The 144,179-nt window shown below is 43.1% G+C and overlaps 1 long non-coding RNA gene across 2 annotated transcripts; it reads right to left on the bottom strand.

Moving 5' to 3' along the window:
• Window positions 1–46,601: 46,601 nt before the first annotated feature.
• Window positions 46,602–114,946, bottom strand: LOC142819170 (uncharacterized). 2 transcript variants are annotated; one of them, XR_012896967.1, is made up of 4 exons: window positions 114,887–114,946; window positions 59,998–60,164; window positions 59,594–59,833; window positions 46,602–47,348 (listed from the first exon to the last, which is right to left on the bottom strand). It is a non-coding gene; the product is annotated as an uncharacterized LOC142819170 (long non-coding RNA). The 2 variants fall into 2 exon arrangements; XR_012896966.1 differs by lacking the exon at window positions 46,602–47,348 and having other exon boundaries at window positions 59,543–59,833.
• Window positions 114,947–144,179: the final 29,233 nt, after the last annotated feature.

Raw genomic sequence — 144,179 nt, 5'->3', positions numbered from 1 at the left:
TACAAAGAGATGGAATTTCCCGTGAAATGAAAATGCTGACTTCCACACATCTGTACCATCATACTCTTTCAAAGGGATGAGGATGGGGGAGCATCTGCGTGCTCTTGGTACCATTTAAAATCTCTCTCTAAATCTAGCAGTCACTTCATGCCATTGGTTTTGTAGTCATTTCCATTTCTCCTAAAAAATTATTTCATGTTTTCTTTGATGACTTAGACTATTCTAAATGCTTTGAGAAAAATGTACAAAACCACATGAAAATTCACATGCAAACATTAGCCTCACAAAAGCCCTGAGAATGAACAGAATGTTTCTTGGATTGGCAGTGCTGTGACAGACATAACAGTGTTTGGAATAATTTCTTCAGAGGCGATGTGTTGGAACAAGATGATAAAGATTTTAGCAGAATAGCATCCCTCTGCAAAGAGTTCGCCTTCAGAAACACATTCTTCTGTGGTGGGAAGTTTTTAAAATAACCATGTCCATGGATTCTTATTCTGCAAGATGGCTGGGGGTATTCTGTAACTCCGATATTCATCATCTGTACACAACAGTGATATTTCATATAAAGTATGCCATGTGAAGTACTGGGGGAAAGGTTATGATCTACTGAAAACCACTGTTGCATCTAAATATATTATTAATTCAAATGAATTTATGAGAATTGGGTTATAGGAGTGTCACTAAGACATGCTGTGGGGTTAGGAACTGCCCAGATACCAACTCTCCAAAGACAATAACCAGGATAACCAATGTTAAAGGTTGAACAACCCTCATCAGCCATTGTCCAGCAAGGAAGCTACAATGCAATGTTTCACTTGCACAAAGCCACACCAAGGGAATTGCATGACCTTGCCTGGGGACTCAACAATGCCCTCTGGACATGCCTGGACTTATATTCTCCAAGCACGTGGCCTAAGGGTATGACACAGAACACAGTGGCCCCAGGCTTTGGCCTTTTTCCCCCTCCCCCAACTATACTGCTAGCAAAAAGAAAGCTCAGAAAACTGAAGACTTCAAGAGAGGAGTCTGGTCCAGGTTTCAAGGGTGAAATCTGTGTATGAAGACTATAACAGGTGAGAAAACTGCTTGATCTAAATGCTGCCTAGTGTCTTATCAGTTTAGAATTTAGATTTTTTTTTTTTTGGCAACTACAGGTTGAACCTCTCTAGTTCAGAACTCTCTGGTCCAGAAACACCAATGATCCAGAATGATTTTAGTTAGCCAGATGTCCATTTATCATGGGTGTGGCCAAGTTTCCTGTGGTCCCATGAAGTTTGTTTATAGTCACCAGTCCTGGCTCTCAGTGTTCTGTGCTGTTATTTATTTTTAATTTGGCCCTAAATGTCCTCTAACAGCCCAGTAAGCAGTAGAAGTGCTGGTAATGCTGATAGACAATATTGACCTCCCATCGTCTGGAAAATTCTCCAGTTCAGTCCCAAGGATGACAGAGACGTTCAATCTATAATACTTACAATCACTTTTTAAAAATCTATCGTTTGTCATTAAATATCTGATTTTTACTGTTTATCTTTACCAGTGAGATAGCCTGAAGCGCTTGATAAATCAGCTTAAGCATATAAAGGCTGGTGTAGAGCCACTTTCCATTGATGAAGTTGTGAAGCAATTAATAAACCCACATTGAAGAAGAAAAGGTCCCATTTAATGGCCATCATGGATCCTATGGGCTGCAAGCTGCTCCTGGCCAGTGCCTGGGGCCCTCTTGTGATTCTTCTGAGCATAGGTAAGGAAGCTCTGCTGTCCAGGGTGCTGAGTTGGGGCTCATTCCCCTTTTGAGCCCTGGGCAGTTGGGGATGACCCAGAAACACCCCATGGGAAATGTGAGTTCATCTGAGTGTATCACCCACCCAGGCAGCAGATCTTGGATGCTTGCAAGGCCTAGGGCAGAGGCTAGAGGGACTTACACCCTGCCCTGAACCAGATGTTCTCTTCCTGAAGTGTGTGTCCCTACAGCCCACCAGAATCTGCAGCCCCAGGCTGGGCTTAGTCCTTACAATCTTTTGACTTAGCTGCACAACGTTCAAGGTGGGGGAGGCAGCAGCATGGGAGGTGCCAGGGATCTGCTGCAAACTTCTAAGGGGAAAAGTTTGGGAGGTGGGGAGATTCACACCGAAGGTTTGCTTAGGGTGGCAGATTGCACTGAACAGCCTCTGGGTGGTGCCTATAGAATTCAGAGGAGGAGCACAACAGCGAGAGGAGGTTAAGCCTGCCGCGTGGCTGTATCGGTGTACTAAGGCAAACAGTAAAGTGACACCAGGGAATTTGCTTCTTGGAGGCGTTCACAAGAATAAAATGGGATCACTTGAATATTCAGAGAAAATAAATACTAAAAAGAGGGCAACAAGAGCCAAAGTAAGTTCATTTTACATTCAGGTAAATACTTGAGTTGTATTTCCCACCCACCGTACATGCCATTATGTAGCTGTTCAGCTCTATCCAAAATCCATCCAGCCAAATTACAGTTGCTACAGAATCACTGCATGAAAGGGGAGAAAAAAGGGCAGGAAATACGGGGTGTAGAGGACTGCCAGTACGAATAGCGATAGCTAGATGCAGGGATTATATCTGGGTAGAACAGGGCAAGGCTATTCCATGAATAGTGTATGGAGCAACGCTGGCTAAATATTTCTGAAAACCAGTGCCTTTTACTTTACAAAAGACATAATTCCTCTCAGACACCATTACCTGCTAGTTGCATCTCCCACACCTTGTTGCTTAAGCTTTTAGGAGACATCATTAAACACTGCTTAGTGGTAGGGTTAAAAACGTGCTTATTGTAGGGTGCTGGATTTTTTTTTTTAAATCTGGGTCTCGTTTTAAAAATGAGACCTTGGAGGTTTAATTTAAAAGCTGATTTAAAAAAAATTCTCATGGATAAATAATTAATTAAAATAGTTATATCTAGCACATTTACTCTGCTATTAAATATATAGTCTCAATGTTCTTTAGAAAGGTGAAAATGCTCCACTCGTAAATCAAGTTTAAAGGGTGGAAAGAGAGACGTTATGACTTGCCTGAGAACTCCCAGCACTCTGTGGGAACTGGATTTTTTTTGTTCCTGTTGGTTTTTGGTTTGGGGTTTGTTTGGGTTTTTTTGGGGGGGTGGGGGGATTTAAATTTGAAATGACTTTCATTCTGGAACAAAACAACAACAAACAATCCAAATATTTGAACTTTAAAAAAAAAACAACCAACATTTTTGGCCAACAGAAAGTTTGTTCCAGCTCTGACTTCCATCTTTCCATTTTATTTTTATATATATTATATATAAATCTATCTGTATGTACATTTTGCAATAAAAGTAATTTTGAAATAGAAATGTTCCATCCTGAACAAGATGAACATGGAACCTTTTGATCATATCAAAATATTTTGTTTCAATTTCCATTTTGAAATTAAATTTGTGTCATTTCCATGAAACACGTTGATTTTGACAAACTAGAATTTTCTTACAGAAAAACAGCTTGCCTGAAAGGTTCCATCCTGCTCTGTGGACACTGTTAATAAGTGGCATAGGCCACAGTAGTATCTATTACTATGTTCAGTGTTCTGTCATCTTTCCACCTATGGTGCTTATGTGGAGCCTGCCTGGTTGACACTGTTTACAAGACAAAGCTCGGTGTCTTTGTATTATCTGCTCCACTTAAGTACCAGAATGTAGAAATCTATGTAGTCAACACATTATCCAAGAAGCCCCATTAATGGGTTGAAATACATTTATAATAAATTATCTAAATTGTGAACAATAATCAATATTAAAAACATGTTCATTTCTTTTCTTAAATACCCTCACTAGAATACAAAATGAAATTAGCAGAACCCTGCCTCCCATGCACGGAATTACATGTTGATGTCTGAAAAGGAACCTGATTTGTAAATATTTATTATGTTTTACTTGAACATAAGCAAGGATGTAATTATTCAAATTCACTCTTTGTAGTAGGGCACTTCAACTGTGATATTTACCAGCAATCTATAAAGTGGCAGTTTAGAAGAACAGAATTAAGGGATTAAAGGGTAAATAATTTTTAGAGATGATTCATCTGCACACACCATGGTGATCGTGGTTAATGACTTCACTCAGGTACAATAAGGAAATATGGTATTTGAGGTAAGAGATGCATGGCACAATCTGGCAATCTGCCAAGCTACAGGAATTGGCCTGCCATTGAGTGCACTTGAAACTACTTTTCAGAACTAATGGCAAGAGAACAGTCTTCATTTTTCATAGAAATTGTCCCATTCATAACAGGGAGAAATAGATTGATAGGCAATTTGTACTCACAGGTGCCAATTAATGAATCCCTCTGGTCGAATGCAAATCTCAGGGCTTGTCCATACACACAGAAGTTGCATGAGTTTAAGTTAAATCAGTTTCAATTATGATTTAGTTAACTGCTGCAAACCCCTGCATGAATATTCCACAAACCACATTTAAAGTGATATATAGCTCAGCTTGCTATTTTAAATTACATGTAAAAATTATGTAGCTGGAAGCCAGGTTTGAAATAATATCAGTGTTCACACAGAAAGTTACTCCTGGTTAGCCACACGCATTTAGTTAAACAGATGCAGCTTTATCTGTAGAGCAAACCTTACTGATGCCAGTTTATACCAGAGAAGTCAGTGGACTGACATCGAAATTGCCTCCAGTTTACTCCCGTGTAAGTTGGAAGAGTATGAGGCCCAGAGTATGGGGCTAGTATTACGCAGTGTTCAACTTGAGCAGTTTCAAAAAGGGACAGTGAAGATGTTTAGAGAGTGTATCAAGCTGGTCTGTTGATCCATTGCAAAACATTGTTTCAAAATCCCTTTGTGGGGAGATCTGAGGTCTGGTACTCTGGTTGTGTATGGCAGGGATGGTGTAGTTTTAGCCAAAGAGGTGGCATTCCCAACTCAATACCAAGGATGGCAAATAATCAGTCAAGTAGCAAGACTGTAAGAAGAGTATCCCAAGAGCACGGGTGCTGAAAAGACTGTCAAAGAAGAAGGGCTGCCATGAGATCAGACATCAGCATGGCACTAGGCAGACACTTCCCTGGGGGTCTAGTCTCAAGCTTCCCCCTCCACTTGTTTGCTGATGAGGAATGAAGGCTACCTCTAGATGCTTCCCAGGGACACCAGTCCTGGCTGTGTACTCACCCATGGGCTCCAGCATCTTCTTCCAAGGTACGTACGTATGTACGTGCGTGCGTGCGCACACACACTCTCCAAATAGGGCAGCAGCACAGAAGAGATGCCATGTATCCCACTGGGTTCTCCACAACAAAAGCAGCCTTAGAGCAGTGTTTCTCATCCAGTGGTTTGAGTACCTTCAGGGGCACTTGAGAGGAGTCTGGGGGGGTGGTACGTCAACAACTGAAATTTGGAGAAAACGGACATTGTTTTAAGTTTTACAGCACTTTATTATGTTTATACTTTTTAACACCCAAAAATTCTAATGCCTCTCCAGCCACGATTAAGTTATTTAAACAAATGTGTTGCAATGGTAAAAGAAAAATACGTCTGAAAATGGTAGGTACTGGGGGAAACTTAATTTTTTTTTGAAAAAGGGGGTACTTTTTTTAAAGGGGTACTTTATTTAAAAAAAAAAAAAAAGGTTGAAAAAACACTGGCCTAGAAGACTGGAGCTTACAATAGCAGTCCATGAAAGACACCACTGCCTCCAATGGCCATAAGCCAACATCAGAACCAGGCTCTGAGCTATTAGAACGGTCCTTTAATTCACCCTTGGGGCAGCTTTCACCCTGATCACAGCTGTTCCTTAGAGCTCACCTGGGCTATGTGAAGACCAGAGGCAGTTTGGAAACAAACACAAGAGCATGGTCATAGCCATAAGAGAACCCTTCATAGGGGCGGGCTCTGGCAACAGAGCAAATACCTAGGGTACATCTACATAGCATGAGTCTCCAAGCCCATCTCAATGGGCTCATGCTATAGCACCACAAACAGCTATATTCATATTGTAGCCCAGCCCTTTCCCTTGACATCAGAGCCTGAGCCTAAATGTCTACACCGCCTTTATTTAGCACTGTAGTGCAAGCTCAGTGAGCTCGAGTCAGTTAGCCTGAGCCATGAGACTCACTGGTATAGACCTCCACTCACTGGGGAAATGTATCCTTGCTACGTTGATCCATAGACGAGCCTAGGAGATCATCTCTGCTCTGAGAAGCAGTGCTAGCCAATTGGGCCCCCTTACCTCTCACTCACCCCCTCCAAATGCTAATTGCATTTCTACAAAGCATGCAAAGCAGAAGATGTACCAGCCCAACACAGACTAATACACTTGTGAAAAGGTCCATGTGTGAGATGAACGGTATTTTGGGGACGTCACTAAACCCAGGCCATGTAGGGCCATGCAGCACTGAGTAGGCGGCTTATGTCTTGTGACAGCTCTGTCTCCAAGTCAGAGGCTGCTCGCTGCGAGCCTCTCAGATTTGGCATTTGCCAGGTCGCAACATCAGCGGGCGCAAATTTGCCCGTCCATCGTGGCAGCAGGAAAGATGCTCCATTGTTAGAAGGCTTTTGTTAAGCTACAGCCACGGACCAAGAGAATTCCTTTGGTTCCACTTCATGTCTAAACTGAATTTAGCTTCTCAACAATGTGATATGGAGTCAGTGGCACCATGGCCCACTGCCTCTGACACACATGCGGATGAGTAACATTTCTTCCACCATAGCAATGTGCTCACCCAAAGTAAACTTAAAGCAGGCCTGTGTGGTCATCTAAGGAGTACCATCATATGGGGCATGGGTGAGGAAAGGTTCATGGCTAGAATACCACTTCACATCAGTGACCCCAGCTGCTAGAATAGCGTCTACAGGACTGCTGCAGTTGAGTGGAAGTTAGAGCAACCTTGAGGCTGCTCTAGCTTATGAATAACACTGAATCAGCCCTTGGCAGACCTCAGGATTGGAGGGTATAAAGTCTGTGTACATCCACCTTTGTACCTACCCTCAGTTCTCAGCTGAAATAAAACCCAGCTGGACCTTAAGATCTGGCATAGAACATAAGAACTCTGCTCTTATTAGGCCATGCAAAGACATATCTTTTAGTTTAGTCTATGATAACTTGTGGTCTGGTAGATGACTTCACAAACATGCCATGCAAATTGTGATCTAATAATATAAACAAAATAAAGAATAGAAGCTAGTAATTGCATGTGAAAGATTAAGAGCACTTGGACATTTGTATTATGAGATGTCCCAAAAGAGCAAAACCAGGACTTACACTTTTTTCCTTTAAATCTGTTTTGCCCTAGTTTACTATGGGCTAGATTCTGCCTTATGTTAAATCTATTTTGTGCCACTCCAATAGCAAAATAGAGCCTTAAAGCCACTTTGCTTAGCCACTTGAATTTCTTAATTGTATGGAGACTTTTGAATGATGGAGAGTGTGGAATGGCTGTGCCATTCCATTTCTAGCTGGGAAAAACTGGAAGTGGCGAGGATATTCCAATGTCCTGATTAATGTAATTTTACTAAGGTTAAGTATGATGCTAATGATGTTGCTAATTATTCAATTCTAATACCAAATCAGACTACCTAAAAGCAAATAATTTTAGAAGCCTAATTAAAATCCCTCTATGATGCTTAACTCCATTTTGAATTCATCATTACCAGGGAATAAAAACACACCATACCAATCAGTTTCACTTTTGTTTATAGACAAAGTTGCTGTCAATTTTCGCTTTCGGATTCACATGCACTAGCAGAATATTGTGTTGTCTGGGTTCCAAACATGGCAGAGCAATGTTTGCTAACTTGGGTATGGGAGGAAACAAACAGTTCCCATTGCAATTTTAAAAAAAGTTAGAAACATTGATGTGTTGGTATTAGGTTTCGTAAATGCTCTTTACAAAACTAAATTTCTTAGTCAAATTGGACCAGATGGTCTCCATTAAAGGCTGGGGGAATGGAAAATGAAATATTTTCAGCTGTTAGATGGACCAATACAGTTTCTTGTAGGAAACAGATTATAAAGTTAAGAAACAGATGCAGAGAAACTTGTTCCAACTATCTAACTATAGTAAAGAAGCATCTAATTAAAAATACGTATATTTCCATTGGTGCATCTTTTAATGCATCTCAAATGCAGTTTATAGTATCTAGCATCATTCATACCCCCATAAGCATTCCAGTAATTTAAATTCAATACTTCTAAACTTTGAGTCATGGGAGGATGAAGAAATCCTATTGGAACACCATAATGTATGGCAATTAAATGAAATTTCTTGTTTTGTGAAGACTGATGCTTTCATCTGAAAATGGACCTAGTTAACTCAGCATTGTTCTACTCCAATGCCATATTGTAACATGAACGCATGGTCATCAAATCAGTAGTCATGCTGTGAGAGGCAAATTAATTCTAGCAGCACCACTGATGCTTGAATTCTCATTTTTCACTGTCATGTGTGTGGCTAGAGAGTCAAAAGAGATACATCTAAACCCCCTTGCTTTCCATTTGAATAGGATGCTATCATACTGCGCTGTAATCGACAACCTTGAAAAATACAGAGGCATGGATTTGAATATAAACACCCATTTGTCTACATTAACATTTAGACCATAGCAAACTGGTGTGAGACTACATCACTCTAGCCTCCCACGCGCTCTCCATGTGGACCCCGCTGGCATGCACTAACACAGTGGAGGGCAACCTGTGGCCCGCAGGCCATGTGCAGCCCATCGGGGTTCTACATGTGGCCCACGAGACATTTTGTTTACTGGTGCCCACATGCAAGGTTGCCAGATTCCACTGGTTTCCATCCACATGGGTTTTTCCCCCCTACCATCATAACTAAAGTGACACACATGTAAAGCAAGGGCACGTGAAGTGAGGTGCATGCTGATTGCACATAGCATTGACGGTGAGAGCCGTGCACTCCCTCTGCATCCAATCCAAGCGCTGCTATGGTTTTATTGGCACACCCCACAAATTCTAGGTATCCAAGCACAGTGAGCAAAACTGCCCTATCCTGGGAAACTGTCTTGGTTATGACAATCTTGGGGCTCGCTTGAGATGGGGGAGGACCACTCATGAGGGTCACTCACTAGCCTCAGTTGCCCATCACTGCACTAACAGCTAATTCGTGCACTTTAGTCTACCCTGCTTTGAAACAGGAGTACATTGAAAGCATCAGCAGGGTCTACATGGACAGTTACTGCACCTAGTGTGGGGCAGATTTACACCTTCGCTTCCTGTGAGCTACATTTTCAGGTAGACAAACCTGTATGTTTCAGAGAGGTGTATCTTCTGATCAAATGTAGAGCTCGAATCAAGCTGTACTAAGATACACTCGAAGCAGCTTCAACAGGAAGGAAGTTACATTGGAAATAAAATGGGTTTAAATGGATGAAGAGCTTAAGAGGGCTACTGTGGTATTAACAGCAATGGACAAAATTCAGCCCAGCGCTTGGAGTCATCACAAAGCCTGTATATCACATAAGCCCTCAAAACAGGGGTTCGGTGCAATTTACTAGATTTGCTGCACAGAGATGCATTTTACCCTTCACCATGTTCAGTTTAGTGCCCTGTTCTGAAGCAGCAACGTTCTTGCCTTCAGAGGGAGTTCTGTACTTGGGACAGAGGAGGCACCTATATTTTACAATCTGTCTGAGAACGTTACTCAAGACGGTGCAGCACTATTTGCTGCTGAGAAAAGACTGGATGGATGCTCTTTGTTCCAGTTAAGCAGAGCCTGTGTAAGAGAAGAGTTTCTGCTATAAGGCTATATCTACACTGCAGTGCTACTTCAGGATACCGGAGGTATTCCGAGATTGCTAGCCTGCATCTTTTCAGCGTGCGCGTTATTTTGCAATAACAGGCTCGCTATTTCGGCATCCCCGTAAACCTCATTCCAGGAGGAGTAAGGGATGTTTCAGAATAGCAATTTATTTTGAAAATAAATGCTGTATAGATAGTGCCAAATTTTGAAATAATCTTGTTAGAAATTAACTCAAAATCAGCGACACAGTTTGCATAGCTCAAATTGCGTAGCTTATTTCAAACTCTGGGTGCAGTGTAGATGCACCATAAAGGACATTCCAGAACTTGTTGCATTCCCAGACAGGCCTGTGGAGATAGCGCTTGGAGGGGGGAGATAAAGCCAACTGCCAGATAACTTGCATGGGGGCCCACTGTGGCATGGCATGCACTGCATGTGCTATTGTAAAAGCAACACATTTACAGCCAGAAAGAGACAGTGGGGAAGCGAAGGCAGGGCTGTGCAGCTAAGAACCAAACAGATACACTCGCTGCATGAAACAGAAACACACCTGAAAACCTACTAACAAACATGAAGGCATACCCATTAGCCAGCAGAATTACTGCACCCATTTAACAACAGTCATTGCAGTTAAGTGTTATTAGCTTTAAATCAGTTTCCTGGAAGATGTCACAATTTAGTTGCTTTCCTAATTAAGGGCATCCTGATGAAGTACCAGAGAATCTACTGTATTCCACAACATTAAAAATAAAGGCAAAGATAGAGTCATGCAAGTGCTTAATGTTTAAAAATCATGAAGTCACAGAATCATAGCATTACAAAGGACCACAAGGATCATCAAGCTTAACCCCCTGCCAAGATGAGATTTGTGTCTAAAATGTTATGGGCATCAGCTGTTTTCAGCCTATGGAAATTAAAGTGAATCCATGCAAAAACTATCCAGCTATACAAAAAGCAGTCAAAGAGAACTAAGGTCCAGTCATAAGACTAAAAATCAAGATAGAACTCCTATTGACACAATGAGAGTGGGACATTGTGGAACAGAGAAAAATGTGATCCTTGCAGAACCAAGAGAAGACTATTTTTTTCATTTAAAAGGTCACTTTTACTTAATCATGGAATCATAGAATACTAGAACTGGAAGGGACCTTAAGAGGTCATCAAGTCCAGACCCCTGACCTCACTGCAGAACCAAGCACCATCTAGATTACCTTGATAGATGCCTAGCCAACCTGTTCTTAAATATCTCCAATGATGGAGATTCCACAACCTCCATAGGCAATTTATTCCAGTGTTTAACCACCCTGACAGATAGGAAGTTTTTTCTAATGTCCAACCTAAACCTCCCTGGCTGCAAGTTAAGTCCATGGCTCCTTGTCCGATCATCGGAGGCCAAGGAGAACTATTTTTCTCCCTCCTCCTTGTAACAATCTTTTAGGAACTTGAAAACTGCTATCATGGCTCCTCTCAGTCTTCTCTTTTCCAAACTAAACAAACCCAATTCTTTCAGGCTTCCCTCATAGGTCATGTTTTCTAGACCTTTAATCATTTTTGCTGCTCTTATCTAGACCCTCTTCAATTTCTCCACATCTTTCTTGAAATGTGGTGCCCAGAATTGGACACAATACTCTAATTGAGGTCGAACCAGCGTAGAGTAGAGCAGAAGAATGACTTCTCAGGTCTCTCACACAACACCCCTCTTAAGCCATTGGATAGAACTATATTCAGTAATCTCTGTTCTCCTCTCCATTTATACATCACAGATGCTTCCACTGCATAGTCCAAAGACTTGCTTCCTTTAAACATCTTGGAGCAATTCAAACCTAGTGAGAGGGGGCAAACTGTGTTGCAATGCCAAGTCAAAAACTGGCATCATTACCTGTAATCTGGCATCACCACCCATCATTTAGTCTTGTCCCTTTACTTACTCTGGATTTCTGTTTATCTGCCGATGCCTTGGTTAGATGCAGAAAGCTTCCTCACGAGGACACAATTTTGGAATTTTTCTATTAATTTTCTATTCTATTTCTTTGCTAGAAACCTTAAGATGTCTATCCTTGGTGATAGCAAGTGTATCTTGTTTCTGGAGGACAGGGGCTGAGACCTCTGCATGCCAAAAAGCTCATTTGGGAGCACATTAAGAACTTAGTGTATGGCTAGACTGCAGGGTTTTTTCGAGATACTTCCAGTATCTCAAAAAACTCTGCCATGTCCAGGGAACGCGTTTGCTCTTCTGCTTTTTTTTTTTTTTTTTTTTGCGCGAAAGAGCAAATGCACTCTTTCGGAAGCCCCTGTATTCCTCATTCTATGAGAAAGAAGGGGGCTTTCGAAAGAGGTGGCTTTTCCAACGTTTCGCCCACTCTAGTTGGGCCAAATGTTGGAAACGTCTCTTTCAACAAAAGTATCAGAAAAAGCTATGCAAAATGCGGAGTGCATTTTGCGTAGCTTTTTTCAACAAACAGATGTAGTCTAGACATACCCTTACAGTTTATCAAAACTGCTTTCTTTCTACAGATTGTGTTCCATCTAAAAAAAGTCGGTGTGATTTTCAGATTTGTCTGCAAATGGGCAGCTACCTTGCTACATATAATGGACATTGTTCCTTTGCCCTCCCGCTTCACAGGTCACTGTACCAGAAATCTTACCCACACACAAACTTTCCAGGTAGTATTATCCTGTGTGAATCATGCATAGCATTTTAAAAGTATTGATTTTCATTCAGTCTTTGTAAAACATGGAAGGGCAAATTCTGAAGTCTTTGCTGACATAACCCTATTGGTCCTTGCTTTTATTCTTCTTCTAAGGCATACTCTAAGCTTTCTACTCCTCATACACTGAAGCCGAGGGAAAAAATCCCAAAGTATTATTCTTCAGGCTTTCTTTTGTAGCAATAAGCAGATGTGTGCTATAGTTCTGACAGCTTCTTGGGTTAACACTTACAGTGAAAACCCAGTCTGTCACACAAAGATCACACACAGTGGCGAGATGCACTACAATCTGTTCACTAACAGGAGAGCATTAAATGCAACTGAAAGTTCTCTGATACTAGAGTGATGAGTGACCTTATGAAAATGGAGATAGATGTAAGCGTTCCATCAAATCTAGGTGAGATGTATGTCGGTAGCAATCAGTGAGTTTGGTTTGAGTGAGTGGGAAAGGGTGGAGTGCAAACATGCAGCAGATGATGTACACACACACACACACACACACACACACACACACACACACACACACACACACACACACACACAGTAAACAGCTGTGTTGTGGTTCCTGTTATGCCGGGCAAAGAGCAAGTGTAAGAAACAGGCATGCACAAAAACACAAGCATGGAAGGAGGATGGCACACTAACCCCACTGTGAGCAACTTTACATCTTTCTTCCTCTGGGGGCCGTGATCCAACACTGCACATCAGCACATTCTTAGCTTTAAGCATATCCACAGTCCCACTGAACTTGTTGTAGACTACTCACAGGCTTCCAATTCAGTAAATAATTAAGGCCAGGATTTTTTCAAAGTGACAATTCCCAGGGTGCTCAACACGAGACACTGAAAACCAGCCTAATTGGCAGAGGATGGATCCACACAATCTGATTTTCAGTCCCTTTTAATAAAGGGAGTCTCAAACTGTTGAGGCACCCAAAAGCACCAGTCTCTTGTGAAAATCTTGGCCCACATGCTCAGCTGGAGCTGAGTCTCTATGAAGAAACAAAAAGCCATCATGCAGTATCTGCTCTTAAAGAATTGCCATCAATGGTAATATAGTAAGGAACTTATTTGACTAATTTTACACAATTACTGGAACTCACTGGTGCACAAGGATTTTGGTTTCTTTTCAATATGTTAATAATGAAGACGAGAGATTATAAAATCTGATTGCATCAGTTAGGACCAAGATGTAGTGTGTAGGCAAGTGCTCATGGATATCAGACAGAAGAGAAGACTCCAACAATATAGATCGGCTACTAGCACTATGCAGTTATCTTATGTCACATCAGACCAGAGTTTGAATCCCTGATGTTCCTACATTATCTCATACATATAGTATTACCACATACTGAGGGCAGAAGACTCCAGTAGACAGGTACATCTCGAGTCTGCAAGTGCCTTGTGCTACTCAACTGGGAGAAGGGTGTTTAATATTAATAATCACTAACAATTCAGCCCTCGAATGGAAATCATATACATAAATGGCATAAAAACCGTTAGGAGAAGAATCAATTCTGGGCACTATGCTGCAACACTGACTCAACAGGCAGCAAATGGCACACATCCAAAACAGACATTTTAAGAGAGTCTGCAGTAGTATGCGCTGGTCGGCGTAGACACGAGTTCACTCTGTGTGTGTGTGCGCACGCGCGCACATATGCAAAACAGTCTGTGTGTCTAAGAGCAAATAAATTCTTAAAAGATAGTAGATATATATATATATATATATATATATATGCTAAACAACATCTTGTTTCAAGGTGATCCTGGCAGCAAAGTAAAAGTACATAGCAAATATAGAACAATGGATCAGAGCATAAAAATTAGTATATTTCGACTGAAAGCCACAATAGCTAAGACAATGGTTCTCAACTCGTTTCAGTCCATGGACCACCAGGCCAATCAAAACATTTTAGTGGATCACCTCCAGCATATGTAGCACAGGACGAACACCACAGGAACCGGCTCAGCACGATGGCAGCAGCTACACTGACGCTCAGAGCCTCAGACGGAAGTTACTAGCAACACAACGCGGTTGTGTCCTAGGTGATGCTATGGATGACGTGCTGCGTGCTTGTGAATACGGCGTAAAACAGCCTAACGGCAGCACCTACTCACGCCGTGTGACTTTGGACAATGTTCCTGTGGATCACCGAAAAAGTCACCATGGACCACCCAGGTCCATAGACCTCCAGTTGAGAACCACAGAGTTAAGAGGTCTTTAGCGTTGACATTTTTGTCTCTGTGTTATTTCAGGTTTATAATTTGCTAATGGTAACATTTGGAACAGGAGGTCACATTTTCCGAAATTGCAAGCACCGCATAAGGAGTTTTGGAAGCCTTTTTTTTTTTTTTTTTTTTTTTTGAAGAGTAAGAGGGCATTAGTCTATTTGAATGTACATTTTATGAATCTTTATTAATTTTAGTGGGGTTACATGAGCTGTAAATCAGCACAGAGTTTGATTCATATAGCCAGATATAAACAAACAAATAAATAAAACTAGCCCTACGGGCATGTTTTACTGGCCTATTTTTCGCTCTTCCTCACTTCCGTTCTTCCTACTCTCCTTTTCCCTTAGGGAGGAAGAAAACATGAGCATGTGTGTGCATGAGCATGTGTGTGCATGGAATATATATGATGAACCTCTGCATCAGAAATAATGCCCTTATACGAAATCCTGGTGCCACTGACTTCAAAGGGGTCAGGATTCCATCCCTTGTAGAGGACCAAATTCTGAGATGTTCGTTCAGTTTTCATTGAATACTTTTTCCTGCACTGTTTAAAGGAAACATGTTGGCTTGTCTACAATTCCTAGAATAATAGCTTATGCAGAGAAGCTGATTATAGTATCTAGCTCATGGCACCTGAAATCACAATTTTTTCATTTGTAAAGAAATAAATTAGTTCTATACTGGTGTCTTAACAGTGTACATGTGTGTGCGCACATGTTCGCTCTATAACTTCTAGAACAGTTTGAATATTATCTTGTTTAGTTATAATCTCCCATGGTTTGTTACTGCAGCTGTGTATCCACAGGAAAACAAATACAGTATGACTAACCTATATTAGATCAGCACCTGGGTATGACAGTGTTCAATAAGCCTGTTGCTTAGCAGAGCTCAGCAATTGTGTGTTGGATGGTTATTTCTATCATTGTCCTGGATTCCAATCATTGCCAGTTTTGCTACAGTATGAAAGATATATGTTACAAGATAAAGTTGTGTTTACAGTTGCGTTTATGAACTTGATTTTTCTCTCACTGACAATTGTAAAGCCATAAGTGGTTCTGTGGCACCTTAGAGAGTAACAGAAATATATAGTATCATGAGCTTTCACGGGCAAAACCCACTTCAACAGCTAATGAGCAGGTGTTCGTCAGAAGTAAAGCAGGTATAGATCAAATGCTGTTAATAGGAATGCACCAGTGTAAGTGAGGCCACATCTACACTTCTGGGAAGATCGATGTTCGGGAGATCAGCCTTCTAGTCTTCGATGTAGCAGGACTGGTAAGGACCTGCTAAATTGAACACCAAGGGCACCCCCATAAACCTCAAACCTCCTCGCTGTCGCAAGGAGTAAGAGAAGTCAATGGGAGAGTTTTTCCCATCAACTTTCTGTTGTGGGGCCACCCCAGAAAAATTGATGCAAGATACATCAACATGAGCTATGCAATACACGTAGCTGGAGTTGCGTATCTTGCATCAATTTTCTCTCTAGTGTAGACTTGGCCTGAAAGGAGAATGAGGCTGTACCTGTTTGGGAAGACTGACTTCCCATCATGTAAACCTTCAGAGAACTAAAACAAACAAAAACGAGTGCAAGCTGCTTATTATGGACCCTAATTCTGTTTTACATCAATGACTCATTTTTGCAGTTACAAAATGTGTATCTATAACCCTGGAAATTTGCAGATATCCATTTTATATCCACAGGTATCCGCATCCGTGGATGTGGATATCCATGGATCATTTTTGCAGATGCGGCTGCAGATACCAATTTTGTATCCACATGAGAGTCTACTAACCCTACAAGAGAACCCACAAGGATCCTTTCTGATATGAATGGAGGTTTAAGCTAGACAGAATCAACTGAGGGATGTGCAGTGTACCTCCTTCTGTGCAGCAAGCTTTTGTCTCATGGCTGCTGGGTCAGTTACTATAACCTACAAATAGATAATATGATTTCAAGAAGTCTGTCCCAGAGGTGCACAGCATTACACCTGCTGTAGAACTCAAAGAAGAACATCTATGGTTATTCATGTTGGAGCTTCTCTCACATTAGATAATATTTCAATCAAGTTAGAACATGTTTTTATCATTATGCAGAAGCACCTAGGAGCCCCAGAAATGGCCCAGAATCCCATGGGGTCAGGCATTGTACAAACACAGAACAACCTTGACAGTTCCTGCCCTTGTGTAGCAGAGAGGATCTACTTTTAACAACACAACATTTGACTGGAATTCACAACTGAGTATCAATCCATATGACCAAGGTGGCCATTATATTTGCTGGGTCTCTAGGCAAGGTGGGGGTACTGGCTCTGTGCCCCCAAAAGGGGAAGGACCTTGAGAGGAAGGGGCGGGGCTCGGGCTAGGGAGTGCTCTGCACTGGACTCCGGCAGTGATTTGAGAGTAGAAGCAGCAGAGGCTGGGAGCCCGAGGCCTTTTTGAATCACTGGGCCTCAGGGCAACTGCCCCATTTACTTCTCCACCCCCATCACCTAGCCTGCCTCTTACATGTCCCAGGGCTGGGAGGCACCTCATCACCAACTGCCCTTAGCATGAGGAAGTCTTGTGTACGTCTCCTGTATGGGAGAGGATCAATTACACCCTTCTCTGGCCACACAGGCACTGCCTTCTAGGCCTCTGAGAGTCTTGCTTTCTCCACACAAATTAGCAATGTGCACACACTCCAACCATGAGTGCTCCAACACCTCCCAGATACTCTACTCCCAAAAGAATAGTAAAGAGCCAGCTCACCAATTTTAACAGAGTCTCAGAAGGGTAGCCATATTATTCTGTAACTTTAAAAACAATAAGTAGTCCTGTGGCACCAAAAATATCATCAGCTTTTATGGGTAAAACCCATCAGATTAGTGGGTAGTGGAGGTGGGGCAAAGCTGGGCTCCGCACCGGACCCCAGTGGTGATTTGAAGAGTAGCAGCGGCTTTTGTCTTATCTGTACTGATCTGATGAAGCAGGTTTTACCCACAAACGCTGATGATTCTATATATTTTGTTAGTCTCCAAAGTGCCACTGGAATAAATCAATTTTAACTGGACATCTTGACTTTATTTAGCACCCAGTATGTAGAGATCTATTTATAAAGAAGGTTATTATTCATGAACAGAATGAAATGATAGCAAAAGGCAATTGGAAACAAACGGGTACATATAAACCAAAATCCTAACACATTTTCGAAAACCTAAAATTAACTCCCAAGGCATGTCTTACCTCTTGCAAGACAGAAAACATTTTGGGGATAAGCTAACATTTTCAGCTAGGATGGCAGAGATGGCCCTTTCATAAGATCAGGACCACTGGCAGCTTGTCTTCCTAGACTGAAGAATCCCAGTACCACTAGTTATACCCCCAAAATATCATCACCGTACTCACAAAGGGTATGTCAACATAACAGTGTAATTTCAATTTCAAAATATCTTATTTCGAAATAACGCATCTACACACAAAATGCATTTCAAAATAGCATGTCCACACTGATTGGACACTGAATCGCATTTAAGGCCAGCCGGAACTGGTTCCGGCAGGGCATCAGGTCAGAAATTACCCTGTGGCCAAGGCAGCCAGCAGGGCACCCTGGGAAGGGCTGGAGGTCCCCTATTTCAAAATAAGCATCTACACAGCGCTTATTTTAAAGTAGCAGTTTCAAAATTGGCGCTATTGCTCATGGAATGAGGTTTACCAATTTCGAAATAAGCCCTCCGCAATTTCGAATTCATTTAGAAATAGCAGTTGGCTTGCGTAGACACTAGGAAAGTTATTTTGAAATAACTTTACTGTGTAGACAAACCGAAACAGAATAATTCCGGTTTGGGGTCGCCCCCTTTGCAGCACTGGCAACATATTCATTAGCAATTAACTCACTATGCAAAGAACCTTCCATTATAAGACCCATAATGGTTAATGAGGCAGCTAAGTATCTCTGGAATATGTTTTTAAGGTCTTAAGAAGATAATTTTCTAATGACATAAAGAACTCCTTATTCATGATCTGCACATAGGTTTCACCAAAATCATGATCACCACTGTAACATCTGCTTTCAATATATGATCCTCCTAGATGAAGCATCCTGTAGTCTACATACCCAGTGCCCTTTGCCAGTAGGCACCAAGAGATCCTTGGGCTACAATCCCACAAACAGGTTTTGGGGTAAATCCTTTTTGTTGCACACAACCTTCACGCACACTGCGCAAGGGCACCATTTATGCAGGCTGGTGCGGGAGGGGGGGGGGGGGAAGAGGGGTTGTAGCCCTCTTCCCAAGTTTCAACCCCCTAGATTTCTTACTTGAGATCTGCTTAAAGCTGAATGCCTTGACTCCAGAGGCAGGTCTTAAATGCAACAGTTTGTGCTGCTCCCAATTTTTCCTTGGCACAAGGAGTTTGTTATAAAAAGAGGAAGGCAGAGTGATTAAGAATACCGAAAGGCTGGGCATTCGGGCAACTGAAAGATCACTAGATCATATTGAAAACATTGCCGGGTACTCCACTTAAAAGATCGGGGGCGGGGGGGAAAGAGTAGGATCTACATACTTACAAATGTTCTTGGAAAAGGGGTGAACAGGGACTAATCCAAAGCTGACTTCAAAGAGCTACAAAGATATTTCACAAAATTGGGTGATTGGGCAACACAAAGGAAGATGGAATTTAGTGTTGATAAGTACAAAGTAATGCACATGGAAAAATATAATCCTAACTAGAGATACAAAATAGAGGTTACCACTCAAGAAAGAAATCTGGGAAAGGAATAGACAATAAGACAAAATGCCATATTGCTTCTACATAAAGTCATTTTATACCCTGAAAAATACCAAAATATGTTTGGCAATATAAATTTTTACTAAAAAAATGTTTGTTTGTTTGTTTTTTTTTTACACAGAAACAGATTTCAAAAACCAAAACTGATTTTCTGTGATAGTTTTTTTTGTTACTGAAAAAGTGGGGACATTTAAAAAATATTTTCTAGTAGTTTCCCACAAAAATAATTAGCTTTTTAAAGCATCTCTAGTTATAAGCCTAATTATTGTCAGTGTCCTTAGTTTCTGAATGTGATTTTAAAAATATGAAATCAGAAAATAGAATGTGTGTGCGCATGCACACTCGCAAAGTACATACACATTTGTATATATATGCACAAATATATCAAGGATCTCCCAACCTCATGCTATAACCAAACTGATATTAATAAAGGCTTCCTTCTAACAAAATGCAGTTTAAAAAGACCAGCTGCTTAGACCAGTAGATGGCTCCATAGTTCTTTGAACTAATTCATTGATACCGTATGCATTGAAGGTGTGACTATTATCATAAAGAATAAAAATGCAAAGCTCAAATGGTAGATATACAGGAATCTCATTGTCTGTTTAGGTAAAGCTGTGACAGACCACATTGCACACAGATGTACACAATTTAAGACAATATCACATTGTTTACATTTCATATCACTGTTTTAGCAAATTATCCCTTCACACAATCATGATTCATTGGTTCATAGGTGAATTTTTCTAATTACTTCTAGATGAATCATTAACTTGCTACTGATGGTTACAGGTTATTTTCTCCCTTCAGGTGTCTCAAATCAGGAAAGTACTTAAGCATGTGTGTTTAAGTCCATCTCTATTCAGGGGAACCCTTCACCATGTGCTGCTGTATTGCCTTGAATAGGGATTCTGTTTTATTTTAAGAGAATGAAGTTCAGACACTTGTGCAGAGGGCCAGAACAATGTGTCGGTATTGAGGGCATAAATGAAATTAAACTGGGACATATAAATATTGTGCTGACCCTGAATTTCACCCCGAGAGAAGATAATGCATGTTGTTAGACATGTACTAGAAAAAACAACAGTCTGTCTGTGGATTAGACCATACAGACAGAGAGAAAGGAGAGCCAGGTTCTGTGCCTGCTTCTGACTCCATGTGTGACCTGGGACAACTCCATTAGCCTTTAGGTGACATAGTGCACCTAGGTGTGAAATCGTTACACAAACTGCTCTCCTCCTCCCAGAAGGATGGTGAGGCTGAGTTAACGTGGGTAAAATATTTTGAGAGCCTCAGAGAAAAGGGAACTCAAATCATTAAAAAATAATCAGTCGAAATAAAAAGGCCTTCTGACATTCCGCTGGTGTGATCTGTGGCATTTCCTAGTGACTGAATCTGTAGGTTACCTGACTGCGTTTACAGTAAGACCTTTTGCATTAGAGAGAATAGAGTTACAATTATGGTCTCAGGGCAATTTCTCAGATTCAGAATGGCAAAGATGCCCTGTAGCAATGAACGTTTGATGGGTTTTTTTGCTCCAGGAGGATCCTCTCTGTCCTTTGTGCCATCTGAGAAAGAAATAACAGGATGAAGTGTATGAGAACTGAGCTGATGGCTAATTAATGGCAATTCAGGATATCGCTGCCAGTCCGGATATGTATTTCTAGGCCTAATGTAAGTCAAGACTAGAGAATAATAAAATCAAATGAAAGTGAGCTAAATGGATTTAGGAGAAATATATGCGAGTGTCTTTTCTGCGCTGTTAGAAGGCGCAGCTGTGCTGGGGTTGCAGTCATGGCTCCCGGAGGCATTCTGCTTACAACTCACCAGGTGAGCAGAATGCATTTCGGAATGCTCCAGGTGCATGCTCTGATGCGACTCCCAGTCCTCCTGGGGGGACATGCAGCATGAAATGTTCCTACTCTGCAACATGCAAGGGGTATACAGGCTGGCCCCTTTTGGAATGGCAGTGTTGCTGTTGGTGTTAACAGTCCCTCAGTTTTGGCTTTCAGGGCACTAGAGCATTTCACCATAGTGCCATTGAACTGATTCACACTCACCGAATCTAGACTCCAGGAACACAAGGCCCAAGATTATGGACACATCTTGTGCAAGGGGCTCTTCTGGCCCCGTATCCTCATTCAGCCCAAGACTTGTCATGAGCCGTTTAAAAAAAAAAAAAAAAAAAAAAGCGCCAGTGCCAATATAGGTACACATAGCCTATTTTTGCTTAACTCTAACTTCAGTCCCAGAACTCTCCTGACAGTTTCCAAATAGAGGTCTCACTAGAAGAAAAGAAACTGAGTCCAAGTGTACCCTACACACTTGTAATCAGTATAATGATGCCACTCAGGGATGTGAAAAATCCACACCCAATTGACGTATTTACTCAGACTTAACACTCCCCCACCCCACGCAGCCAGAACTGTGTTGATGGAGACCTTCTCCCACCAACATAGCTACTGCCTCTCGGAGAGGTGGAATAATGACATTGAAGGAAGAACTCTCTCCCATCAGTGTTGGAGCATCTCATTCTGATTGTTAACCAAGTAATTCCTACAAATAATTATTGGTTTTTAGCTCACGTGGGAGGAGTTCTTGGCAAAAATATATTATGTGAAATTAGTGCAGCTTTGATTGGACAAACTCGGTATGTCAAATGGCATAGTTTTCTTCCTTGATTGCATGACTGCAGTTCTTACAGACGTCAATTCAGCAAAACATTTAATCATGTGCTTAAACCCATTTTCCTGTTCAGAAAAATCCAAATATTCTTCAGAATGAAGGCCACAGTTAGGTTTCTGTAGGGATGCTCACAATATAAAATTCACTTTCTATATTCTGCAGCATTCATTTGAAACTCACTATTTTAGTCACAATTATTATTCATTTGAATTAAGGAAGGGTCTAAAAGTCAGGACCTTATTGGACTAGATGGTGGTGAGGAACCTTTTTTGCTGACCCACAGGAAAAAAAAAAAATCAGTCGAGGCCCCACACAAGAGAAAACAAAAAACAAGCCTCACAGTCATGGCCCCCAGCTGAGAATGCCTCTTTCCACACATTCCTCTGGAACACCAGATATTAGGGGGGCTCAGGCTAGTACATTCTGTGTGCTCAAGCCCCATGGTGGGGGAGAAGGGAGGGAAGGACTGGTGTGCCAGTGCAGGCTCCCCAATTCTGGGGAGTAGCCCTGAGCCTTGGGGGCTGGATCCAGGCAAGCGGGGGCTGCATCTTGCTCCGGGGCCTGAGGTTCCCCACTCCTGTGCTAGATCCTGTACAAACAGATATTTGCTCAGGGACTTCCCCTTTGTTATACAAGTATAAGACTAGAGAGAAAAATAGACGCCGAAGGGAAGGGAGAGAGAACCAAATTACAGTGACCAGTAGCATCTCAGAGCGAATACCAGCGGTCAAAGCAAACAAGATACCTGACTGTTGCTAAGGTTTCATGACAGAAAAGAGTCCAGGAGGAATCTGAAGGAGGACAATGGAGAAAATGCAGAGGGACTTGTTGAAGAAAAAAAAAAAAAAAGACCACACCATAAAATGGGTGATGAAGAATGGCATTTGCAGCACAAAGGTGAGGGACCGACATCTTGATACAATATCAGGGAAGTTTGGGAGGGCAAGATAAGCTGTCAAGGACCAAGTCATTTGTGTTGGACTAGTTAACTCAGAATGTGTGTGGAAAGCAAAGGAAACAGGTGTCAGGAAACAAATGAAGGGAATTCAAACAAATAATTGCAAAAGAAAAACCCACACCATTCACTCAGTTGTGGAAAAAACGCCTCAAAATACACTGACTGGGTGAGGTCAGAGAAGACCCCTCGGGGGTGCCTTCCAGAGTGCTGACAGGGACACTGCCACTCACCTTCCTGCTCAGCCAGCTCCCTGGTCTCCCCCAGCCAAGGCCCCACGCTGAGATCCCTGCCCCCACTGAGAAGCAGTACAGACCCCGAATCTCTTCAGGTAGAAGGCAAGTACAGTTTTGGGCTCAGCTTCCTGGGATACCACTTCCTAAATGGGATAAAACCCCGAAGGAATTGTTTAGGAAAGCGCCCTCTAGCAATGAAAGGGAGAATGTACACACTGGCTGCCCCTCCAGGTAACAATTATTTACACTGGGTTTTAAAAGTGATTTTATTAAGTACAAGCAGTAGGATTTAAGTGGCAATAAGTGAGAACAGGCAGAACAAAGTAGGTTACAAATCAAAAGAAACAAAAACGCTTAGCTAATTCTACACCAAAACTTGAGTACAAACTTCTTCTCACACACCCTAGAACCTCTTTTCCAGCTGCCCCTCCAAACAGGGCTGTCTCCCCTCCCTGGGGTCTTCGGCTCCTTCCTTCAGGTGCACCCCAGCCAAAAGACCCAGACCCCTGCTTCCCTATTCTTTTTTAGAGAATGGAGGCCACTCCCTGCCAATCACTGTTCAGACTTAAGGTCAAAAGACATTAACAGTTGCTCACCAATACATTGAGGGTAATACCCTAGATACCTCTCATTCATACATTTAAAACCCACAACGTATTCCCCACTCCATATGTCTAATTTTACACCGAAAAATGATACCTACATAAAAGTAAGATAAACAGAACCAGTGGATCATGACATGAAGATTGATAGGTTACGTTAAATAATTTGCTCAAAGCACCTTTGAGTTATGTATATTTATGTCCATAAGTCCATTTCATAAAGCATGCGGGGGGTGGGGTGAGGGTGTTCCGCCACATGCACAACTTTGTTTACAGAGAAAATTAATTTAGTACTACTTTAAAATGGGTTTGTTGATTTATTTGTACTTGTTAATTAGCAATAGGCTGAATAAAGGAAGGACAAGAAGTGTTACTAGTAATATATATGCAGTGAGCCCTCAGAAAATGAAGAGCTGGCTGGTTGGTACAGCTCTAACTATAAGGACACAACACAACTTTCCATTGTTAAGGAGTAATCAGATCTAAAAATGCACCAGAGTTATAGCAACTGATAAAACTGCTCGTGTCACTTGGGGAAGAAAAGAGGACAGTCCTCTGACTGCAAACTGGCTAATTTGATTCAATAGCATCCCTTTGCTATGCCACACATTTCGTAAGTACTGGATCCCACAGCAAATCCTCAGGACTATATGAATAAACAGACTCCTAAAAGACAAGAATTACAGTCCATCTTGGTCAGTTGAAAAAGCTCTAAAATGTCATGAATCCTCACTGATGTTTCCAGATCATGTAACGTTATTTGATGTGCATGATGACCCAGGATAATTCATTCAGGTCATAAATCAAGATTCTGCATAAGAGACATGGTGAGTGAGGTGGATCAGCTTTTTTTTTTTTTTTATTGGATCAGCTTTTATTGGTGAGAGACAAGCTTTGGACCTTACACAGGGAAGGTCTGACAAGGAGCTGTGTGTAAGTGTAAAAGCTGGTCTCTCCCACCAAGAGAAGTTGGTCCAAGAAAAGATACTACCTCACCCACTTTTCTCTCTAATACTCTGGGACCAACATGGCTACAACACTACTGCATACATATGAAAAGCACATGATTTAAGTATATAGCACGAGTAACATATACTGCACAAGACCAATTAACAGTCAAAGAACACTTAAAGGGGTGTTTATTTTAGATTACGGAACATCCTGACTATCCTCATTCACGACAAAACAACAGCTTGTGACAGTTGAGTTACTTTTGCAGATGTGAGTGTGTAAAATATAAAACTAGTGATCTGACTCGAGTCTGTGATGACATGTATTTGTGAATATTCTACATATGAATATTATTTATTGCATTGCACAGATAACACGTCAAATGCTTTATAATCATGTATAAAGAAGGTTTCTCTGCTCCAAAAAGGAATACACATGAAGGACAGCTTTTTAGCTACACATCACCCTAGAGTATATACAGTAGATGTTAATCTGGCAGAGCAGTCACTACTCACATTTGCTGTTGAGTGGTAAAACAGGTAGCAATTAGTAACCAATGTCATGCAGACAGAGTACTTCCACGCTATATGTCAGGGAAAGGGAACTCTTCATTTATAATATGTAGACCAGAACAGTGTTGATTATGTTTCTTTGAGTTTAGGAGGACTATTCCACAAATTGCTAAATTAGCCATGTGCTTCAGCGCTTTGTTTTATCAGGTCCTTCGCAATCAGCCAAGATCTGCCTGTTTTTTATAATTAATGCAGCAATAACTAACAGAGCTTGTTGAGAATTGTGACAGGGTGAATCACACACAAATCCCCTTGGAGTTGTCCCCCCATGTGCTGATCATGGCACTGACTCCCACCTTCTAGCTCTCTGGGGTTCCCCATCATCCTGTCCTCCTTGGCAGATCCTCTGATCTTCCCTAGACAAGGCAAGCTGGGGTTACCGCCCCCTCCATTAGGGCAATGTAGAGCCTGAACCAGTTCAGCTCTGGAAAGACTCCAATCTTAGGGCTCAACACCCAAGAAACCAACCCCAAAAAGGGACCTAACCCCCCCCCAAAATTTGTCTTACATAGCCCCTTTATCAATAAAAGAGATATGCACAGTGGTTGCTTCCCCCACCCTGCAGGTAACAATTACTTACACTGGGCTTGGAAATAAACAAATGTGGTTTTATTAAGTAGAAAAAGTAGGATTTATGTGGTTGCAAGTGAAAACAGGTCAAGGTAAGACACTAAATTGAAATGAACAAAAATGTTTAACTAGTTCTAATCCAGTGTTTCTCAACTTTTTTTTTTTTTTAATAAAATACCTCTTTTTCACACACACAAAATTATAAGTACCCCCAGTACCTACAGTTTTCAGACACAATTTTTTTCTACCATTGCAACACATTTGTTTAAACAACTTAATCGTAGTCAGGCGGGCGATGAAATTTTTGGATGTAAAAAGTACAAAAATAATAAAGTGCTATAAAACTTAAAACAAACATTCAGTTTTCTTCAAATTTCATTTGTGTTGACATACCCCCAGATTTGTCTCAAGTATCCCTAAGGGTACTCCTACCACTAGTTGAGAAACACTGTTCTAATTAATTAAGAAACTAGTTAGATGCAAATTCTTATCCTAAACAGCTAATCTTTTTACAGGTATAAGCTTTACATTAAAGTTGATATTTTACTCTGTTTTGGGTCTACAGTTTCTTCAAAGTTCTTTGTATCCTCATAAGGTGTGCCAGGTAGTTTCAAAAGCCAGATAAAGACAAAAACCTGATTGCTTCCCATTGCTTAAAAAGACTCTCCCCCAGGGCACGAACCCTTTGTTCTACGCTCCCCATCCTCAAGTAAAAAATACCAGGTTCAAGATGAATTCCAGTGCTAGGTGGCATGGTCACATGACTTTCTAGGACCAACCATAGTTTGGGCTTATATCACAAACACAGCCATTCACAATTTGTTGGTTTAAGTACTATGTCATTAAGTACCAGAGCACCAGTAATTATCCCCATTAGCATATTTAGAACTATAAACAGAGCTACACTTCATATTTCAAACTTCACAAACAAGAGTGATACATGCATAAAAAGAGGATATACAGGTATATCAATTTTACAGTTATAATCTACTGTGTTATATGACCACTTTTGAATAAAGCATCCTTGAATTATGCACATCCATAAGCCAATTTTAATAAAGTTTGGGGGAGCTGTGACAAGGATAAATACATCATCTCCCATGGAAAACATCCCAGATATGGCTGTTTCATAAGAGATTTTCCATTACTAAGGCAAGTATCCTAAAGTCATTTTCAAGTTAGCTTCAGAGTGGCTGCTGTTCTAGCAATGAGCTGCTCGCAACATTATAACAATAATCACTTTGAGTTCCTTCTACTCTCCAATTAAAAAATGCCAAGACAGGAGACCTCAATATTAGTCCTCTGACACTGATCTGCCATTTAATGGAAAACTGACAAAACAAGATTTTTTAAAAAACAACAGAAAAGTTGAGGGGCTTGGGTTTTTTTGGGTGGGGGGGAGGGGTTACTATACAAACTCAGTTCTAGCACTCTATCTGTGGCCTCGTGAGAGCACTCTGAGGGAAGAAAGCTGACTTAAAATACACAGTCCCTGCTAAGAGAATTGCATAGATGGAGTTGATGCACATTAAGCCAAATTTCTGCAGCATCCCCACAATGGGAGGTTGATGGGAGAGAGGTTCACTTACCTTTCTCCTTGTGACACCATGGAGTACTGGAGTTGATGGAGACAACATCAGCAGTCAATTTAGTGGGTCTTTACTAGACCGATTAAATTGAACCCTGGGAGATTGATCTCTGGAGTGTTGAACTCTGTGTAAGTATAGACAAGTCCATGATGTGTGTCTAAATTTTCAAGGGAAAAAAAAAAAAAAAAAAAAAAGGATGGCACCAGTGCTGCTGAGAAGTGATTGCCAGAGAGGAGTGATCTTTGTTTGAGGTGAGCATTGGTCTGGATTTGTTGGCTCTTCCAAAGACAGGGAAGGAAGAAAGCATATGACTGAGAATAAGTTTTCTGCCTTTAAGGGGCACTTGTACTGTCTTTGCTTGCAGAGAAATAAATAGCCGTTGCTGTCAAAACATTCACAACCACCACTGAAAGCAATTATTAATGAGATCATGGATATCACAGTCTTCCAGTAATGTTAATTCAGCAAAACTGCAAAGACTGTAATGGCAATCCCTTTACAAGTTGGCATAAGGAATCCTTGTGGTTTTCCCCACAGGCTTAATGAAGGACAAATCTTTGTGAGCACCTAAAAAAACCAGATTAGAGTGGTGAATTTTTATATTAGTTTTGTCCCCCTGCTTTTGTTTGCCATAATAAACAGAAGTGGAATGATTATCAGTGGTTGTCCTGGCAGGAAGAGGAAGAACACCACAGCACCAGCCGTGATGGTTAATTGAACGTGGATAAGTGTAAAGTAACGCACATTGGAAAAAATAACCCAAACTGTATGTACAGTATGATGGGGGCTAATTTGGCTACGACAAATCAGGAAAGAGATCTTGGAATTATCATGGATAGTTTTCTGAAAACTTCCACACACTGTGCAGCGGCGGTCAAAAAGGCAAATAGGATATTAGAAATTAAGAAAGGGATAGAAAATAAGACACAGAATATCTTACTGCCCCTGTATAAAAATATGGTACACCCACATCTTGATTATTGTGTACAGATGTGGCCTCCTCACCTCAAAAAATATATTTTGGCCTTGGAAAGGACTCAGAAAAGGGCAACTAAAATGATTAGGGGTTTGGAATGGGTCCCGTAGGAAGAGAGGCTAGGAATGTGTCCCGTAGGAAGAGAGGCTAAAGTGACTGGGACTTTTCAGTTTAGAAAAGAGAAGACTGAGGGGGGGATATGATAGAGGTATATACAATCATGAGTGGTGTGGAGAGGGTGAATAAAGAAAAGTTATTTATTAGTTCCCATAATAAAAGAACTAGAGGACACCAAATGAAATTAATGGATAGCAAGTTTAAAACAAATAGAAGAAGGTTCTTCTTCACACAGCGCATAGTCAACCTGTGGAACTCCCTGCCAGAGGAGGCTGTGAAGGTTAGGACTATAATAGAGTTTAAAGAGAAGCTAGATAATTTCATGGAGGTTAGGTCCATAAAAGGCTATTAGCCAGGGGATAGAAATGGTGTCCCTGGCCTCTGTTTCTCAGAGGCTGGAGATGGATGGCACAAGACAAATCACTTGATAATTGTCTTCGGTCCACCCCCTCTGGGGCACCTGACGCTGGCCACTGTGAGCAGATAGGCTACTGGGCTAGATGGACTTTTGGTCTGACCCAGTATGGCCATTCTTATGTTCTTACTGTGCTTTTACTGCTGACAACACATTTTCCCCTTAATCTCCATAGTCCTGATTCAGCAACACTCATAAGCACATGCTTAACTTTAAGTTAATCATACTTCAGCTTGAGGCCTTTGCTGAATCAACACCCAAGTGTTACAAATACAAATGGAAACATCTCCCTGACAACCAAGATGTGCCCAGCTAAACTTTGTGCAACACTGCTAACTTATAAGAAAACAACATCTCTGCATTTCTATTTATATAGCTGTGTTGAGAAATGGAACCATTAGAGAAAAAGTCCAGAACAGAATTAGGAGCTTTTCTCTCCTGGCTGAATATAAATATTTTTCCTTTTTAAATTTTTCCATTGTCTCCAAGGATGGCGTCAGACCCACATGCTTCCACTCTTTAGCGCGCATGTGCATTTAATAGACAGATGGGGTGTCCCCAGTCTTGATCTGTAAGAATTTAGTTAAATTTGATATTATTAAAACAGCTACCGCATATAGAACACCTATAGGGACAGTAATTATGGGAACACGGGGTGAATAATTATGATATAAGTGCTTAAAAATTCTCATTAATTGCATACAAAGAGAAAGAGATTATTGTCATTCAGTTTCAGGAGATGGTCTGTGTATTTTAACAATCAATATGTTTCACATTTTACAGGGTCTTTAGACTATAATAAGCATGAGGCTCGGGCTTCACATCTGCTGATGGTATTTCCATTTTTGGCAAAAGGGAGAACAGATGCTTTGTGTATATGTTATTGGCAGGTTAATATTAGTGTAGCTAGCATTTACCTTCCCCCGCCAGACCTGGGAATGGTTTATTTCCATTGCATCGAGCAGAATTTCAGCAGAGAATGGGGATGGGTCCTAGACAGGGTCCTCCTTACCCATATGCAGAATATGCGGTGGCATATAGCGCTGGAAAATTTGGGGCACCGCTGGTCTTAATATCTACCCCCCAACCTGCCTCTTCCTATCCCTATTCTGTGGCTCTGCTTCCTCCAAATAGGATCAGTTTAATTAAAAGTGAAAAAGCCTGCCCAACCTGTTAGCATAACATTGAACCCCTGAAAGCCATTTAAATGGTAATGAAGCCATTTAATAGGCATTTGCCATTCTCAGGTATATACACTGTCTGTTACTGTATTTATTGCATTAGTCTGCAGTATCTTAGTTTAAAACTTGCTTTAAAATACTTTATTAGTGTGTTGCTGAAGATTATAAAATCACATTTCTTAAAAAAAAAAAAAATCCACTGTCCCATCCTGGCTGCCACTGGGCTTAGGGGCACCAGTTTAATAGCATTATGTAGGGGTGAATAAATTCTAAGGATGGCTCTGGTCCTGGAGACAAATTCAAGCGCTCTGATTTTCATGCATCAGTGCCAGCCCCAAACTATTGTTTCTTCTGGGCAGCTCCAACTTACACCATTAATGCAGAGTCGTTAATGGACCCAACACCAGTGGAGGACTGCTGGGATGGAGGGGAGAGCTGCTACACACAGCTTCACCATCCATGACACACCCCTTTCCATTCTCAGCATGACATCTCTCGTTGCAATTCTCGGCTAGGCAACCGCTGCTCGATTTAAAGATCTTTTGTACCACAAGTTGCATAGAGTGGCCATAATAACCCTGAAAAAGCCTGCTCCATGGTCCCCAGATGTGTCTGCCGGAAATACTATACGCCCCGATTAAAGTAATTCTTTTACTTAGAAAAGAGGGAAAGCACTTGACAAAATAAATTGAAAAAGAAGCTTAATGCAAAACTGAGCAATCAGGATACATTCCTTTTAAGAAAGTCAGAGTATTTTATGCAGAACAAGGCTGGCTTCTATCAGTACTTGTTAAAAAACATATATTCCTCTCTTGGACAAGACCAGCTCACTGTCGCTGGATTGTGTATGCATGCAAACAATGTAAGAAATTAAATATTGTTCTACCATGGCTAGGAAATACTTTCAAATGCAACAGGTATAATTATATGAGACGGGAAAAGACTTCAAAGGGGTGACCTTCAAGTACTAGTGGATCTAATGCAATGGATTTTAATATTAATTCAGATTGTCCACTGTGACAAGGGTCTAATGTAAATAACATTTTAAGAGTGATTACACCCATCTTCGAGATTTAGTTATGTACTATGATAGTTTTATATGTATGAGTTTATTTTAACCACCAACCAATACCAGGGCTGTTAAATAGCGGAGGAGTGTCCATTTAATGCTCTCAGAGGGCTATTTCATTTTAATCATTTCTGTGCAATAAGATGATTTCTGTAGCTGTTTACCTTCTTGACCTTGAAATCTAAAGCTTCCTCAAGCCTTGCTCCAGTGTGAATCTTGTGTTTCTTTTCAGCTACATTGCCATGAGAAAGACGATACTTTTCTGATGTTAACTTGTGCAATGAAACTTTTTGTATAAGACTGAAAATATAAAACGATTGCTTATCGCTTGAAAAGACATTGCATGAGATTTCTGTGTAAAATGCATCGTCTGCTGTTACACACTTGACTTACACGTCCAAAAGGTTTCAGTGTTCATGCCCACAAGTTGAGAGTTCCCAGCTCCATATATTGAGTGTGATGATTTTGTTTACATTTATAGCATTGGGATCAGCAGGGCAGATCTGACCTAAATGATGTGCCTTGGTCCAGATTAGGGACATAAGCAATTAGTTGACCATCCAATAAGCATAAACTTATCGGATAATCGACTAGTCTGACTAGTCACTTCTCCCCGCCTTGCTGCCTCTGTCAGAGGCAGCAAGTGCAGGGCCGGCCCACAACATTTTGGCACCTGAGGCAGGGAGCTCAACTGACGCCGCTATGCCCTCTTGCTGCACCAGCAGCAGACACAATTTTCTACACTCTGGGTCCCCCCCCCCCCCCCCCGAGTCTGGCACCTGAGGTGGCCGCCTCAGTTCGCCTCATGGTAAGGCCAGCTCTGAGCAAGTGTGGGGAGCAGGAGCCAGTGCTGGGGGAGCTGATTTAAAAGCCAGCTCCTTCCAGCACCATCTCCATGGGAGACAGGGGATAGCGGGGACCAGGAGCAAGCCGGAAATCAGCTGATTCCCAGCTCAGGCCCAGTCCCATATGCTGTGCCTCTGCTTTTTAAATATATTAAAGAGCCAGCAGACTCTTAATACATTTAAAAGGCTGGAGTACAGTGGGGAGGTCCCTCATTTAAACAGCAGACATTCGCGGCTCTTAATACATTTAAAGGGCAGAACCACAGAGGGGTTAGCTCCCAGGATGTGTCTAGACTACAGGATTTTTTTGGGTTTTTTTAAATGGCTTTTTTAGAAAAAACTTCCCCTGCGTCTAGACTGCCGCTGCGTTCTTTCGAAAGTAAATCGAAAGAATACAGCAGTTTTTTTGACCACGGAAAACCTCATTTTACGAGGAATAACGCCTTTTTTCGAAACTTGCTCTTTTGAAAAAAGGCGCTATTGAATGCAAACTGTGCTTTTTCGAAAGAGAGCATCCAGACTGCCTGGGTGCTCACTTTCGAAAAAGAGAGCCACTTTTTCGAAAGAACTGGTTGTAGTCTAGATGCTCTTTTCCGAAAAAGCCTCTTTCAAAAGAGGCTTGCAGTCTAGATGTAGCCCCAGGGCCAAGAACTAACTCCAATGAGGCTCCCCTGCTTATCAACTGATTGACTACTCAATGGAAATTCCATCAACTAGTCAATTAGTTGATTAAACTAAATTTAACATCCCTAGTCCAGATCCCAGAATCAAGGCCCCATTAACTCTTCTGGGAGCCTGGGACTATTACATTTTATGATACCCTTAGACTTTGGGGTGGAGCAAAAATGAGAGGATCAGTGTGGGAGGGGATTGTGGATTGGGGCAGTGTGTTGGGTGCATTGGGAGTGAAGGCTCTGACTGGGGGTACAGGGTCTGGGGTGGGGTTGGGGCTAAGATGTTTGGGGTATAGAAGGGACTCCAGGCTGGGGCCAAGGGATTTGGAGTATGGGAACAGACTCAGGGCCCTGGGCTGCAGCTCCTAAAGACCCTTTCTTAATCCAGCCCTTCCTAGAACCTCTAGGAGGAACTTGCAGGGGACTTTCAAAGACACAATTAGCAGTTAGGCATCTAACTTCTCCTGAAAGGCAATGGAAATATACATCAAACTGCAATTTGTGCCTCTGGATATCTCTGTGGTCTCTATGCACCCCTCTTGGTCTACTCCTTTGCAACTATAGCACCATCAAGAATGCTAATCATGGCTGTGATTTCTATGATGTGGATGGATCCTTAGGTCACTCGGAAGCACCAGACTCATTCCTCCTAGACCACCAATCACTTTTCAGGTGGCCTTACTAACTCTGGACTCTCCAAAGGTTGTATATGCAGTAGTAACTTAAGATGTGGACGACTCTGTAGCCTACTCTCTGCCACAAGTCTATTTACAAGTGTAATTAGAACTCTTTTTATAATTTATTTTTCTCTTCAGAAAATGGCTGCAAACAGATCACTTTTGATGACATTTCTCCAAATTTTAGGTTTTTTCTGCCTAAACACTGAAATTTGAAATTCCAAGTTTAGCCTGGGTGTATGGAGTCACACAGTTATCAGCTCTGCTTCCTGACAGGATGAGTATCTGGTGTGAATGCTTATGGAATTTCAGATTTGCTTTCCAGGAGCATTCTAGCACACAAGCTCAATGTATACTCCCTGCTGATCATTTAAGCTACTAAAAAACAGAGAAGACAGCAAAGAAGTCCAAATGTACTGGAAGTGAAATCATTTAAGATTCTGAATATTCATGAAAAAAATTTTCATTGTTCGCTCAGCTCTAATTGGGTTCATAAAAAGGAAAGCTTCATTAGTAAAGGCAGTAGCATATTGCACAACACAACAGAAAACAACACACAATCCTAGTTACACGATCCTCTTACAATTTTGGAGTGGTTTCTGCAGGTTTGTCAGTTACTGGTGACAAAGGAAACATTTCAGAGTCATAATAAGCTCATTAAATATTCACGTGAACAATTTAAATTCATAAAAGTGAAAGGCACAGTTTGAGCTTCTTGCAAACCTAGTAACAACACTGCAAACGTTGGCATTGACTATTGAGTGAAAAAAACCAGATGCCTGGAAGAGCTAATATGTGGATAACATTAGAGAACCGTTACACACACACTCCATGTAGTGTGTGTGTGTGTAACTACATTATTGTGCAATGATAATGCCTTCATACAGTTTATGAATGTTTCCTTCTAATAGTTTACTATATATTTTAGAGAGTTTGTTCATCTGTTTGATCAAGAACGCCTCTAAACGGTAAGAGCTAGGACCACCACATTTGGTACACAGCTTCCTCTGCTCATATTCTAAATTAACACACAGGTTTGGTTGTGCCAGGAAAATGGGATGTGTCTGGAATGGGATTGTTTCTCATAAAACCAAACAGAAAAAAAAAAAGAATCACCAAATCAAGTACAGTCCTCAAAACTGACATCATTGAACAGATGTTGAAAGACACTGAACCAAGATGAGCCAGGAAAATGTGAAAACAAGACAACAATATCATTGGAAACCAAATCGACTATAACCTTTTTTTGTTAAAACGTAGCCAAAGAGAAAAACATGTTGATGGAATTCCCCTTTTAAAAAATGCAGTATAAAAATTAGATGGATGCATTTTAAGAAGTCCCTTTAAAAAAATCAAAATACAAATTATTTTTATTAAATTAACACTTCATTTTTTTAAAATACAATAATTTAATTACAGCATTTACTTTTTCCTTTCATTTTCCAAAAAAAACCCCACCAAACAAAAACAAAAACACCACTTAATTGAGTTAAGGGCCTAAGCAATGCTGGAGGAAATCTGCTAGTTGGCATATAAAGAGGATTTAAGCCTTAGTATTACTGCCTGGCTGTATTTTTGGAGCATATCATCCCAAATTCTGCTTACTATTGGCATATATAGCTAGCCTTGCCTAAGAGTAGGGTTGGAACTTAAGACCTACAGAATTAAGAGCAAGGACCAATGCTGCAGGACAAGGAACGCTGTTCTCCTAGAAGCTTTAACGAAGAGAAAGTGGAGATGCAGCATGATACAACAGTTACATTCTGTCAGAACATGCCAATGTTGGGATGCACTCTGATGATTTAAAAGTATCACCAGGCTCCAAGGCAAAAACAACTGACAGAGTCACAACAAAGCCACAGTAAACTCATGTTAGACTAATAACCGAAGTCATCCCTTGGAATAAACTCCATAGGTGGACGCTCTTGACTTCCCACACACATGTTGGTAGTTCTAGCTGGAGGTGACCATATATTCATGGACAGGACCACCAACTGGGAAGGTAGTGCAAAGGGGGTGAGTGCCCCACCACTGCTACTGTGGCAGTAGCAGCAGCCGGAACTCTGGTCCCTTTCAATCACTGCCAGAGCCCTGCTCCCGGCAGCTCTGAGGGCTGGTTTGGAGGAGTGACATGGCACAATGCAATCTGGGCGGGGCTAAGGCATGACTTTCCTCAGTCCCGCCCCTTCCAGGAGAACAAAGCAACTTCTCCTCCCCCACACGTCTTGGCCAGGGGTCTCACAATTATCGGCCTCCTGTACATGGATATTAAGAGAAGAAATGATCAGAGAGGAAGGGAAGACAGGAAATTTAACCTACTCTACTACTTTCTGTGTGACCTTGGGTAAATCACTAAGGATAAATCTGCACTGTGCGCTCAGGGCATGATTCCCCTGCTCATGTACACACATTCATTCTCATCGAGCTAGTGCGAGAATCATCACAAGGTAGCTACAGTAGTGACAAGTAAAGGCATAGCATAGCCACTCAATTTCAGGTGAGTTTGTAGTCTTTATCTCTGTGCCTGCAAATGGAGGATAAGTGCCCTGCCCTATCTCACAGTAGTGTTATGAGGATAAAGACCTTAAAAAGCATGAAGCACTCAGACTGCTCTAGTGGAAAGCACATAATTTCCCAAGAGAGCTACACAGACCATTATGATCCTCTAAAATAATAATGCAGGTCATAGAATTTCACCCAATTATTCCTGCAGGGAGCTCAATAATGTGTGGAAAGGAAGGACATGTTAGAAATTCAGCCAGGCTTCATTTCAAGATTCCAAGCAATCAACAATTCCCAGTGTATATGGTGGCAGATTCAAATCTATCTAGCCTACAATTCTTTGTTTTGAGACATACGTTTGAAAGATAAACATACAGAAACAATCCCAATTCCAATATAGTGGATCATAAAAATGGCCATACTGGGTCAGACCAAAGGGCCATCTAGCCCAGTATCCTGTCTTCCAACAATGTCCAATACAATGGCCACTCCCGAGGGAACGAACAGAACAGAATCATCACATCCCATTCCCAGCATCTGACAAACAGAGGCGAGGGACACCGTTCCTAGCCATCCTGGCTGATGGTCATTGATGGAGCTATCCTCCATGAATTTATTAAGCTCTTTTTTGAACCCTGTTAAAGTCCTGTCCATCATCATTTTTTAATTTTTTTAAAATACAAATGAACTACACATTTTTAAAATTATTAGTAATAATTTTTGGTTCCTGCCTGAGTTTCTTCCCCATAAATGCTGCTGATGGTAAAGCTTAGATCCAGCCCGCACCTTAAGTGTACAATACGATGAATCCCCTTTTCACCTTCAGATCCCATCCTTGGCCCAGACGTGAACATTTTGAAGTAATAAGCACAAAGCAGTTCACCTAGTAACACATTTCTTATTAATGAAAAATGAGTCAAATTCCAATGTGTTTCCCCCAATGTTTGAAACCAATGAAGACGAACTTTGGCATTTTTTGTTTTACCAACAGCAATTTACAAAAAGAGTTCTGTACTAACATCAGGTTTCAAATGTATTATTGGATAAATGCCATGTCTACGCATCTCTCTCTGTCATATGCTTCCTCTTGATTTATGTTCTAGTTCATATCAGCATTCTGTTTACCATGAGGGAGGAAGCTGAAATGCTGAATTAAATTTTTAGTGTGGATATTTGCCCACAATATGTGCATCAGTTATTTTTATGTGCATTTGTGTTCTGTGTGCAACAGGCTCTCTAAAGAATGATTCTTAGAGCTATGTTTCACCCTAAATGGCTTATTATCTAGGATAAATATTGCCTTTTTCTCTCTTTTTTCAATTTTCCCTTGCTGAGATTTGAGATTCTCATTTTATAATCACATTTGCCTTATTCATCAGGCATTGCACATATTGCTATGGCTGTCTTTCAAATATCTGAAGCCTTCAGCTTCAGGAGATTTAGGTTAGGCTGCAATTTTATATTCCCAGTTCTATCTGTGTATCAGCTGATATAAGGGGAGGGGGGTGACAAGAACACCTGCAAAGTCTCTCAGTGATAAATAATGTATGCATAAGCCTCATACAACTTCTAAAAAGACAGGTTTTTAGGGAACCATCATATTTTTTCCTGTCTTTCTCGCTTGCTGAATAACCACTCCGGGACAAATTCTTGCCACATCATATCCCTCACATACCAACACTACAGTTAATGGTGTTTGCATAGGATCAGGAAGGAAAAAGCGCTGGTGATTTTAAAATGATCAGGAAGACTGGTGTTGGGATATGTAAAAATTAATACGGGTCTGGGGGGAAAAAAATACAATAGCGGTAAGAAGCCCAGCCAGAGCAGGCATTACCCTTTGAGAATATTTATTCCCCCTTTTCCCTAGGCTGCAGGGACATAAGAACATAAGAATGGCCATTCTGGGTCAGACCAAAGGTCCATCTAGCCCAGTAGCCAGTCTGCTGACAGTGGCTAGCACCAAGTGCCCCAGAGGGGGTGGACCGAAGACAATGATCAAGCGATTTGTCTCATGCCATCCATCTCCATCCTCTGACAAACAGAGGCCAGGGACACCATTCCTGCTGAACACTGTTTTCTTTGTTTTGTCTTCACATTTGCTCTGTAAAAATACTTTCAGGGTCAGAGCTCTTTCCCCCTCTCTGTAAGCTGCTGATTAAAACAGTATGCAATGCTGATTTAACTAACAATCAGTAAACAACAAACAGGGGCAGGAATAATTGTATTAATCACCCGCTTATTAATATCCATTGTATGGGAATTAACTTTGCTAAATAAGGGTTTGTGAAAAGGGGTGATAGACGTATGAATTAACATACTAAAATTAATAAAGAAGTGTAACCAGTGCCAAATCATTGACACTCGGAACTTTGTGCAGACGGTCCAAGATAAACGTGCATCAGCAATAAAGTGGTCTGTTTACCACCATCCACTCCTGGGTTGCCTATTTCTTCTCTAACATCAGGCAACAGTGCATTTAATGGCAAATATGCTGGCTCAGTTGGACTCATTTGAATGTAGATACGTCAAAGCAACACATACCTGTATTCAGGTGTGTGTAGAATCAATATTTTATATTGATTTTAATCATAGTGATACTTCACTCTGTCATGAAGAGCTCTCAAAGCACTTTACAAAGGAAGCTAGAATCATTAGCCCCCATTTTACTGAGGGGGAAATTGAGGCATAGAGAAGTGACTTCCAATGGCAAAACCTGAAACAGAACCAGGTCTCATGGTTCACTGTTCCATCCAAAAGACATCCCTGCCAATGTGAATGTTGGGCTGAAGGCCCAGATAGACGGAATCAACGCTGACAACAATAGGGACCTCACCCGCCTTTGTACTGATTACAGCCAGTTGAGTTTATTTGCAACAAATGACTGAGTAATACGATCCTCTTGTCCACTGAGGTGAATCAATCCCTGTTCTAAGGGCCACTCCAACACCGATGTAGCATTTATATCCCACTGAAAACTAGTTTAAAGGGCTAAAGTGAAGGCCAGCTATCCAGGGTGCATTTCACCATTTGAAACAAAAGACAGAACTATGTAGCACGGCTGCATCTCTATCACTTTTCACCATTTATAAATGGCTTGTGAACTGATCCTTACTTGTGCTAATTTATTCTTTACTAGGCAACCACACCTGGTCCAAAAAAAGGCAGGGAAAACAAAATGTTCACTAAAAATGGGAATGAAATTCTGCAGACATTCTTATAATGATTTGCTCACCTGCAGGTCCCTAGAGCAGCTAGTCTTTGCAGCAATGTTTTATGGATTTGCAGACCAGAAGAGATCACAATTACAGACCTCTAGTCTGATCTCCTGCCGCATCTTAAGCTCGTTAGCACATCTAACATGAGGCTGTTAAATGCCTGCCCTGGGCTTTCATATTTTACCCATACCAAGAAAAGGAGGAAATGGGCAGAAAGGCAGGTTCTGAGCCCCCCAAAACTTGGAATTGAGTTGCACATATTAGGATGGGCATCTGGGATGAAGAAAAAAAAAAACATTCAGTTCATGAGATGGGGCTCTTGAAAACAGCATGAGGACAGACCTGAATTGGAGCATATGAGATCATAAGAACAGCCATACTGGGTCAGACTGAAGGTCTATCTAGTCCAGTATCCTATCTGCTGACAGTGGCCAATACAAAATACCCCAGAAGAAGAGAACACAACAGGTAATCCTCATGTGATTCCTCTCCTGACATTTCTAGACAAACCGAGGCTAGGGACACCATTCCTACCCATACTGGTTAATAGCCATTGATGGACCTAACTTCTATGAATCTATCTAGCTTTTTTTTTTTAATGCTGTTAAAGTCCTAGCCTTCACCACAACCTCTGGCAAGGAGTTCCACATGTTGACTGTGCGCTGATTGAAGAAAAACTTCCTTTCGTTTGTTTTAAACCTGCTGCCTATTAATTGGTGACCCCTAGTTCTTATGAGTTCATCCCCTTTCCCCCATTTGAGTTATAACTTGTCCCCATTATGCTTCTACCACAGGAATATGTTATCTTTATGGAAATAGTAGCTATTCTCTCTTTTTATGAGCATCACTGTTTTGCCATTTATTCTACTTTCCCTCTCCCATCCCACCTACCTTCAGATGTTATTCTTCCTCCCATGGCTCTCTCCTCTCCCTTCAATTCACCTTTGTCTCAGACAGGTTCATACTAATCAAATCCAGACACTTTCACAGAAATATCTAAAACTAACTAAAGAACCCAACAACTGCTGTGCTACTGGAGAATACAGATTTATTTACCACATCTTAAGAGCTCGGGCATATTGTGCCCTTTGGCATGAACACCTGCTTTTTCCTCAGTCACCGGGTTCATGGATATGGTAAATTTCTGAGGATTTCAGTCTTTGCTTGAGGAAGCACAGACTTTTTTCCCTAGTGGTATTATGCTTTCCTCACTCCCTGTCTCTGCCAAAGGCATTGCTGAGTAGTATTCCTCTTCTGTAGGAGTCAAAAGACTCACCCTGTAGCTAAAAATCATACTCCGAGTTATTTTGTTGTATGCTCACATTTTCTTATTGGTTTTAATTTAACAGCATCTCTTTAGTATGCAATCTTTACGCCATTAAAAAAAAAAAAACCCCACCACACTCCTGTCCTGAAACCCTCCCCCCCCCCCCAAAAAAAAAACCCTGTGTATTTATTTACCAAAACTCATTGTTTATGCTCAATTTAGGCTGCCAGGCAGGAGACATTTAATTTTAAGTCTCTAGGATGATTTGGAATTGTTTGGTCACATCTGGCTCTCTGAGTTCTCTTTACATTAAGAACATGGAACCCCTCTCTGCAAGTGGGGCTCAAGCCACCTCCCTAATTCATGCTACTTGGCACAGTTTCTCCCCTCTCCACACACACAGACTGGGTTCTGAGTTCTTTTTAATGACACATGATGCCTCCACCGATGGTGATTCCTGTCTGTGCCGGAGATACAAGGGGGCATTGTTGCTTGGGAAACATGAGCAATGCTATCACTGCTGCCCCACAATATAAAACCTACTACACAAGAAAAACAGAGTAGACCAACACAAATCCCAACATCACAGAGCACTCTAATGCTGTGTCCCAAAGCTAAGCTGTCACTGGTTAAGGGTAAGAAAATGGACTTTGCACAGGAGCTTGCTAGGGATCAAGGGATAAACAGATTCCTATACCCTCTTGCTGTAGATCAGAAAAATGGTTCTACAGAGGCCTCTGGATTTCAGTAGTAGTTGCTGACCCTTATGCTCTTCCTCCTTGGGTTATGTTAGAGCCAGTGGTCCTGCGTAGCTATGAATCCATCAGCCATGCCCTCCGCTACCCTCAGATCCCTGTACGGTGTGGTAGTGGGAGCTGGCACAGAACTCAGCTCTACTGCATGCATCATCTGGGAACAAGGGTGCTGCTGCAGTTTTGACAGGTCCTTTACTCTCTACTCCATCAAACTTTGAGGACTATGATGAATTGATATTTTGTATTTTCACTCCTCTGCTTGCTCCTCTCAGACATAAGCCATGAAATTTACATATTTTTGCTGTCATCTCTCTTCAGTCACCGGTGAATGGACTTTATCTGACACACGCCTAATGGCAGCTTTCATTTGCCATCAAAAGCCCATTGAGCTCCCAGGAAAGGCTTCTTTTGAACTCCAATGGGAGCTGGAGTGAGCCTAAAAAGACGAGAGAGAAAATCCTGCTTGCCTTTTCAAGCTGACCCATTGAAATAAATGAGATCTCCTGTGAATAAGGTGCTGCTCTACATACACTGAGAGTGGCATTTTAGAAAATGCTAAAGTGATTTATGTCACTAAATCACACAGGCGCTTTTAAAAATCCCACTCGACATGAACTACATCTCCTAATTTTCACAACAATATTTACCTTCACGCCTACTTGTGCAGCTCTCTCAATATAAAAAGAACACAAGTTTGGTCTGGTCTCCTGGTTTTAATTTCAAGTGACATCAGACAGTGGTCTCAGACAACAGGTACAAGTATAGATACCATATTTTCTCTCTCTCTATTTATATAAACAAAAAGTGTCCTGTGGGACGACAGAGTGATGTCATCACATTACTTTGACATCATCATGCCACTCTGTCCCCACAGGAACAAGCCCCACCCACTTCCAGCCTGAGCCTGCCCAGGGCCCACATAGCGGGCCAGAGCTGCCTATGACCCAGCCCTCCCCTCTCCTTCCCAGCAGCTGGGGGGAAGCCAGGCCCAGGGCAGTTTGGGCCTGGACCATCTCAGCATCTGGGGGGGAAAGCTGAGCCCAGCTCTTCCTGGTGGCCGGGAGGGAGAGCCTGGCGGTGTGGCTTTGACCCACCCTACCCCTGGTTGCAGGGGGGAAGAGCTTGGGGCAACCTAGTGGCTTGGGAGGGGAGGGAGAATGTAAAGAGCTAGGGCCAAGGAGGGGCAAGAGGCCGGGGGAAGGAGGGGGAGGCTCCCCCAAGAGCTAGGGCGGCCTTGGGACTGGGCCCTCCCCAGCAACAGGGAGAAGAGCCAGGGCCGGGGCAGGTTTGGACCCTCCCCGGTGGTAGGGGAGGAGAGGGAGGACCTTTTTCCCAGCCCCTTTTGGTGGCTGGGGCAAAAGTCTGGCCTGGCACAGCTTTGGCCCAGACCCTCCTGATGTAGCCCCCTAGTAACATTCACATTTCCTTATTCCGGACTTGCAGTCACAATCAGTAACCTGAGATCCAAACTGCATTCACAGTTTTGTAAGGGGCAAATACAGGGAATTCTGGTAAGGTCAGGATGAAAACGTAGCCTTGTGTATTGTACTATTTGTGAAGGACTGTGAAGTGGATTGTCTAAAAGATCTATAGATAGGAGTAGTAGTCCAAAACTTCCTTTCAAACTAGGAAAAAGTTCTCAGTGATCTATCATTAGGAATATTAAATCATAGCTTTAGGATAAAACAGCCTATCTTGTTTCCAATTTTTTTCAGGATATACTTAGAGATGAATTAAAAACATCAATGCTTGTAGCACATATAGAATTGATGGGTGATATTATGACCTCAATTATACCGGTGCAAACTTAGAACTGCTGTACTGACTTAACTACAGTTACCGTGGATTTACACCAGAGTAATTGAGATCAGAATCTGGTGACTTCTGTATTTGGCCTCTATTCCTTAGCGCATGAGCCTTTTGAGTGCTGAAACAACCCCAACCTTTCATTCTGAACATTTTCAGAAAAGCCATTGACATAAGATGAAGTTTCAGAATTGTCTAACAATACCTTCTGATCTTGACAATGAAAATCTTTTTTTTTAAATTCCCATTTTTGTCTTTTGCTGCGTGTGTTAAGTCATGACAAGACAGGTATCCATCCTTGCCAGCTAACTCTAGCGTGAAAATAAGGAGGCCCTGGAGACTAATGCTGTTTCAAGCAGTAAATATTAGCAAATGGCTTCAGAAGAGATGAAAATATTGTATTAAGCAGAACTAGATTTGAGGAAAGCATTCAGTTCAGATGCAATATGACCCAAATTAGAGCTGATCACTACAACCTGTCAGCTAGTCCTCCTTTTAGTACATTATTAAGAGGCCTAGGCTGCAAGCCTCAAGCAGGACAAGGACTTTATGTTAAACCTTGCCTCTTCTCATGCACCATCCGAAAGCATTTATATTGAAAAATTTTAGGGTAGAAACCATCTTGTCCTTTACAGCAACATCATCATCTTTTTGTTCTCTGCATCAATGGGAATGAAATTCTGCAGAAGTTCCTATGATATCGGCTCATCTGGTTCACGTGGAGGTTTCTAGAGCAGCCAGACTTTGCAGCAACCTTGCATAGATTTGCAAACCAGAAGAGATCACAATTACAGGCCTCCAGTCTGATCTCCTGCCTCTGGTTTAGGTATATAACGTACAGCATGAGGTAGTTGCTATGTGTTTCTACAGTCCCAGCACAATGGAGTCCTGACTCCTGGGTCATTATTGGAGCTCATAGGCACTACCACATTACAAATATAATAGTTACTAACAGATTCATTTAATGAGCTTCCACTTAGCAGTAAGTATGTCACTGATAGAGTGAGTTTACATGACTGGGCCCTCAGTTAGAAACCTGGAACAGAGAATGATATTTCCATGCATAAATAAAATTACATATTGATACCAGGGTATTGACAGAATAAGGAATGCCTTAATTACTAGGGGGCCGTTCAGTATGCTTACAATGTCCACATTAATTGATAAGAATGAGAAATATGCTATTGCATCACGGGATAATTTCCACCTCACTTCTGGTACCTCGGACAAGCAGCATGTGTTAGCTTTCCTGGATACACCTAGCAGGGATGGATGACATTGCTTTTAAGTGGATCCATTCCTAGCTTTCTCAGAAGAGGACAACTGTGGGCTATTGCTCTTCTGTCCCAAAGGTTCTCACATGCCATGGGGTTCTAATTCGTCATCTCTTGAGCGATAAATGTGAACACGAGGCCACTGGCAAAGGCTCATGGGGGAAGAGACGGACTGTGATATATTCAGTATATTGACACCCAGACCTATGTCTAACACAAAAACCAGATGAAGTGTTAGACAATGGCTCACAGGGCAAGACTTGTTGATTGTGGCCCAATCCAGACAAGATGGGGTTAACATTAATCAACTGGGGAAGCTTGGAGACGATCCTATTGGTGCTCTAGGAAGTTTGTTACACTGGGGCATAATCCAGAGGTGCTACTAAACCCTGGGCTGCTCTGGAATATGCAGGTAGCATCCCCAATCTAAGAGTGAGTCTAGGCAGCACCCGGATCTCGAAATAAGATACACAACTGGTGCTACGCAAATTGCAAAGCTTATTTCAAATGTATTTCAAAATAGCTTATTTTGAAATTTGGTGCCATCTACACTGTTTTTGAGACATCCCTTAACCCTCGTGGAATGAGGGTTACAGGGATGCTGGAATAGTGTGCCCGTTATTTCGAAATAATGGGCATGTGTAAAAGAAGCGGAATAGCTATTTTGGGATACCTCTGGTATCCCGAAATAGCTCCGCTGTTTAGATGTAGCCTAAGGGTATATCTACACAGCAGCATTATTTCAGAATAACTATGCAAGCATCTACACAGATAGCCCATTATTTTGAAATAATGGGAGGATTATTTCAGCGGTTGTGAACCTTATTCCATGAGGAATAAAGCCTTTTCCGAAATAACTATTTTGGAATAGCAGTAGTGCGGATGCGCCACTGCTGCTATTTGGAAATAGCTGCTCCTGCAAGCCAATCAGAGTAGTTACTTCCCAGTGCTTCCTGGGGCTCTAAACTGAGGTAGCACATCCACATTATGGGAGCCTGCCTCGGACTAATTTACAGGCTTCCCTGTAGTGTAGACGTGCTATTTTGAAATAAGGTATATCAGAGTATCTCTTCCGGAATGGCTTATTCCGAAATAATCGTGAAATGTAGATGTAGCCTAAGGGTGTGTCTAAACTACACCCCCCTGTCAGACACATCGAAAGTGCAAATGAAGTGGGGATTTAAATATACACTTAATTTGTACAATGGTGGCCGCTGCTTTTTTTTTTTTTTTTTAATGGGGCTTTTTGAAAAAACCTGGGCAGTTTTGAAAGATCCTGTACTCCAAAAATGCCCCATCTAAACTCCCAGGTTTTTTCCCAAAAGCCCCATTTTGAAAAAAAGCGGCGGCCACCATTATGCAAATGAAGTATGGGATATTTAAATCCCCGCTTCATTTGCGCTTTCGATATGTCTAATTTACATCCCTCTGCTAACAGAGGGGTGTAGTTTAGACACACCCTAAGAGTGCTTTATCTCTGCACAGGGGGAGGAAATCATTATTCAACATGGGTAAATGTGGCAGGATCTTGCTCTTAGAAATTAGCCAGTAATAGAATCCCACTCATAGGAATTAGCTAATTTCTTAATCGTTAATGCATATGCATACCTCACAATCACAATAGGAACTGTGTGTATGAAGCAAGCAAAAACATACCGATAAATATTACTCAGCCTTGGGAAAAACAGTATGTTATTTCGGTATGCTGCTATAATGAAGAGAACAGTATGGGAGCTATGCAATATAGAACATAAATATACTTATTGCTGATAAGGAATTCCTCATTATTTGTGCTTGGGCTATATCTAACAATTTATCATTGTATTAGAGGTCTCTTCTTGACACAAATATTGCCAGACCAAACAAAAAAAAAAAAGAATCAATAAATCTGTTAAAGAACCCAACAGATTTATCACCTACATATTGGATCTGATATTTTCACATGCCCTGTTCTAAAGAGCAAGCTTTTGCCTATTGGCATTTTCTAAATGTGAGACATTAGAGAGAGAGTCAGGAACTAGCATTTCTGAAAAACGGGATGCTTACTAGTTAAATAAAATTAGGCTCACATTACCTCATACAACTAGTGCATGTTCCAGTGCTTACTTTTTGGACACACTAATCAATGAATTATACATTCAACTGAAACATCACTATGAAATGCTTGTTTTAATTAGTTACCGGTGACGGCAAAATGATGGGCTGAGGTTGGGTGGGTCTCTGGATAGGGAGCATACTTTTCCACCTTCAGAACAACATTTGTAATCAGACGGAGGAAGAATCAGAATCTAAAATATCTTCGCCATGTGAAACCAGCTTTTAAAAATGATATTGCCATCGAATGTACACAAGAGATGGGTAGGAGGAGGAGAATAGGTGATGAGTCTTGTTTATAAAAGTCTTTGCAGAACCAGAATCTCTGAGCCTGCCAGGCACAATGGAAACCTCATTGATCACTTGGACACTTGCATTAGACATTGCACTAAGGACCTCATCCAGAGAAGTGCTGAGGGTCTATAACTCTCATCGTTTTTTGGCATTCAGTGCTCTTCAGGCATCCGTAGGGAGCTCTGATCAGCTTTCTAACAGAATGGCTATTTTGTACGTTTATTTGTGTATAAATGTAAGGTAGGCATGACATACTCCCACATATTAACCAAATGAATACCACCTCTAACAAAACAGTAACTTTCCATATGAATCAGCATTTACTGACCGCCTTAAAAATGCCATCAAATGAGGGGGAGGATGGAAAGCAAATTGCACTACATAACTCTGGGGGAGTTTGAAATGTTCAGATCCAGAAAACTAGAACAGAAATCACACGGGCACAAGTTTTTGGATACTCTGCAAGTGCAGTTAGAGCTAGAATGTCACGTGAATGGTCTCGTCCGCACTTTGTTTGTTTTGGTGCTTCCCCTTTAGCTCGTGGTCCAAACTAAGAAATGCGGACATACCTGAAAGTAAAAGACAGAGAGAGAGAGAGTGTTTTGTAAGGCATTTTGGAGATTCAAATATCATATGTTCATCTTTTAAATATTTATATAGAGAGATTTATATATATTAGAAATGTACATCTGTCTGTCCAACTGCAAGTCTATTTTTTCAAGAGCTTCATATTAATATGTGCATCTGTCAGAGTCCATCTGTCCGCGTGCCTGTGTCAGCCGACGATCAGGGCGGTGTGCGCGTGTGTGTTACACCCAAGTCTTCAACTGCTGAGATGCAAGGTCTCGTCGCAGTAGGCAACCTAGGAGGCTGGAGGGCGCCCCAAAAAGAGTTTAACGTCCGTGACTTTACTGCTAGGACCGGGGTCCCGTCGCAGAGGGCAGCCAACAGGCTGACAGACGCCCCGAGTTTATAGGAAGAGCTTATTCCATCTCAGATTTCAGCTGCTAGGATACAGGATCCCTTCGCAGCAGGCAGTCTAGGGAAGACTGAGAGATGCCCCAACGGATCTGTAACCTGGGAGTGACACGATCCAAATGCCCAAGCTCTTCCTATACCTGTCCCTTATGACCGGCTGAAGTTCTTTTAAATTGTGCTTGATTCTGTTATAGCAACTGAAGGAGTCAGGTTAAAGCTTAAACAGTTACAGGTTTATTAAGGAAGCTTATAAAATCATATGGTTACAATGGCTATTGCTCTATTTCTTAACTGCTAGCAAATACAGATCTTATGGTTACATAGGAAAAGAAGATAGAAAGTAATGGTACCAAGTGACAGCTTAATCTTTAAAAAGCTCTATTCTATGCATGCACTAAAACAAAAGGACACATACGGGTACAATTTTTACCCTCTTTTGCGTCACTCAGTCCCAGCGTGTCAGGCCAGGATCGACCTCAATTCCTCGGAAAAATGAAAATATGAGGTGGGCATCCCTGTGGACCTCGGGAGGTCAAACATCTAACCAGACCAGCAGGTAAATGGTAGATTGACACTCAGAGTGAGCGTGCTGCTGGACCCATCTTTATACCTATGGGGTCACGTATTTCTCTTTCTTATCTGCGATGCCAAATGGTGGTGGTCTGTCTTTTGTGACGCCAGTTCTTACAAGGGAGTTGTGAACTTAATTTACACTTGTAAGGGAGATAACTAAATTGGAAGTACTGGGGATTCTTTTCTCAGTGGGAGATTCCTCTTCCAGGGACGACTGTGTGTGATTGTATCAACCTGGGTGCCAGCCAGGGCAGTTCTCGCGGCCTCAAGGTCAGTTTATTGCCTTAATCGTTCTCTCTCATATCTATGTTTTCAGCTTACTCAGGGTCAGAGAGGCCCGCATATCTTGGTCTCACATCGAAGCTTCCAAGGCTATGCTGACTTTTATTGCTCCTTCTCTGCCCTGTATACAGGCATCTCAGAGGGCAAGCAAGATTGATGTGACGGGGGGGCCTGTCTGGCTACAGTCTGTCTGCGAGCCCATTTGTTCAAGAACTTCTCCTAAATAGTAAGTCCTTGGACCACCAAAATGCGTATGCAGCTTTCTGTAATCTAACTTAAAACAAGGTCAGGGTTTGATTGTTTCAAGAAAATGGGAAGTGCCGATAATGGGACTGCTTTTCAGAACACGGAAAGGGAAGGGTCAGAGAGGAGCAGGACATGATACTGAGAGTAGCCAGTGGGGGAAGCAAGCCCGTAGGCGAGAGCTATATGCAGAGTGGACCCTGGGGAAAGTTGCATCACCAAGAGTGGCCAGCAGGGCTGTGGCTCCACCATCTCCCTCCCTTCCTCCCCCAGACTACTTAATCTGGTGGCAGGCAGAAGGCCTCTGGAAGTTAATGGGGAGGAAGCCCCACCAAATGGCAGCCCTGTCCTTAGACCCTACAAAGAAACCCCACAGCAGCTCCTCTCATTCACATGGCTTTCTAAATTCTCAGCCCAACCACAGGTAAATGAAATAACCTAGCAAATAGGGCACTGGATTGGGAATCAGGACACTATGGGCATGTCTAAACTAGGGCTGTGTCTACACTACAAAGAAAAGTTGGAAATTTCGCGTATCTTTTTCCGTTTTTCTTTCGGAAGAAACTTTTCTGAAATTTGGCGCATCTATATGGCACCACATTTTGGAAAAACCTCCTCTTTCAGCACATCCCTTCTTCCTCGTACAACAAGGTTTACAGGGATTGTGAAAGAATGTGTCCACTTTTCCAATTTTTTTTTTCCTGAAAAGCGGACGCATTCCTTGGACATGGCATAGCTTTTCCGGGATACATCTAGTATCCCAGAAAAGAGCTGCGTGTAGATGTAACTTAGGAAATTATTTTGAAATAACAAGCTTGGTAGAATGGACGTGCCGCTTATTATTTCAAAATCAGGGAGGTTATTTTGATATAACTCCTTAGTGTAGACCAGGGCTCTGATTCTGTTCCAAGCTCTACCACTGACCTGTTGTGTAACTTTGGGGGTTTCACTTCAAAACTCTGTTTCTACTCCCATCCCTTGTGTAGGGAACTGAGGCAGTCCATGGTATTTCGCTAAAAACCCCTATTCAATCCTAAATTTGAGACGGGCCTATAACGTAACAGCACGGACAGTTAGACTGAGTAGAGGGACCTTTGGAAGGCACAGTCACCCTGGCAACCACATTCCAAGGGCCACACCAACTGATACCAACACAACCTTGCTAATATGTTTTGCTTTAATCCTAGATAATGGGTCCATAAACTCATGGATCACATTAGCACAAGGCACCAGTAATCCCTTCTCAGATGCATCATAATTTAACTAGACAAAAGTTGTCTTTTAATTCTCTGTTTGTTGATGTTGGCTTATTTAGCTTGTTAAGGAAACTATTTGTATTAGAGATAAGGAGTTTGTTTGGCAATGGGCAGAGATGCTGTGTAACCATCGTAGTTTATTGGCTTACGTGCTCATTTCGTCTTGCCGCCAGACCCTATCAAATTGCTTCTCCTCCGTCCATCTGACGCCTATATAATCTATTGTAATGTTTTGCTTAACCAGTGTTCACCAGGTTAACCTCTGGTTGGCACTCCACCAGCTGTGTGTAACAAATCCTCTGGTTTGTTTTCACCTGCATCCAGAGTGTCCAGAATTATTCCCTACACCTTGTCTATTTAGATCCGTAGTACATTTATGTGGTGTTGCTCGGGTCCTTAACTCAATTAATGGGGTTTTTTTTAAATAAAAGAAAAATGTACAGGCTTTATATAAATTATTGTATTTGTAAACAGTGTTATTTTGATGAAGTTAATTTTTATTTTGAATTTCTTTAAAAAGGGATTGTTTAAATTTTTCCGTCTAATTGCTTTTTAGTACATTTTTTTAATGGGATTTCCATCAAGTGTATTTTTTCTTCATCCCAAGAAACTCTTAACATTTCCTACGTTTTAACAAAAAAGGGCTATATTCAATGTGGTTTGCAATAATATTAACCTCTAGTTTTTAAACTGTAAACTAATGTGCCAGAACAGAGCACTACTCCATAATAAACTTTATAGAAAAGAGAGAAAACTGAGAAATTTGAAGCAATCCTTTTCCAGGTTCATCCTATTTTTCTGATACATCTTGGTTCAGTCTCTTTCAACATTCATTCATTTCAATTCTGAAGACTAATTGCTTGGGCGATTTTGTCTCTTTTCTGCTTGGCTTTTATGAGAAGCAATCCCATTCCAGGCACAACCCATTTTCCTGGTACAACCAAATCCTTAGATTGCTTCAAGTTATGATATGAGGAAGTTGTATACCGCATTTGGTGGGCCTCGCTCTTACCGTTTAGGCATTCTTGACACTCACTCACTCACTCACAGTAGATAGATAAGTTCTTCAGGGCCAAGCCTCTGTGTTACAACAGGCATGTACAGAGCCTCACAAATCAAACACAAGGGCTCCGATTTTTTTTGTTCCTGACAAGGTGTATAGTCACCTTTCATTTATATTTTCATCCTCCACATCTGCTTTAGCATAGCATCTGCTCTCCCATACATAGCGTGCCAGCAGATACGAGATACTGTAGTTAGCAGCAGAGCTGGCAGAGAAACAGTGGTATTCTAAAGAAACCATAGCTGAAACTGTGACATAATGTGACACTTTTTCTTGCCCACCCAGCTCTTTATCCCTCATGTTTCCTCCTCAAACTTCCACTACTCATGGCAGTCCTCTAGCTTAAATATCTAAAATGCTGACTGCCACCACGAGACCTACCGGTATTAGGAGAGATTAATAAACTGGGACTTTTCAGCTTAGAAAAGAGAAGATTAAGGAGGGTATATGATAGAGATCTATAAAATCACGACAGGTGTGGAAAATGTAAATAAGAAAAAGTTATTCACCAAATGAAATTAATAGGTAACATGTTTAAAACAAGCAAGAGGAAATCAACCTGTGGAACGACTTGTCAAAGGATGTTGTGAAGACCAGTACAGGCAGTCCCTGGGTTACGTACAAGATAGGGACTGTAGGTTTGTTCTTAAGTTGAATCTGTATGTAAGTCGGAACTGGCGTCAGCCGCTGCTGAAACTGATCAGTTTCAACAGCGGCTGAATCTGGACACCAGTTCTGACTTACATATGGATTCAACTGAAGAAACCCAGGCGTCCCCAAGTCAGCTGCTACTGAAACTGATCAGCGGCTGATTCCAGGAAGCCCGGGGCAGAGCAACTCTGCCTCGGGCTTCCTGTAGTCAGCCCCTGGTCAGTTTCAGCAGCGGCTGACTTGGGGACGCCTGGGGCAGAGCATCTGGGGTGCTTCCGGGTTGGTACAGTAGCGCCGAGGAGCGGCGCTGCGGGACCAACCCGGCAGCGCCCCAGCTGCTCTACCCCAGGCATAGGCAAGAAAAGCCTGGTCTGCTGGGGGGGAGGGGGGAGGTGGGCCACTAGCTGCACCCCTCCCCCTAGCAGACCAGGGAGACGTGGGTGGCGGGACCGCCCGCCTCCTCCACGGTTTTGCTCCGTCTCCCTGGTCTGTAGGGAGACGGGGAGCAAAGCCTTGGAGCACGCCCGCAGCGGGACAGCCCAGGCGCGCCCGGGCTGTCCCACTGCGGTCGTGCTCCGCGGCTTTGCTCCCAGTCTCCCTGCAGACCAGAGAGACGGGGAGCAGATTTTCTCGACCCAGAGGACGGGAGTGGTGGGACTGCAGCGCATCTGGGCGTCCTGCCGCTCCAGTCCTCCGGGGCGAGAAAAGCCCCGTTCGTAACTGCGGATCCGACATAAGTCGGAGCCGCGTAACTCGGGGACTGCCTGTACTGTAAAAGGGTTCAAAGAGGAATTAGATAAGTACAGGGAGGATAGGTCCATCAATGGCTATTAGCCAGGATGGGTAAGAATTGTGCCTGTAGCCTCGGTTTGTCAGAATCTGGGATTGGGTGACAGGGGAAGGAATCACTCGATTCCCTGTTCTGTTCATTCCCTCTGGGGCGCCTGGCATTGGCCACTGTTGTCGGACAGGATACTAGGCTAGATGGACCTTTGGTCTAACCTAGTATGGCCAGTTCTTATGATAAGATCAGTTAAGCATCAGGGTGCATAAAAACTTGGATTTTATACATCGCTTTGTTAATTATAGAACCATGTTTAATTAAATAGTCTGCGTGCCAGAGTTGCTAGGGTTGGCAGAGGAAGAGTGAAATGTGCACTGCACATGAATGCTGACTTTCTGCCCCACTCGAATGATTTAATCAATGTTTAAATAATTAACAACCCATCCAGGTCAAGACTTTAACACCGGCCTTTAAAAACTTGTCTTCTTTTGCCCAGTCACCAAGCTTCTCTTTCCTTAACAGAATTTTTTTCCATGAGTAGGAAGAACAAAAAAACCCACACTTGCAAGATAAGTGAGCTACCATCACATCAGTTATTACTGCTTTATCTTGCTGCACACAAGTATACCATCCTCGCCTTCCAAGGCTCTCAAAGGGCTTTGCAAACAGTGAAGCTTCACAATACACCCAAGAAGTATTATCCCTTCTTACAAATAGGGATCACAAAGAGGGGACATTTCTTGCCAGAACTACACAGGGAGATGAGGGCAACAGCAGCAACAAAACTGGGCCCAGTCATGAACTTTTTTCATTAGGTCACATTTACTTCCTGTACTCCACTGAGATCAAGTTGGCCAAAATGAAAGAAGACTTTTTGTGCAGCAAACTACAGCAGGAAATATTCCCACAACTCTGTTCTAGAGCTACTCCATATTTTGTGTTGCGGTTTGATAACAAAAACCTTAAAGACCAAACCCTGCTCTGAACTTATTTGTGCACAAAATCCCATTTTGATCCTTTATGGACAGGTGGGTCTCTCCATTTGTGTTATAATTGTGACACCAGGGATGGGAGTTAGTACCTGGAAGTTCTTGTATCACTTGTGTTTGTGACACACCTGGAGGCCATTAGACACACACAGTTGGGCTAAGCCCTGCACAAACACATGCTGAGAGAGAGACAGACCGACAGACAGACAGAGAATCTCTACCAACAGAGTTTACAGTTTGAAATAGACCAAAAGAGATCAAAGAAAGAGGAAAGTAACATTAATCTCATTTTACAAAGGGGAACTGAAAAGAGAGATTAAGTGATTTGCCCATGGTCACACAGTTAGACTGTGACTGGGCCCAAGGTCTGAAACGAGATCATCTACAGCCTGGTTCGGTGCTTTAACAACCAGGCCTACCCTTCCTACAGATTTTATTGTTCACTGGGCTTCCTGCTGTCCATTTGGTCCCAGCAAGGTCTATCTTCTTTCCTTTTTAGCCTGGTGTTTTAGATAGCTCATTGATTTGAAATGTCTATTACAAGGGATTTCAGGATTCAATCAGTAAAGCAGTAAAATATGCCCTAGCCATGACACTGAAAACAAAAGTTAAAAGCACTAAAGCATAAAGAGAAATAAATAATTCTGGAGAAATAAAACAAAACTAAAAATAATGTTAAAACACGGAGTCTTCTAATGCACAGAATTTAAAGTATACCCGTAATGATCACACATTTCTTCCTTATTATATTACCTCTATTTAACAGCTACTGATATTGTCCTGTATATGTAATTGCTCTCTACTGGCTTCAACCAGACAAAGCTGAGCTTCAGTAGTTTTCTAAAAACGAACTTCCTAGCATCCTCTTTCCTGCTTCAATAGGAGTGTCCTCCCCATAATGCAATATGGACGGCTTCTCATTTGTATGCACAGCTTCTATATTACAGCAGCAGTGTAGGATCACATCCAAATGTCTTATGGGTTTTTTATGGCTACAGTACATTTGATTTGCAGTTTCTCCAGCAAACTGTTGTTTTCATTATCACTGTACGTTGAGACACTTACATCCCTTTTGCTTTTCATGTCCCTGGTATTATTGGAACTTTAAGAATCTCTAGTAATATATCTTTGACAAAATCAGGCTCACATTATATTTTTCCACTTGGAATTAGCCCCAGCTCTCAGATGGAAAATATTTTCTGCCCAAATTGGTGCTGAAGGACGTTTTTATCCCTATTGACACTACAATTCTTGTAAAGTACCACTATTAATTCAGAATAAAAGGAAGTTTAACAATCATTCCAATTCATTGGACTGGACAAGTCATAATGTTTAAGATGTTTACTAACACAATACCTCAGTATTCCCAAGTATGTGTCACAAACTTCAATGATACGATCTACTAGAGTGCATAAATGTTTACTTAAGGTTTAGAGGAACATGTTGTATTCACTAGGGAAAGTAGTTTGCTTATTAGCAGACATACATGTTTTTGTTTGAGTAGCTGATGAGATCACGACTTGGGAACTAACGTAAAATGACATGAATCGATTTGAACAATGAGAGGGTTATCAAACAGCTTTTCAATGCAAGTAGGTGCATTCTTTGAAGTAAGTCTTGAGAGGTCAAGGTGTACTAATTAATAATCAAGTCAATTTGCTTTTACAATTAAACCTTGGCAGGAGCCAAAATTTACTAGAAGTAACCCAGCTGGATTATTAGCCACATATTTCTCAATGGAAAAATGCTAATTCTTTTTAAATAAAAGTTGCAGGATATAAAACCTGATATGTTTAAGTCCAATTTTTTCAAACAAATCTAAGAAAGTGCTTTCATTTGTAAGTAATCCTCATAACTCATCATTAACACAGCGGTTCTCACACAGATGTCCAACACTTTCAGGGTGTGTGTGTCAAGCTGATTTCACAGGGTCCACCAACCAGGGCCAGCATTAGACTTTGTAGGGCCCAGGGCAAAAAGCCAAAGACCCACCATATTGGGCTGAAGCCCATGGTCCCCTGAGCCTTGCCAACTAGGCTGAAGCTGAATTCCTGAGCCACTGAATTGGGTGGGGTCCCTTGTGGTGTGGGGCTCTTGGCAATTACCCTTAATGCTTGCTCTGTTTTTCTGTATACAAAAGCCAAAGAGTAGTTGTAGCAAAAGGTGGACCATGGAGTTTCTAAGAGCATGTTGAGGTAGCCTCAGAAAGAAAAAAAAAAAAAAACTTTGAGGATACCTAGGTTAGAACACTCACAGATCAAATCCACACCTCAGGAATGCTAGGTCTCTAAATTATAGGTGGAGACATATGGCAGTGGTTTTGAATGGCTTCTGTTGTCCTCTCTATTCCTCCATTTGATTCTGCCCATTCTCAGAGGATGTGTCTACACATCAAAGTTAATTCGAAAGAACAGCCATTATTTCGAATTAACTTTCCTAGCATCTACACAGAAAAACCGCTATTTTGAAATAAAATCGAAATAGCTGGGTGCATATTTTGAATTTGGTAAACCTCATTCTACGAGGAATAACGCCAAATTCGAAATCGCTAATTCTAAATAAGTGCTGTGTAGATGCTTATTCCAAAATAGGGGGCCTCCAGCCCTTCCCAGCTTCCCCTGGTGGCCACTCTGGGCCAACCAGGAAAACTCTTCTCTCCCCCAGATCCGGAGCCCTTAAAGGGGTATTCTCTGGCCACACTGTATGCCAGTCCCCCAGCTCCCAGGAGCTAACCAGGGGCTGGAGATGGCAGGCTCCCTCCTGGACTAATGCGGAGATCATGGACCTCCTTGAGGTTTGGGGGGAGGCCTCCAATGTCCATGATCTCCGCACAAGACAGAGGGACGTCGCCGTCTATGGACAGAGCTGGCACCATGGCCACCAAAGGCCACATGCGCACACAAGAACAGGTGTGCATGAAGATCAAGGAGATGCGGCAGGCGTACACCAGGTCCCCTCAGGTCAGCTGCTTAGCAGCAGCAGACGCCTGCTCCTACTTCGATGCCCTGGACCGCATCATGGGGGGGGGGGGGGGGGCGGAACGGTCCGTGCTACCCCGGGGGGCAGTGATCCGGGACCAGAGGGCCCTGACCAGGGTGCAGAGGAGGAGCCGCCACAGAGGGTACCACGCCGTCAGGACCCCCGAACTGTCCCAGCAGCGGAGTCACCAGGGTCGTCCGGGGAGGCCACATCATTGCTGTCTCCTTCCCCTGGGAGTGGGAAGGGGAGGGAGAGACCAGGGACCGCACATGTGGGCCTGGCTTACTACGGATCACACACCAACCTGTGCACATGTGAGCATGTGCTGTGCCACCCCTGGGCAGGTGGCTCCAGCTGCGGGACACAACAGGATGCCCTCCCTTCACAAGCCCCTTCTACACAGAGGCAGGGGACATCTCCCCCCCCCCCCACCTCGGCCACACTATACACAGCACAGGGGCATGGGTGCGGTCTCGGTGTAGCTCCCACTCCCAGGGATAGCCAGACATTCTGACCGTGGCCTCTGTGCAGGCACAACAGCTCTGATGGTGCAGGGCGAGGTGAGAATGACCATGCACTCACTGTGTCCCCAGGGAGAACTGACCACTTCTCTTCTTTCTCCACAGCCGCACCAGCTGCGCGTGCTGGGTGCACCACCCTGCCTGGGACATTCTCCCACACCCGAGGGCTCAGCTCATGTTATCATCTACATGTTTTGTTAGCCTATAAAGTGCTACCAGACTATTTGTTGTTTTTTAACTTTATACTGTACAGACTAACTCGGCTACCCCCTGAAGATTCTAGCCATAGCACTTCATTCTTCATTCAGCAGAGCCCTGCACTGTATCATGGAGCAGTGGGTGCAGGATGAATGGGAGTTCCGGCAGGAGCTGCTTGCCCAGGGTCGTGCCATCTCTGCCCATCTGCAGACCCTGGTGCAGCGCCTGCTGCCTCCCCAGCTACCGCTCCTCCTCCCACTCCTTTTCCCCCTCCTGCCTCTCCCTCCTCAACCTCCACACTCTCCTCCCCATCCCCCTCGAGGACGCCGAGGCTCCTGTACCCACTGTGCTGGGAGACAGTTGGCGCAGCAAGACCCCCCACTCCGAGCCCTGAGATTCCCCTCCCTTCTTCCCTTTGCTTCCCCCTTCCAGCTCCCTCCTCCCAGTTTCCCCTCTCCCCTCTCGCCTCCCCTCTTCCACCTCCTTTCCCCAGTCTCCCCGGAGTTTCATGCCCCCCTCCCAGTTTTGTTAAATAAACAGAGTTTATATTTTTGAAAATACATGTATTTTATTTGACATCAGGAAGGGGGGCTAGGGACGGGTAAGTGGAAGGACATGAGGGAGGGATGAGGCACAAGCCCCCAGTGGGGCAGACCAGGGAGGCTCTTAGTGCTCCTCAGGGTGGAAGCTCTCCCGCAGGGCCCCCTGGATACTGATACCTCCCGGATGGCAGCCTGCAGGAAGTGCAGCCAGGCTTGCAGCAACACATCCAAAAGAAACACCAGAGTGCCCAGAGGCAGCTCTGGCTCCATGTTGCAGAGTGCTCTGGTGTCCCAAGTGAGGGCAACCAAAGCACGCAGAGACAAAATGCTTTGCTCTCCCTCATCAAGGTAGGGAACCAAGCAGGGAAACCTGAGAACTGGCTGTCCTGGGGGAGGGAGGTGTGTCCCTTTAAGCACAGACCTTAGGGAGCAGCCCCACACAGTAAGTCTTGACTGGAACTGGTTCCAGCCAGCCTTAAATGCGATTCAGAGTCCACTCAGTGTGGACGTGCTATTTCGAAATGCATTTTGTATGTAGACGCGTCATTTCAAAATAAGCTATTTCGAAATAACACTGTCGTGCAGACATACCCAGAGTTGATAACAATAGTTATCAGTTACCTGACTGATTTCTAGAGATTGCTATGATCTCTGGACTCAGACAGAATCTACTACAAAAAAAAAAAAAAAAAAAAAAAAAAAAACACATGAAAGGCTTCTTGACTTTGGGGGCTCTGCATTTTCTCTTCATATTTTTACCCCTGATCAAGAACTAAGCAGTCATTAAGACGGCAACTTTTACTGCACACCTCTGAAATTCATCAGAAGAATCTTTCCTCTAGTAATCTTTTTTATTTTAAAGCCTATACTTCAGACTTTCAGAATAATTAGGACCTGTAGGGACTTCAAAATGACATTCAGACACATATTTATTATTACCAAATTAATTAGCCATCTTCCACTAAGAACAAAATAATTAAACTAGTCATGTTTCATGTAATTTCAATGATAGTTAATGTCTTTAAGTAAGAAATCTAGAATACATTAGTTGGAGTAATTTGCTACTAGTTGGGTTTTTACCTAATTAAACTTGCTTTCTTGATTTGTGTTGAACAGCTTTTCTCACTTCACTATTATAAAACAAAAAGGTATCAGAGACCCTTGGTCATTTTTACAGTTGTTTGTGAACTACATTACTTTATACATGCTCACTTCCACAAGTAAGGGGACTGAGTTATTGTCCATGCATTCATTTTTATAGGCATGCTCTTTGCATTAAATTACACTAATTGCTGTGAGGCCAGTGAGCAATGGGTGAGTGACTGTGAAAAATGAAAGCTCAGTAGTCTTGTCATGTTGGAATGGAGAAGAAGCCATATGATCAGAAGCTCAACCCTTACCTTCACAAAAATTGTGATCATAGGGCAAATCCTCTCCTTAACTACCTTTTTTCCCCTCCTAGGCTTGTATCACCTCATTTGTCTTTCAGTCTCTGCACCTACATTTTATGATGTGTTGATAGGTCCAGCTGTTGCATGTTTCTGGGTGTATTCTTGCTGAAGCTACAATATGGTACCACTTTAATGGGAATAGCATAAGTTTCTAGACTGAGCTTCATTCTATCCTATTCTGTGATATTTAAAATACATTGGGATCAGATTCATAATCAACATGGCACTTTGAATGGCAAATTAAAAGTTATCAGTCAGAATTGAAACTGTGGCAAAATTACAAAAGATGTATTTATTAACATACCAGAGAAACCTCAGGTAATACAGAGCATCAGGAAATGAAGGTTCCTTCCAGTGCTTAATTCCTCCTCTGATGTAAAACATCTTCCCCCTTCCATGAGGCCTTTCTACTTGTCTGGGGAGGAGGAGGAGGAGGAGGATAAATGGGAGGAAAATGTGCAGGGATGGATAGTGTCAGCGGAGTGCATCACCTTCCACTCCCACACTCCTAGAACTGCCCACTCCATCCCCATGACAGGGAGCCCTTGAAAAGAGATAGAAGAGATAGCTGAGGCCTAAGGAGTCCATGGGCCCCTGGCTTCATGATAGCAGGGGCTTGCTAGGGTCCCAGAGCACCTGAGAGGTTTAGATCCTCCATTCAAGTGGTCCTGGTGTTCTACATATGAGGTTTAGGATTAGGCATATTACCTGGTGGCAGACAGGATGTTCACACCTGCTTCACTTTTCTTCCTCTTAGTCATGTGATGGTGCATTCTGACCAATGGTTATCATTCACTGAATCCAGTTCGCTTTCATTGGAAGATCATCCCTTCAGAAGCAGTAGGCTGTTGCCAAACTACAATGCACTGGCAATGCTGTTGAAAGACACAGTTATTACTGATCCATTGATCATCATATGTTGTCAGTCAGTTTTCATGTTTGTTTGTTTTTCAAAACCAATGATGATCTTGGTATGAGCACAGGATCTACAGCAGTTTCTGCACAGAGTAGAATATTTTTATTTCAAGTCTTAATTGTATATAGCAAAGATTGTTTTCCCAGGTTCTATTTGAATACATCAACAAGACTATTATTAGTTGCTTAAAAATATACTTCAGCAATCTCATACTTTCACTACAGAATACACACCAGTGAGTAGAGACTATATGGTATGAAAATAAAATTGATTTTAGAAGACTTTCAAGTTTTCTTTTATGTATTCCTTAGAAATACCTGACCTGAGAGAAACGAATGTTAGTCGGGGTTTAAGATATTCTACACTAACTCAAAAGACCTTGATTTCTTCCGAGCTGTACTAGTCTTCCTGGGTGATCTTTGTAACTCAGTTACCCACTTGTACAAAGGGGGGTAGCATTTCACTTCCTCAGAGATGTTGTCCGGATAGAAACATTAATGCATGAGAAATGCTCAATTACCAAAGTGAGAAGCAAGCACTGTAGAAAAGCCAATTTCCATTTCCTTTAGTATCTTTACCTCCCAAATGGCAAAGTTATTATCTTTTCTCACATCTTTCTAACTTACTTGCTTTAAGTATCTGAACATCTCACAATCTTTAATTCCTTTCCAAAGGCAGGAAGTGCTAGAGCCCCCCATTTTACAGATGGAGAACTGTGACACACAGAAATTGACATGTCTAAGATCACACTACAATGTTTGTAGCAGAGCAGGGAGCTGAACCTGGGTCTCCCTTGCCCCAAGCTAACAACAACTTCCACCCTACCATCAACCTCAGCCTGGATCAGTCCACATGAAAAATCCACTTCCTGGACACTACAGTACAATTAAATAATGGACAAATTTCCACCACCCTATACCGGAAACCCAGCAACCGCTACACTTACCTTCATGCCTCCAGCTTCCATCCTAAACACATTTCTCAATCTATTGTATACAGCCAAGCTCTAAGATACAACCGGATTTGCTCTCATCCCACAGACAGAGACAAACACCTACAGGATCTATATAGAGCATTCCTGAAACTGAAATACCCACCTGAAGAAGTGAAAAAACAGATTGACAGAGCCAAAAAAGTACCCAGACACGAAGTACTTCAAGACAAACCCAAAAGGGAGAATAACAGAATTCCACTTGTTATTACCTACAGTCCACAACTCAAACCCCTCCAACGCATTATACACAATCTGCAATCCATCTTGGAAAATGATCTCTCACTCTCAGAGGCCTTGGGGGAAAAGCCTATTCTCGCTTACAGACAACCTCCCAGCCTGAAACGAATTCTTTCCAGTAACCATGCTACACAATCACATCATAAGCATTCAGAAACCCAGCCCTTCAATCAGCCGCAGTGCCAACTTTGCCCACATATCTATACCAGTGAATTCATTACTGGAATTCGCCAGCTGGAGCCAACATAAGCTACCAAATCAGAAGATCATTTAACTGCACATCCAGTAATTTGATCTATGCCATCAAATGCCAGCAATGCCCCACTGCTATATATACTGGACAATTTGGACAGTCCCTACGGGAAATAATCAATGGACACAAATCGGATATACGTAAAGGAAACATACAGAAACCTGTTGGAGAGCACTTCAATCCACCTAATCACTCTTTAAAAGATCTCCAAGTAGCTGTCTTGTCACAAACCAGTTCTACTAGTCAAATACACGGAAAGGTGTTTGAATTACAATTCATCCACAAGTTCAGTTATCACGCTGATGGCCTTCTCAATTGAGATAAGGGATGGCTGGGACATTATCAACCTAACATTCAATGAAGGTGCCAACAGCTCTTTGTGTAGATTCTTGCATTAGTACCCTTCCTATCTATTGCTATCCTTTGATCCTTATCTGCTTCCTTTTAACTATCCAATCTTAAAATGCTTATAGATTGCCAGTTCTGACAACTTGTTTTTCCCTTTGATATTTTCATACCCTCTGCTCCTTGTTCCCCACCCTCTCCTTTTTTCCCCCCTTACACTCCCTCTCCCCTATATATTTTGGGTCTGCTCATCCTAAACTCAAAACTCCAGTCATCTGAAGAAGTGGGCTGTGCCCACAAAAGCTCATGATATCATCCACATGTTTTGTTAGTCTATAAAGTGCTACCAGACTATTTGCTGTTTTTAACTTTATCCTGTACAGACTAACTCGGCTACCCCCGGAAGATTCTAGCCATAGCACTTCATTCTTCTCGAAGATGGCCTCAAGCATAGGTATCAATTCTGTGAGTACTCCGGGACTAAAGCACTCATGGAGAAAAATTAGAGGATGTTCAGTGGGGTAGGGGTAGAGCAGGCACGGGAAGAGGCAGGGTGGGGTAGGGCCTTGGATGGTGGGAAGCAAGTAGCTCCCAGCTAAAGTAGTCAGCTCCAGTAGCCTCTGAGCTGCATGGTATCTTTTGATGAAGTGTGACATCTGAAGACAAAAACACACTGGACCCACATTCTCCCTTGTCTTAGTACAACATTGTGTCACATTGCAAGCACAGCACAAAGTACATCTCAAGCAAGCCCACCAACAGAAGGGATTGGAGGAGGGGGGAACAAGGCAGTTGCCCTGGGGCCTGGCGATTCAGAAAGGCCTAGGGCTCCCTGCCACCACTACCAGAGTGGTGTGGCCTGAGCCCTGGGCCTTTTAAATAACCACCAGAATGCCTCCAGGAGGCTCTGAGGGCTGGGAGGGACAGGCCCAGTGTGCTCCAGGCGGTGCTGAGAATGGCTGCCCAGATCAACCCTTTCTGCCTGAGACTCCAACCGTTCCAGGAATGCACAGCTACTTTTCCCAGGTCCAAGCAAGTCTGTTGGCTCTTATGGTCTCGGGCTTTGGTAGCCAGTCCCAGGAGTGTCACAAAAGCATAATATTTTATGCCTCCCTTACGATGCCTTCATAAGGGAATGGGGCCACCACCCATGGCCTGCAGAGCCCTAACTGTCATGATGAGCTCTTGTGAACACCAGAATCTGACAGAACGTACAGCCACCTTTAGGCTTTGTAGCTGAACGCTGAGGAACCAGGCCAAAATGCAGTCATCCCAGGACTGTGGGAGTACAGAGTCTACAAATGTCACTCTCCTTCAATTATATTGAATTCGCCTTGGCCACAACAGGTAATTGGGAATCCCCATTTGGATTATGCGCTGAAATCCACAAGGAATGGAGGGGACAAAATAGTAATTAAATAATGAGTATTTGTAACCTAAACACCTAGTGTGGTTACTGAGTACTGCAAGTGGTACCTAGACCACTGCAACAATTAAGATCAAGAGACCTCTGCAGAATGGGCTGGGAGCCAGCTGGCTTTTTGCTCAGTGGGTAGAGGCTCCTAGAGTCAGTTCCCGAGGGCCCAGGTTCAAATTCGCCTTGGTAGTGGTTACATATTGATAAGAGGAAACAGATTCCTTGATGTGTGTCTTGAAGGTGGAAACAGAGGAAAATATATACCAATCAATTCAAATAAGATTAAATATTCCAGTCGTCTATTATACAAATGATCTGTGTGGTATTTAAAAAAAAAAAAAAAATCTCACCAGGCAGGTAGGAATGGCCTTTTGTAACTAATTTACAGTCTACTTTTCTTGTCAATCCCTTTATTTTCTGTGGGTCAGTGGCCCCTGACTCAAAAAAAGTTGCCCACCCCAATCTAGACCATCCCTGAGAGATGTTTGTCTAACCTGTACTTAAAAATTTCTAGTGGTGGAGATTCCATAACCTTCCTATGCAATTTATTCCAGAGCTTAATTTCACACATAGTTAGGAAGTTTTTCCTACTGTCCTATCTAAACCTTCTGTCAATGGCCCTAGTAGCCTCTAGGTGCTTGTGGGCTGGTGACTCTCCCCGCGTAAGCCAGGGGCAAACCACCCCAGCTTATTTTAGCCCTGTCTCTGTGGGTTGGGTGGCCCAAGTCTTCGCAATGAGGCTTAGTGCCGGTGATCAGGGAGGGTCCTAGCCTACAGGGCTTCCTGGACCTCTGGGAAGATTCCGCTCCCCCCGATCGCAGGTCCCCAATGGGTAGCCGATGGATGCGGAGCTGCCCGCGCTCTGATTCCTGCTGTGCTACGGTGGGACCATGGGGGTCCCGACCACTGAATAGTCCTCGCCACCGAACCCCAGTCTGAGGTTCGACGCAGTTCAGGATGGTGTCAGAATTGCTGATGGTGTCGGAATTGGTGGTAGGGGCATTGGCGGGGTAGGTGGGTCCGGGCCCTCCCTCTCCACTGGGCCCCAGTCCAAGGCCCTCAGGATATAGACTGGCCCTTTGGGGGTCCCTCCGGAGCCAATACCGGGCCCACTGCTTGATTCCCCTTGGCTCCCTTCCGCCCTGGGCCGCTTCCTACCCAGTCATATGCTGTGCCTTCTACTACACCCCCGACCGAGGCTCCTGCACCTTACCGCTGCGCTGTGTCCAAGATTCTCAGGCTGAGGTAGAGTCCCTGCCCCCGCGGTGCTTGCTGAGGAGTCAGCTTTGGGGTCCCACAGGCCTCTGGCTCTGCCGCTCCCTCCTAGGGAGCCCCTTGTTGAGATGGCAGCCGCTGGTGATCTGGAAGCTTGCTCGCCGCTTCCAGTCCAGTGTTCCTGGGCCACTCCTTCCTCCCCCCATGACTGGTTGGCTCCTGCTTCTGCTGTCCCTGCGCTCCTGCCAGCCTCCTCAGACACTGGTTCTCCCCCTAACTCCGGGGCTGCTTCAGCCACCCTTTGCAGCTGGTCGCTTGCTGCCTCCACCACCTCTGCGCACCTCCTGGTTTCCCCGGACATCAGCGCTCCCTCTCCTTCCTCCCTGACTGTGCGTGCCAGCGCTCCCTTTGAATGGTACACTGGCCCATTCGCGCATGCACTGCAGTGTTGCAGTGCACCGCGGCGCCGAGTGCTGCGGCCAGTGCTGAGAAGGGGCGGGGAAAGGACAGCCCGTCACACATTCATGCATGCACTTTAAGACCATTCCTTTTGTCCTGTCATTGGAGGTTATGGAGAATAATTTTTCTTCCTCCTCCTTTATATCCCCTCTCAGTCTACTTTTTAAGACTAAAACTCAATTCTTTTAGTCCTGTCTCATAGGTCATATCTTCTAGATGTTTAAATCACTTTTGTTGCGAACCATCGATTGAAATGTTATTCCACCAGTTATACACCCATCTTAAAGCACCCCCATCTAGGCTGTATTAGAAAGTCATGCAAGACTGTATCAAATATTTTACTGAAGTCACATCTTCAGTCACCACTTTCCCCTTATTCACAAGGCTTATCCTATCAGAGGCAGCTATCAGAATGGTTTGACATGATTTGTTCTTGACAAATGTAAAGAAGCCATTCTAATCATCTGGTTAAAACAAAAGAAGCAGCATGCAGAAATATAGGTACATGGAAAAGCTCAGTAGAAGCTCCATCTTCTGGTCTGAGGGGTTTCAACTGTAGGTGCTAGGACTGTGGTTCTCAACTGGTGGTCCATAGACCACTGGTGGTCCATGGTGACTTTTTCGGTGGTCCAAAGGAACACTGTCCAAAGTCACATGGCATGAGCAGGTGCCACCATTAGGCTGATTTATGCCTTTTTGTCTGCTCTTATTTATCATGTCTCAAAAAGGTGGTCCACGAAAATTTGATTGGCCTGGTGGTCCATGGACTGAAACAAGTTGAGAACCACTGTGCTAGGTCTTTGTTCAGTGAAACTGGTTTTGGTCTAGGTCTATGCACAAGAAATACACCATAGGACCAAGGTGACGCATAATGGAGAGAAGCAGAAGGAAAGCTAAACATGTATACCCTGAATATGCTCACAGAAAGAGTTGGTGCCGCGAGGAAGGAAACTGACTCTCTTTCTGGGCTTCTCCTGCACTTGGAGAAGCAGGACTTCGTGTTCTTTTATGCAGTCTTATTTATTTACAAGGATGTACTGATTCCATCTTAATTTCTACTCCCAACTGGGACAACCTGTAGGGCCCTGCGCTTTAAATATCCACTCAGGCCAAAAGCGGTAACACTGGTTTAGCCAGGACTGATGCTTGCTAACGTACAGGTAATAGACGTGCCTGTTCCATCACTGGGAAGAAGCCAATTTTGGAAACAAAATTCAAATGGTCTAAACAACCTCTCTGGAACTCTCTTCCCCATCCATAAAATAGGGATAATACAGTCTAAGCAGAGATAAAAGACAAAGTGTGGGAGAAAGTAAGTCATTTGGGGCAAAGACTGTAACACTATATGGGAGTACATCGGGGCAGTACAAGATTTGTTGGAAGCTGTAGACTCTCTTGTGATAAAAAAAAATAAAGTACAACAAATGGTGCAGAAAATTGATGAACTACCTGTAACTTTCTCTGATATTAGCCCTCATATTTCAATGAGTGAATCTGAAATGAAAAACCCACTCTTCTCAGTTTTTTTCCATAGGAATATTGCTGCTATAACATAGATATCATTAACTCTGACAATTTGCCTCCACAATTATTATTCCTAGTTCATTGTTCTTCATAATCAGAGTCTGGCATATTTTATGGTTATGTATGAGTCCCATATAACTTTGAATTGAAAAATGTCTCAAGGTAATGGACTTAAAGCAAAAAGAACCTTCAATCAATGGCACAGGCAACAGTGAACGTCTTGCAGTGTCCGCAGGGAGGTAGCTGACAATTTCTAACTGCCTGTTTACCCTTTAGTAACAAAATATAAAGCCTTATTGTTGAACATCCAGAATTCATATAGCACCATTCAATAGTATCTTTAAAATATTGGAGCCAACAATGTTCAGCAGCCAGAACTAGGAGATGGAGAGAACTTAATGTAGCTATATATTTTAAATGGCCAAATTACTGAGGCACTGGGAATTTTCAAGGGAACTATAAATACTCCTAACTCTCATTCACATCAAATTTCCAATTAAAGATGGAAACAGACATAAGAGTATATTTTCAGACGGAGCCTACAAAACTGAGAAGAGACTATACTATTCGGGTTCTAAAGCAGGACCCTCTTCTATTCCCAAAGTTACCATGAAAAAGGTAAAATTTAATAACTATTAATAACTTCCCATAAGTGTCTTAATTTAATGGCCCATAACTCCAAAGACGAGATATTCTCAGTTCAGTTCTATAGGATGATAAAGAATGGGTTTTGAGTAGCTGGTGGCCCAGACTCTCCTTTGTGCCTAGTTTTTGCTGAACATGATAAGAATAGGATTTGATAGGGAACCGAGAATGCCCCAATTCCCAGCCCTGGTGAAGTTTAAAATAGTCAAGGGGCTGATGTAATTTGGACTGGTTAATGATACTCCTCAAGGTATTGTCTGAGAGCTGGTGATAGCTTTAGTGAATTGCATTCTGTCCACTTCTCCATTCCATGCCACCTTTGTGTTGGAAAGGAAGGACAGGAATCTGTGAATAAGTCTACATTGTAGTGCTATTTCGGGATACTAGAGGTATCCTGAAATAGCAATTTGTGTCTTTTGAGCATGCCCGTTGTTTCTAAATATAACGTGCTCACTATTCCGATATCCCTGTAAACCTCATTCCACAAGGAGTATGGGACATTTCAGAATAAAATGCTATTTCAAAATAAGCGCTGTGTAGACAGCACTAAATTTCAAAATAAGCTATTCTGAAATTGACTCAAAATAAGCTACACAATTTGCATAGCTCATAAGGAAGAGGAGAAGGGAAAAAAATTTCTACTCTACCTTCCCTTTTGTTTCTTCCTCTGCAACATGTTTTTCATTCAAGTCAGGTCTACACTAATAAAGGGGAAGGTGGAATCAGGATGCATGAGTCCAGGTATGTTAATTACATAGCTGGAATCAATGTACCTTGATTCAAGTTTCCCCACCAGCCCCACAGTGGGAGGCCAATGGGAGCAAACACTTCTATTGGGTTTCCCTTACTCCTCACAGGAGCACCAGCTGCTGATGGGGGTGCCCTTAATGCGATTTAGTGGGTCTTTACTAGACCTGCTAAATCAAATTCTGGAAGATCAATTGCAACAGCGTCAATCTTCGCAGGAGCAAAGACATGGCCTCAGTCAGCATGCATTATAAACCCAGGCCTTTATCAGACTGATGCTGCAGCCAGTTCCTGCTCAATTACCTATAGGACAAAGCTGACTCAGCTCTCAGAAGAGCAGATGGATACCAAGGCAAGCAGATTGATTTAACTGACAAAAATGGCTATGCCCCTTGACTAGAAAAAAAAAATGTAGCAGGTGCGTTATTTTCCTCACATATGCTTGCTGTACCCCACCTCATCTCAAAAGGCAAGCATTAATAAAAAGAGAACATCTATTTGCACTTTTAAAATCTAAGAGAGTTGTTAGCAGTGGGCCATTTCTATGCTCTGATTAGATGTTCTGTAGTTGCAGGAGTTAAGAATCCTTAGGATTGAGGCATTGGTCCTTTCAACCTTCAAGCCACTTCTCACTGGCATCCTGGCACCACTAGATTTTATGCACATTATTTCTGCTCCCCTCTTCCAGTTCAAGCCAGAAAGTACAGTGTGAAAACTAAAGTGTTCACTCCCAATTTTGCAAGCCTCACTTGCTTTGTGCAGCACTTCGCACCACTAGGAATACTGGTGAAATCAATGAGAGTATTTGTGGAAGAAGGTACTATTGGGTATGAACAAGGCTGGCGGACCTGAGACGTAAAATAAATAATTGTTTTTCAAACCTCATGGCGTGGGATTGATTTCTGTTCTGAGTGAACATTTTGGTGGCTTCTCATCAGAGCTGGCCTCACCATGAGATGAACTGAGGTGGCAGCCTCAGGTGCCAGACTGGGAGGGTGCCACTAGGACCCAGAGTGTGGAATATTGTGTCCGCTGCTGGTGCATATGTATTCTTTCTGTTCTAGATGCACAGAGAGGGGGGAGTGCCATGAGAGGAGCAGAACAGGAAGAAGGCAGAATTGAGAAATTTCAATGCTTTGGCCCAAGCGAGGAGGTATGGGGATGTCATTGGAGCTCCCTGCCTCAGGTGCCAAAATGTTGTGGGCCAGCCCTGCTTCTCATGTTGCTCAAACAGATGACCTGCCCTTACTATAGTTGCTGTTTTATTCTTCAGTCGATTCTCCCATCACTTCAGCACTGCCAGAGATTCTAAGCTTGCAAGGTGTTTTGATGTCCCCCCCCCCACCCCCACCCCCACACATTTCCATGTAACTTCATGCAGTTTGATAATTCTAGATAACAGATACTCCCGTCTCAGCTCCTGACATCATCCCCCCCACGCCCCCACCTGGCACTTTCATACAAAGCTTTCCATATGAATATCTCCACACTTTTGGCAAAATCTTAGGTACCTATATATAGCCCCCATGACCAATTCCAAGTCTTTATTATCTTTCACCACACCCATTTCTCTCAGTTCCGTGTAGTATTTGTGCATATTCACAGTCTAACTTGTAAGGACAAACACCACCTACGTGAGGCAGGAATGCTATTATCCCCATTTTATGGAGGAGGGACAGAGGCAAAGAGGGACTAAGTCACTTATCCAGCATTGCAAAGGGAAATGAATGAGGATGTCCCATGCTCCACACTTGTGCCCTGTTCTTCCTCCTCAATGTAAATTTTATCCCCAGAATCTTTGTTGGATAAACAAGACACATAATGGTCAAGAGCCTGATTGAGCTGAGGTGTTACACTCCTCTGACAAACAGATTACTCGCCTTTGATAGACGTGGCAATGGAACACATGCTATCAAGTCCTCCAGTCAATTTATCATTCCACAGCTGTGGTGATGCACAGCTGGTAAAGGACTAAAGTATTAATGGCCATTCCTTTTCCACTTACAGACTTTTTGCTCTCACTTCTATACATGATGCTGCACTTTAGACCCATCCCATTAGAGTAGCATTGAATTCCTTGCTATGTACTTGCTCATTACGCTGAAGTCATACAATTTATTTCCTTTATTTTAATCGCCTCTCATACTCACAGCCTGGCCACCAACCAGATTTGCATTGGAAATTATTTTAGAAACAAGTATATCCATTAGAAACATTAATGAATGGTCACCCCAGATGCTTTTATTTAGGTGGAGAACATGCTAGTTTGGAGGGTTATATGAATTCTTAGTAGATATCATAACACAAGTGTCCAGAACCCAAGAAGCTAATCAAATTACAGCTTTGGAACACTGACAGAGCTTTGGCTCCTGGTACACCTGCAGACTTTGACTTCTCATTAATCTTCTCCATTGACGGAGCATTTCCATTGGGTCTTAGAATCATCCTTTCTGAGCACAGAGGTGGTAAAAGCAAGAATATTCTGTGTTTTAAAAGCCTTCCCCTTGTAGCCCCTTAAGCCAAAAGGCTCTGGAAATCTGCTTCTAGGCTTGATTTTCATTGCAGCAACATCAGCTGTATTTGTGAAACGATACCAAGCAAGCCGCATACTAATTATTTGGATGATAATAGACTCAAGGTCACAAGATCTCTGACAATAGCAAATGTAGCTCCATACGAGAGGGACTCTGCTTTTCCACGTTAAGAAAAAAGAGTCACATTAAAAGAGTTCAGCTAAAAAGGCATTGAAGTCATTAGCATAGCAGGAAACATGGAAAGGGGGGGATTCTTAAGTGCTATAATGCATCCTCCTTTCCTGAGCCTCATCTCTTCAGTTTGTGTGCTGAATACGAATTGAGTGCTTACAGTCCAATTCATAAAAAAGTGAGCTATTTGAGAGAGATTGGAAATGTACAGACTAGTGTTACTGGCTAAGACACTGAATGGCTTTATAAGCCTAATAATTATTATTATTGATAATAAGTGGTAACATGGCAGTGGCAAATGGTCTGACTCAAGAATAGGACCACAATGCTTGGTGAAATACAAACAGGTAAGATGATAAACTTCTTGCAGAAAGGCATGCTGGGAAGTTAAGACCCACAAAATACAATGTTCACAAATAAAAAGGAAATGTACATTGGATGGAATAAGCTGATGGGTTCTAAATAACTAACTGTTCAAAGAACAGGCCTGTGCACATGATTGTGGCCAGTCCAGTGAGAAGTTTTGCCTAATGCCAAAGACAAGCTTTAAGCAAAGAAAATGTTAGTGTTAGAACAGCTGGGCAAATCATTTTTCAGAGGAGAAAAAAAAAAAGAGTAGATTTAGGTCCAATGTTGACTTTGTTTCAGCAAAAGTGAAAAAAAAAATAAAATTCAGAATCGTTGAAATAATTGTTTCTATTTAAGCTCCATTTACAAAATCAGAAGTACAGGAGACCAAAGCGTCAACCCAAGTGTTCCAGGTGAGGGTGCTAACCACTGGGTTCTCTCACCCAATGACTATTCAAATATTTTATACTGGCAGACTTACCCATTTTTACCCGGGTCCTTCAGGGCAAGGGGCTGGTGGTGAGGAGGGTGCAAGAGTTAAGGCAGGGCCATGAGGATGTGGAAAGCACAGGTCAGGAGGTTGGGAGCAGGGGGTGAGAGTGAGGGTTCAGGAGGGGTTGGAGGGGGAGGCTCCCATCCAGCACGGGCATTTTCTCTCTCCATAGCACCCTCCCTGGCTGCCAGGGGCATTTATCTCTCCCCCAGCACTCCCCTGGCCACCAGTGACAGTTTCTCAGCGCCCAGCCTGCCGTGGCTGCCTGGGGCCTTTTTTCCCTTCCCTCCAGTGCTGTGGAGAAGATCCAACAGAAGAGAGAGAGACATACCCAGAATATCCAATATCTCAGTGTTTATGACACTCACCTGGGTGAGCAGACTCAAGTCTCTGCTCCAGAAAGATTTGATCCTGGATCCCCATCATCCTCAGGAAGTTCCCAAACCACCAGGCTACTAGGGGGAGATATGGGGAACCCCGGCCACCATCATTGTTGTGAATCTAGGCCTTGATTTTCTTTGATTGTGTTAAAAATGGTTAAAAATACCCAGATAAAAGGTTTTGTTTTGGGTCTAAGGGGAAGCATTTGACACAAAATACATTTCTCCAAACTTCTCAGTTTATTCTGAAAATTAAACTGATTTCCCTTTCAATTCAGGCTGAAGGGATATTTTTTCCTTGAGCTGGTGGCAAACTGACAAGTCATTTATTCACACGGTTCCAGTTAGGATGTAGAAAGGGTGGATGGGAAATACTAGAAATATCATATGGTGATGGTTATGACTCACATTAAATACTGTGCTAAACTACAGGCAGCTCATCAGAAAACAAAATTATAGCAGGCATAGGTGTCCCAGGCAAATGGATTAGAGGCATAGAAAAGAATTGATGTGAGGATAAGGATCATAAAGTAAATTAGGGAAGATGAACAATGAAAAAAAATTGTCTTATGGAGGGACAAAGTTCAATCAATTAAAATCATCTTTGGTTTCGCCAGCTGGCATGCAAACATGGGAGAACATTACAGTGTCTTTGCTATCCATAAAGTTAATGCTTTCCTGTAGCCTATATTCCAGTTTCAAAGGTTATTTCCTTGGCCTTTTTTCCAGGAAGCTAAGTAATAATCCTTTTGCTGTTCACCATTCACTCATGCTTTGCAAGACCGGATTGGAGGATAAATGGTGCCACCAAGATTCTTTAGAAAAAGACACACACAATCATCTTTCCAGGACACCACTTATGTCTGGAACACTCAAATGAGTCGATTTCTGTCAAACTACACTCTGACTGTTAGCATTTTGGAGCCAACAGCTGATTCAGGAGACTTCCTGCACACAAATAAAATTGATATTAATGAGTCGTCACATGAGGATCAGACGCTGTATGATACCATGGCCATTTTACAGTATTTTCTAGTTATGCCCTTTACTAAGTGTTAAAGACAATTAGAGTCCACAAATTTCAGGGAAGTACTATCTAGTAACAGAGACAACACAGGAACGGTAAGGGTGACCACGGCACAGAACAGTTTCGGATGTGCACAGCCAGATTTTTAGGATGGGTTACAGCCTCTATGCAGCACTAAGGTGACAGAAAGGGGCCCTAATCTAGTCACAAATTGCCAATAGACAGGGGAACCAAAAGACTCCATGATCCCCTGGGCAAGGGGTGTGTGTGTGGGGGGGGGGGGGGGATTGGCTCCACATTCCCGGAAGGGGCAGGGCCTCAGACATAAGAGGTGGGGCTGTGGGCATCCAGCCCTCCATGTTGCACAGAGTGTGGTATCCCCCAACACATGGGGCCTCAGAGCTGTAAGGAGCACATTGCGTGGCACTCTGATGGTGATTTAAAGGGCCCATCTGCCACCACCACCACAGTAGTGGCAGCAGCAGCCGGGAACCCCAGACCCTTTTGAATCACTGCACTCTGGGGCAACTGGCCCTCTTCCTCTTCTCCCCGTCAGCGGACGTGGTGAAGGTTCTCTCTGTAGCACTGCCAGGCTATGTGTACCTCTAGCTGCCTTGCTACTCGGGGAGAGATTGTGGGGGTGGGGATGAGGATGTGGCAGTAATGCAGCGGGGAAAACAATGGTGCAATTTCAAACTGCTTAGAAGTAACTTCAGGATTGAGCATTGCTGCAGGTGATAATCCACCCCTTTGTGAAAGAGGCACCAAGACATTCACATACACTAAGAACGAATCCTTTGGATGAATCTAAGCCATTGTCTCCAAATGCACTAAACTAGGGGGAAGATGTAAATACACTGGAGGACAGGAATAGGGTCCAGAGTAACCTAGACAAATTGGAGGATTTTGCCAAAAGAAATCTGATGAGGTTCAACAAGGACAAGTGCAGAGTCCTGCACTTGGGACGGAAGAATCCCAAACCCTGTTACAGGCTAGGGCCCGACTGGTTAAGTAGCAGTTCTGCAGAAAAGGACCTGGGGATTACAGTGGATGAGAAGCTGGATATGAGTCAACAGTGTGCCCTTGTAGCCAAGAAAGTGAATAGAATATTAGGGTTCATTAGGAGGAGCATTTCCCACAGATCTAGAGAAGTTATTATTCCCCTTTATTTGGCTCTGGTGAGGCCACATCTGGAGTATTGCATCCAGTTCTGGGCCCCCCAGTATAGAAAGGATATGGACCCAGTGGAGAAGGTCCAGTGGAGGACAACCAAAATGATTAGGGGGCTGGAGCATATGATCTACAAGGAGAGGATGAGGGATTTGGGCTTGTTTAGTCGGCAGAAGAGAAGAGCGAGGGGGGATTTGATAGCAGCCTTCAACTACCTGGAGGTAGGTTCCAAAGGGGATGGAGAGATGCTGTTCTCAATAATGACAGATGGCAGAACAAGGAGCAATGGTCTCAAGTTACAGTGGGGGAGGTCTAGGTTGGATATTAGGAAAAACTATTTCACTACAAAGGGTGGTGAAGTACTGGAATGGGTTACCTACAGAAGTGGTGGAATCTCCATCCCTAAAGGTGTGTAAGTCCCGGACTGACAAAGTCCTGGCTGGCATGATTTAGTTAGGATTGGTCCTGCTTGGGCAGGGGGTGGGACTCGATGGCCCTTGAGGTCTCTTCCAGCCCTAGGATTCCATGAAATATGTGTTCAGAATTTAGATTTTTTTAAAACATTTAACAACAATTAGTGGTTAGAATGTTAGACAGCAGCTCAGGAGACCTGGTGTCTGTTCCTAATTTTGCCAAGATCTGGCTCAAAGACCCTGGCAAATCACTTCTCTCTTTCCCGCTCTGTGCCTTAATGTCCCCCACCCCCATCTGTAAAAACTTTATTTTAAACACTTTGAGACCTACCAATGAAAAAGCACTATATACCAGCTAGTTAATATTAATTATAACATCTATATCCTAGGTTCTTCAGGGACTGGAATCTCTGACTTTGTACAGCAACCAGGACAATAGAGCCTGGATCCAAACAGGGTTCGTGCGCATTGCACGAATACAAACAGATGGGCCATTTTAAAAGCACCGTTTACATTATTCTATAGAAAGCTATTTTGCAGCATCTCTGACTCTGGCTACATCTATACTGCGCTCTCTTGTGCAAGAAAATATGCAAATGCGGGAAAGCAGTGTATACTGTCGCACCTCATTTGCATACTTAATGACCTGCCATTTTGAGCAAGGGTGTTTTGTGCAAAAACCCCCTCTTGTGCAAGAGCCGTTCTGCCACTTTTTTCAGGCAGAACAGCTCTTGCGCAAGAAGGGGTTTTTGCACAAAAGCCCCTTGTTCAAAATGGCAGCTCATTAAGTATGTAAATGAGGCACAGCGATATTCACTGCTTTGCCTCATTTGCATATTTTCTTGCAATAGAGAGCACAGTATAGACGTAGCCTACGTATATAAAAGTCAGCAAATCCAGATGAAACCCAAAGGTGAGCAGTCCATGCTGGTACACACAGGAGCAGCAATATCTTTTGCTGTTTCACAGATCTCTTCACCAAGCTGGGAGGGGTTGCGACTAATCTGCAGGATAGGGTCATAATTCAAAATGACCTGGACAAATTGGAGAAATGGTCTGAGGTAAATAGGATGAAGTTTAATAAAGACAAATGCAATGTGCTCCACTTAGGAAGGAACAATCAGTTTCATACATGCAGAATGGGAAGTGACTGTCTGGGAAGGAATACAGCAGAAAGGGATCTAGGGGTTATAGTGGACCACAAGCTGAATATGAGTCAGCAGTGGGATGCCGTTGCAAAGAAAGCAAACATGATTCTGGGATGCATTAACAGGTGTGTTGTGAGCAAGACACGAGAAGTCATTCTTCCGCTCTACTCTGCGCTGGTTAGGCCTCAATTGGAGTATTGTGTCCAGTTCTGGGTACCACATTTCAAGAAAGATGTGGAGAAATTGGAGAGGGTCCAGAGAAGAGCAACGAGAATGATTAAAGGTCTAGAGAACATGACCTATGAGGAAAGGCTGAAGGAATTAGGTTTGTTTAGTTTAGAAAAGAGAAGACTGAGGGGGAACATGATAGCAGTTTTCAGGTATCTAAAAGGGTGTCATAAGGAGGAGGGAGAAAGCTTGTTCATCTTGGCCTCTGGAGATAGAACAAGAAGCAAAGGGCTTAAACTGCAGCAAGGGAGGTTTAGGTTGGATATTAGGAAAAAGTTCCTAACTGTCAGGGTAGTCAAGCACTGGAATAAACTGCCCAGGGAGGTTGTGGAATCTCCATCTGTGGAGATATTTAAGAGTAGGTTAGATAAATGTCTATCAGGGATGGTCTAGACGGTTTTTGGTCCTGCCATGAGGGCAGAGGAGTGGACTCGATGACCTCTTGAGGTCCCTTCTAGTCCTAGTATTCTATGATTCCTATCAAGGATATATGATCAAGTTAATTCTGTACTGAAAAGAGTGTTTTCCCCCTACCCTGTCTAATTTTTTTTAAATGTAAACACCCAAGTTGCTTACCCAAATCCCACTTACAAGACAGTGCAGTACAGGCTGAACCTCTCTAGGTCCTGAAGGTGCAGGACTAATCAGTGCCAAACCAGAGAATTTGCCAAACTATGGGAGGTCAATATTGTCTAGCAGTATTGACAACACTTCCACTGCTTACTAGTCTCTCAGAAGATGTTTAGGGGTAAATTAGAGCTAAACAATTTACACAGAACACCAAGAGCCAGGATTGCTGGCTGTAAAACTTTATGGGACTGAGAGAAACTTGGCCATGCCCATTATAAGTGGCCCCCTGGCTAACTAAAATCATATTGGACCACAGATGTTGTGGGACCAGTGTGCACCAGATTACAGAGATTCATCCTGTATACAGCATCACTGCCTAAATCAGCAGTCTTTTTGAATCAGTCGATCTTGACTATAAAATTTGTATGCACAAATTGTACAGTTCCTGTAAGCAACTTTATTCATAACTCCTATTATGAATAAAGCCCTAGGACAGAAATCAGTCCTCCAAGCAAAGCCCATGCACAAGCTACTAAATTGAAAAGAAATCTGTCAGGTGGAAGTGTTGTTCTGGGACCTTTCATGCAGGTTGTGTTGCCAAGGAAACCACTTCCTTTCTATCTGTTCAAAGCAACTGCTTCATTTGGAGCCTAGCTCTCAGGTATTCTTCAATATGCCACAACATTAGCGAATAAGGGAAACGGCTGGGAATGTCTTTTTTTTTTTTCAAGGCAAGAGAAGGAGGGAGGCAGTGGACCTATTTTTATGAAGCCTAAGGACCTTGGTCATGAACTGATTATGACATGACTCTTATTTTCCAAGACAAGAGCAAAAGATCAAGGGGACTACTCTTTATGCCTAGGTTACTAGTTGAAGAGCAATGTGTAATAAATACCATACATGGTGAAAAAATTACAAGGATCAACAACTCAGGAATCACATTGGAGTTTTAACCAATTATTGTCTCTAATTAGAGCTGAAAGAGGGTAGAGGGAAAATACATTTATTTTTTCAGTTCTTAGTGTTTTGTATAAACTTAATTAGGTCCCAATCCTGCAAAAAGTTCTGTGCATATGAAGGGGGCTGCTCAAAAGGAGTGAACTATGTAAGTGCCAGGCTGAGTCAATTTCCAATATTGCTTGTAAGGATCTTCCACAGATCTGATTGAATAATAGATTTTTTAGTTACATGGCTTAAATGAAAAACTGAACACTAGCATATTTTCATTAGACCTGAACTTAATTGATTCCCCCACCCCATTTCATTACATGTACTTTAAGGGTTGGGTTGCTTTTAATAAATCAAGTGAAATTTCTAGACACAATGTCATTGCAAAATAAGTGTCAAAACTTTTAGTTTAGAAAATATCAAAATGAAATATTTTGACTTCTGAAAGTTTCCCCTTTTTTTCAGCTGAAATTACTGGTTGAATTCATGTAGTTTAAGCTGATCTAAAACTGAACTTTTTTGGGGGGGAGGGAGAGGGAGTCAACTATTCATCTGAAACATTTTGCTCAACTTTCAGTCTTTCCTGGAGCCACCAGACAGAAGGAAAAAAATATTTTAATAGGACAATATGACTGTACAACCACACAGATTGGCAAGGGATCCCAGAATCATATGAGGAAGCTGAAGTTACTTTTGAAAACTCATTTTGATATTGACTACCTTTCAAGTTGACAGCTTTCATTATTTTTCTTAAAAGGACATATTTTATCTAAGGGAGAGGCACCCAAACACACACAGACCCTCCATCCAAAAGGAGTGAGGGTAGTAACTCTTTTCACTGAAGAAATAACTCTTCATAAGCTAACCTCCTAAAGTTTTAATTTCAGTCAATGGTAGACCACGGAAGTTCCAGAGCATCAAGTACCACACCAGTGATCTTCTGTTCCCAGACAGAAAATCACAAGTGAATGTTGGTATGAGGATCTCCTACTGTAGCCAAAAAGCAATTCTGAGCTTTGATGTTTAGTCACAGACAAATGGCTTCTTCAGCCAATTGTTAAGGATCTGTTAGGCTCACTTTATAAGGAAATACAGCTAGTCTCTTTGAGCAGAATATAAATGTTATACTTAATCTATGCAACCAGATTTAGCAGTTTCTAATCTTTGAGCCAATGGAAGTATCTGTGGTACATATGGAAATATACCGAATCTGTCTTTTGAGCTAATGGTTTTTATTTTTAAACTTTTTATTAACATACAAGAACTTTCCATACGTATATTAGCAAATCCCATTCAGAACCTGTGTTTGTTACATTTAAAAGACTCACATGTGCTTGGTCAACTTTGTATTTGTGTATTCACTTTGTTCAAACTGCTTGATACTAATACATAAGGATGTCAGTCATTTTAGCCATTGAAAGGATTTCTCATACTTGATTTCTCCCAGTCACTAATCTTAAGCTACGAACTTTTAATTATTTATTTCCTATGTAATCAGTTGAAAGTTGCATTACACACGGGTTCCAGTAACTGTAAGTGGGTGGAAGACATATTTTCATGGACTGGGCTAAACTATTTCCCATTATGCATTAGTACAAAACCTAGAGCTTTGAAATGTTTCAAAACATTTCAATTTTCAACTAAAATTAAATTTGCCAGTGAGAAAATATCTCCATTGTCAGATTTCAACCAGCTCTATCGAAAACATTGATCTGCACAATGTTGAAAAACTGCTCCTGAAGAGGGATGGGGAACATGAAACCATAAACTGACTACACTGTTATCAGGACCAGGCAAAATGATTCTGAAAGTTTATTAACTGAAAATACAGTTTCTGGTCAATTAAAAAAAAAAAAAAAAAAAAAAAAAAAAAAAGCCTTTGACTGAAATTATTCTTTGAATCAGCAATTTCGTTTTAAAAATGTTTTGGTTAGAAATTTAGCTGGATTTAGTAATGAAATATAAAAACCCATCTAAAATGCACCTTTTCAAAGAAAACTTTGACTACTAAGGGAAACAAAGGGGGAGGGGGTTCAGTTGGGCTACAGAATTGAAGAAAAAAAAAACAGTTTACACTCAGCTCTGTCTCTATTAAATCCAGCATCTCGTTTACAAAATAATATTAATAAAGCTGTATTCTCAAAGATGAGTCAGACATAATAGGAGACTAGGTTTACTCTGTTGGGAAGAAAGAATAAAAAGTGTTTACTACAAATAGATTAATGAGCAAATTAAGGAGAGTGAAACTCATAGCTTTCATTTAATTATTTTAGTATTTATTGATGCTTAGGATGCTTGTTTATGCTGAATAAAAAAAGAGCATATATTTCTTTGGTTTTGGTATGATCATAAAATTATGCAATAAAAGTCTACAAAGCTTGAAGTACATTATATAATGATTTTATTCAGTAGTAGTACCACCACCAAGAGCCACTATAATTAATTGCTTATTATGCCCATAGTATACACTGTCTTTCAGTTTGGAATGAGTCAAATTGTTGCTGCATGTTGACAATTGAAAAACAGTAGTACAGGCTATTCAACTCTGAACTCAATTCTGTTCTTACAGTAGTGGAAATTAGGAGCAACTCCAGTTAAATCAATGGAGTGACTAAGTTTAAACCCATGGGAGGACTCGAGCCTGGGTATATTTGCCTATCTGAATGGAGCGCCATTAAGTTCAGCAGGAGTATTTATATGTGCAAAGTTACTTGCTTTGCAGGTTTAAGTATTTGCAAGGAGTGGATAATTAGATCTAAACGCTCAGTGGACAAGACCAGATAGATAAACTGTGCATGGTAAAAAAATGTAGGCTAGGGAAGGCTAAGATGGCATTATAAACACCTTTGTGCCCTCTAGATCCTGCAGTTGGTTGGTTTGACTCTCAGGGGAACAGAGAAGCTTGGAGCTGCTCTAAGTTATGGCCAACCACAAAATTCCGCAAGTTGCTACTCTACCCTCTGGTGATAATCAGTGTCCAGCAGCACCCTAATCATGCCCCTTAATACCTGACACCCCCCACTACATTGAGGGATAGGATGCCAGAGTTCTAATTTTATCTCTTCCATAAGGATAATGTGCATCTGACCACTTAGGGCCAATTTTACGTCTACAGTACACTCCTCTCGCAAAGTGTATAACGATCTTTATCTAACATTTCACTTAGCGTTTCGTAAACAGTTTCAAGTGTGCGGACTTACATGTTGCCACAACCTCCCAGACTCCTGCAACGTTACTACGCTGCTGTTTAACAGAAGTTACATAAGGGCAGGGGGTGTCCAGAACCTCACAAGGTTATAGCTCTCAATGTAGCACCAGACTAAATAGGGAACTATTCAGCTGGAAAGCAAGCTCTGAATTATAATACTGCTGGCATATCTTGTTAACTGCAGATGCAAAAGTCTTTCACGCAGAGCTGTTTTGACCTTCTGGTATGGGAAACTGATGCCATGCACTCAAGCCCAGTGCACATGCTAGTTCCCTGGCATGTGTTCACTCAAGCCCATCTGCTGGACATGGCATATTGCCTAGTCACATTAGATAATGCCAGTTTCAGCTCGATAGAGATACCCACCAAAAATGGACTTAGAAAAATTGCCTGGAAAAAAAAAAGGCAGGTGTCCCAAAGTCAAGAAGTACTCAGCCTTCTTGGGTCACTGATGATGGTAATTACAGAACTGATCATTCATTTTTCTAAACTGAAACTAGCAAAGGAATGGAGCTATATATGCACAAAAGCATGTGTGTGAAGCTCCACAAGCTTGCTCTGTTCCAGTGCTTCCCAAGAATACATATAGGCCATGTCTATACTATGTGGAAGATCAATGCTGCTGCGGTAGATCTTCTGGGTTAGATTCAGCAGGTCTAATTAGACCCACTAAATGGAACTCAGAGGGTGCCCCCATCGCTGTGGGTACTCCTGTTCCTCATGAGGAGTAAGAGAAGCCAAATGCTCCTGTCGACCTCCAACTGTATGACTGGCATGGAAATGTGATTTAAGATAAGTCAACTCCAGCTACGTAATTAACCTTCCGCTATAGTGTAGACTAGGAATGTTAACTATCAGTTATTTTACTAGTCGATGGAATTTCCACTGATTACTCAGTCGATAGGCACTTCCACATTCCTCCTTTGAAATGTTCAAGAGCCCCTCGTGTGGCATTTCTGCAGAACCTGGGATCAGCTGGGGAGTCCCCAGCTGACCCCGTGCTCCACATGTGGCAGCGCCACACGGCTGATCCCAGGCTCAGCAATGCAGCGCTGCCCCTTTGAAGTACCTCCTCTCCCCCGACCACTTCTCTGACTCTGATAGAGGCAGCAAGAGAAGGGAGGGGAAATCGAGTAGTCAACTAGTCCTTAACATCCCTAGTGTAGACCAGAGCTCAATATTTTGGGGAGGAGGGGAAGATGCAAGAATATTTTCTTGCTCTGAATAACTTCAGAAGTTGAAGAAATACTAGATCTGATTTCTGCACTCATTTATCATATGGGAGTCAGAAGTTACTGAAGTCTATGGAGCAATGCAGCTGTAATGAGTGATTGGAGCATGAGTTATCTCCAAGTGTCCAAAATAAAAACAGCAAAGAGGGCAGTGTTTCTCAGCCTTTTTTTTTTTAAAAATAAATTATCCCTTTTTCAAAAAAATAAAAATGAATTTAAGTACCCCCAGTACCTACAGTTTTCAGAGAGACAATTTTTTTCTACCATTGCAACACATTTGTTTAAAACAACTTAATCGTAGCCTGGCAGACAATGAAATGTTTGCGTGTAAAAAGTATGAAAATAATAAAGTGCTGTAAAACTTAGAATAATAGAATCATCGAGCTGGAAGAGACCTCAGAAGGTCATCAAGTCCCTCCCCCTGCCCAAGGCAAGGCCAATCTCAACTAAATCAACCCAGACAGGGGTTTGTCAAGCCAAGGCTTAAAAACATCTTGGGATGGAGATTCCACCACCGCCCTAGGTAACCCATTCCAGTGCTTCTTGCGGAAATACTATGCTGCTCCCATTCGGGCAAAAGTCTTTTTGTGTAAAGCTTTTGCGCAAAAGGGCCAGTGTAGACAACTCAGATTTGTTTTGCGCAAAAAAGTGCTTTTGCGGAAAAGCGTCCGTGCCAATCTAGACGCTCTTTTCCGCAAATGCTTTTAACGGAAAACTTTTCCGTTAAAAGCATTTGCGGAAAATCATGCCAGTCTAGACACAGCCAAAGAGCCCCCAACTATTTTAAAATCTCATTTTTAAATCCTTCTCATGATGGAAGGGTGTGTGTCTTATTTGTGATACTTGAATGTTTGCCATAGGAAGGGAATACAGTTCTTGGGAAAACATGGATTTTAGAAGAAAGAGCAAAAGATTATGTATATCATACTGATATTATGGTGTTTTTACATACACAGACTAGCACCCACAAGGAAGCCAGCAATCTTAGATTCTATACCTATGATCACATAAGTACCTAAATAAATTACAAACATATAGTAGGATGAATAAAACTGGATTCAGTAGCTTAATCAGAAAACCTCAGATCTAGGTCTCTCCTTTGCCTACTTCCTGTTGCTTACTGGCTGGGTCCACAAGATGGTGCTACATCACAGACACACCCTCTTTTCCTTACGTTGGCATCAGCAGAGGCCCTTGATAATTAATCCTAGAGTTACATTGGAAGACTTTACAGCCAGGGCATTTCATGAGAAAACCTCTGGAATCAGAAAATTATTCTCCCAGAACAGACCCAGTCTGCTTTCTTTCAGAGAATACTTGTGTCTCTTCACTCAAACTTTTCCTCAGTGAAACTAATGGGAATGGGTAGGGAAGGGTTGCTAAACGCTGGAATTTTCAAATCAATATTAGATTTTTTTTAAATCACAATTTATCATTGATTTTTTTGGTAGTTTTGGCATGCAATTTAAATACATTTATAGAGACAGTTTAAATCATCTAAAGAACAACAATACAGAGTGGAACTTTCAAAAGACTAAATGATCATCCCATTTAATTTAGGCTCCTAAGTAACTTATTTTACTCACTTGCTATAAATATAGAGAAAGCGTTATAAGAAGTCATCACACAGAGGCAGTGACGCCTTGAGTGGATGACTGTATATTAGCAATTCAGGTTGCTACACCTCGGCACTCCGAGAACAAAAGCGAAGAAGCCAAAGATCAATACAGGTAGTGGATCTCTTTCCTACACTATATTGTTATCATTTAGCTGAAGCAGATCAAGCTCTATAACTATTGAATCACCATTTATAACTTATTTGTAAATAAAAACTTAATAATTTGACTAAGAAAACTCTCATTGGATAGATCTTTAGATAAGTCATCTCTACTGCTTAGCAATAGATGCTTCTAGAAGGAAAGGAAAGAGAAAGAAAGACTTATTCCAAAGTGAGAAGAGAGGGAGGATGGCTGAAAACATGTTCAGTCGTGCAGCTAGACACTGCCAAACATCCAGCTGCCGATGTTTGAACAGGAATAGCAAGAGGGGAGCAAATGTGCACATAGGCAAATGAAAAGTTTCAGACTTAGCAGTAACGTCATTAGTAGTGTATACAGAGGCAAGGGACAAGATAGACCGTTGTTCATCTGCTTCTTTTTGGGGGAGGCACCCGGCATTTTGAAGAACAGACAGAATACATAATTCTCACACTAAGTCTTTGAACCCTAAGTTCTTTAGTCTGCATATTATTAACAATGGATCAAACAGTATCACTCCTATATAGAAGTAACGTGAGATAGAGAGTTCTCTGAAGAACTCCATGGATAGCTAGCTACAGAGAAGCTGTAGGCTGCTGCTGTGATTGTGATTCTCTCTCCTCCCCCTCCCACAGGGCTGGATGACAGCAGAGAGAGACAGGAGATGTAAGCAGCAGCAGAAGTCAAGCATCTGAATCTAGATGTGTCAGGCAACAAGCAGAAGCTTCAGTTAATTGTCTCAGAAAGCCAGAAAATAAGGAAAGATATATGCACTATTGTGTCAAAGTTGCAAACAAGTTAGAGTTTTCTGTTTGCTTGTACCTGCTAATTAAAATCAAACTAAAGGGGTTGCATTTTAGAATCCTCACTCAAATTAATACCAATTAACCTAAGTGGGAGTTTGCCTGAGCAGTAACCTAACAATCTGACCCAAGGCAATTTATGCCCTGGTTTTAATGCATGCCCACTACTTACAGGGACCATAGTTTTTGGACACTTATTACAAGCCAAGTAAATTTATTCCTTTGTATTTGTGCAATGCCAACAGGCAGAACTGACCCTGGGACCTCTGGAGTTTAGAGTACGAGCTCTCTCTACCCAAGAGCTAAAAGCCAGCTAACTATTAGCTAGGGCTTATAGAGCAGACTCATTATTCTCTCTCCAAGTGGTCTCAGTACCATTAGATGGGACCATAAAGCATAGCCGGAAGGTGTGTGGGTTACATTTATACCGCCACCACCAGCCAAACTTCCCTCTGCTTAAAGTACTAAAGTTATTATTAAAAGTAAACATATAGGTTATGTCTACACTACAAGCTTTTGTGGCAGAGAATATGCTACTGACGGACTCATTAGCATGAGTCGAAATGTCATTAGCATATTTTCTGCTGATGCTTTTTGCGCAAGGGGTTTTTGCATAAAAAGAAGTAGTGTAGCTGCTTCCGTTTTGTGCCAAAAAACCCTTTTGCTCAAGATCCTTATGCCTCTCCACGCAAGAGGCATAAAGATCTTGTGCGCAAAAAGAGAGTTTTGAGCAAAACGAAAGTGTCTACACTGCTTCTTTTTGTGCAAAAACCCCTTGCGCAAAAAGCATTAGAAGAAAATATGCTAATGACATTGCAACTCATGCTAATGAGTCCGTCATTAGCATATAATCTGCCACAAAAACTTGTAGTGTAGACATAGCCTTAGGGTCCAACCTTACACTGCTGTGGTTTCTTCTGGCAGGCACCAATTCTACATTCCTGCAGGAGTGAATACAGACTGCAAAAGGGGTGAGTACCACTTGTTCATGTGTCCCCCCCCATACGGATAATGCTTGGGGATAATGATGCAAAGAGTGGTTGATTTCTTCAGTCTAACCCCCTGTGACCCACAACCCATGCAGTAGTACCAGCTGAAGGGCTGTTTTAAAACTGCTGAGACTGGGGATGGGTAAAATATTAGAGGGACAGTATTTCCTATTTCTATTTACATCATCTGAGAGCTTGTCTACACAAAGACACCTAGGAACACTAATTCAGATTAACTACTGAAGTGGGTTCGTTAAACCACATTAAACCTATCTATGAGCATTCATGCAGAATGAAAGTGGCCTTAGTTGGTTAATTCATCTGAACCAAACTAACAGAATAAAGGCTGCATTATTTCTGAAAGAGAGCATCCACACAGATTCACTGTGGCTTTACTAACCTACTCTTAATTTCTACTGTTAGTTAATTCAGATTAATCTTTCTGAGGCCTGGTCTATACTACATTAAATGGTCAAATTAAAATACGTTACTCCAGCTACGTTAATTACGTAGCCAGAGGGGACATATCTTAAATGGCATTTCTGTGCCGTCCACACAGCGGGAGATCAACAGGAGCAAATGCTCCCATCCACTTCCCTTACTCCTCATGAAAAACAGGAGTACTGGAACTCATAGGTTACTCCCATCGGTGCAATTTAGTGAGTCTTCACTAGACCCACGAAAATCAAACCCTGGAAGATCGACTGCGTTAGCATTGATCTTCCGCGTAGTGAAGATGTGGCCTAACTGTCCTTGTGGAGACAAGTCCTGATTTGCCACCACTAACAAAAGCAGTAGAGATGACTTATCTAGAGGGTCATCCAATAAGCATTCTCTTAGTCAAATTAAGGTTTTGTTTACAAATAGGTTATAAATGGTGACTCAGTAATTGCAGATATTTTAATAATAGTTAAATAATAATGATATTTTAATAATGGATCAATAGGTTGCTTAAAACCATGACTTGCCATACGTAACACCTACTGATGCTTAAAGACATCTAACACCTGTGCCTCATGCTCTAAACATGATCAGAGCATGTGTTAACCCTTTATAAACTCTGCCAAGTAGGCTTGGTGAATTCAGATTGATTTTAATAGTGTCAATGAATAATATCAATGTTTATTTAAAATAATTTTTTACTTCTTGATTTGAATTGTTCCAGTTGCACAAAATTATGGCAGGGAGGTCAGTCAATAGGGAGCATAAGATAATTATTTAATGAGAGTAGACATTGGGATTAAAAAAATAAAGCATTGTTCTTACTTTGCCTGTCTATAGATTTAGATCACCCACAGTGGAAATATTTTGTCAGCAGTTTCCATGTGTACAGTGAAATCAACATTTACCACCATTTACCAATAAAAGTCTTATCTTTCTAAGCCTACTTATAAATGATGAAATATTTCCTAATGGTCAAGGGACTCAATTGAGACTCAGGAGATCTTGGTTTAATTCCTGATTCTTGCCCGCTGTATGACCTAATGCAAGCCACTTTAAGCTCTGTGCCTCTGTTTCCCCATCTGGAAAATAATGGTCCTGGCCAGTGTTCCCTCTATTTTTTCCATCTAGGTGCAGAATAAATTGTATTATGTGCACCAAGGCTATACAGAGGTGCACCACCATTAAAAACACAAGCTGCTAGTTGTGGGTACTCTGTGGCATTTTAATCTCTCTTGGATGGCTGCTCATGTTACAGGGAACAATGGTCCTTACCTCCTTAAGAAAGTGCTTTGAAATCCACCAAGAAAAAAAAATGCTATACAAGAGCAAAATATCATTTATTTATCAAAAGAGACTTTTTTTTTTTAAACACACCTGTGACTGTTTTGCTTTGCAAAATCTGCAGAGGAAACAGAGGACTAGGATACAAAGTGCTCGTTAGTAGCATCTTTGTCCACAAAAACACACTGGAAAGTTTAACTTATAGCCCAATCCTCTTTAGCATAAATAGCTCATTGATCTCTCAAGTCTAATTTTAGTGGCATATCAAGATAATTCAGTCTACTGTAACTCATCCCCAGCTCTCTGTAAATGACTCCTCTTATTATCCAAATGTTTTAAGCCCTAATAAAGTTGCTTAGTAAGCCATTCCACAGTTGTAACAGGAGCTCCCTGAGATTTGGCCTGTAAATAGGAGTTGTGCTGATCTCTGCGCTGCTGTGCTTTTTAACTATCAGCCTGGGTAACAGCGGTAGCAACGATATTGTCAGAAAGCACCACATTAGCGGTCGTGCTTTCAGGCCAGTAGCAGCTACTGAAAATTAACATTCAAAACATGCTCATTTAATCAAATGGACAACCCCACTGCAACCGATCACCTTCAGGAAATAGCTGAGCAAATATTATGTTTTATGTTAACTATTAAAACATAATGGCCACATTATATAGTTTAGATTCCAATAAACAAGAATTTCCACACACATTTACTTGGTTGAGCCCACAGTCAAACTCAGCAACATAAAGACAGCAATGCTTTTAGCCTGGCTAAAGAAACATCAAGAAAGGGCATTTCTCTTTAGACTGGGACTTTCATAAGGTCCTAAAGGAGTTTAAAGCTTAGTATACCCCTAAAAATGTAGGTTGACCTAGCTACAGTCACTGAGGATTGTGAAAAATTGCCTTGAGTGACATAATTAGGTCAACTAACACCGCCGTGTAGCTGCAGCTAGGTCAAAGGAAAAATTCTTCTGATAATCACTGACAGGCGATCATTAGATTAACTACATTGATGAAAAACCCTTTCTGTCGATGTAGGAAGCCTCTACACGGTAGCAGCACAGCTGTGTCACAGCGTGGCATTTGTTGCATAAAAAAACCTCCGCCTGAGCTTACTTGATTTATACACATTTATTTTCTGAAACTACACTGAACTGTAAGGTCTAAGGTTTTAAACTGCAACTCATTTTGATCTTTGTCAAGCATTGCATCTCATTGTGATCTCTGTCAAACTTTGTAATCTTTGTAACTCTCAGAAACTTACTGTAAGCTGCATCTTTGCAACTCTCAGCTACCTTGTAACTTTCTCTAAACTGCATTCTCCCCAGAGTGTAAGAGTGAAAGTGTGTTTGAAGGAGACTGGGAACAATGGAGCACATTGTGATGAGTCATCACAGATGGCTGCTTTTGCTGGATAAAGAGAAGTCTGGGCATGCTCCCTGATGATGAGGTGAATGAGTCACAGGAGACAGTCAGACACTATATAAAGAGAGAGAACACGTGAGACTCTCTCTTTCTTCCCCTGCTCCTGAGAAACTCCTCTCTACAGCCAGTGTCTCTCCTCGGGTATGTCTAGACTGCATCCCACTATCGGCAGAGAGATGCATATTAGACAGGTCAACATTGCAAATAAGGCAGGGATTTAAAGATCTCGCACCTAATTTGCATAAAAATGGCCACCGCATTTTGCCGACTCAGCACTTTGTCGCCAAAAAGCAGCAGTCTAGAGGGGGATCTGTTGAGAAAGAAAGAGTTTTTCGACAGATCCTGTAAACCTCCTTGGCTCCTTCTGCAACCCATATGCCTGTGTAAGTGCCTGAGGGCAGGAGTGAATGGAGGTGTGAGTGTGAGTGTGTGTGTGTGTGTGTGTGTGTGTGTGTGTGTTTGATAGAGAGAGAGCTCTGTATCTTCTTTAGTTTAAACCTTTGGTGGCTGCTCTCTCCTCTTTAGTTTTACCTAGTGGAAATAAACCCATACTAGTGTAACCCTGGGTGGTCTCCAGTGAGAATATATATATTTATTTTTGGGGGCATAACAGCATTCAGATGTGCAGCATTGGGAGTGGATAACTAGCTTCCTTTGGCCTTCTAAGAAATCCCAACTTTATAAATTCCCTTTATCTGCAAAACAATTGAGAGATCAGTATTCTGTGGCACATCCTTCACTTTGAAACTAAACCAGCTTCCCTTAATGCTGTGATGCTGTGTAAGGTGCAACACTACGCCATTTGTGAGAAGGCCAACATGGCAACGATAAGGAAAGTAGCATCTAAACAGAGCACTCCTCCTCATTCTAGAACAGTTCAATAGCACAGTGGTTCCCAACTACCAGTCCGTGGACCAGCGCCAGGCCGTGAACCGCTGGGCTGCAGCACATTGCCAGGCCACACCCATGCCTTGACAATTGGCTTGGAAGGACTCTGAAGCAAGGCCCAATCTACCCATAAACCCCCCTTCTGCTCTCCCCATGATTGTCTCTTCTCCCTGCGCCCAGCACTGCGTTGGCTTGTGTGCATGACGCTGCCTTGATGCCTGACCTGGGGCAGGAGCCACAGTGCAGGGGGTTGCTCACTAGCACCCAGCAGCAGCAGGCAGGAGCTCTGGGAGCCAGGGCTGGTCTTAGCCCCTGCAGCAGGAAATGACTTGCAGCTGCTGCTCACAGTGACTCGGGCAAGGCTCCGGGCTGGATCCAAAGTCCTGGTGGGGGCTGCTGCTGGGCTCCCTGACTCCAGGCTGCAGCCAGGAGGAGGAATCTCCAACAGGGCTAGACCCCCACTGCTCCCCAGAAGTCTCTCCTGGGGAAGCACCCCCAGTCTGGCCAGCTCCTGCCCCAGGACAGGCAGTGCTGGGTGGGGGGGGGGGGGGAGCAGGTAAGAGAGGACCTTTCCCGGGAGCGATGTGCCCAGGCTACAGGGGGAGGGTTTGGCTCTGGCCTGCTCCCAGTGGAGCTCGCTGTGATTCTCTGCCCAGGGCCTAGGGAAGCTGTGGCCAGCTCCTAACATGTGGGGGGCAGGGGGAAGGTCGGGACGGGATTGAAGAGGGGCAGGGGCAGATAAGGGAGGTGAGGGTGAACAGGGATGTGTGAGGCAGGGGCAGGAGGGGGATACAGGAGGCATTGAAGGGATGTTGGGGGATTCAAGGGAGACTTATGAGGTGGATGGGAGCAGGGGTGCAATAGAGGGAAACTCTGAGGGGGAATCAGGGAGGGGAGACTGTGGGAGCAAGAGCAGTCCGGCTGGGGAAGGGAGACCCACAGGGCAGGGGCGGTACAGAAAGAGATAGGGGACATATAATGGCAGCTCCCCCGCTTCATGAGGGGTTTGAAGAAGAGGTGACTGATGGTAGCAGTTGGGGGCACCATCTAATACTGCTGACAAAATTTTAGTTGCTAAATATGGTGCCTCATGTACCTTGTGCCCCTGTGGGCGCCCCTCCCTCTGCAGGCACCAGTCGCCCCTGGGGAAAAGGCTGCCCCACCCAGTAGCAAGAGGGGAATTCTTCCTGGGAATTTTTTTTTAGTGATGTAGATATCTGCAAACTGTGATCCATTACATGTATTGTGTGCATATAGATGCGATGTAAAACAACACGCGACCTCTTAAAATTACCATAATGAATATGCAAATAAAATATTACCGTCCACCAAAAGTTTGTGAATGGATTTGCCAATCTGCGGTATAAAAAAGGTGGGGAGCCACTGCTGTAGTGGGCTATTTTCAGGGTAACATGGAAAGTAGTCTGTACCACATCTAGCAGCATACGTAGTGGATACTCAGAAAGCTAATGCTGATTTCCAAGTATGGCATGTGATTTAGCATGCTAATATATTTTGGGCAAAATGTATTCTATTTTTCCTCAATCCTTAGTGAGGCCAGGTTAATACTAGTGTAGGAGGGAGCTGCATTTGTCCCTGTGTATCTTTTCATGTTCTGCTTCTTTGCAAGCAAGGTAACTGTGCAAGAGCAAGACTTCATATTTGTTCACTGATATGTCTATAAACCCTGTGTTTTTTTATATAAAATAGTTATAACTCAGAAATTATGCATAACCACTAACAAACAGACCACAGTCAGATTCTATCACAGAGCCATTCATCTAGCTCCAACTCAAAGGCCTCTAAGGGTATGTCTACACAGAGGTATCCCGAAATAGCTACCCCATGTCTTTTGAATGTGTCCCCTATTTCGAAATATAGTGGACGGACTCTTTTGCCATCCCTGTAAACCTCATTCTAAGAAAAGTAAGGGATAATTCGAAATAGAACCTTATTTCATAATTAGGTGCTGTGTAGACAGCACCAAATGATGAAATAAGCTACGCAATTTGCGCATCTTATTTCGAGTGCTGTGTAGAATCCAGGATGCCTAGTGCACACAGACTGGGTAATATGGGTATATTTTGGAAGCTAGCCGTGTATAGTCTAAAGATCTCACATGATTAAGAAACAATTAGGTACAACCCTATCTTGCCAACACTCATTTATATATATATACACACATAAACAATCATATGTACATGCACAAATATTACTTCTTGAAGATTTTACTCTATTACACCTCGTGCCAGTTTGTCAGCATATTTTTCATGAATCTAAAACAAAACTAAGGCCAGGGCTACACTGTAGCTCGAGTCAATGTACCTTAAGCCGAGTTTGGCACCATCTCCACAGGAGGACAGCCAGGAGGGAAGCCTTGACCTCCCTTAGTCTGGCAAACTCCCTGATTCAGGTCCCAAGGGTGCCAGATCAGGGAAGTCCAGCCTGTAGCAGCAAAATTGTTAAAGTAGATAAGGGGAATTTTCCAGATATTGTCTACAGCTAGAATTAAGATACACTCAAGTAACTGAAGACTAGTACTATGGACCACATACCCAAATGCTAACCCTGTAACCAATAACTTCAGTCTCCTTGGGCAAATCAGAGGCAGATGAGGTCCTATCTACCACACAATCAAATCATTCTCCCTCTCTTTGCATGGCCCAATGCCCAGCCATTGTCATTCATAGGAGCAATTTATAGCCATTTACGATCACTATGGATAATCAAAATCAAAACATTTTGCCAAATTTTGTGGATTTTGCAGGACTTTTGTTTCATAAGGGGAAAAAAAAAGAAAAACAGTGAAAAAGGTCCCATTTCATCCTTTTCAGAATGACGCTGGTTTTCATTTTTAAACAACTTTTCATTTCAATTTGTTTATTTCTGTTATATATTAAAATATATTTTACTGAAATTTAAAAATATATTGTTTGAGCTGGACAAAACTGGGGGTGGGAGAATTTTCCTTCCCAGAGAAATTCCAAACTTTTGGGGTCCATTCCAATTTAGGCAAATTTGAAAACTCAAAATCCTTTTTATAATGAAATTTCCTCTCTTTGCACAACTCTAAAGGTGAGAGGCATGATAAAAGTCAATCACAAAGAAAGATCATATTTATGATAGATAACCCTGGAGAAATGCTGTATTCACATATCTCTTTGGGAAATTAGCCTATATTTCACACCTAGAAAGTATATTGTAATGCAGAGGTTTCCAAGGCAAACATTTTAATGTCAGCAGCTTATCACAGCTAATGCCCAAGGACTACAGTGATCACCCATCCCTTTTCAAGTGATGTCAACATTCATTTATTATCAGAAATATTAGAAGTGTTGTGGAAGTGAATACCTCAACTACATTCACTGGTCCACTAGTTTAACAAAATACATCTTTATGCTGTCTAAATGCCACCTGCCTTCTTCTAAGTAGTGCTGTAGGATGTGTACTTAATGTGGTAAAACTGCACAAATAGGACCATCTGTATAACTTTGTGCTAATCTTCAGTTTATTGGCTCCCAAATATATTTTGCTACAATTATAACCACCTAGGTAATAAAAGCCTTTAGCAACATCCAGCATAAGAAATCACTCGACAGAAGATGGACAATCAAAGATTAAAGTTATCCACCAAAAATTATATATGACGTGCCACACACACACACCCCTCTGGTAGTGCTTTCTTTAGCTGAACTCTCACCAAGTCCTTGTGTTTGATGCCCCCTGGACTTTCAGTGGAGGCCAAGCACTATCTGGATCCCTAGGTAGGCTCTTGGGAAGCCCCCTGTTGCGAGTTGAGACCCTGTGGTCTAATTGCTGAGGGCCTGTGACTATTGCTAGCCCCTCACAGACTCCAAGTAGCTTAAGCACACACTCTCCCAGAATACCAGACACATAAGTGCTCTTAGTTTATTCTTCAGGGGCACAGGATAATGAAACTAATAAATGCACAGACAGTCTTTGCACAGGAATCTAACAGCTCTATAAAAAAAAACATTACAAATTTTAAAATATCCATACTTTTTCCCTGCCTTAGTTTCCTCCCCACCCTAGAAAGGTATGACAGACTATGCCTGTCTCCATGTCAGCTTGCTTCCCTTTACTTTTACGCCTCTGAAACAAGGTCTTCCTTCACTCCCATTATGAAAACCTGCTCATCTCCTCTTACTTGTTGCCCACAGTTTCCCGTACATCTTCTGCGTTTAACAGTTCCCTTATCAATACCTGGCTCATTCTGCTTTCGAAGCTTTTCCACTGCATACCTCCCCCTCCCTGCAGAGAACTTTGAGGAACTAGTCTACTACCTTCTGCCAATCTATTCTCCCAAGGTGTTTCCATCTGAATTGGCAGACTTTAAGAATTAATGACCAACTATGTCCCCTTATGTAGCAGAGATGTGTTTAGACCTGATAGCACGTGATGGATCTCACATACACTGAGACTTTCCATCAATCAATGATTTTATAACCCAAATTCATAAATTGTACATAATTTCCCACATCACACCCTATTTTTTATGGCAGAGAATTGGCAAACAAGAAAATTATATGTGAATATAGTTCCTATTTTTTGGATGGGAACTAATCAAGTGTACTGAAGCTGAAGTCAACTATCCATTCAGTTCTGGTTGAGGTTCCTTGCTTTGCTGTTTTCTAATCCTGAAGTTTATTCTTTATTATTGCTGTTTCATATGTAAAAGAACATCCCACATTGTTATTTTATAGATGGAGTCACAAGAAGGCAGAGCCACAATAGAAACCCATATCTTGCAACCCCACTGAACCCTACTGCCTCTCATATGCAAGTATAAAAAACCTGATTCTGCTTTGACATACAATATAATTCAAGATCAACTCCGTTTCAGGCAATTAACTTGTTTCAAATGAAACACCAGTTTTATGCCAGTTACTGCCATGTCCGGATCAATGGAGTAAGTGAGGACAGACAGGGATAGATTTTAAGTGGCAGGCTACGACTTTATGACTGCTAACACAGGGGAGGTACATCACCCACTCTGTCTTCCATACTTTTCTATAACTAGGCATTTTAAGTGGTTCCCATGCCGGTATTCTAGACTCCTGCCATAGAACTCATAACTCTGAATAGACTCTCCTCAGCCTACCCCTAAGACGGCAGCACTCTTTTCTCTCCCTATGAGGAGACTAAATGTGGGGGGACTTGGGCCCATGGAGACTACAAAGCCCATGCATGTCTCATGAGTACAAGGCCCATCAGCAAAATCCCTGCTGGCCTTGTGTGACGTAGTGGGGGTACTTGCTGGGATGTGGTGACCTCTGCTGTCTGGAGCAAGACCCAGCAGGGAAAACCTCACTAGGCAGAGGTAATGCCAAACTTGTTGAACCAGTGGCCAGACACCCCCCATGGAGAGGAACAAAGGAAGGTGAATGCTGCCCTGGCTGGGGGGCAGGGCTGGAAGGGAGGGAGTTGGTTGCTGGCTGTCTGTGAGGATGGAGGAGACAGCCTAGGGAGAGGAGCTGGAGTTTAGGGGCCCAGTCTCCCCCCAACTCAAGGGGGCCTGAGGCATCCTAGCCCAGCTCTGTGACCAGACTACATCTGTGCTATGCTGTATCCTGGAGAGGCAATAAACTTCCTCTATTCCACCGGCTGGTGCAGTCTGTTTGTGCCATTTCGGGGTGCAGGAGACGGGGAACCCCCAACGCGCCGTCACACCTTGCACTTCTGGAAACCAACCCTTTTAGCTACACTGGAAACTGGCCACAAACTGCAGTGAACTAAAATCCCCATCAAATAATACCATGAATGAAATCCTATTCCTGTTGAACCTACCTGTACCTCCAGGATGCTGTGGGGGAGAAAAAAACCCACCAAACCAACATCAGTGTAGTCCCGATGGGGAGAAAATCTTCCTTACCACATACCTAGTGCTTGGTCAAACCCACAGTGTCTCCAAGACACAGCTTTGAAACTATAGTTAGAGACCACGGACAAGATTCCTGAAACAGAGCAATGAAAGCCTCTGTGTAGCCTGGATTAGGGTTTCAATTGAAGAAAGGGAGAGAGAGAGAGAGAGACCAATCAGCTCTCCTCCTCTCCCAGCTAGTCAATGAACAGATAGAGCCTCTGGAGGAGGAGCGGCTACCCTGCACTCTGAGTGACTGTGCTCCTCTCCCTTTCTGTTAGGACTGCCCCAATCCCTGCCAGTGCTGTCAAGTTTTCATTGAGGCATATGGCTGGCATTGATTTCACCACTCCAGATTTACAGTTTTTGTAAGTGTGAACAAAATCGGGCCCATTGCTTCCAATTAGGGGCCTGATTTTCAGAGATGTTGCTCAGTCACAACTCTAGTGGAAGCCAGGGATGTTCTACATTATGGGAAGCTTAAGCCATGATCTTTGGTCTGTTAGCTAATTTTACTCCTTTTACTATTCTGATTGTTCATTTGTCTTATCTTAGGTTAGGTCTACACAGCAGCATTATTTTGGCATAACTGACATTGAGAAATAAGAGCATGTCTACACAGCAAGCCATTATTTCAAAGTAACAGCGAGCCGCAGGAGTTCTTACTCTGACTCTTGTAACCCTCACTTCACAAGAAGTAAGAGAAGTCGAAGGAAGAGTGTTCTTCCTTCGACTTCCTGCTGTGTAGATAGCATGAATGCTACGCAACTGACATAAGCTACACAACTTCAGCTAATTCGACTTTTGCCCTACTGTGTAGATGTGCCCTTAGATACTTCTACAATCCCACAACTGAAAGGCCTGGTCTACACCAAAGCTGAAAGTCAACTTAAGTAAATCCACCTCCCTCCATTCAGAGGAAAGGGAGTTCTGTGACCAGAATGAGAACAGTCTATAGCCTGGGGATCTACAGATTTGCTATGTAGACAGGAAAGAAGTATTTTGCCCTATCTGCAATTGTTTCATTGGCCACCAGGAAGGATGAATGTCAACGGAAAGAAGAGGGCTGAAGGGGACTGAAGAAACCAAGTAGTATATTTTAAGGAAGACCAGTTTTCAAGTTTTTGGTCGCAAAATTCTAAAGGCACAGAACAGAAGGAAGATAATGGAGAAAGGAAATACCTGAATGGAAAGCGAAGCGAGGGAACTGAAAGGTTCTAAGAAGCTGAGTGTATGGTCTTCATAGATTTCATTTTCAAAGACACAGACTGAATTGGTCATCTTACTGATGTTGGTTTCTCTAGTCAATAAGATTTAAAGTATATGTAATTTCATCACTGATGAAATTTTTGCACAAGCATTCCAGCTGTTTTGTGAGCATATGAGTTAGTAATACATGTTTTTTAAATTCTCTAAAACAGCGTTTACAAACATTCAAATGAATTCTAAATAGCTCGTGTTCAACTATTTTTAATCCCCTTGTTCATGAATATTCATGTGAACATGTTTTTATTTGCACAAATGTTTGGGAAATGGCAATTCTTGTACATATATATTCTCATGTAAACAAGAATATTCCTGAGGAAACAAAAGTCACATTTCTACTATTCCTGTGTTTTAAAAGTTTTAGTCATCCGGTCAAGGAAGAGACAATACCATGTGACTTAGGTCAGAAATCATACCTGATAATGTAGGAATAGCAAATTGCCAAAGAAAGCAACTTACTTACTAATGCACCATAGACTGAAATTTGTTCTCCCAAGCTTGTTCACGCAAATGTGTTCTTTTGATATTAACCAAAAATGAAAAGATTAGTAGAAAAATCCAATGCTGTTTGTGAACAGAAAAAAAGGCTAAATTACCAATGACTATTATTCACAATGAATAATTCACATAGTTCTGGTAATGTGCCTTGATTCTGATTCAGAACTCTTGTTCTTAGCTTATTCATGAAGAAAGAAAATGAATAAAAAGCATCCTCATCTCTCTTGACAGTCTCTGAACCATATTCATTTTGCCTTAAAATATTCTCTCTATTCTGCCACCTACAGAAAATTGTAATGTGTTAAGCATAGGAGTCTTTTCTTTCTTGTATTTTAAATTTTTTCCAAGAGGGAATGCAGATAAAAGACACATGAACATATCTGGCTGAAAGGAGTATCAGCTGCCTTGATTTCATGCATGACTTCAGTAGGGTAGGAAAATGGGTAACTAGAGTTGGATATTGCATTCCTGCACTGAACATCTAAATAGCCTTTCCTTTGCCCATCCTGTAATTATTACTTAGTCATGTACAGCTCTCTGTCCCAAGCGTTAACTTGTTTGAGCACAGAGTGCAAGTGAAGATGTTAGAAGTTCACTTGGTTCAGGCAGGTTTCCTTTTGCCATTCAGACAATGTTTTCATAGTCTGGAGAGAGAGGTTATCAAGTGGCTTGTTTCAGTGCCACTCTTCATGTGTTTTCAGCAATCATAAAATAGCATGCAGTAAGCTGAGCTTGAATAAGCAGAGTGACAAATCACAGTGTGTCTCTATGAATTATACTTGCATATTTCTTCACTTGTGCCCTAAAATTGAGCATATTGAAACAGAGGAGCTGGTACTATTGTGTAGATTGCCCAGTCATTATAAAGGTTTGGATTTAACGTGCTAACCCTTTGCTAGGAGAGGAATGAATGACACAAAATAGACAGTTTATTCTTGTTTGTTTACCATAGCCACCATCTACATAAGGAATTTTAAGCAAGGTTTTGGGTAAAATAAAAAACAGTTACTTACCTCATAACTGTTGTTCTTTGAGATGCTTTGCTCGTGTCCATTCCACTTAGGTGTACGCGCGCCGCATGCACAGACTGCCAGTTTTCCCTCAGCAATACCCATTGGGCCTGCCAGGAAGACCCCTGGAGTGGCACCGCTATAACAGGGCGTATATGTCCCCACTGGCTCTCCACCCCCTCAGTTCCTACTTGCTAGAACGCTCCGACGCAGGGGATGTGGGTGGGATGTGGAATGAACATGATCAACACATCTCGAAGAACAAGAGTTACGAGGTAAGTAACCATTTTTTCGTCTTTGAGTGCTTACTCATGTCTATTCCACTTAGATGACTCCAAAGCTAGACCCCCCCCCCCCACCCCACCAGAGGCGGGATCGGAGCCTACCTAGTAGCTGACTGAAGCACAGCCCTACCTACAGCAGCATCTTCCCTGGAGTGCTGCGTAATAGCGTAATGGTCTGTGAAAGTATGGACTAAGGACCAGGTAGCAGCTCTACAGATCTCCATGATGGGCACCTGGGCCATGAACGCCGCAGAAGAGGCCTGCACCCTTGTGGAGTGTGCCATAATGGGTAGGACTGGAACCCGCGCCAGCAGGTAGCACTCCTTAATACTGTCTGAAATCCAGGATGAGATGCCCTGGGCTGACACTGGCTAGCCCTTCATCCTATCTGCTAATGCTACAAACAACTGGGGGGGGGGGACTTATGGAAGGGCTTGGTCCTTTCCAAATAAAAAGCTAATGCACATCTCACATCAAGTGTGTGAAGAGCCTGTTCTCTCCCTGAGTTATGGGGTTTGGGATATAACACTGGGAGAAATATGCCCTGGTGGACGTGGAAGTAAGACACCACCTTAGGCAAAAATGCCAGTGGAGGTGCAGTCTGACCTCATCCCAAAAAAAGACCATATACGGGGAGGGAGAGGGGGTCTACAACTAGGGTCCTAAGTTCCGATACTTGACTGGCTGATGTAATAGCCATCAGGAAGGACACCTTCCAGGAGAGGTGTAGGAGGGAGCATGTAGCTAGTGGCTCAAATGGGGAGCATGTGAGCATTGAGAGCACCAAAGTTCAGGTCCTGGGGGGTGGGGGCACTGTTTCTCACACCTGGCGATAGACCCTGTCTAGACCCTTGAGGAAGCGATGGTCCAAGAAGATGGTCCCTCCTCCCGAGCCAAAGTGGAAAGCCGAGATGGCTGCTAGGTACACGTTTCCAGCTTCCCAAGAGTACCGCCTGGACCTGTTCCAAGCACTGCCTCTCAGAAGCTGTCATCCATGGAGCTTCGAAGCCATGAGGTGCAGGGAGCTGAGGTTCAGGTGCCTGAGCCTGCCAAACTCCTGTGGAATTACATTCAGCCACAGGGAGAGAGCCATGGGCCATTCTACTGAGAAGGTGAGGAGATCCAGGAACCAATGCTGCGGTGGCCAGACCTATCAGGATCACTGAGGCCCAGAATTCCCAGATCCTGAAGATCGCTCTGGGGATCAATGGGAAAGGCGTACAACAGGCCCCAAGGCCAGGTACTCAATAGTGCATCCCCCAGAGACCCCTGGCCATGTCCCAACATGGAGGAGAGAACTGGGGGCACATCCTGTTGGCGTGGGTGGCAAAAAGGTTCAGGTGGGGAAACCCCCACCTACGGAAGATGGAGAAGGTCACATCCATTCTCAGAGAACACTCATGTCCCTGGAAGGACCTGCTGAGGCTGTCCGCCAGCTCGTTCTGAGCTCTGTCCCTTGTCAAGTCCAGGGTCGCCACAGGGCATAGGCTTCGAACAATCAGTGCAAAGCTTGAAGCCATGAGGCCCTGGCATGCCCGGCTAACAGGAGGGGAAGGGGATGGAATGGGTGAGCCCCTACCCAATGACTTAACTAACTAACAGGAACAACAACTTGGAGAGAAAAAAAAACAAAAACAACGGGAAACAACTAGGTGCTAGCTACTCTACAAGAACTGCAAATACCACTGGATCGCCTGCGGACAAGTGAGAGAAAAGCTCCAACAACCGTCACAGGTGGTAAGAAGGAACAGAGGGGATGGAGGGCCAGCAGGGGTATATATATGCACCGTTATAGCGGCGCCACTCCAGGGTGCTCCCTGGATGACCCAATCGGTATCACTGAGGGAAAACTCTCCAGCAATCTGTATACATGGCGCTCACACACCTAAGTGGAATGGACATGAGCAAGCACTCAAAGAAGAAATTTGTTTCCTGATGGAAAGTCATTCATGTATGATAATCAGATGTACTGTGTCCCAGAGCTCATGGCCTAAGCATGGCAAGGATTCAAGACATAAAAAGCCACATTCCAGTTTAGTAGCCACAAAAGAAATAATAGAGAAAAGCAGACCCAATTCAGAGCATCAAGTTTGGTTCCCCTGTGAGAGTGCCTGCCTGCCTTCCCTAGGACTAGGCCTCCTTCCCTCTGGGAACTTTTATATCCTGGGAGATGTTTGTCCTGCCTTTAAAGGAATGCCAAGGTATCATACTGAATGGGTGATTAACAACTCAATTTAGAACAAAAAAAAATAAATAAGGACTTAAGATTCTATATGCCATCACTAATAAATGCATTTCCTATAACTAATTCTACTTCACGCACTCATATCTAGAGGACAGGGAAGACTTTTGTTGCCTTTTTTGTTTTTCCTCCTTTATGCTAATACTCATCTATTCTGACTGATCGTTCCCTCTGTAGCAAAGCTTGTGCCAGCAACTTACAAAATCCTTTAGTGCCTTCACAGAATACCCTCCTGCATGCACACACTTGAATCTTAATACACTTATTTAAAGATTATCCAAAGGCACTTAATGAATACCCTGGCTCATAGAACTAGATATTGCTATTCACACCTAGGGACTCCAGACTACATACATATTGAATGGGAATTAATATTTATGCTTATACACATAATTATTCTGAAACATGAAAAAAGATATGAAAATATTATCCTGTTATTGACCTAATAAGACCCAACTCTAAAACTAACTACTTTGCATATTTAAGAGCATGAACTTAATTTGTGAGGAAGATGGGAGTGGCCTTCTATCATATTTCAGACAATCTAGCCTAAATGTTGTTTGAAGCAGTCCAGTTTTTTAAAGTCTGGTTAACATTTCAGCCATAAAATTCCATAAAATTCAGCTTGGACATTTTTTATTACTCTATCCTTCCTGAGGAGTTCATTTCAAGACCTTTACCCATTTAGATCTGATTTATTCATAAGAACAGCCATACTGGGTCAGATCAAAGGTCCATCTAGCCGAGTATCCTGTCTGCCAACAGTGGCCAATGCCAGATGCCCCAGAGGGAGGGAACATAACAGGTATTCCTCACTTGATCCCTCTTGTGTCATCCATTTGCAGACAAACTCTGAGGCTAGAGACACCATTCCTACCCATCCTGGCCAACAGCCAGTGACGGACCTAACCCCCATGAATTTATGTAGATCTTTTTTAAACCCTGTTAAAGTCCTAGTCTTAGCTCCTTGCCAGAGGAGGTTGTGAACAGGAATTCATAACTCCATAACAGGAATTCCTTTCCTGTTATGGGAATAACCAGACAGGATTGTCCTACTTTATATCTAACTTTTCCAGATGAAGTTACTGAGTAACTAACTTTCAGGCACTGAACTGAATGTGGATGGTTCTTGGGTCTTTAATTATATATCTTAGAATCATAGAACTGGAAGAGACCTCAGAAGGTCATCAAGTCCAGCCCCCTGCTCTAGGCAGGACCAATCCCAACTAAATCAACCCAGCCACGGCTTTGTCAAGCCGAGACTTAAACACCTCTAGGGATGGAGACTCCACTACTTCCCTAGGTAACCCATTCCAGTACTTCACCACCCTCCTAGTGAAATAGTTTTTCCCCCCCCAATATCCAACCTGGACCCCTCCAACCACAACTTGAGACCATTGCTCCTTGTTCTGCCATCTGTCACTACTGTGAACAGCCTTTCTCCATCCTCTTTGGATCATCCCTTCAGGAAGTTGAAGGCTGCTATCAAATCCCCCCTTCACTCTTCACTTCTGCAGACTAAACAGACCGAACTCCCTCAGCCTCTCCTCATTGATCATATGCTCCAACCCCCTAATCATTTTGGTTGCCTTCCGCTGGACCCTCTCCAATGCGTCCACATCCTTTTTGGAGTGGGGGCCCCAGAACTGGACACAATACTCCAGATGTGGCCTCACCAGAGCCGAATAAAGGGGAATAATGACATCTCTGGATCTGCTGGCAATGCTCCTCTTAATGCAACCTAATATGCCATTAGCCTTCTTGGCTACAAGGGCACACTGTTGACTCATATCCAGCTTCTCATCCACTGGAATCCCCAGGTCCTTTTCTGCAGAACTACTACTTTGCTGTTTGGTTCCCAGCCTGTAAAATTGTTTGAGATTCTTCCGTCCCAAGTGCAAGACTCTGCACTTGTCCTTGTTGAACCTCATCAGATTTCTTGTGGCCCAATCCTCCAACTTGTCTAAGTCCCTCTGGACCCTATCTCTGCCCTCCAGTGTATCTACCTCTCCCCCTAGCTTAGTGTCATCCGCAAACTTGCTGAGGGTGCAATCTATCCCCTCATCCAGGTCATTAATAAAGATATTCAACAAAACAGGTCCTAGAACCTAACCTTGGGGCACTCCGCTAGAAACCGACTGCCATCCTGACAGAACCGTTGATCACTACCCGCTGGGCCCGGCCTTCTATCCATCTTTCTATCCATCTTACTGTCCATTTACCCAATCCACATTCCCTTAACTTGCTGGCAAGAATATTGTGGGAGACCATATCAAAAGCCTTGCTAAAGTCAAGGTATATAACATCCACTGACTTTCCCATGTCCACTGAGCCAGTTACCTCATCATAGAAGCTAATCAGATTGGTCAGGCATGACTTTCCCTTTGTGAATCCATGCTGACTATTCCTAATCAGTTTCCTCTCTTCCAAGTGCCTCAAAATGGATTTCTTAAGGATCCCTTCCATGATTTTTCCGGGAACCAAGGTAAGACTGACCGGCCTATAGTTCCCTGGATCGTCCTTCCCTTTTTTGAAGATGGGCACTACATTTGCCTTTTTCCAATCATCTGGGATTTCTCCCAATCTCCATAACCTTTCAAAGATAATGGCCTGAGATCTGGAAGCTTCTCTCAGTTGTCCGAAGAAAGCCTCATCTACCTCATCCACCTGATTTGGTGGCCTGTAACAGACACCAACCACAACATCACTGCTGTTGTTTGCTTCTTTAAACTTAACCCATAAACTCTCAACAAGTTTTTCTCCCTCTTTATACTGGAGTTCTGAGCAATCATAGTGCTATCTTACATATAGCGCAACTCCTCCTCCTTTTCTCCCCTGCCTGTTCTTCCTGAACAGTTTATACCCTTCCATGACAGCGCTCCAGTCATGAGAGTCATCCCACCAAGTCTCTGTTATCCCAATTAAACCATATTTCTTGGACTGGGCCAGGGCCTCCAGTTCTTCCTGTTTGTTGCCCAGGTGCACCCTGCCTCGGTTTCCTCTTTCAGAGGAAGTCTTAGTGCAAATAGCCCTTGGGGGGTGGCTGGTATATAAAACAGGTGCCCCATGCATACAAATAGCTATCGAATATGAAGTCGCACAGCCATATTCCAGAATTCCCGCAGCATAGTCCAAACAGTACATGTAACTTAGGGTACGTCTAGACTACATGCCTCTGTCGCCAGAGGCATGTAGATTAGGCTACAAGACATAGGAAAATGAAGAGGCGATTTAAATAATCGACGCTTCATTTAAATTTACATGGCTGCCGGGCTGAGCCGACACACAGCTGATCAGCTGTGTGTCGGCTCAGCGCGATAGTCTGGTCGCACGGGTGGCGACATCAAAGGTATTTGTCGACCACCCAGGTATACCTCATCTCCAGGAGGCATGTAGTCTAGACGTACCCTTAGAGCCTGGCTTCTCTCACCCCGCTCTGGAATAGTCAGGCATCCCTCATCACCTCCTGGCTCTCCAATGCAGCCATCTCCTGTGCTTCTATTACCCCAGTCTTTCCAACTGGAGTGCAAGCTGCTGTGCCCAACAAAACCTCCCACTGCTCTTCTGAAGGGAGTATCCTTGCCAGGGGACCATCTATCACTTACTTGGGCCTTTCCTTGGTTCCTCTAGGTCCAGCTTTCCAGCGCTGTAGATGTCAGTGGGCAAGTTACTCCACTGCTGACTTGCCTTCAGCCTTCTCTGGCCTTTGGATCTAATTTAGAGCCAGCAAGCTACTCTCTCTGCTGCTCTGCCTGCCTTCAGCCCTCTCCGACCTGGACTCTCTGGTTTGGAGATGCCAGCCAGCCCTCTTGCTGCTTTCCTACCTTCATCCTTGGTCTAGCCTCACAGACCCCTAATGGCCAATGCCTCAGAGCCTGCAGAGAGCTTTCTGGGCTCTGCAGTTTGGCCCTAGAGACCTCCTCCAGTCTCAGGACTCTGTCTCACTGCCCGTAAATAGCCACCAGCTGCTGCCACACCCTCTCAGACAAATGGGAGTCCTTGCTCAGGCACAGAGGAGCGGGATCTGCTTCATTTACAGGGCTCAGCATTGTTTTGCAGCACTTGAGATATAACCAGGCTGCATCATGCTCCACTTTATCTCCCAACAGCCTCCCTAGCCACAAAATACTATAACATTGCCACCTTTATCAGATCTCTTCTGGAAAAGCTTCTTCCAAAAGAAGCTTGCAATTTAGATGTAGCCAGAAACAAGAGAAAGGGCACAGTCTAAAAGCTCCACTAATATCAGAAGCACTGGTTCATAGTGTGTATGATTATGAGCTATCAAGGAGCTTTTCAGTTACTAGAAACATTTCATCCTGTTCTAGACCACCTTTTCTTAGAGAAGGATACATCTGATCTAATTAAACAAATGAGCAAAAAGGTATCAATGAACTAGAATAATAGAATATTAGAACTGGAAGGGACCTCAAGAGATCATCAAGTTTAGTCCCCTGCCCTCACGGCAGGACCAAGCACTATCTAGACCATCCCTGATTGAGGTCTGTCTAACCTGCTCTTAAATATCTCCAAATGATGGAGATTCCACAACGTCCCTGGGCAATTTATTCCAGTGTTTAACCACCCTGACAGTTAGGAAGTTTTTCCATAATGTCCAACTAAAATAGTAAAATAGGGTAGGGCAATAATTTGGATGGGGGGGGGGAGACTACACCAAGATTTTGTTAAGTGGTCAAGTACCAAATTTTTCAATGGAGGGAGTGCGGGGCCTGGGATGCAGGTTAGGTGCAGAGGGGAGCTTGGGGTAGTAGATTTGGGTTCAGGCAAGGGCATGAGGTCTGGGAGGTAGTTTGGGTAAAGCAGGAGGTTGTGACCCAAGGCAGAGGATTGGGGTGCATGCTTGGGGAGGGGGTATGGGTGCAAAAGAGGATTCTGGCCTGGGGGAGAGATGTAGGAGAGGGTGCAGGGTCTGGGAGGGAGTTGGAGTGTGGCAGGGGGTGGGGTGTCAGAGGCAGGTCTGGCTGGGAGGTACTTACCTAAGTATCTCCTGGCCAGCAGGATTCTCAGGCAGGCTTCCCTGCCTCCTGAACTTCAACACAAGCAGCGCTGGACCACATGGCTGGCTGTTCCATGTAGCTCTCTGCACTGGGCGGGGGGGGGGGGGGGGGGAAGGGGGGAAAGAAGGGAAGAGATAAGAGAGGCTGTGTGTGCTGCCTCTGCCCCAGCACAATATTTCAGCTCCTATTGGCTGGTTTCTGACCAATAGGAGCTGAGAGATTTTGCTGGGGTGGGGACAGCTCATGAAACTTCCCTTTCCCCCTTCTTTGCACAGCACAGAGAGCCACAGAGAGCATCCAGCTGCTTTGAGCGACGTTGAGCTGTTCCATGCCACAGGAGTGGGCCGCGGGCTAGTTTTAAAAGCTTGGAGGGCCAGACCCAGCCCATGGGCCCTATCTTGCTTGCCCCTGCACTAGAACCGTATCCTCAGTAATGACACATTGATGCCACAAACTTCAGGTAAATACAACACAAATTAAGGATAAAAGTTTCTTCACAGATCTGAAAAAAAGACAACACAGATCATTATGACTGGTTAATTTAAAAATCATGACCAGGGGGGCTTTTTGTAAACTCAAAATCAATAGATTCCTCAAGTAACTGAGTCCTTGATGGTAAATGCAAGAGTCCAAAAATGGGAACTTTTGCCATAAAATGAGAAGGATGTATCTTCTGATCTCATATACAGTAGTAAACAAAGTTCCACTGGATGAAAAGTAGCAATTTCCACTATTTTAACAAATTCATTTTTATGTGGCATATATTTTAATGCAAAGTCACATTAGGGAAAAATAAAGCCCATTAATTCTGATAAACTCACTTTTTTAAAGCTCAGGATTCTACTAGTTATCAAGACAATTACATATAGTTATGAACAAAGCATTAGAGATGTCTTACCTCTCTGCACCCTCTTATCTGAGGATAGGACAAGACAGACAATCACAAGACCATTGCATAAGCAACATACCATACATTTTTCACCCAGTAGTTCTTTTAAACATACTGGAAGAGTGGCAAAAAGATTTTCTCTGTATCTGCCTGGCTACATCTACACTGGACAGTTATTTCGGAATAAGCTATTCCGGAATAGTTATTACAAAATACCTTATTTCAAAATAGCATGTCTACACTGCAGGAAAGCCTCAAAATCAGTTTGAGGCAGGCTTCCCTAATGTGGACGTGCTATCTCGATTTAGAGTCCCAGAAGGAATAATTTAGTCCCGCTCCAGGGCCATTCTATTTTGAAAGAGCAGACGTGGAGCACGTACAAATGCTTTATTCTGAAATAGCTATTTCGAAATAGGCATTATTCTTTGTAGAATGAGGTTTACAGAAGTCGGAATAAGCTGTCCATTATTTCGAACTTATTTCAAAGTAACGGAATTGCTGTGTATTTATTCCAAAATAACTTTCCTGTGTAGACACAGCCTACGTGAACTCCTCTTGCTAGTCAAGCTGGAAAAATTACTGGGCCACATTAATTCCTACTGCAATTTTAGTGGTTTCATTGAGCCTAGCCTTGGGCCACATTTAACCCTCTCTCAATTTTTGCAGGTGAACAACTTTATCGGCTAATTTTAAAATGACAGTTACATAGAAATACCACTATCTGTTGACATGGATAATGGCAGTTCGTAGATTCAGTTTTTCTCAGTCCAAACAGAAGCACAAATTAGTTCTTGTGCTGAACATTTCTGGGAGATCTAAAATGAACTCAAACACACAGAGTAATGCAGCTGTACAATTGCTCAGTTGGATAAACGGATAAATATCTGTCAATTCTGAATGTCTTTGTATTTGAAGAGGGTCACCTTTTACTATTGTACATACGAGTATTTTAAGAACTATTACTGGTAATTGCTAGAGAAAAAATATGCTAGTTTGTTAAGAAATGCCTTACACACTGAGATAGCAATAAAAACACATCAAGAGTAATCTGGGCAGCAGGTTCTCTCTTAAAAAAAGATTGACATGGATCATATTATATCCAGAAAGTCAGGTACAAACTTCAGAAACATTCTGCTGTAAAACCAACTTCTGTAAAACTCAGCTCAAATTATTCTAGGAACTAATAAAAGTTATGTACAATAGAACTGAAGAACAATCAGACTCATTGGTTTTTGCTCTTCCTTTGTAGCACAAATAATGATGCCACTACAGCTGAATTTTCTGTTGGCCAGCTGGTTTAAAAGAGCAATATACTTTGAAAATTTAAAATAAAAAAATTACACTAGATGAACGTTTACATAGAAAACACTGGGGTTATATTTAAAGTCTGAAATGATTTTTCTATTAATTACAGTCCTCGGCGAGACTACAATCATATCAAATAAAGAAAACAAATATTCTCCCTACCAGCATCACCAACATTAAAAGCAAACATAGATCATATAGTAGTGGTCCCCAACCTTTTCAGGTTGTCGGGCGCCAAGGGGCGTGGCCGTTCACCCGCCGGGTACCAGGGGGCGGGGACACGTGCGCGCCCGGGGGCGGGGCCCCCACCCTCAAGCGCCGCGCGCCCGGGTCCGGCGCCCCCCGCCCCCGCCGAGCGCCGCGCGCCCGGGTCCGGCGCTCCCCCCTGCCGAGTGCCGCGCACCCCCGCAAGCGCCCGTGCGCCATGTGCCCGGGGCCAGGCCAGCCCCGAGCACCTGGCGGGCGCATTCAAATGCCCCCGCGGGCGCCATGGCGCCCACGGGCACCGTGTTGGGGACCACGGTCATATAGGTTATACCTCCCTGGTCCAACAACATGCGTGGTCCAGCAGGACCATGGATATCCTGAACCAGAGAGCCCAGGGGCAGGGAGGCCAGCAGGGGGCTGGGGTGGCACAGGAAGTTCTGCGGCAGGGGGCTGAGGTGGCACAAGGAGCCCTGTGGCAGGGGGTTTCAGCAGCGCAGCCAGGAGTCCTGGGGCGGGGGGGAGGGGTGTCCGGCCAGGACCAGTAGCACAACCGGATGAAGCCAAGCCCGGGGGGGGGGGGGGGGGGAGAGGAGGGTAGCTGGGGCTGCTGGAAGCAGAGCCAGCAGGGGGCTGGGAGGTCAGTGGCAGGGGACCACCCCTGGTTTGGCAAATTCCAATAGTGCCAGACCAAGTAGGGCCAATCTGTAGCAAGCAGACTTATACCTAGGATTAGCAATGTTAAGAATAAACCTCTGAATAGCTTTGGAAACTGTTCATCACTATTTATCAATATGAAAACATCTTGTTCAGGCTCTGCTTTCCCTTATTCACATAGGGTTCATGGACACTGCAGCGTTCTTTCAAAATAACAATGCAAGCGTCTACACAGCTATTCCATTATTTCAAAATAATTTCAAAAGAACGGACGACTTATTCCAAAATCTGTAAACATTCATTCTACAGGGAACAACACCTATTCTGAAATAGCTATTTCGAAATAAGGCGTGTGTAGATGCTCCACTGCTGCTATTTCGAAATAGCCCCTCACCTGGGCCATTTAAGTTATTCCTCCCCAGTGTCTCCTGGAGCTCTAAATCGAGATAGTACATCTACATTAGGGAAGGCTGCCTCCAACTAATTTTGAGGCTTCCCTGCAGCGTAGACGTGCTATTCTGGAATAGTTATTTCAAAATAAGTGTGCAGTATAGACATACCCATAGACAGCACTTTCAATTGCACTACTTCTAGGGAAAAGATTACAGGATCCAGCCCAAAGACATTTCATTTGAAAATCTCTCTCGAGTCTTGAGCAGTCAGCCAATAGTGCAGTGGTAATTCACACTCCAGCAAAGCAACCAGCAAAGTTCTAAAAACACACATATTTTATACACTCTCCTATTCCTTGGTCCAGTCTGCATCAGATTGCATAATCTATTAATTTTCCACTGCAGATGCTAGGTAGATATTATTTTGGTTATTTCCAACTTTCAGACAGACTGCTCCTTTGATATCTGTGTATTTTGCAGCTTGATAGCAGAACTGTATCATTTTAGTTTATTGTGTGAAATAAACAGGAAATAATATTTCAGATTGAAAACGACAGGTTTTTTTTTAACTCAATTATACTGTCAGACTGTGGCTGGAGACCCTTTGCACACTGATTCACTAGGCAGCGACATAAGGTAATATAGTTATACACCAATAAAAGGACAGCGTAGCAGATGGAAAATCTATTAAAGAGAACATCAGAGACTGGAAGACTGGTGCCAGTGGTGCAGTGAAGCCAATTCTGTGGCTAGATTGATACTATAGAAAACTTAACTTCACTCTTTTGTCTCAGTAGCAATACTAGAAAAAAAAAGTTTATGCTTGATGAGAAAGTTACATAGAAATTCTCAACAGTGAACAAACACCAAGAGACATTCAAGCAAATTACCAACCAAAAGCTAATATTCTTATTGCCTGGCTCTTAGAAAAGGGCAAGCAGTGAAATATCAGAATTGCTTGGATACCCACATGTCTCGGCAAAATGAGTCTCACACCCACAAATTACTCATTAACTTGTAGATTCACAAAGGAACCATCTTCCCCCAGCTGGTACATCATTCTGGGGCTTAGGCACCACACTGAGGCTATGCATTGCATGCCTACAAATGGAAACAAGCACCCAGGGAATTTGTACTGCAAACATAGGTGTGGGGTTAGTTTAGGTGCCTATAGGCTCAGTGTCATATATAGGACCAGGGGGCTGTGAATGCTGGTGAGTCCTGATTCTGTGATGTAAGCACCTAAGTCTTTTTGTGAATCTAGCACTAAGACTTTAAACCCTTTAGCTGCAAGACGTGCCCAATTCTTGACAATCAGGTATGGCTTGTACCACCTTGTGAAGCTGACAAAGTAGTTCTGCATGCAGGCTTCATACAGAAGAATTTTGCGGGAGCGGGGCGGGAGGGGGACTATAAAATTGTCATCAAAATGACCAGTAATCACTCTGTCAAGTAAAATGCAGGACAATGTAGCACTTTAAAGACTAACAAGATGGTTTATTAGATGATGAGCTTTCGTGGGCCAGACCCACTTCCTCAGCCCACGAAAGCTCATCATCTAATAAACCATCTTGTTAGTCTTTAAAGTGCTACATTGTCCTGCATTTTGCTTCAGCTACCCCAGACTAACACGGCTACATTTCTATCACTATTCTGTCAAGTAAGACTCATTTATCTCTCTTTCTTCTTTACAAGGAGGAATTGGAAGAGACCTGCACAAAAATCTGTTTTACCTTTGGGTTCTTCCCACCGCCTCAGGAGTGCAATGTTTCACTGCCCGAATTCAAAGGCAACAAGTCAGAGGCACAGCTCATAACAGGTGCAGAGAAGAGTGGCCAGTTAAAACTCAATTCCTCCAGTCTAATCTGAGTAAGTAGCCAGTTACAGGTGTAACCCCCAAGGAGATGACTTGGATTCCTGGGGCCTTGTCTGCTGGCAGCTCAGGGAGAGGCACTCTGAGTTTGCCTTGGCTCCCCCTCCCTACCAGGGCCAGAGTCTGCCGGGCAACCCATGGGGTGTGAGATGCCCCTCTCAGGGGGAAGGAGAGACCACTGTTGAGAGGAGTCTGGAGCCAGCAGGGAAAGGGGAGGACTGGCTGTGTGGGAGCTAGTAAGCCCCAGGCCTGCATGCAGGATTCCCCCTGAGAACTGGTCTCTAGGGACCTGAAGGCAGGATCCCTCAACTGGGTTTATGTCTCCACTGTTGATTCCCAGTTGTGGAGTTTGCTGGGAGGCTTCCCCAGCCAGGCTGAGTTGGCTCTCCAGCTCCCTGGGTGAGAGGAGTCACCGCATGGTCAGCTCGGCTCTAGCAGCAAGTTCAGGGCTGCTGCCTGCTGTGTGGGTCTGAATGCTGGGCTGGGAGGCTGTAGTTTTGAATTTTGGTGCAGTTGTGTGGTCTGCATCTTGAGCCCTGCACCCCTTCGCGGTGAGGGGAAATTCTGGGACCGAAGCAGCCTGGTTCCTGCTTGAAGAGGACCCCTGTGAGAAGAGAGCAGCCCTTTGCAGAGACTGAGTCATCTCTCAATTCATGGAGTGTGTGAGTGCACCAATTTTTAGTTAGTAAGTCAGGGAATTTTTTGGGGGATTTTATTACCTGCAGCATATTAAACCTGTGGAGGGATTTACTGCCTTCTCCCATGGGTGAGTCCTTTGGGCTGTACTGGACCTAGTCAGCTCCACTGCTAAACCACTGCAGAGAAGGATTTTGTGGTCAACAGTCATCAAGGGCCCCAACAAAGTACGCGTACCAACAGGACACTAACCTCACAGCTGCTGGGCACCGGTGACCCTAAAAATAGCGTTTTACCCTGTTCTGTTATAATTGTCTCCTGTTTAATATAATTGTGTTTATAGTGTATGTGTTTGTGCTATTTTGTGGGAGTCTCCAACTATCTGGCAAATACGTGGGGATTATCCTGGGCTAGAATTTTCCTCCCAAGCTGCCCTGGTGACCCTGCTAGGAAGGAGTGAGGGGGGTGGAGGCACCGCCAAGTACATCAATCAGAAAGAATAAAATTGAGTGGGTGGCAGGATCCAGAAGAACCCAGACCTATCCATCCAAACCTGAAAGGAGATTGGCTTTAAAAGAAGGTAACCAGGTGGAGAGGGGGCGCTACACAGGGAGCATGTGTCCTACACAAACTCAGGGCTCTGAATCTGGCAAAGGGCTATCCCTCAATAACCTTTCCTAACTGCTGTGCAGTATCTTTCACAGTGGATGAAAAGAGGGATTCTACATACTGAGAACACATTCAAATGCTATGGAAGACAGCTGTGGAAGGAAGTTCAGATTTGGTCATATTTCATAGTACAGTTGCTGTAATTATACCACAGTTACATAGGAATTACTGCATGAAATTACACTGTGGCTGTGCTTCTTGATTCCTATAATTATCACTGATTTCCAGGACTGGAAAGTTCACTGTATGACAGAACATAATTACAGTGTAAGTACAATGCAGTTGGATTTTAACAACAGAGGTATTACAAATAACTTCCTTTGGAGTTATTTAGTCATATAGTTAACTTACCAGCTATATCAATTATCGGTGTTTATGTACTGAAAAGCAAAATCACAGCTTAATTCCACTGTAATTGCAATATAACAACAGTGTAATTACAGTAACTATTATAAAGTGTTACTGAAAACAGTAATAAATTAGTAGAAAAAGAGCAAACCCAAGTTCACTAGTTTCTCTTTCATCTCTTTTTATATGCAGATTGGCCTTATAGGCAATACAGAAATGTATTATGCTACCAGCTGCTAGCTCTCTCCCATAACTTAACACTGCCACATGCTCACACATAAAATTCCTCTTAATTGTGCATTTCCCTTTTGGAAACATGCATACATGGTCTTTTACCGTGCTGGTTTCCACCAAGGCAGTGCAAGTATGAATGGAAAATTCTGGTGTAATCTAACAATGCCACTCTTTAAAAGGAAAACTTGAGGTGTTTGCCTAAAGTGGAAATGGGAGGGCACCAAAAAGAGAAATCGACTCTTTTTTTCCTCTAGGTGCAAATATTCTCATCCTTTTTGAGAGACCACACAGCTACAAATTTGTTAAACTCGCATTGCCAAGAATGTTACAGTTTGTATAAATCTTCGCCATCTGTTGCACCATCTAATTGCAGAGGCAAAACCAACATAATTCACACTTGTATCATAATAAAGTTAGAGCCATGATTTATATGCACTTGAATGTTCTTCATTCAGAACAGCCTGCATTTGTAGCCTTTGCACCTCTTCCAGATACAAACCCAGACAAAAAGCTGCTCTTTCCATATATACTGCACTCTTTACATCAAACAGGAATTGTCTAAAATCAAGTACCATATCACTGTGTATGCAACCCTTAGCCTAGTAGCTTCTTCTCTATTTTGTTACACTGTAAGATATCTTGAACAGTACATGAATAATTCAGATTTTTCATATAAATATTCACCATTTTAGTCTCATCTGTCATTCAAGCAAAGGTTACAATCTCCAGCCTGATCCATTTTTTGGAAGGTCAACCAAATATTCTTAATTATAACCTCCATCTAATGTACTTGTTTCCTTAAAATCCCAATTTACAGAGACATTTCCTGTCTATATTTAAACACGAGGTTTTATTCTGTTCTCGCAGCTCAATCAGCATAACTCCCTGACTTCCATGGAACCACTGCATGCTTACAAGGTAAAAGAAAAAACAGATCAAGCCTGTTTTATCCCTGTCTGATAGTTTTAAATGAAAAAACTGTATTGAACGGATGTTTCAAATGCAGTACAGGAAAACCAAAATAAAACGTAACAAAAGAGGGGAAAAATACCCAAAGTGTTCCCCATAAGCAGAGCACTTGGGTGGTCACCAAAGAGAGATTCAGATGCCACCCAGAGGAATAGCAGAGCACCCAGAGCCAGCAGCATGTGTTTCTACTGGTGGTGCACATCTGCATATTCCTCAGTGCATATAACACAATTTGGTCTACACAGGTGAAAAAAGCAGGGGGAACATTGCCCATAAACCTCCTCAATGCCTACCAAGCATAATGATGGAAAAAGAAAAGCAGAACAGTATATATATATATATATATAAATAAAAATAAATAAAAAGTAAGAGTCTCAGACAGGTAACCATGGTACTCTGTAACTAACTTTAAAAAAAATGAGTAGCCCTGTGGCAGTTTAAAGACAATATAATAGTTTTACAATGGGGGAAAACAGTGGTTATTTGTGTATTTAAGATAATTTCACCTCTGAGCCCAAAACTCCCATCAAAGTCAATACAAGTTCTTTGTGAGGAATATCAGCAGGATAGGGCCCTATAAATATCAGCTTATTATATGCACCACAGCAGGCCACAATCCACAACATATTCTTCCTTCCACTTTTGAGACAGGAAGGAGGAGCAAAGCATCTGCTTTGAGCACAACTCAAAAGAAACCATCATCAACTTCTGAAAGACAGGCCACATACCTTCATCATTAACTTCAGAGTGGTCAGAGATAGGAATGCAGGTTGCTTAACAGCAAACAAAAGTGACTTTGCTCATTATGAATGTTAAACCAAACTTGAATTGCTACACAAACCTCCCCTGTGCCTACCAGGTCTATTCTTTTACTTGGTGAAACAAACAAACACTGAGCTTTGTGAAGGCTTTTTAAGCAAAATCATACTTGTCACTTTTAACAACATACCAGGTGGGACAAAAGATTTTTTAAATAGGGAAAGCTAGGAAGAGTTGTAATAGGAGTTAAGAATACTTACAAGTTAGAAGAGAGGAGGCTACAGTCAGCAACAACAGTGAATTACAAAATGGCCACCTTTAGGCAACAGCTTGGCTCTGCCAAATTTAAAGGACTAACTCCAGAAAGGAGGCTTGCAAGTGGGCAGCCCTGTGCTGGAGAGGGAGAGGAGTTAATGCCAGGGAGACACGATAAATAACTTGATGACATTTACTGGAGACTTACATTCTAGACCATATGTTTTCAAAAAAACTCTATCAGGTCTCTGGATGTATGAATTGAGGCATTATCTTAAGTTTTTGCACACACAGTTCACACAGATTTCTTCTATTCCCCACCCCCTTTTGCAGGTAAAAGCTAGTGGCCCAACCCTGCAAAGACTATATACATGTTCCGCTTTATGCACTTTGTGTAGTTCCCAGCTTTCTGTAGGATGAGCTGATCCATTGAAGTCATAGGGAAAGACTCTTACATATGGTTAAGCATATACATGAGTCTTTGAAGAATGAGGGTCTTAGGTGCTGGATGTTGTCCATACGAAAATATGCAGATGGAAAAACTGTACTCTGACTTTTGAACAGCATGACCTGTAAGTCTATTTCTGCTGCACAACTGAATCAAGATTCCTGGGGTGTTTTTTCTTTATATTTTATTACACTGAGGCACTTGTCTCTTATTTTTATAGTTTGATTTATAAGCCTTATAAAATTATTTCCAACTTGTCTGTAGGCAACATTTTATGCCTGGATTATTAGCACTAAAAGATGGCAATGCCAGAAGAGGATCTTCTCACACAAAAGCTCATGGGGCACAACTACTCCTGTATTTATTTAATAAATTAAACCGGAGAGTGAACAGAATGCCAACAATAACAAGGGGGTAACAGAGCAAGATTTACCACAGAATTATGCCAATGCACGAAGCTCAACATTTGTTTTTGTTCGGAATTGGGGTGAAAATGAAACCTTTTGAAGCTCTGAAAAATTGAACTGTGTCCAAAGATCTGGTTTTGGATGATTAAATTTCTCTCTCTCTCTGCCACTTCCCACCCTCCCCCCACCTCAGAATTCTTGCCATGACAGATTTTATTTAAAGAGATATATTTCAACAGCCCTTTCGATGAATAATTGTTTCAAAAATATTCCAACCATCTCTTCTGCCAATTGTGTCAAATTGTGTGTCCCAAAATTATTTGCACAGGGGGATTATAGTCAGCATCTAACGTAGAGCTCATGCAGTGAAAAGACCACTGGCCTCTTCCTCCTGTGCCTTTTATTTTTTAATTAAAAATGGATTAAAAATGTCAGGCCATTAAATATGAGCAGCATTATGATAATCAGTTCCCTGGGAACTTGGCCACTCAGCCAGCCACCCCCTTCATCATGTGGGATGCATAAATATAGTCCCCTCTAAAAACCCTCTCAAAGAGACATGGTTCGCAGTGTGTCTAGAAAGTCACCAACTTCTATTTTTTTTTCTTTTTGTCTAAGAGTCCCAAAGTCCTCACAGAGAATTCCCTGCCAGCAGATAGGATCCATTCGAACAATTTCTGCTGACAGTATGGGATGGTGAAGGGGCAAGCCCTCAGCTAAGGCCTAGGTCATTTGGAAGTGTAATTTGAGACAAGAGTCTGGAACTCCCTTTCTTCTTACTTATATAGATAGATACTAGCAGATGTATCCAGCATTGCTCAGGTCTTTAGCTGAAGTAATTATTTTCCTTTGGAAAATGAATGAAAAATATACATGCTTTATTTAATTACTGTATTTTTTTTAAATGAAGGAAAATGAAAGGTGGAGTGAGGGGGGTTGGGAGTGTGTGGCGGCTTAGGCAGGGGGTGAGTCCTTCAGGGCAGGGGGAAGGAGGTGGGTGTCAAGGCAGGTGGGAGGTGCAGGACTCAAGGCAGGGGGCTCAGGACAGGGTGCTGGGAGGGGGCTTACCTGGGCCACTCATGGGGGGAAGGGTGGCGCTGCTCTGGCAGTGGCTCCTCCTGGGAGGCCGTGGCAGTGCTCCCCAACTAGCAGCTCCTCCCGAGGAGCCAGGACTGCGCTCCCCAGAGTGCAGCTTCTCCTGAGGGGAGGGATCCGGGTCTGTGTGCTTGCTGGGTGGGAGTTGGGGCTCTGCGAGCTGGCCCGGCCTCCAGCTGCCCACCCAGTCTGCAGTCTATCTGGGGGGCAGCCAATGGCCTCCTGCTGCCCCTCTTCCCCCGGCCTGCAGCTTCTCCAGGAGGGGCGTTGCTTGGGGCAGCGGCCCCTGCAGCCTGTTGAGGAGGGGTGGTGTTCTTTGAAATGATTCTGGCCTCCAGCTGTGCCCGTGCCCTGCAGCTGATCTGGGGGGGCAGTACTTTTGGGACCTAGCCCCAGCCTCCAGCAGCCCTCTCCACCCTGCAGCCTGTTTGGAGGTGGGAGGGGGCAGGAGAACAGTGTTCCAGGCGGCTGGCCAGGCTCTGTGGGCTATCCGCAGCCTTCAGAGCCCCCCTGACCCTCTGTCTTGGGGGGGCAAGCTCTGGGGGTTACCCCTTTCTCCACCATGTCCCCTCCCCCACATCCTGCAAACCGTCTGGGAAGAGGCCAGGCTTTGGGGCTCCTCTCCCTGCAACTGCTACCCTGCAGCCTGTCTGGGGGTGGCAGGCTTCAGGAGGTTCTTCCCCCTGCTGCTGCTCCCCCTCCAGTGGCACCCCGTGGCCTGCAGGCTTTCCATGGTGGGGAGGGGACAGGCTTTGCCCCCTGGTCTGCAGGATCTCCACCGAGGACAGCTCGTGGTTTGGGTAGGGGGGCTCCTTACTAGTATGCTGGCACACAAGCACTCTTTTGGTGCTGCAGCTGATTCCAGTGGCCTCTCTCCGTATCGTGTCCTTCCTCTCTGTGCCTCTCGCTTTTGTGTCCTTCCGCTCACTGCCCCCTCCCTTTCAATTCCCAGCGCTTCCAGGCACAACCAAACCTTGACCCTGGTTTAAGTTAGGGTAAGACTAAGCTGATTTGAGATGGCAAAGATGAGTCATCTCAAAAACTTTTCCCGTCCAGCAAAAACATTTTCTGCCTTACACTACTTGTGAGCCAGATCCTGCACAAATCCAAGCACTTCCTGATAAAGAGTACGCTCAGCAGCCTCCTCGGTTGAAGGTGGTGCTCAGCCCCTACAGGGGATGGCTTTCTGAGCAGCTGATTTACTTGTTAATTAAGCAAGACAATAAAACTTAATGTAATAAAAAAGTTCCCATATAGCTAGCATTGATTATTCATTTTACAGTTTGCTTTAACTGTTAGCCTTCATCAATAGACAGTATCTGAAGCCTAATTACATTTATTGTGAGTTATTTGGCATTATAAAACTGCATCGATTAAGGGATGACTTTCAGTTCTGAATAGAGCTTTGCATTCGCCTCTGAGAAACAAAGAATTCAAATACAACTACAGGTTGAACCTCTCTAGTCCAGCACTCTCTGGTCCCATAACATCCGTGGTCCGACACGATTTTAGGTAGTTGGGTGTCCACTTTATCATCATGTTTCCTGTGATCCTGTAAAGTTTGTTTACAGCCACCAGTCCTGGTTCTCCATGTTCTGCACTGTTATTTAGCTCTACTTTACCCTTAAACGTCTTCTAAGAGTTCAGTAAGCAGTGGAAGTGTAGGTAATGCTGGTAAATAATATTAACCTCCCATGGTTTGGCAAATTCTCTGGTTCAGTGCCAGTCTGATCCTGAGCGTACTGGACAAGAGAGGTTCAACCTGTACTCCTTGAGGCAGCTACTTTCCATCAGGATTAGATTGGGCCAGATTCTCCTACCTTCACACCCATTGCATAGTAACTTACTCTTTTGGTGTCAAGTATCAGAGGGGTAGCTGTGTTAGTCTGAATCTGCAAAAGCAGCGAGGAGTCCTGTGGCACCTTATAGACTAACCGAAGTGTTGGAGCATAAGCTTTCATGGGCAAAGACCCACTTTGTCAGATGCATGACAAAGTAGGTCTTTGCCCACGAAAGCTTATGCTCCAACACTTTGGTTAGTCTATAAGGTGCCACAGGACTCCTCGCCGCTTTTACTCTTTTGGGCAGCCCATTGCAATACACTGGATAATTTGCGGAGCATGTTACTAAAGCCACAAAAGCAAACTTATCAACCAAACTTAACTCCTTGAATGGGTGTTTTACCATTGTCTTCAGTGGGGCAAAGACGTCACCTAGTGTCTTTCTGCTTCTTTTACAATTCTTTATTCTTTTATAATTTCAGCAAAATGAATCTAGTGGTTTTGATACTGGGGGATGGGGACAGCCCGCCCCTGCCTACTTTTTGTATTTTCCACTTTCTTATCCACTCCTGCCCTTTAGGTCATTAATGGACACATTTGCATCAGCTTTGATGGGAGCAGGAGACAGGGCAATGAAGTGATCGATTCAGACTCATGGGGTTCTTTAAATGGTCTTTCTTTTATTAGGTTAGGCAACCAGCATTATTACCAATAAACACACATTTAATTTAAGCCTGGTCTCATAGACAGAGCCTTGGGCTGGGAGCTGGAAGACAGATTCCTGGCTATGCCACTGATGCGCATGTTAGTGACAGGGGATGTCTCTGACTGCGTGTTTGTAGAACACCTGGCTAAAAGGGCTCCAAGTGAGGTCTCTAGGTTCTATTTTAATGCAACTAATAATAAAAATGGATCTTGGTGAAACACTGAGGCTTTTGAAAACAGGAAGCAGCAAGTTAAGGGGTAGTTTCTGTGTTTCTTCTCCCTTTTTACTGTTTAAATCTAATTTCCTGCTTTAATAAAATTTGTTTGGGATGAGTGAGGTTTTCATTATGATTAAGGGCAGTCCTTCTTCATGCTTTGTCTGGCAAATGTTATAGAATAGCTGTGTTAGCCAAATGTGACTTGAATCTAGAGGTCATTACCTACTTCTCTAATGGGCCAGCAGGCTTCAATTAATTAAAGTGGAGAAATCACTGGGGATGATGGCAGGAGAAGGATTTCAATCTTCCAAATGAAGTGCCGAGATAACAAATTAAATGAATTGTGCCAGAAGCTAGCAAACAGAGGCTACTGTGCTTGGAAGAGCTGGGCAAAAGTTTCATGGCATGAAATGAATGTCTTCACCATGTAAGTAGCTCAAGAAATGTTTCCAATTTCATTAGGGTTCACAGATCTGTCAGCATAGGGCAGAATTTTTGTAATCATTTATGGAATGTCGGTGTAGTTGGTGCCATTTTCTGGAACATGGCTACAATAGACTCATCTATGGTTTCTATATAGGCATGCATGGATATGCCAGGCAGAGAGCATAAATAATGGTGTGATATAATGGTTTTGTCAGCATGAACTTGGGATGGTGACAAAGAAACAATGGAGATATGCTGATAATATCAATAAAATCTTTATATTTCACCACAATATCAAATATTGTGTACATAGGTTATAGAAAAGTTTTCTTAGAAATACTATGGAGACTATTTCTTTTATGTCTCAACCCCTATACCCCGCTTCCTTTAATACCAAGAATACAGGTGCCTAGGATTTGGAAGGAGAAATATTTTCATTAGAGGATTATGTGTCCCAGTTGAGGTCAGGGCTGCATTGTGGTAGGTTATGTAGAAACACAAAATAAGAGAAAATCTCTGCTCTGAAGGTTGTCAAGTCTAAACAGACAAAGCAGGAAAGTGGTGGGAATGGAAACAGAGGCACGGTGAGGTATAGTGACTTCTCCAAGACCACTAGGCTGGCCTATAGCAATGGGGTAAACAGACTGCAATTCCCCTTAATCATACTCCAGTGTTCCAACCCCAGGGCCATATTATTTCTGTTAATTTTTTTCTAACCCTTTGCAAATTATTTAAAGTAGTTTTTCCATATACAACTAATGCCATTACTTTAAGGTCTGTTATCTTGGGATAATGTAGGGCACGTCCCTCTGAAAAGTTTGAAATCTTCCTCTTTCCAGTAGTTTGACGGTCTCAGTTCTAGCCATGAATTGTCCCAAGATAGAAACCTACTACTACAGGACTGATTACTGTCTGACTTGCATTGCAGCGTGTTGTGAGAGTAAATTCCATATTTTAACAGGAGGGAGAAATTTCAGTGCAAAAATAAAAGCCATAAGAACATAACATAAGCCATCTGTTTTAATGGCTCAGAAGGTTTGTAAATCAGAATTGGAAATAATCCTAATGCTAGATGAATTAGTCGTAAAGTGACCAGGAGGTAGTCACCTCTACATTCAAACACACAATCCTAGACCTGTAAAATTTCATATGTCTTATAGGGGATTTCATTGAATAATACAGGGTCCCAGTTAAGAAAGAATGAAACTCTGTTTCCTCAAAGCAGGTTAACATTTTGGCTGCGGGGACTGAGATACACAAGTATTTTGCATTTATACAGCAATTTTATCCAAGGAATGCGAAACAGACTAACGAAGCCTTGAAAGAAGACACATATTGTATATCCCCTTTAACAAAAAAAGAAACAGAGGCATAGAGAGACTAATAACTTGCCTAAGGTCAGATGGCAAGTCAGTAGTCCAGCCCACAATACAAACCTTGTCTCTTGACTCTTCTTGTCTCCTCTTCATCATTAGGATTTCTTAGTTTCATCCAGACTGTGATCTATGATCCTTACTTATGGAGACAACCTATGCCTGCAAGATTTGTGCCGGCACATTTCTGCCCAGCAAATAGATTGTGGTCAGAAGCCCAATTACTTGCCGTTCTGGTTATGTTTATGGGAATCAGGCCACTCAAATGTTACTGTGGGTTGTGCAACTGACTTGCTGTATGAATTTAACCTCCCTGTAGCATTAGCAAGCACAAACTGATCATCAAAGCTGCAACTATTCTAGTTGAGGCCCGCAGTTGAATTGCATCCATGAAAGGGAGGTCACCTTTCTACAAAATGGACTGCTTTATCAGCACGATGTATGAAAAAAAGGAGTTTAAAATGAAGAATTATTTGCATGTGCCCAGTGAAATACAGTGGCAGAAGTACATGACTGTAGCGAAGGGACTTTCTTATAAAGAATAGGAGTCAAAGAACAGTGTCCATCAAATCTAATACAATACCACTTAGGTGGTAGACCAGCTGTGTCCACCCTCATGATAGTGGTTGTAACAAAGTAATTTGCTCATTTGACAGTACACTCCCTGCAGTTTGGCCTGTGGCACTGCCACACTTTTAAAGAGAGAACACTTTGAATTAACTAGAAACAATCTATAATTTAGCAGCATTGGGGCTACTTGGAAAATTATACGTGTCACACACTATTTGAAAGCAATTTAAATAGTTAGAAAGTGGCAGTGTCTGTGGATAGCACATTAATCACTCTATACTTCTTCTGAGGCCAGGGCTAGACTGGTGGAGAAAATCGATGTAAGATACGCAATTCCAGCTATGACAATTGAGTAGCTAGAGTCGATGTACCTTACATCTATTTTTCTGGGATGGCTCCACAGTGGGAGGCCGATGAGAGAAACTCTCCCATCAACTTCCCTTACTTCTTTTGACAGCGAGGAGTACTGCAGTCGATGGGGTGCCCTCAGCATTCGATTTAGCAGGTCTTTACTGGACCCACTAAATCGAACCCCAGAAGATTGATCGCTGGAGCATTGATCCTCCAGTATGCAAAGACAAGCAAATGCATTCTGATACCCTGTGGTAAAGTGTGCCCTCTGATATACGTAATCAGAACTGCTCAGTGGTATGTCAGAAGCCTTTTATGAATGGCAGCTGCTGGAGATTCTCTTTTAATTCAAACGGTAGAACTCTGATGTTGGAGGAGGGTTTGAGTTTTATATCCATTGCCACTGTTAACTTGCAAACAGCAACATGGTGAAATATTTGAACTTCTATTCTTATTTTACTTTGTATCTTCTGTTCTCATTGTGAGCTGTGTTACCTGCTTTTCAGAGAGTGGAGATAGTGGAGGTAGTTCTTGAAAGAGTAGACGTTCTACTTAAGATTTAATTGGGGTAGATGGGTTGGGTTCACCCCAGCTGCTTTATACCACCTTGCGTATGTGAAGCAGCCATAAATGTGGCTTTGTTATCTTGGTAGGCCATGTTTACAGCCATTTTGTAGCATAAAGCAGCTGGTCCATGTATGTCATTTGGGCCCAATTTTCCTTCGCTGCTTTTAAACAAAATAAGCAATTATTTCCCTCTCCCCCTCTTTTTAATTTAGTCATTTACTGTGTCTATAGTGTTTGTGAATGATGCTGGATGCCTGGGAGAGACAGTATCATTAAGGCCCAGGGGACAGGGCAATGGACTGGCAGTCAGGAGAGCTGAGTTGTACTGCTGGCTCTACAGGACTGCTGATGAGGGGGAGCAAAAGGAGTAACTACTCCAGGGCCTGGTCATTCAACAAGAATCAGGACTCTTGACCGCTGCCACTGCAGCATTAGTGGTAGCCAGAGCCTTGGGCCCTTTTAAATTGCCGCTGGAGCCCCAGGCAATGCACTCCTGACAGCACTAAGGTTGGGCTGGAAGGAGGCATGACACAATCCAGGCAACGTTGAAGACTGGCTAACCACAGCCCAGCCCCTTCCGTCTGAGGTCCTGCCCCTTACAGGAACATGGAGCAGCTCCCCCCACCCGCACCCCACCCAGCTTGCCTAGGGGCCTGGCAATTCTGTCAGCCCCTGTCAGTGAGCTATTGCTGTACTGCTTGGGAGAGTCTCTTCAACTTTCTGTGCTACTGTTTCCCCTCCCACCCTTTGTCTGTTCTATTTAAATTATAAACTCTTCAAGGAGTAGGCTGTCCCTTACTGTGTGTATGTATGCTGCCTCAGACAATGGGATCTGATTTTAGTTGGAGACTCTAGATACCACCCCAATACCATAATAGTTCTATGGATATCATGCGTAGGTGACACAAGAGGCCTCACTTCGCCCTATTCCAAGCCTGCCCAGAAAGGCCAAGCTCTGGATAAGAGAATAATGTAACTTCTATTCGCGGACCTCACTGCTGAGAGTGCCAACCAAGCTATAGTACTCCATCCATGACTTCAGACTGGATGCTTCATGATGTAAATAGAAGTTTTGCATGTGACATACAAGTAGAATCTGTTCTCAGGATGTTTATGATTGCCAGTTGTTGGCAGGTTTTGTGGTGTCCACACACCTGGGCTATGTCTAGACTGCAGGTTTCTTTCGAAAGAGGCTCTTTCAAAAGCATCTTTCGAAAGAGCCTCTTTCGAAAGATCGCGTCTAGACTGCAGGCGGATCTTTCGAAAGAGCAATCCGCTTTTTCGAAAGAGAGCACCCAGCGAGTCTGGATGCTCTCTTTCGAGGAAGCCCTATTTACATTGAAGAACGCCTTCTTTGGAAAGAGGAACTTTCGAAAGAAGGCGTTCTTCCTCGTGAAACGAGGTTTACCGCCATCGAAAGAAAAGCCACGTTCTTTCGAAATTATTTTGAAAGAACGCGGCTTGAGTCTGGACGCAGGGGAAGTTTTTTCGGGAAAAGGCTACTTTTCCCGAAAAAACCCCTGAGTCTGGACACAGCCCTGCTGAAAACTGGCCTGAAAGACACCAGCTTGTTTCCCACAGACGACAGCTCTGCTATCATACAGCAGGATACAGGAGAGGGTCCCAACGCATGGTCCTGGGAGAGAAGAACAAAAACACATGCTCAGCAATTTAGATAAATAACAAGACTATCTGGAGTTATGCAGGGACATTAAACCTTCATGCTTCAGAGCTCTAGCTAGCCTCAAACAGAGGTCAGGAAGGGATTGACTGGGTTGCACAGATGTTCTCACTTCCAGTTGTTGCAAGATTTTTAACCATCCTTGAAGCATCAGGGAGTGGCCTCTATCAGTGTAGGGTAAACTGAGGCAGCCCTAAATGTGCTAATAGGCCTCTAAACAGCATGACTCCATCCTGGGATCAGGCCTGGGAACACCACAGTCAGGATAAGAGCTACAGGCAGTAAAAAGACCCTGGGTACCATAGCAACCACATTCTAAGACACTCGGACAGGATCTCAGTTAGTAACGTAACACATTTTGCTTAAGATAACATTAATAAAACTTGCTTAACTGTCTTGCTTCACTCCTAGGGTGTGTCTAGACTACATGCCTCCTTTGACGGAGGCATGTAGATTAGCCAGATCGGAAGAGGGAAATGAAGCCGCGATTAAAATAATCGCGGCTTCATTTAAATTTAAATGGCTGCCCCGATCTGCCAATCAGCTGTTTGTCGGCAGATCGGGGCAGTCTGGACGCGACGCGCCGACAAAGAAGCCTTTCTTCATCGGCACAGGTAAACCTGGTTTCACGAGGCTTACCTGTGCCGATGAAGAAAGGCTTCTTTGTCGGCGCGGCGCGTCCAGACTGCCCCGATCTGCCGACAAACAGCTGATCGGCAGATCGGGGCAGCCATTTAAATTTAAATGAAGCCGCGATTATTTTAATCGCGGCTTCATTTCCCTCTTCCGATCTGGCTAATCTACATGCCTCCGTCGAAGGAGGCATGTAGTCTAGACACACCCCTAGATAATGAGCCTGAGAACCAAGCGCTGAACCAACTCAAAGCCATACCCGCCTGCTATAGTAACATCATCATCTATGCAGACTAAAATGTTATTACTGTTTTGCTGACATGTTTTGGCATTTGAACAGTAACTACCTGTATATTAATTAATGAGTTGTTACTTTGCAATGGGCGGAAATATTATGTAATCTTTAGTTGTTCTATTGGCTTATGTGCTCATTTCGTCTTGCTGCTAGACCTAGCAAATCATTTTTCCTCTGTCCACCTGCTGACTATATAACCTATTGTATTGTGTTAATTAACTAGTGTTCACCAGGGTAACCCCTGTGTGTCACTCCATCAGCTGGTATATAATAAATCCTCCGCTTGTTTTCACCGGCATCCAGAGTGTCCTGGATTATTTCCAACAATCAGAGAATAATTAACTAGATGGACCCCCTCCAGTCTGAACTAGTCTGACAATTCCTACATTCCTACCTTTTATTGTAAGAGGCACTCACTGTTTTTAAAGGGCTGTGGCCAGAGCTCTGACCCTTTGCTCTCTTTGGAACACTATATGCCCAAAATAGTCCCTAGAACAGAGAACCTGGTCCTTCTGGGGAGTATGCAAGGAGCAGGGGAGATGACTGTCAACAACACTGTAGCCCCTCAGAGTGGCCCAGCAGAATCAGCTCCTTAGCAAAACAATTGCACACACACACCCCCATCCTGCTGCCAGGCCTCCTCACTATTCTGCACACATGGTCGGAACACTCTGAGTGAAACTTGTTCAGACAGATACGAGGAATTATTCAGGACTGATTCCCTCTGAAGGTTAGAAGGTTGTCAGGTTATGGGGTTATAGGAGATTAGAACTATGATCAGTGCTTTTCAAATCTTTGGCAAACTGTTCCTGGCAGCTCTATAAGCTGGTGGCCTATGACTTATTAATTCTATCCCACTGCGTCTGTTGATCTTAAGATTTCATAAATTCTAACTTGAATAATTCTCCTGTAGTCACTGTGGAAAGCGCTTCCTTCTACCCTTGCATTTGAATTAAGGATCAGCATGATAACAAACAGCACAGGGCCATCTAGCCTACGTTTACATTTGTACAAACCTCCTACTGACTTCACTGGGAAGCCTGCACTTGATTCAGTAGCAGAATGTGGCCCTTAATAAATCTCAAGCATCTTTTTTTTTTGCCACAGAAAGCTATTACTCCGGAATATGCAAGTGGCCGACATTTCAAACGTTGAGGCCCATTGACCCCAAAAGAAAGCATAATACAGATACAAATTAAGGATGGGATTTTCAGAAGTGCTCAGCATTCGGCTCAATGTAACAGCTCGGAGTGCGAGCAATACTGAAGTGCCACCATGCATTTTAATTGGCACTGAAACTTACAGAGCTAACAGAGAGCTGAAGAAAATAGTAATCTTCCTTCTATGCTCCACAAGCACAGGGTTTTTTTTTTCTACTATTACCCTTCTAGCCTATCAGTGCAGGAAATTTGAGGAGTCCGAGATTTACTCTATTTTATGGTTACTGTAAGTCTTTAAATCAGTGGTGAGCAACCTACGTGTGGCCATTCCGTGTTCTGTGTGTGGCCCACAAGACATTTTGTTTACTGTTGCCCACGCACTGGTTTCTGTCATAGTATTTTTCCCACCAGTATTACTAAAGTGATATGCATCTAAAACAAAGGCATTTGAAGCCAGGGGTGTGCAGACTGCACACAACAGTGACTGTGAGAGCCATGCGCCCCCGTTGAACCATAGCAGCGCTTTGATTGGATGCAATCCACTAATTCTAGGTATGCAAGGGCAGTTAGTAAAACTACCTCATCCTGGGAGACCGTCTTGGTTACAGCAATCTTGCAGCCCACTGAGATGAAGGAGGGCCACTCATGAAGCTCACTCACTAGCATGTTAATCAAAATCTTCTATTCATATCTTAGCCTCCTCCTACCCCTGGCAAGATGTGACACTTAAGAGCACTTCATATCCTGGACAACTTTTGTTGCCTTCCGAAAAAAAATGAGGATTAAGATCCCTGGCTGTTGTATTTTGGATGCTTGGCTGAGTCTTCACATCCCGTGCTTGTGGAAATCCTATTTTTCTGGGTTCTTTGTGACTGTACAACAGGGAATTGAGGAAGACAGAAGGTGAATGGTGTTAGGGGTACACAGTGCTGGAGGGGAGTTGGCCAAAAATAGAAAACTGAATTTGGTTTAGGGATATTCTGAGAAATAAAGGCTGAAGTGAAACAAATATATTTGTGAGCTAAGACAGAGGGGGACATTAGATTTTAAATTTCTGCCACCTTAATGAAGCTTATTTTGTGTCAAAATCCATCAGTAAGTGCAATGCTGTCCTAAGATTTTGGAACCACAGTGTACAACCTCCTGGGTCTGTCGGGTGCTGTCTTCAGGCCGAAGGCAAAGCCTACCTGGAAAGGGAAATGGATTGTGTCACAGGAAGGGGCTTTCTATGCGTATCTAGATCTGTGTTTGCAGAGTAATTAAAAATTGTCACTCCTTGTCTCAGCTGAGGAAAATCCTCACTTGCCACACTAGATATTGCTCCTCTTCTTTTCTGAATGTTGTCCAAGGGAGTGACGATGGCGTCCCATTTTCTTGAGTAAAAGATGCAAGTGCTGTGCAAGAACAATAAACGTAAATAAAATATGAGGCCTCCAAAGGATGGTGTTTGAGGTTTATCTAACCTGAATGCTGACTCAACCTTGAGCCTAACAGCTGGGAGAAAATGCTGCACAAAGGCAACAGCCACTATGAGAACGGGGGAAAGCTAATTTGCGGACTTAGTGCCTGACTCTGATTTGAGAGTTGAAACGTGTCTCATGTAGGTTGATGGTTTGGTGACTTTATTTTTTTTTTAAAGTCAAGCTTTATGCCCTTGAAGGTGGTTAGAGCACCAGTGCTGGAATCCACAAAGGAGGGATGGAGCAGGGAGAGTAATACACAATTCCTTAGTCCGCCAAAGTGCCTGTTCTACAGGAAAGTGAGGGTATGTCTACACTACAAAGTTAGTTCGAACTAACTTTAATAGGTGCTACACTAGCGCTCCGCTAGTTCGAATTTGAATCGAACTAGCGGAGCGCTTAGTTCGAACTAGGTAAACCTCATTTTACGAGGACTAAGCCTAGTTCGAACTAGCTAGTTCGAACTAAGGGCTGTGTAGCCCTTTAGTTCGAACTAGTGGGAGGCTAGCCCTCCCCAGGTTTCCCTGGTGGCCACTCTGGCCAACACCAGGGAAACTCTATGCCCCCCTCCCGGCCCCGGACCCCTTAAAGGGGCACGGGCTGGCTACGGTGCCCGTGCCAGGTGCAAGCCTGCCAGCACCCAGCTAGCAGACCCTGCACCTGGCACGGCACAGAGCCACCCACCCGATGCCCCCCAGCCCACCCCCTCTTCCCGGGACCAGGCTGGCGGCTCCCGGGAGTTTGCCCTGGACCGCAAGAGGCGGGCACCTTCCTGGGCTAGTGCGGACATCGTGGACCTCGTCCACGATCTCCGCACTAGGCACAGGAAAGTGGCCGTCTAGGGCAGGAGAGCTGCCAGCCTGGCCACCCAGGACCAGGTGTGCATGAAAATCAAGGGGGTCCACTGAGACCCCCGACACTGAGCCCTGAGCTTACAATGGCCGTCCTGGGTCAGACCAAAGGTCCATCTAGCCCAGTAGCCTGTCTGCCAACAGCGGCCAACCCTAGGGACCCTGGAGGGGATGGACCGAAGACAATGACCAAGCCATTTGTCTCGTGCCATCCCTCTCCAGCCTTCCACAAACTTTGGGCAGGGACACCACTCCTACCCTCTGGCTAATAGGACTCCATGGACCCAACCTCCATCACTTTATCTCACTTCCCTTTAAACTCTGTTCTAGTTGTAGCCTTCACAGCCTCCTGCAGCAAGGAGTTCCACAGGTTAACTATTTGCTTTGTCAAGAAGAACAACTTTCTCTTACTAGTTTGAAGCCTGCTACCCATTCCTTTCCTTTGGTGTCCTCTAGTCCTTCTTTATGGGAACTCAGGAAGAACTTTTCTGAATGCACCCTCTCCACCCAACCCCTGCTTTTAGAGACCTCTATCCTGTCCCCCTCCGTCTCCTCTTTTCTAAGTTGAACAGTCCCAGTCTCTGTAGCCTCTCTTCATCTGGGACCTGTTCCCAACCCCTGATCATGTTAGTTGCCCTCCCCTCTCCCAGCCTTTCTCTTCCCCTCTCCCACCTCCTTTTCCCAGTCTCCCCCAGTTTTTTTTCAATAAAGACAGAGTCAATGTTGGAAGAAACGTTATCTTTATTTTGTACATCAATAAGAAGGGGGGCTAAGGAAGGGTAAGTGGAAGGAGGTGAGGGAGGAATGGGGTACGAGCCCCCGATGGGGAGGACTGGGCTGGCTCTGCGGGCTTCTGGGGGTGGAAGCTCTCCTGCAGCCCCCCAATTACTCCCTCTCCCCAGATGGCAGCCTGCGGCAAGTGCAGCCGGGCTGATGGCCGAGTGGTGTGATGTGCCCAGTGTGGGCACTCAGGGCACTCCAAGCCAGAACTTCTTTGCAAGCGGGGCACCCCTTAGAACTGTGTGTCCGGGGTGGGAGTCGGGACCCTTTAAGCGCAGCCCTCGGCTAGCCTGAGACAGCATCTCCATGCTCTAAGTCCTCCTTTTATGCCCTGCCGGCACTGCTTCCGGCCATCCTTAAGCCCTGTTCAGAGTCCACTCAATGTGGACTTGCTAGTTCGAACTAGCAAAACGCTAGTTCGAACTAGTTTTTAGTTCTAGATGCGTTAGTTCGAACTAGCTTAGTTCGAATTAACTAATTCGAACTAAGTTAGTTCGAACTAGCGCTGTAGTGTAGACGTATCCTGAGAGAGTCATTTAAGGCTTTGCTGAGGATGACCACAAAGCAAAGGTACCAAACCCAGGGTCAGATTCTCAGCTGATGTCCTTTGGCATAGAGCCACTAACTAGAATTGGCCTACAGTTTCTCACCAGTGGTGGTGGTGCTTTTCATGATATGGACAACTACCCACTAACAGCAGCTCTGAGCTCACCAAATCATTGCACACACATCGCAGGGAGAATGGACCACGGACCAGACTCTGCAATGCAGTCCGTGCTGGTGATTCCTCATGCTTGCCCGGAGTCACATGGGCTTCAACTGATTTCCTTTATCAGACTGTGACCTATAACTGGCTTCATGATAGGAGGAAATATAACAAATTGATACAAACATCAGTCATTTACGCCCTAATCCTTCAAAGCACTGGAGGTTATAGACAGCTTTGCTCAAAACATTGACTTTGATGACATTATTTATGGGAGCAAAATGAAATCATTACTTTTGTCCCAACTTGTCTCTCATGCTGAGATCCAGTCAGTGCCTGGGGAAAAGGGGACAGTCAGAGAGCCATGACCAGTTGTCTGCTTCTCAGGATGACCTGCTGTGGTCCCATCCTGGAAATAAAAATTAGGATAGGGTTCACTGTGATTGGTGTCATGTTTAAATACCTTGGTTGGCTGAAATGGACACACATGGCTAAATACATCCTCGAGAAATAACTATCCTTATGTGGCTTGAATGTCACAAAAATGCTTTGTTCTGTCACTCCTCTTTAGCTGCAATTCCAGTATCTCTCTCTCTCTGTCTGTCTTTAGCTGCAATTCCTGTGTGTGTGAAGAGAAGCATCTTTCAGTTTCCAGTTCATGAGGAATTAATCCTGTTTATATGCAATCATCAGCAGATAAATGTTCTATTGGATTCATGTTCACTTTGCCAAACATTTATCTGCTTAGGATAAAATGAAAGCAATTTGAAAAACTGGGGATTTAGGCTAATTAATTATAAATCATGTTAATTGTAAATGATGGCTAATCCTGAACCAAAAAACAATGTTCACATGTTGTCCTCATTATCTTGGTTTTGTAGATTTAGTCTCATAGTTGGAGAGTTCACCTTTTCTCCTGTATTCCTTTTTGTTATAGTGGTAGCCTTCTTCTAGTACTGTATACAAATCAGCTGTTCCACCACAGTATCAAGGAATACTTTACGGTGCATTCATATTCCCTGGTTTGGTTTTAGTTTGACAGATTAACACTGCTGATGTAACATTGGACAAAATAATATTCTGATTCAGGGATTGATTCTGAACCTCTTTTGAGAACAACAACAACACGCCTATTGATTTTAACAAGAGCATTGAAACACAAAGAATTCTGGATCGGATTCCTCATTTTTAAACAAGAATTAGGAAAACCGAGCAGCACAGTATGATGGGGAGGGATCTGACTGTGCCCACGTGTGAAGCCTTTTTTACACTTCTATTGACAGACTGATCACACTGCATCCCAGACAGCTTCCTTGCTGGGGGATCCCACCTGGATGAAGGACCATTACTGAGAGCCATCAAAGCTACAATCTGGGGCTATAGATTTTGACTTTCTTAACTATGGGCAAGAAATGTCTCTGTTAACACTTTTTCCCCTATTACCCTGTCAAGGGGTTAAAGAAGGAACCCCAAAGTGGTCCACAACCTAGATGAAACCCTAAGGAAGTGTGTTTAAGTGAGTGGGAGGGCTCAGGCAGTTTCAGACACTGGGTTCAAGGCAGCTGGATGGGGGCAACCCACGTGCCAGGGAAGGGCATCAGATGAGACATGCCGTGGAGTCCCAGAGCTAGAAACAGTGACTAGACCCTACCCAATCACCTTACAAGTACACGGAGACCAACGAGGTGACTGATGGCTGTGCAGTGGATTGCCATGCCAGTTTTTAATATATAGTAGTTGTCATGATTGATCAGATCAGATCCAAGTTCCACCTGGTGCAGAATCATTCCTCTGTGGCCAGTACCAGATGCTGCAAAAGGAAGGTGTAAGGACACTAGTATTTAGAGATTAGCTTAAACCCTGAAATATGAATTGTAACATCCCTTCACATTTTGTTTTTAGCATTAACTATTACAGCTCTGGATATTCTTGTCACCCACATAAATGTCCAGACTCTTTTTTGAATTTTGCTAAGTTTTTGTGTCTCAGCAATATCCTGTTGCACAATTTAATGACACAGAGGGAGGGGGCTTCAAGAGGAAACAGGAAGCCAAGGCCATTTGAACACCAGAAAGATCCAAGTTGAATTCTGGGATCAGAATGGACTCACAGAAGGAGTGAATTTTCCCAGTGTTTTGATGGCTTGGATTAAATAGGCACATTTTAAGGACAACCACCAGCACAGAAACCGAAAATTCAGTCTCATGTGAAAATGGTCTTGGTTGGTGGGGCAAGAGGAGCGTCGAACCACAGAATGCTTAGAATTTTTAGGGGAAATGTTCATTTTTAAGCATTCCAACCCGCTTACTATTTTGTATAGCACAACGCTGAATGCCTTTGTGGAAATACAGAAAATACGAGACTCTGTTTACCTCTTCATTCATTAGACTCCGTGCCTGTTTGAGAGGAAAGTACAAATCTTGACAACAGTGGCCAGAGAAAATACGTCAGGGAGCAGCAAAAACATATGGCAGGGCATCAGAGGAAGAGTAAACCTTTCCCTTCCCTTGGGACAAATCTAGTCTTAAATCAAGACTGTTCAAAATATAACATTTACAAATTGCCCATTCTTCAGAGCACGTACCAGGTTTGGCCGTCATCAGATGTAACGCACCCCAACACTAGGGGGCACGCGTAGGCTTCACAGCAATCTTAACAATTACTCAAGCCCATGTAACTGTTTCCAAAGCTGCCCATTTCTAATGCCATTTATTGCTTTCCCAGCCACTGATGCAGACTGTGGAATGTTAAGGGCTTCTGTCTGGTATAATTTGCAGGGAAGGGGATATGGCCATTCCTGGGAACTTCTTTCTCAAGAGACATTATAGATAGAGAACTGGATACACTAAAGCAAGGTCTACGCTATGAAGTACCTTTGGTATAACTACATCACTCAGGGGTGTGAAAAATCCACACCTCTGAGTAATGCAGTAATACCCTGGTGTAGACAGCACTATTTTAACAGGAGAGCTTCTCCCATTGACATAGCTACCACCCATCACAGAAGTAGATTAACTCTTCCATTGGCATAATAGTAGCATCTTCACTAATGTGCTACAGGGCAATTGCAGTGTTTTAAGTGTAGACCTAAGCAAGGTAAGCAGTTCAAATTCATTCCTCACTTGTATAAAGTATACATCAAATTATAGTAAGGGTGGGTCTACACAGCACCCTTACCACAAAATAAGCTACGCAATTTGCTCTATGCAAATTGCATAGCTTATTTCAAGGTAATTTTGAAATAAGGCACTATTCCAACAAGTCCCTTAACCCTCGTGCTATGAGGTTTACAGGGATGTCAGAATAGTAAGCCCATTATATTTTGATATAATTGGCTTGCTCTTAAGATGTGAAATAGTTATTTTAGTATACCAGAGGTAACCCAAAATAGCTCCACAGTGTAGATGTAGCCTAAGTGTCTGCTACAATCACTGTCAGATTCTATGTGAGTTTATCTCAATAAAATTAAGTTATGGGACCAAAGTCTGCACTGGCTTAACACCATGCACCTTTTGCTGAATTGTTCATTGTTGTTAGTGGAATTATTGGGATGAAATTCTGAATCTGCTGAAATCAGTGGTAAAACTCCCATTGAATTCAATGCAGCTATGGTTTCATCTGAGGTATAGTCAGTGAAGAATTTGCCTATCATTTTATCAATTGCTGTAAGTTTTTTTTGTCAAAATTAAAGACCATTATTTATACTTTTATAAAAACCTAACAAGTAATTTTGTATGAAAGTTTATCAGTATTTTTTCCCCTGTGGATCAAGCCAGAATGATCCCATTTCTACAAAGTTAATCGAAATGAATAATAATCTTTCTGTGGACTTCAGAGGATTTTGGGTCTGGTTAGCTGTGGGCAAAAATTCTGTCGAACCATGTGATTTCCTTGATACCACATAAGAGTTCTCCATATTTTGGGGTCCACAAATGCCCAGCCTGCCATTTAAGTGATTCAGTAGTTATCTAGGAGTAACAAATCTGTTCAAAATAGGAAATCAGATGGAACTTAAAGCTGTGTCAGAAAACGTTAATGGGCCTATGTGCAATCTGACCTTGGAGAGCTAGTCAGGTCTCTCATTGAGCCCATCCATCATTACTCTGAGCTGCCATCACCAAGCTTCTCAGCCCAGTAATTATTCATTAACCCCATTTGTGGCTTTTCATCGCTCACTGATTTGGGGGGTTTAAAACTCAAGTAAATGTGTGCAATAGTAATAAGGATTATACCTGTGCAAGAGTTTAGGGCATCCAGCTGCAGATCAAAAATAAGTGACATAAAATTAATTTGATGGAAAAAATTAAGCTGTCTAAAAACAATATCTGCTGTATGAAGTTCTTTTATGTACAGCCAATAGAAATGTTTGTTTTCATTAGCAAAGAGGATGAATTTTCTTGGCAAGCAAATATTGCTTATTTGATTTGTTTTAATCTGTTGGGTTAGTGTATTTAAATAAGGACTGATGAAAAAATCAAATAAGGTTCTCCGCAATGCTATGGCCCCTTTTCTGCTGGCAGACTCTGCTAAATGATGGTTCTCTCCCCCTCCCTCCCCCCCCTCCCCCCCGCACTCCCTGCACCTCTTTGAAAGTTTCCCTCATATGTTATAGGGATCAAGTCTTCAGGAAAAATGGGGTATGGGCAATGCAGAACTAGGTTTTGGTGAGTCATAGATGATGTAACTATCCCTAGAGGTTATAACAATCCATAATAGGCTGTTTAAGATAAAGATCCAGTCTACATACAATCACTTGGAAGACCAGGCACTGTAAACAACTTCCTGTGCCCATCCATCAGCTGCATCCAGTATATTCTGGATCCATCACAAGATCTAGCCCCATTCCTAGAATTTACATGATTTTACTGCACAATTTAACAGGGTATGTCTACACTACAGTATTATTTCAAAATATCTGATTTCGAAATAACACGTCTACACACAAAATGCATTTTGAAATAGCCTTTTGCTATTTCGAAATAGTGCATCCACACTGATTGGATGCTGAATCGCATATAAGGCCAGCTGAAACTGGTTCTGGCAGGGCATCAGGTCAGAAGTTACCTTGGGGCCAGGGCGGCCAGCAGAGCACCCTGGGAAGGGCTGGAGGCCCCCTAGTGTGACATAAGCGTTTATGCAGTGCTTATTTCGAAATAGCAATTTCGAAATTGGCGCTATTCCTCGTGGAATGAGGTTTACCAATTTTGAAATAAGCCCTCTACTATTTCAAATTAATTTCAAAATAGCAGTTGGCTTGTGTAGACGCTAGGAAAGTTATTTCGAAATAACGGCTGTGTAGACATACCCACACAAAATCATTCTCCCCATAGTTAAAAGTGTTTTACGGTCACTGAATATTGGCCACCTTCGTGTCTGGTTTCAGAAGATAGTTCATTTGGTGGCAGTTGTTTGTCGTCACTTGGAAGTGCCCATGTTTTTAAAACAGGTCTGACTCAAAAGAAATGCTATATCCCACCAAGAAATGAGTGCTTTCCATATAACCCTTTCGGCTAAAACAATGTTTCTTCAAATATTTAGGGAGTTTTTGACAGTGGCTACGTCAATGAGACTTATATCCCTACATTACATTAAGTTCTCGGGTATAACTCACAATCCTAACTCAAGGCTTTGTCAGTGTTTTTTTGTTTTTGTTTTTGTTTTTTTTTAATGGAAGAATTTAACCTGGAGAAGATCTGACTGATCTGAGGTGAGTCTGACGAACCTACTAAGAAGAGTGGGTATCCAGGAGTGTATCAATATTAAATTACCTGTCATACTACATTGAGAATTGAGGCGCAGTATAGATCATGTGTTTGGAGCCTGTAATTCAAAGAAGTCTTATCTAAAAGGGAGACTGAAAGATTTTGCACTAGCTTACAAACCCATTTAACAATGTCCAGAAGAATGTATGCTGCTCCCAGCCTTGCTGGAAGCTGTTTTACATTGCTCTTGATTCTGACCAGGTGTTTCAAAGGAACTGAAGAAAGGGAGATGCCCAGGACCAATTGAAATTCATTGGGAGTTGCATCCCTTAGGTCCCTTTGAAAATCCTACCCTATGAGATTGGATACATTTTGTCACAACTCTAATGCGATCTGTATGTTCCACATTTTTGAAACATATCCACGGCATTTGGACATTTTTAATGCCAAATCCCTGCCTTTGGCCTGAACACCCATGGAGTTTACTAGGCGTACTGCCTGCGGGTAGGCTATCCCAGCTCATACTTTCAGCTCTGAAGTGGCCCTGGTTCAATCTCCAGGATGCTGGCCAAGAGGGAAGCCACCACATGTGCACACACAAAGCACCTTTCATCTGAGACTCTCGAACCACTTAGCCAACATTAATTAAGCCCCAAAGGCTTGGTAGCAGGGTGAAATGACTTTCCTCAGCTGTCCCTCTGGTAAATGCATGAATAGCAGTTGGTTTTGTACCTTGAAAAATCTGTTTTTACGGAAATTGCTAATCTGGATATAATAAAAAAGTATGATTATGTGGGATGGATTTCATTTGCATTGAAAGGGAAAAGGCGATTACCTTGTCACTTTTCTCAGTAATGTATTTCTTTCTTAAACTAATATTACCAAACCAGGCCATTCAGTCCTAAATAGATTACCAGCAACTGTGATTATCCAGAATTTTACATTTTTTTCTTAAATCAATTCAACAAAAGTGAGCCACCAATAATGATGGGAAATCAGCATCAGATTTACGAGAAGTTGATCTATTTTCCATATTGAAAATTATGTTGACGTGTGAATACTAAGGCATTATTAATCTGAGCCCACTAGACATTACACATGTTTCTGATTTAATGAACACATGCAATGGATTAAATCTTTTAATTTAAATGCTATTTTCAGAAAAAGATAGGTTGAAGCAAAAAGTCATAAAGAAAGAGAACTTGAATAAAATTGGAAAATCATTAAAAGTCAGGGGGAAAAAATGCATGGACAGGCTATGGCTGGTGTTTTCCCATCACATTTTGATGTCCACACAAAAATAACCTTTTAGTAGAGGCCAAATTAGTAAAATCTGGTAGCATACAACAGCAGGCTACCTCATCCCTGTCCAGCTGCTCCCACCCTGGCTGCGGCTCCTGCCCACCCCCCTGCCTTCAGGTGATGCTATCTCTGGTGCTGGGAAGGCTGGTGGTAGCTGCCTGATTCTACAGTGGGGTGTGTGTGACTTGAGACCACAATCCCAGGCTCTAGAGACAGATGTCTTGGCCATTAGGCCACTGTGACCCTACTGCTTTGCCTTCAGCTGCTGCCTTATCCTCCTTACCTTCAGCTGATGCCAGCTCCAGCCCTGGGAAAGCTGGTAGTGGCTGCCCAGCTACTCTCAGGGTAGGCTGCATGGCTGGCATCTTGTTCAATGTGCCGGAGCTGGGGCCAACAATGGCAGAATCGGGCATCATCCTGACCTTGGCCCCAATCCTGGGGTAGGCCCTGTGGTCCGGTCCCCATCTAGCCTCAGGAATGGCTGATGGCAACCCCCTCCCTGCTGTGCACGGATAGGAGGGGAGGCCATGATCCAGCTGTGGTGATCCTGGCCTGGGTCCATGTCCAGCCACTGCTGCCTGGGTGCAGCAGCCCAGCCCTGGCCAGATAAGGTAATCCATCCCCAGGAGCCCCCACATACTCTAATTCCCACCCCAGTACCCTGCCCTACCTCCTGCACCTCCCACACATCCCAGGCCTGAGCCCCTCAACACTGACTCCTGCACTCCATGTCCCCAGCCCCTTGCCATAAGATTGACAGAAGACAGCCTGAATGCGTGCATGAGGCAGTATTTGACCAGTTATGATGTAAACGTCAAATAAATGTGCAAAAAGATGCACCTTCTCCCCATTAAATAATGTCTGTAAGTGCAATGTTTCATTTGTGCTATCATTAATCATGTCAATTATCAGTAATATTAAGTTGTATATTTTCAATCATGCAAATGGGCATTCTTATATGTCTCTTTGTTGACCACTTGTTCTGAATTTTGCTGTAGTTTGGCTCCTTGGCTTGAAAAGGTTGCCAATCCCTGTATTAAACCAATAGGAGTCTTTCTGTCAACTTTTAATAGGTTCAGACCCTATGGATATGTCTACACAGCAGGGCTAAAGTCGAATTAAGCTGTGCAACTTCAGCTTCATCATTTATCAGCTTAATTCGGCTTTTGGTGCTGCCTACACAGCAGAAAGTCGGAGAAAGAACACTCTTCCTTTGACTTCCCTTACGCCTCATAAAATGAGGGTTATAGGAGTCAGAGTAAGAAGTCCTCCAGCTTGGCGTTATTTCAAAATAAAGATTTATAGTGTAGACACGCACTTTGTTATTTTGGAATAATGACAGTTATTCCGAAATAACGCTGCTGTGTAGACGTACCCTATAAGTTGTCTCCATTTTTCACCGCAATCACTGGGATTTTTGCTCTCACTTCAATGTGAGTTGGATCAGGCCCTTAGTATTATCCTATCTGTACCCAGTGTTGCAGTGCTAGCCACCTATTTAACTGATGTTCCGTGTGTCAATCTTGCTCAGTATCGTGGAGTACTTTTGCAAAGAGAACCTCCAGGTTTTCTCTAATGGAAATCTTCTTATTTATGTGGAGTGTTTAGTCCCTGAGATCTAAGCCCTAGTCTACACTACGTACTCCCAGTGCTTCCTGGGACTGTAAGTCAAGGTAGCGTGCCCACATTAACGGAGTCTGCCTCAGACCAATTTCAAGGCTTCCCCATCATGAGGACATACTAGTTGTTATTTTGGGAGTTATTAAATTAATTTTAATTATTTCAAAATAGTTTGCCAGTGTAGACATGCCCTATGTTTTGTCATTCCTTTACCGGGTAGCTGACAACAACCTGCACATTAATGTACAGGTTCACACGTACAGAATCACTAGTCCCAGCTGTAAGAAATCTCTTTAATAAGTGCACTGGCATTGTTTAAAGTAGTAATTTGAGTTGCTGTGAATGTATTTTTTTTCTTTCAAATTTACTAGTTTGCATAGTTGATCTTCGTTAATGGTTTTCTAATGAGGGTAAAGCAGGCAAACACATTGCAGGATATATTTATAAAAGAAAACTACTTCAGGAAGTAATTTTTGATGATTCTGCAGGAAATTCACGGGGTTATTAAGCCCCCTATTTCCCTCTTTGGAAAGACTTTTTAATGTACGTTAAGTGTCTGTTTGAAAAGGTACCCAAAAATGAAGGCTGCCAAAATCACAAGTCTGTGTTGAAAGTCTTGGTCATAATACATGCAAGTGCAGTATCCTTTGTGGTCAATCCTTTGTGGTCAACATCTTTAACTCCTTTCACCTGGCCATAGTACTGGATGGGCAACCAAGACTAGTGAGTGGGGCCACATGACCAGTGGCGGGCAACCTGTGACCCCGCTGGGATTCCTCTTGTGGCTCATGCAGCCCCTCCCCACTCCCTTCTTTCAGAGCCTTCTTGTGCACTGAGGCACTAAAATCTGGACTTCCTACTCCTCCCTCCCAGCGCTTTCGGAGCACCATGAATCTACTGATTTGCACTCGTCCCTACTCCTCCCCCTCCCTCTCATCGCTTGAACAGCTGATTTGCGGAGTTCCAGCTCTAGGTGGGAGGGGGAGGAGTGGGGATGGAGCGTGAATCAGCGGATTCATGATGTTCCGAAAGTGCTGGGTGGAGGAGTGGGAAGTACAGGGTCCAGTGCCTGAGTGCACAAGAGAGGAGTGGGGGATGCATGGGCTGCAGGTGGAACCCCAGTGGGACACAGGCAACTGTCCATTGCTTTTGGATGTGGATGCCAGTAATTGTCCACCATCGAATAATAATGACTTTTATACAATCCATGTGTTCTTCCAGACCAACTCTGACAGCATCAGAAAAGATATTCCCTTTTCAAGTTAAGGCCTCATTCAGGCCAGCTGTGACCTGAATACCATACGCGGATGGTGTGATGGTGCTAGTTGTTTTAAGCCGCTTTACATGAATTTCTTCTGTTCAAGTGCACAGCATTTTCCTTAATTATTTTTGACTTTTCATCTTGCATGTTATAAGCTTCTTAAGAAGAAGAAAAAAATCTGTTTATATTTATTCTAGGAGGAGACCTTAGCTGTTCTACGCTATCCTTAGAGAGCAGACTAGCTGGCTGTTCAAGACATAACTTATTAGAGCATGACGAATAAACCCGCACACAATAAATATCCCTTTCACAATGGGGATGGGGAATCCCTGGACCATGCTTTAGGCAGAAATCTGATGCTGGGACCATGCCCAGGTCTATCCCAAGAGGTCAGGAAGTTCGCTTACACTCTTGCTGGTAGTTGTAAGCCAGAGTCTGGGTAACAAATGTCAGTGTAATCAGGAAAACAGAAGTCAGGATCGAAGCCAGGCGTGTATTAGACAGTGGATTGATTCCCCATCTGCAAGCATGCTCAAGGCTTTGTACAGAGTACTCAGAGAAGAAATCTCTCTTCTGCTCCTTAATCACTTAAAGGCCCATTTACACGCATAGGTTCCCTAGCCTCACACAGGAGACGTCCATCCCTGGGCTAGAGCTAATCTCCATGGATTATTAAATTTGCTACCATAGGGGATGGGTATAGTTCTTATACAAGAGCTGGTGGTAGCCTCAGCAAGGAAATCTTTTGCTATACATATGATTTGCTGCAATCCTATTGGAAGATGCATCCCTATTTAACTTAATTTAAATCATGTTAATTTCTATAGATCCCATTCCATAGACCCAAAATGGAAGGGAAAAAACTTTAGAAATCTGTTTACTAGGTGCTTGTTTTCTCACATTGTCTGAATTCTGCCCGTCAGGGAGCTGATGGAAGCATTTCTCCCAGCTCTAGCGCAAGTAATAGGGGCACAAGGTAGCCCTTTTAACTTACATCATTAACATAAGGTCCTTCAGGGATTCAGGCATAAGTGAGTCTTATTCATCCCATCTGATCCTTCTGCATCCTGTCCACAGTCCATCTCAGAAGACCCCTGAGATACAACCCTCGCCCACCACCGCTGCTGTCTGAGGCCTTGTCTGCACTGGCAAGTTCTGTCAGCAAAAAAATGCACCTTTTTTTGGCAAAAACCTGGAGAGCGTGCGCATTGCAATGTGACATAACAAAAAACGCCCAGTTTTGGTGACAGAAACCTTCCCCCTCTGCAAGGGACTTTTGTCTCTCCTCCTCCCTTTACTATCGACAGTCATGCAGGGTGTGCTACCGTAGGTTTTTAGTCAAGTTTATTGAACTCCAGCATGGTTCCTACAATGCCTGGTTAGCCACTCTGGTCAGCGCTTTGAACTCTGCTGCTCTGCAGCCATATGAACAGATGCGTCCCTCCCACCTGCAAACCCCAGGGACTTTAAAGTCCATTTCCTGGCATCTGGCTCATTATGTTGTGGTCCTCATGGAGTCTTCTCAAGGAAACAGGGGTGACTATTGCTCAAAATGCTGTGTGGGGCGAAGAATCAGTGCAATCATGGCTGTGAGTGACCTGTAGGAACTGGAACACATACGGTCACATTTCTCGAGTCCTGTATGAGAAGGGGTATGAGCGAGATGCCCTACAATGCAGAGCCAAGAAAAAAGGAACTCCGGCAGGCCTACCAGAAGGTGAAGGAGGGAAACAGACGGTCTGGTGCTGCACCTACAACCTGCCATTTTTAGAAAGAACTGGATGCAGTCCTGGGTGGGGACCCCACCTCCACGTGAACGGAAAATGTGGATACTTTCCATAGCACAGAGTTAGAAACAGGAGTTACCCTGGAGACAGAAGTTACTAAGATGGAATCAGTTGAGGAGGCGAGGCTCAATCTGGTGACAACCCGTGTGCCAGGCAGTGAGGAATTGTTCTCATGTCCCATGTATTTGTGAGGGCTCCCAGCAACTGAATGTGGAGCATGAAGCAAGGGAAGAGATGCAGGGTCATGAAGCAAAGAAAGCGAGCCAGAGTGAGTTGCTATGGAAGCAGCGGGGATTGTGCAGACAACAGCCATGCAGGGTGGTACTTTAGTGCAGCCAGGGGAGGGAGGAAGGCCATGGCAGCATGGGGCAGTAAGTTGCTGTGTATTCACAGCGGTATGGGGTGGGGTGGGCGGTGGCAGCATGGGAAGTTGCTCTGTTGCAGCTGGGCAGAGGGAAGGATGCAGCGACATAACCAAAGGTTGCATGGTTGTTTTTCTGTGAGCTGGCTAAGCCCTGCCCGGGTCTGTGTTATGTCCAAGCAGAGCATCGCTGTACACAGAGATACCAATAGAATCTTGCGGGGAGATGGTGTTGAAGCGTCGCCTGAGGTATTTACTAAGTGACGCACAAATAAGCAGGAAGCCCCCGGGAGGGATGGAAAACAAAGAGGTGGCTGACGGGACCTTTTTCACATTCCCAAAATGCATAGCGCTACCTTGCACCATCCCACAGTGCTTAGCGATGGAAGGTGACGCCAGGCACTGCAGGATGCTTACCCACAGTGCTTTGCTCTTTCTGTCAACAGGGGAGCCTAACAGTGAAATTCATCCTATGGGTTTACATGAGACTTTAAGAAAAGTCTTGTTTCCTGCTTCCCTTGCCCATTGAGACATCTCAAATGAGTAAAACCAGTCGCATTTAGTCCTGAGGACTTTTGCCCCATAGGTTAAAGAAAGAAAATAATCTAGGAGGAAGGTGTGAACAGGAGCAGAGAGAGGCCCCTGGCTCGGGTCTCTTTCCAAAGCCACCCTTCCTGCTACTTCTTCACTGTCGAACGTGGGCATAACAGGAAGAACTGAACCTCTGTGATTCAAAGTCAGCGTAACTGTTTCACTGCTCAAGTCCCCCAGCAGCTTCATTGTACGGGCATCTGGCCGCACTCTTGGAAGTGCCGACCTTACAAAGGCATGGCAGCATTTCAGAGAGAACACAGCTGAGGTGGGTAGCAGTCATAGAAGTGCATTTTGTTCCATGTCCCACTTTAGGCAGCCCCAAAGAGATCGGGGTGTTTTCCTTGTTTGAAAATGTTTCACAGAACTATAAAAGCTTTGAACGGTGGGCAATGGAACACTGTGAATTCAACCCCAGGAGATATTTGAGCATCTTGCTTGATTAGAGATAGCACCACGTGTCACCAAAGTGCAGGTTAGAGTGTCTGAATGGGAAGTAACCATTCATCTCACCAACGTGGCCTTGTTTTCTAGCCAGTTAGCAGTCTAAACATGGCTGCACAGATTGTTCCAAAGGTTATTGCTCCACCAGCCCTAGTTGATTGACAGGTCATCTAATGGACAATAAATTACTCTTCTCTGCTCTGAATGGGGTTGCCTGCCTGTTGCTAATGCTGATTTCCAGAGACTACTAGCATTCATATCCCGCTTTTGCAGTTTAAAAGGATGTGGGTTCACAGGCAATAAATAAATACATACGGTTGAGATTTTCAGAGGCGTCTGTGAAGCTTAGAATTTCAATGAGTCTTTGGCCCCCACGTCTCTGAGGCACCTTTAAAAATCCCAGCACAGATAAAACCAGCAGGTTCATCTTTTTCTGGCACGTATGTCAGAAGGGTATTGTCACACTAACCCAGGGGGAGTTGGCATTGGCAGCTCCAGATCATGTGTTCATCCCATTCCCCTCTTTTAATCACAGGGTAGGCCTACACAATGCAGCTTTCAGTAAGAAGGCTATGTCAGCACAGGCCTGTTGCTATAAGTCCCTGTGTGTGAACACTGGTTGTCGGCACTTTTGAAGACAAAATACTTCCACCCCCCACGAGAGGGTTTTGCTTTCTCAGCAGAAGAGTTCTCGTGTCGGCAAAGCAGCATTCCCACATGCAC

The sequence above is a fragment of the Pelodiscus sinensis genome, chromosome 20, assembly GCF_049634645.1.
Source record: "Pelodiscus sinensis isolate JC-2024 chromosome 20, ASM4963464v1, whole genome shotgun sequence".
Classification (NCBI taxonomy): domain Eukaryota; kingdom Metazoa; phylum Chordata; order Testudines; family Trionychidae; genus Pelodiscus; species Pelodiscus sinensis.
Note: the sequence above shows the minus strand (reverse complement) of the source record. Positions and strands in the feature narration are given on the sequence as shown.